Source organism: Stenella coeruleoalba, assembly GCF_951394435.1.
Source record: "Stenella coeruleoalba genome assembly, contig: scaffold_168, whole genome shotgun sequence".
In the NCBI taxonomy this organism is placed as follows: domain Eukaryota; kingdom Metazoa; phylum Chordata; class Mammalia; order Artiodactyla; family Delphinidae; genus Stenella; species Stenella coeruleoalba.
Genome location: NW_027646385.1, coordinates 293,346 through 437,524, shown reverse-complemented (window position 1 = coordinate 437,524; position 144,179 = coordinate 293,346).

The following is a 144,179-nucleotide window of genomic DNA, read 5'->3' as shown; positions in this document are numbered from 1 at the left end:
AAACAAAGCAACAGAGCCTAGGGCACTGCCACTTATGGTCCTATAGCTTAGGGAAATTAAAATCAAAAAGACACAGCCACCCCAAAGTTTGGGACGCCTCTGTTTACAAGAACCTCGTTTACAGTACAAGTTCAACATCGCAGAAAGTGAAAAATGGATAAAGAAGTTGTGGTATTTACTTACAAAGCAATATCACTCAGCAATGAAATCTGTGTCATCAGGCCCTTAGCAGCACAATGAGTGGATTCAGGTATGATGATTCTAACTGAAGTAAGTCACACAGAAAAAGAAACATCATAAGATATCAGTAATACACGGAATGTAAACTTGGCTACACAGGAACTGAATTACAGAACAGAACACGGTCTCAAATTTAGAAAACCAACTTATGCTTGCTTAAGGGTAAAGGTGAGTTGGGGTGCTGCATAAAACCAGAGATTGAAATGAGCACAGATAAAGTTCCTTAAGTCAAATATGGAATAGACAAGAGCTACTCCTTGCTCAACGAAATGGACTCAACACCGCATATTAAACACCTAAGAATGTACCTGACTAGTAAGTATCTTAAAACCTATGGATTGCTATGTCTCCGAAAGAGAATCAAGCATGTGTACAGGGGCATAAACGCAGCAGTGATAGGATTGGAGAGGTTCGGTGAGCAAATGAAGACCCTTTGAAGTCATATTGCATGGTACCCATTCCACGGGTTTCAACTACCCAGGTTTAAGGTATTCTTCCTTCAGCTAAAACATGCATGTGGAACCCAAGTATGATCAACCATGTGAACGGGAGACGTGTTCAAATATGTCTCAGTTTTCCTCCCCTGGTACTCGGGTGCAACATTCCAGACGCTTTACTAACACTCTCCCCACTTGGAGAGTCAGCGCCTTTAACCTCCTGTTTGGCCCAGTTTGCAATTTCTGCGGAAGATGAACAGGAATAGCGAGAACCAATGAGAGACTAGCTGGAGGTGTCTGGACGGGCAAATTTAACTCTCATTTCCCACCAGGAAGAGGAAATAACCAAAGGCTCAGCGTGCCGTGCCGGAACCAGATTAGGGCCTGAAGCCATCCTGCGGTGTTGCGGTCAGGTCACAAGAAAGCAAGTTGAAGAAAGGAGCTCAGGGGCACTGTAATTCACAAACCTGCAGAGTTATAAATGACAGCTATCGTCCAAAAATAGACTGAAGTAAGGCTGCCAAGAGGACTTGAAAGCGGGGCAGAATTGCAGGAAACCGATTTCAGGAGGTAGACTGGAATTGCATTGAAAGCATAGGAAAAGAGGCAGAACGTCCACAATGATGCACTTGGCCAAAAAGGGCGTATGCGTTTTTTCCTGAATATATTCAGGAAAAAACGCATACGCCCTTTTTGGCCAACCAAGCAAGCTTGCAAAGGAAATCTGCACTACAATGAAGTCTCACTTCCCCCCGGTCAAAAGGGCCATCTGAAAAAAGTGTAAAATCCAGAAAGGCAGGACAGGCCATGGAGAACTGGGAGCCTTGTTATGCTGATGGGCGGGATGTAAATTGCCAACAGACACTCGGGAGAAGTGTATGGTGTTTCCTGAAACATCTAAAAAACAAAGCAACAGAGCCTAGGGCACTGCCACTTATGGTCCTATAGCTTAGGGAAATTAAAATCAAAAAGACACAGCCACCCCAAAGTTTGGGTCGGCTCTGTTTACAAGAACCTCGTTTACAGTACAAGTTCAACATCGCAGAAAGTGAAAAATGGATAAAGAAGTTGTGGTATTTACTTACAAAGCAATATCACTCAGCAATGAAATCTGTGTCATCAGGCCCTTAGCAGCACAATGAGTGGATTCAGGTATGATGATTCTAACTGAAGTAAGTCACACAGAAAAAGAAACATCATAAGATATCAGTAATACACGGAATGTAAACTTGGTTACACAGGAACTGAATTACAGAACAGAACAGGGTCTCAAATTTAGAAAACCAACTTATGCTTGCTTAAGGGTAAAGGTGAGTTGGGGTGCTGCATAAAACCAGAGATTGAAATGAGCACAGATAAAGTTTCTTAAGTCAAATATGGAATAGACAAGAGCTACTCCTTGCTCAACGAAATGGACTCAACACCGCATATTAAACGCCTAAGAATGTACCTGACTAGTAAGTATCTTAAAACCTATGGATTGCTATGTCTCCGAAAGAGAATCAAGCATGTGTACAGGGGCATAAACGCAGCAGTGATAGGATTGGAGAGGTTTGGTGAGCAAATGAAGACCCTTTGAAGTCATATTGCATGGTACCCATTATACGGGTTTCAACTACCCAGGTTTAAGGTATTCTTCCTTCAGCTAAAACATGCATGTGGAACCCAAGTATGATCAACCATGTGAACGGGAGACGTGTTCAAATATGTCTCAGTTTTCCTCCCCTGGTACTCGGGTGCAACATTCCAGACGCTTTACTAACACTCTCCCCACTTGGAGAGTCAGCGCCTTTAAGCTCCTGTTTGGCCCAGTTTGCAATTTCGGCAGAAGATGAACAGGAATAGCGAGAACCAATGAGAGACTAGCTGGAGGTGTCTGGACGGGCAAATTTAACTCTCATTTCCCACCAGGAAGAGGAAATAACCAAAGGCTCAGCGTGCCGTGCCGGAACCAGATTAGGGCCTGAAGCCATCCTGCGGTGTTGCGGCCAGGTCACAAGAAAGCAAGTTGAAGAAAGGAGCTCAGTGGCACTGTAATTCACAAACCTGCAGAGTTATAAATGACAGCTATCGTCCAAAAATAGACTGAAGTAAGGCTGCCAAGAGGACTTGAAAGCGGGGCAGAATTGCAGGAAACCGATTTCAGGAGGTAGACTGGAATTGCATTGAAAGCATAGGAAAAGAGGCAGAACGTCCACAATGATGCACTTGGCCAAAAAGGGCGTATGCGTTTTTTCCTGAATATATTCAGGAGAAAACGCATACGCCCTTTTTGGCCAACCAAGCAAGCTTGCAAAGGAAATCTGCACTACAATGAAGTCTCACTTCCCCCCGGTCAAAAGGGCCATCTGAAAAAAGTTTAAAATCCAGAAAGGCAGGACAGGCCATGGAGAACTTGGAGCCTTGTTATGCTGATGGGTGGGATGTAAATTGCCAACAACCACTCGGGAGAAGTGTATGGTGTTTCCTGAAACATCTAAAAAACAAAGCAACAGAGTCTAGGGCACTGCCACTTATGGTCCTATAGCTGAGGAAAATTAAAATCAAAAACACACAGCCACCCCAAAGTTTGGGACGCCTCCGTTTACAAGATCCTCGTTTACCATACAAGTTCAATATCACAGAAAGTGAAAAATGGATAAAGAACTTGTGGTACTTACGTACAATGCAGTATCACTCAGCAATGAAATCTATGTCATCAGGCCCGTAGCAGCATAATGAGTGGATTCAGGTACGATGATTCTAACTGAAATAAGTCACACAGAAAAAGAAATATCATAAGGTATCACTAATACACGGAATGTAAACTTGGCTACACAGGAACTGCATTCCAAAACAGAACAGGGTCTGAAATTTAGAAAACCAACTTATGCTTGCTTAAGGGGAAAGGTGAGTTGGGGTGCTGCATAAAACCAGAGATTGAAATGAGCACAGATAAAGTTCCTTAAGCCAAATATGGAATAGACAAGAGCTACTCCTTGCTCAACGAAATGGACTCAACACCCCATATTAAACGCCTAAGAATGTACCTGACTAGTAAGTATCTTAAAACCTATGGATTGCTATGTCTCCAAAAGAGAATCAAGCGTGTGTACAGGGGCATAAACGCAGCAGTGATAGGATTGGAGAGGTTCGGTGAGCAAATGAAGACCCTTTGAAGTCATATTGCATGGTACCCATTCCACGGGTCTGAACTCTCCAGGTTTAAGGTATTCTTCCTTCAGCTAAAACATGCATGTGGAACCCAAGTATGATAAACCATGTGAACGGGAGACGTGTTCAAATATGTCTCAGTTTTCCTACCCTGGTGCTCGGGTGCAACATTCCAGATGCTTTACTAACACTCTCCCCACTTGGAGAGTCAGCGCCTTTAACCTCCTGTTTGGCCCAGTTTGCAATTTCTGCGGAAGATGAACAGGAATACCGAGAACCAATGAGAGACTAGCTGGAGGTGTCTGGACGGGCAAATTTAACTCTCATTTCCCACCAGGAAGAGGAAATAGCCAAAGGCTCAGCGTGCCGTGCCGGAACCAGATTAGGGCCTGAAGCCATCCTGCGGTGTTGCGGCCAGGTCACAAGAAAGCGAGTTGAAGAAAGGAGCTCAGTGGCACTGTAATTCACAAACCTGCAGAGTTATAAATGACAGCTATCGTCCAAAAATAGACTGAAGTAAGGCTGCCAAGAGGACTTGAAAGCGGGGCAGAATTGCAGGAAACCGATTTCAGGAGGTAGACTGGAATTGCATTGAAAGCATAGGAAAAGAGGCAGAACGTCCACAATGATGCACTTGGCCAAAAAGGGCGTATGCGTTTTTTCCTGAATATATTCAGGAAAAAACGCATACGCCCTTTTTGGCCAACCAAGCAAGCTTGCAAAGGAAATGTGCACTACAATGAAGTCTCACTTCCCCCCGGTCAAAAGGGCCATCTGAAAAAAGTGTAAAATCCAGAAAGACAAGACAGGCCATGGAGAACTGGGAGCCTTGTTATGCTGATGGGCGGGATGTAAATTGCCAACAACCACTCGGGAGAAGTGTATGGTGTTTCCTGAAAGATGTAAAAAACAAAGCAACAGAACCTAGGGCACTTCCACTTATGGTCCTATAGCTTAGGGAAATTAAAATCAAAAAGACACAGCCACCCCAAAGTTTGGGACGCCTCTGTTTACAAGAACCTCGTTTACAGTACAAGTTCAACATCGCAGAAAGAGAAAAATGGATAAAGAAGTTGTGGTATTTACTTACAAAGCAATATCACTCAGCAATGAAATCTGTGTCATCAGGCCCTTAGCAGCACAATGAGTGGATTCAGGTACGATGATTCTAACTGAAATAAGTCACACAGAAAAAGAAACATCATAATATATCACTAATACACGGAATGTAAACTTGGCTACACAGGAACTGAATTCCAAAACAGAACAGTGTCTCAAATTTAGAAAACCAACTTATGCTTGCTTAAGGGGAAAGGTGAGTTGGGGTGCTGCATAAAACCAGAGATTGAAATGAGCAGAGATAAAGTTCCTTAAGTCAAATATAGAATAGACAAGAGCTACTCGTTGCTCAACGAAATGGACTCAACACCGCATATTAAACGCCTAAGAATGTACCTGACTAGTAAGTATCGTAAAATCTATGGATTGCTATGTCTCCAAAAGAGAATCAAGCATGTGTACAGGGGCATAATCGCAGCAGTGATAGGATTGGAGAGGTTCGGTGAGCAAATGAAGACCCTTTGAAGTCATATTGCATGGTACCCATTACACGGGTCTTAACTCTCCAGGTTTAAGGTATTCTTCCTTCAGCTAAAACATGCATGTGGAACCCAAGTATGATCAACCATGTGAACAGGAGACGTGTTCAAATATGTCTCAGTTTTCCTCCCCTGGTACTCGGGTGCAACATTCCAGACGCTTTACTAACACTCTCCCCACTTGGAGAGTCAGCGCCTTTAACCTCCTGTTTGGCCCAGTTTGCAATTTCTGCGGAAGATGAACAGGAATAGCAAGAACCAATGAGAGACTAGCTGGAGGTGTCTGGACGGGCAAATTTAACTCTCATTTCCGACCAGGAAGAGGAAATAACCAAAGGCTCAGCGTGCCGTGCCGGAACCAGATTAGGGCCTGAAGCCATCCTGCGGTGTTGCGGCCAGGTCACAAGAAAGCGAGTTGAAGAAAGGAGCTCAGGGGCACTGTAATTCACAAACCTGCAGAGTTATAAATGACAGCTATCGTCCAAAAATAGACTGAAGTAAGGCTGCCAAGAGGACTTGAAAGCGGGGCAGAATTGCAGGAAACCGATTTCAGGAGGTAGACTGGAATTGCATTGAAAGCATAGGAAAAGAGGCAGAACGTCCACAATGATGCACTTGGCCAAAAAGGGCGTATGCGTTTTTTCCTGAATATATTCAGGAAAAAACGCATACGCCCTTTTTGGCCAACCAAGCAAGCTTGCAAAGGAAATCTGCACTACAATGAAGTCTCACTTCCCCCCGGTCAAAAGGGCCATTTGAAAAAAGTGTAAAATCCAGAAAGGCAGGACAGGCCATGGAGAACTGGGAGCCTTGTTATGCTGATGGGCGGGATGTAAATTGCCAACAGACACTCGGGAGAAGTGTATGGTGTTTCCTGAAACATCTAAAAAACAAAGCAACAGAGCCTAGGGCACTTCCACTTATGGTCCTATAGCTTAGGGAAATTAAAATCAAAAAGACACAGCCACCCCAAAGTTTGGAACGGCTCTGTTTACAAGAACCTCGTTTACAGTACAAGTTCAACATCGCAGAAAGTGAAAAATGGATAAAGAAGTTGTGGTATTTACTTACAAAGCAATATCACTCAGCAATGAAATCTATGTCATCAGGCCCTTAGCATCACAATGAGTGGATTCAGGTATGATGATTCTAACTGAAATAAGTCACACAGAAAAGAAACATCATAAGATATCAGTAATACACGGAATGTAAACTTGGCTACACAGGAACTGAATTACAGAACAGAACAGGGTCTCAAATTTAGAAAACCAACTTATGCTTGCTTAAGGGTAAAGGTGAGTTGGGGTGCTGCATAAAACCAGAGATTGAAATGAGCACAGATAAAGTTCCTTAAGTCAAATATGGAATAGACAAGAGCTACTCCTTGCTCAACGAAATGGACTCAACACCGCATATTAAACGCCTAAGAATGTACCTGACTAGTAAGTATCTTAAAACCTATGGATTGCTATGTCTCCGAAAGAGAATCAAGCATGTGTACAGGGGCATAAACGCAGCAGTGATAGGATTGGAGAGGTTCGGTGAGCAAATGAAGACCCTTTGAAGTCATATTGCATGGTACCCATTCCACGGGTTTCAACTACCCAGGTTTTAGGTATTCTTCCTTCAGCTAAAACATGCATGTGGAACCCAGAGTATGATCAACCATGTGATCGGGAGACGTGTTCAAATATGTCTCAGTTTTCCTCCCCTGGTACTCGGGTGCAACATTCCAGACGCTTTACTAACACTCTCCCCACTTGGAGAGTCAGCGCCTTTAACCTCCTGTTTGGCCCAGTTTGCAATTTCTGCGGAAGATGAACAGGAATAGCGAGAACCAATGAGAGACTAGCTGGAGGTGTCTGGACGGGCAAATTTAACTCTCATTTCCCACCAGGAAGAGGAAATAACCAAAGGCTCAGCGTGCCGTGCCGGAACCAGATTAGGGCCTGAAGCCATCCTGCGGTGTTGCGGTCAGGTCACAAGAAAGCAAGTTGAAGAAAGGAGCTCAGGGGCACTGTAATTCACAAACCTGCAGACTTATAAATGACAGCTATCGTCCAAAAATAGACTGACGTAAGGCTGCCAAGAGGACTTGAAAGCGGGGCAGAATTGCAGGAAACCGATTTCAGGAGGTAGACTGGAATTGCATTGAAAGCATAGGAAAAGAGGCAGAACGTCCACAATGATGCACTTGGCCAAAAAGGGCGTATGCGTTTTTTCCTGAATATATTCAGGAAAAAACGCATACGCCCTTTTTGGCCAACCAAGCAAGCTTGCAAAGGAAATCTGCACTACAATGAAGTCTCACTTCCCCCCGGTCAAAAGGGCCATCTGAAAAAAGTGTAAAATTCAGAAAGACAAGACAGGCCATGGAGAACTGGGAGCCTTGTCATGCTGATGGGCGGGATGTAAATTGCCAACAACCACTCGGGAGAAGTGTATGGTGTTTCCTGAAACATGTAAAAAACAAAGCAACAGAACCTAGGGCACTTCCACTTATGGTCCTATAGCTTAGGGAAATTAAAATCAAAAAGACACCGCCACCCCAAAGTTTGGAACGGCTCTGTTTACAAGAACCTCGGTTACACTACAAGTTCAACATTGCAGAAAGAGAAAAATGGATAAAGAAGTTGTGGTATTTACTTACAAAGCAATATCACTCAGCAATGAAATCTGTGTCATGAGGCCCTTAGCAGCACAATGAGTGGATTCAGGTACGATGATTCTAACTGAAATAAGTCACACAGAAAAAGAAACATCATAATATATCACTAATACACGGAATGTAAACTTGGCTACACAGGAACTGAATTCCAAAACAGAACAGGGTCTCAAATTTAGAAAACCAACTTATGCTTGCTTAAGGGTAAAGGTGAGTTGGGGTGCTGCATAAAACCAGAGATTGAAATGAGCACAGATAAAGTTCCTTAAGTCAAATATGGAATAGACAAGAGCTACTCCTTGCTCAACGAAATGGACTCAACACCGCATATTAAACGCCTAAAAATGTACCTGACTAGTAAGTATCGTAAAACCTATGGATTGCTATGTCTCCAAAAGAGAATCAAGCATGTGTACAGGGGCATAAACGCAGCAGTGATAGGATTGGAGAGGTTCGGTGAGCAAATGAAGACCCTTTGAAGTCATATTGCATGGTACCCATTCCACGGGGCTCAACTCTCCAGGTTTAAGGTATTCTTCCTTCAGCTAAAACATGCATGTGGAACCCAAGTATGATCAACCATGTGAACGGGAGACGTGTTCAAATATGTCTCAGTTTTCCTCCCCTGGTACTCGGGTGCAACATTCCAGACGCTTTACTAACACTCTCCCCACTTGGAGAGTCAGCGCCTTTAACCTCCTGTTTGGCCCAGTTTGCAATTTCTGCGGAAGATGAACAGGAATAGCGAGAACCAATGAGAGACTAGCTGGAGGTGTCTGGACGGGCAAATTTAACTCTCATTTCCCACCAGGAAGAGGAAATAACCAAAGATTCAGCGTGCCGTACCGGAACCAGATTAGGGCCTGAAGCCATCCTGTGGTGTTGCGGCCAGCTCAAAAGAAAGCGAGTTGAAGAAAGGAGCTCAGGGGCACTGTAATTCACAAACCTGCAGAGTTATAAATGACAGCTATCGTCCAAAAATAGACTGAAGTAAGGCTGCCAAGAGGACTTGAAAGCGGGGCAGAATTGCAGGAAACCGATTTCAGGAGGTAGACTGGAATTGCATTGAAAGCATAGGAAAAGAGGCAGAACGTCCACAATGATGCACTTGGCCAAAAAGGGCGTATGCGTTTTTTCCTGAATATATTCAGGAAAAAACGCATACGCCCTTTTTGGCCAACCAAGCAAGCTTGCAAAGGAAATCTGCACTACAATGAAGTCTCACTTCCCCCCGGTCAAAAGGGCCATCTGAAAAAAGTGTAAAATCCAGAAAGGCAGGACAGGCCATGGAGAACTGGGAGCCTTGTTATGCTGATGGGCGGGTTGTAAATTGCCAACAGACACTCGGGAGAAGTGTATGGTGTTTCCTGAAACATCTAAAAAACAAAGCAACAGAGCCTAGGGCACTGCCACTTATGGTCCTATTGCTTAGGGAAAATAAATCAAAAAGACACAGCCACCCCAAAGTTTGGGAAGGCTCTGTTTACAAGAACCTCGTTTACAGTACAAGTTCAACATCACAGAAAGTGAAAAATGGATAAAGAAGTTGTGGTATTTACTTACAAAGCAATATCACTCAGCAATGAAATCTATGTCATCAGGCCCTTAGCATCACAATGAGTGGATTCAGGTATGATGATTCTAACTGAAATAAGTCACACAGAAAAAGAAACATCATAAGATATCAGTAATATACGGAATGTAAACTTGGCTACACAGGAACTGAATTACAGAACAGAACAGGGTCTCAAATTTAGAAAACCAACTTATGCTTGCTTAAGGGTAAAGGTGAGTTGGGGTGCTGCATAAAACCAGAGATTGAAATGAGCACAGATAAAGTTCCTTAAGTCAAATATGGAATAGACAAGAGCTACTCCTTGCTCAAAGAAATGGACTCAACACCGCATATTAAACGCCTAAGAATGTACCTGACTAGTAAGTATCTTAAAACCTATGGATTGCTATGTCTCCAAAAGAGAATCAAGCATGTGTACAGGGGCATAAACGCAGCAGTGATAGGATTGGAGAGGTTCGGTGAGCAAATGAAGACCCTTTGAAGTCATATTGCATGGTACCCATTCCACGGGTTTCAACTACCCAGGTTTAAGTTATTCTTCCTTCAGGTAAAACATGCATGTGGAACCCAAGTATGATCAACCATGTGAACGGGAGAAGTGTTCAAATATGTCTCAGTTTTCCTCCCCTGGTACTCGGGTGCAACATTCCAGACGCTTTACTAACACTCTCCCCACTTGGAGAGTCAGCGCCTTTAACCTCCTGTTTGGCCCAGTTTGCAATTTCTGCGGAAGATGAACAGGAATACCGAGAACCAATGAGAGGCTAGCTGGAGGTGTCTGGACGGGCAAATTTAACTCTCATTTCCCACCAGGAAGAGGAAATAACCAAAGGCTCAGCGTGCCGTACCGGAAGCAGATTAGGGCCTGAAGCCATCTGTGGTGTAGCGGCCAGCTCAAAAGAAAGCGAGTTGAAGAAAGGAGCTCAGGGGCTCTGTAATTCACAAACCTGCAGAGTTATAAATGACAGCTATCGTCCAAAAATAGACTGAAGTAAGGCTGCCAAGAGGACTTGAAAGCGGGGCAGAATTGCAGGAAACCGATTTCAGGAGGTAGACTGGAATTGCACTGAAAGCATAGGAAAAGAGGCAGAACGTCCACAATGATGCACTTGGCCAAAAAGGGCGTATGCGTTTTTTCCTGAATATATTCAGGAAAAAACGCATACGCCCTTTTTGGCCAACCAAGCAAGCTTGCAAAGGAAATCTGCACTACAATGAAGTCTCACTTCCCCCCGGTCAAAAGGGCCATCTGAAAAAAGTGTAAAATCCAGAAAGGCAGGACAGGCCATGGAGAACTGGGAGCCTTGTTATGCTGATGGGCGGGTTGTAAATTGCCAACAGACACTCGGGAGAAGTGTATGGTGTTTCCTGAAACATCTAAAAAACAAAGCAACAGAGCCTAGGGCACTGCCACTTATGGTCCTATTGCTTAGGGAAATTAAAATCAAAAAGACACAGCCACCCCAAAGTTTGGGACGGCTCTGTTTACAAGAACCTCGTTTACAGTACAAGTTCAACATCGCAGAAAGTGAAAAATGGATAAAGAAGTTGTGGTATTTACTTACAAAGCAATATCACTCAGCAATGAAATCTATGTCATCAGGCCCTTAGCATCACAATGAGTGGATTCATGTATGATGATTCTAACTGAAATAAGTCACACAGAAAAAGAAACATCATAAGATATCAGTAATACACGGAATGTAAACTTGGCTACACAGGAACTGAATTACAGAACAGAACAGGGTCTCAAATTTAGAAAACCAACTTATGCTTGCTTAAGGGTAAAGGTGAGTTGGGGTGCTGCATAAAACCAGAGATTGAAATGAGCACAGATAAAGTTCCTTAAGTCAAATATGGAATAGACAAGAGCTACTCCTTGCTCAACGAAATGGACTCAACACCGCATATTAAACGCCTAAGAATGTACCTGACTAGTAAGTATCGTAAAACCTATGGATTGCTATGTCTCCGAAAGAGAATCAAGCATGTGTACAGGGGCATAAACGCAGCAGTGATAGGATTGGAGAGGTTCGGTGAGCAAATGAAGACCCTTTGAAGTCATATTGCATGGTACCCATTCCACGGGTTTCAACTACCCAGGTTTAAGGTATTCTTCCTTCAGCTAAAACATGCATGTGGAACCCAAGTATGATCAACCATGTGAACGGGAGACGTGTTCAAATATGTCTCAGTTTTCCTCCCCTGGTACTCGGGTGCAACATTCCAGACGCTTTACTAACACTCTCCCCACTTGGAGAGTCAGCGCCTTTAAACTCCTGTTTGGCCCAGTTTGCAATTTCTGCGGAAGATGAACAGGAATAGCGAGAACCAATGAGAGGCTAGCTGGAGGTGTCTGGACGGGCAAATTTAACTCTCATTTCCCACCAGGAAGAGGAAATAACGAAAGGCTCAGCGTGCCGTACCGGAACCAGATTAGGGCCTGAAGCCATCCTGTGGTGTTGCGGCCAGCTCAAAAGAAAGCGAGTTGAAGAAAGGAGCTCAGGGGCTCTGTAATTCACAAACCTGCAGAGTTATAAATGACAGCTATCGTCCAAAAATAGACTGAAGTAAGGCTGCCAAGAGGACTTGAAAGCGGGGCAGAATTGCAGGAAACCGATTTCAGGAGTTGACTGGAATTGCATTGAAAGCATAGGAAAAGAGGCAGAACGTCCACAATGATGCACTTGGCCAAAAAGGGCGTATGCGTTTTTTCCTGAATATATTCAGGAAAAAACGCATACGCCCTTTTTGGCCAACCAAGCAAGCTTGCAAAGGAAATCTGCACTACAATGAAGTCTCACTTCCTCCCGGTCAAAAGGGCCATCTGAAAAAAGTGTAAAATCCAGAAAGGCAGGACAGGCCATGGAGAACTGGGAGCCTTGTTATGCTGATGGGCGGGATGTAAATTGCCAACAACCACTCGGGAGAAGTGTATGGTGTTTCCTGAAACATCTAAAAAACAAAGCAACAGAGCCTAAGGCACTGCCACTTATGGTCGTATAGCTTAGGGAAATTAAAATCAAAAAGACACAGCCACCCCAAAATTTGGGACGCCTCTGTTTACAAGAACCTCGTTTACAGTACAAGTTCAACATCGCAGAAAGTGAAAAATGGATAAAGAAGTTGTGGTATTCACTTACAAAGCAATATCACTCAGCAATGAAATCTATGTCATCAGGCCCTTAGCATCACAATGAGTGGATTCAGGTATGATGATTCTAACTGAAATAAGTCACACAGAAAAAGAAACATCATAAGATATCAGTAATACACGGAATGTAAACTTGGCTACACAGGAACTGAATTACAGAACAGAACAGGGTCTCAAATTTAGAAAACCAACTTATGCTTGCTTAAGGGTAAAGGTGAGTTGGGGTGCTGCATAAAACCAGAGATTGAAATGAGCACAGATAAAGTTCCTTAAGTCAAATATGGAATAGACAAGAGCTACTCCTTGCTCAACGAAATGGACTCAACACCGCATATTAAACGCCTAAAAATGTACCTGACTAGTAAGTATCGTAAAACCTATGGATTGCTATGTCTCCAAAAGAGAATCAAGCATGTGTACAGGGGCATAAACGCAGCAGTGATAGGATTGGAGAGGTTCGGTGAGCAAATGAAAACCCCTTGAAGTCATATTGCATGGTACCCATTCCACGGGTCTCAACTCTCCAGGTTTAAGGTATTCTTCCTTCAGCTAAAACATGCATGTGGAACCCAAGTATGATCAACCATGTGAACGGGAGACGTGTTCAAATATGTCTCAGTTTTCCTCCCCTGGTACTCGGGTGCAACATTCCAGACGCTTTACTAACACTCTCCCCACTTGGAGAGTCAGCGCCTTTAACCTCCTGTTTGGCCCAGTTTGCAATTTCTGCGGAAGATGAACAGGAATAGCGAGAACCAATGAGAGACTAGCTGGAGGTGTCTGGACGGGCAAATTTAACTCTCATTTCCCACCAGGAAGAGGAAATAACCAAAGGCTCAGCGTGCCGTACCGGAACCAGATTAGGGCCTGAAGCCATCCTGTGGTGTTGCGGCCAGCTCAAAAGAAAGCGAGTTGAAGAAAGGAGCTCAGGGGCACTGTAATTCACAAACCTGCAGAGTTATAAATGACAGCTATCGTCCAAAAATAGACTGAAGTAAGGCTGCCAAGAGGACTTGAAAGCGGGGCAGAATTGCAGGAAACCGATTTCAGGAGGTAGACTGGAATTGCATTGAAAGCATAGGAAAAGAGGCAGAACGTCCACAATGATGCACTTGGCCAAAAAGGGCGTATGCGTTTTTTCCTGAATATATTCAGGAAAAAACGCATACGCCCTTTTTGGCCAACCAAGCAAGCTTGCAAAGGAAATCTGCACTACAATGAAATCTCACTTCCCCCCGGTCAAAAGGGCCATCTGAAAAAAGTGTAAAATCCAGAAAGGCAGGACAGGCCATGGAGAACTGGGAGCCTTGTTATGCTGATGGGCGGGTTGTAAATTGCCAACAGACACTCGGGAGAAGTGTATGGTGTTTCCTGAAACATCTAAAAAACAAAGCAACAGAGCCTAGGGCACTGCCACTTATGGTCCTATTGCTTAGGGAAATTAAAATCAAAAAGACACAGCCACCCCAAAGTTTGGGAAGGCTCTGTTTACAAGAACCTCGTTTACAGTACAAGTTCAACATCGCAGAAAGTGAAAAATGGATAAAGAAGTTGTGGTATTTACTTACAAAGCAATATCACTCAGCAATGAAATCTATGTCATCAGGCCCTTAGCATCACAATGAGTGGATTCAGGTATGATGATTCTAACTGAAATAAGTCACACAGAAAAAGAAACATCATAAGATATCAGTAATACATGGAATGTAAACTTGGCTACACAGGAACTGAATTACAGAACAGAACAGGGTCTCAAATTTAGAAAACCAACTTATGCTTGCTTAAGGGTAAAGGTGAGTTGGGGTGCTGCATAAAACCAGAGATTGAAATGAGCACAGATAAAGTTCCTTAAGTCAAATATGGAATAGACAAGAGCTACTCCTTGCTCAAAGAAATGGACTCAACACCGCATATTAAACGCCTAAGAATGTACCTGACTAGTAAGTATCGTAAAACCTATGGATTGCTATGTCTCCAAAAGAGAATCAAGCATGTGTACAGGGGCATAAACGCAGCAGTGATAGGATTGGAGAGGTTCGGTGAGCAAATGAAGACCCTTTGAAGTCATATTGCATGGTGCCCATTCCACGGGTTTCAACTACCCAGGTTTAAGGTATTCTTCCTTCAGCTAAAACATGCATGTGGAACCCAAGTATGATCAACCATGTGAACGGGAGACGTGTTCAAATATGTCTCAGTTTTCCTCCCCTGGTACTCGGGTGCAACATTCCAGACGCTTTACTAACACTCTCCCCACTTGGAGAGTCAGCGCCTTTAACCTCCTGTTTGGCCCAGTTTGCAATTTCTGCGGAAGATGAACAGGAATAGCGAGAACCAATGAGAGGCTAGCTGGAGGTGTCTGGACGGGCAAATTTAACTCTCATTTCCCGCCAGGAAGAGGAAATAACCAAAGGCTCAGCGTGCCGTACCGGAACCAGATTAGGGCCTGAAGCCATCTGTGGTGTTGCGGCCAGCTCAAAAGAAAGCGAGTTGAAGAAAGGAGCTCAGGGGCACTGTAATTCACAAACCTGCAGAGTTATAAATGACAGCTATCGTCCAAAAATAGACTGAAGTAAGGCTGCCAAGAGGACTTGAAAGCGGGGCAGAATTGCAGGAAACCGATTTCAGGAGGTAGACTGGAATTGCATTGAAAGCATAGGAAAAGAGGCAGAACGTCCACAATGATGCACTTGGCCAAAAAGGGCGTATGAGTTTTTTCCTGAATATATTCAGGAAAAAACGCATACGCCCTTTTTGGCCAACCAAGCAAGCTTGCAAAGGAAATCTGCACTACAATGAAGTCTCACTTCCCCCCGGTCAAAAGGGCCATCTGAAAAAAGTGTAAAATCCAGAAAGGCAGGACAGGCCATGGAGAACTGGGAGCCTTGTTATGCTGATGGGCGGGATGTAAATTGCCAACAACCACTCAGGAGAAGTGTATGGTGTTTCCTGAAACATCTAAAAAACAAAGCAACAGAGCCTAGGGCACTGCCACTTATGGTCGTATAGCTTAGGGAAATTAAAATCAAAAAGACACAGCCACCCCAAAATTTGGGACGCCTCTGTTTACAAGAACCTCGTTTACAGTACAAGTTCAACATCGCAGAAAGTGAAAAATGGATAAAGAAGTTGTGGTATTCACTTACAAAGCAATATCACTCAGCAATGAAATCTATGTCATCAGGCCCTTAGCATCACAATGAATGGATTCAGGTATGATGATTCTAACTGAAATAAGTCACACAGAAAAAGAAACATCATAAGATATCAGTAATACACGGAATGTAAACTTGGCTACACAGGAACTGAATTACAGAACAGAACAGGGTCTCAAATTTAGAAAACCAACTTATGCTTGCTTAAGGGTAAAGGTGAGTTGGGGTGCTGCATAAAACCAGAGATTGAAATGAGCACAGATAAAGTTCCTTAAGTCAAATATGGAATAGACAAGAGCTACTCCTTGCTCAACGAAATGGACTCAACACCGCATATTAAACGCCTAAAAATGTACCTGACTAGTAAGTATCGTAAAACCTATGGATTGCTATGTCTCCAAAAGAGAATCAAGCATGTGTACAGGGGCATAAACGCAGCAGTGATAGGATTGGAGAGGTTCGGTGAGCAAATGAAAACCCCTTGAAGTCATATTGCATGGTACCCATTCCACGGGTCTCAACTCTCCAGGTTTAAGGTATTCTTCCTTCAGCTAAAACATGCATGTGGAACCCAAGTATGATCAACCATGTGAACGGGAGACGTGTTCAAATATGTCTCAGTTTTCGTACCCTGGTACTCGGGTGCAACATTCCAGACGCTTTACTAACACTCTCCCCACTTGGAGAGTCAGCGCCTTTAACCTCCTGTTTGGCCCAGTTTGCAATTTCTGCGGAAGATGAACAGGAATAGCGAGAACCAATGAGAGACTAGCTGGAGGTGTCTGGACGGGCAAATTTAACTCTCATTTCCCACCAGGAAGAGGAAATAACCAAAGGCTCAGCGTGCCGTACCGGAACCAGATTAGGGCCTGAAGCCATCCTGTGGTGTTGCGGCCAGCTCAAAAGAAAGCGAGTTGAAGAAAGGAGCTCAGGGGCACTGTAATTCACAAACCTGCAGAGTTATAAATGACAGCTATCGTCCAAAAATAGACTGAAGTAAGGCTGCCAAGAGGACTTGAAAGCGGGGCAGAATTGCAGGAAACCGATTTCAGGAGGTAGACTGGAATTGCATTGAAAGCATAGGAAAAGAGGCAGAACGTCCACAATGATGCACTTGGCCAAAAAGGGCGTATGCGTTTTTTCCTGAATATATTCAGGAAAAAACGCATACGCCCTTTTTGGCCAACCAAGCAAGCTTGCAAAGGAAATCTGCACTACAATGAAATCTCACTTCCCCCCGGTCAAAAGGGCCATCTGAAAAAAGTGTAAAATCCAGAAAGGCAGGACAGGCCATGGAGAACTGGGAGCCTTGTTATGCTGATGGGCGGGTTGTAAATTGCCAACAGACACTCGGGAGAAGTGTATGGTGTTTCCTGAAACATCTAAAAAACAAAGCAACAGAGCCTAGGGCACTGCCACTTATGGTCCTATTGCTTAGGGAAATTAAAATCAAAAAGACACAGCCACCCCAAAGTTTGGGAAGGCTCTGTTTACAAGAACCTCGTTTACAGTACAAGTTCAACATCGCAGAAAGTGAAAAATGGATAAAGAAGTTGTGGTATTTACTTACAAAGCAATATCACTCAGCAATGAAATCTATGTCATCAGGCCCTTAGCATCACAATGAGTGGATTCAGGTATGATGATTCTAACTGAAATAAGTCACACAGAAAAAGAAACATCATAAGATATCAGTAATACACGGAATGTAAACTTGGCTACACAGGAACTGAATTACAGAACAGAACAGGGTCTCAAATTTAGAAAACCAACTTATGCTTGCTTAAGGGTAAAGGTGAGTTGGGGTGCTGCATAAAACCAGAGATTGAAATGAGCACAGATAAAGTTCCTTAAGTCAAATATGGAATAGACAAGAGCTACTCCTTGCTCAAAGAAATGGACTCAACACCGCATATTAAACGCCTAAGAATGTACCTGACTAGTAAGTATCGTAAAACCTATGGATTGCTATGTCTCCAAAAGAGAATCAAGCATGTGTACAGGGGCATAAACGCAGCAGTGATAGGATTCGAGAGGTTCGGTGAGCAAATGAAGACCCTTTGAAGTCATATTGCATGGTACCCATTCCACGGGTTTCAACTACCCAGGTTTAAGGTATTCTTCCTTCAGCTAAAACATGCATGTGGAACCCAAGTATGATCAACCATGTGAACGGGAGACGTGTTCAAATATGTCTCAGTTTTCCTCCCCTGGTACTCGGGTGCAACATTCCAGACGCTTTACTAACACTCTCCCCACTTGGAGAGTCAGCGCCTTTAACCTCCTGTTTGGCCCAGTTTGCAATTTCTGCGGAAGATGAACAGGAATAGCGAGAACCAATGAGAGGCTAGCTGGAGGTGTCTGGACGGGCAAATTTAACTCTCATTTCCCGCCAGGAAGAGGAAATAACCAAAGGCTCAGCGTGCCGTACCGGAACCAGATTAGGGCCTGAAGCCATCTGTGGTGTTGCGGCCAGCTCAAAAGAAAGCGAGTTGAAGAAAGGAGCTCAGGGGCACTGTAATTCACAAACCTGCAGAGTTATAAATGACAGCTATCGTCCAAAAATAGACTGAAGTAAGGCTGCCAAGAGGACTTGAAAGCGGGGCAGAATTGCAGGAAACCGATTTCAGGAGGTAGACTGGAATTGCATTGAAAGCATAGGAAAAGAGGCAGAACGTCCACAATGATGCACTTGGCCAAAAAGGGCGTATGCGTTTTTTCCTGAATATATTCAGGAAAAAACGCATACGCCCTTTTTGGCCAACCAAGCAAGCTTGCAAAGGAAATCTGCACTACAATGAAGTCTCACTTTCCCCCGGTCAAAAGGGCCATCTGAAAAAAGTGTAAAATCCAGAAAGGCAGGACAGGCCATGGAGAACTGGGAGCCTTGTTATGCTGATGGGCGGGTTGTAAATTGCCAACAGACACTCGGGAGAAGTGTATGGTGTTTCCTGAAACATCTAAAAAACAAAGCAACAGAGCCTAGGGCACTGCCACTTATGGTCCTATTGCTTAGGGAAATTAAAATCAAAAAGACACAGCCACCCCAAAGTTTGGGACGGCTCTGTTTACAAGAACCTCGTTTACAGTACAAGTTCAACATCGCAGAAAGTGAAAAATGGATAAAGAATTTGTCGTACTTACTTACAAAGCAATATCACTCAGCAATGAAATCTATGTCATCAGGCCCTTAGCATCACAATGAGTGGATTCATGTATGATGATTCTAACTGAAATAAGTCACACAGAAAAAGAAACATCATAAGATATCAGTAATACACGGAATGTAAACTTGGCTACACAGGAACTGAATTACAGAACAGAACAGGGTCTCAAATTTAGAAAACCAACTTATGCTTGCTTAAGGGTAAAGGTGAGTTGGGGTGCTGCATAAAACCAGAGATTGAAATGAGCACAGATAAAGTTCCTTAAGTCAAATATGGAATAGACAAGAGCTACTCCTTGCTCAACGAAATGGACTCAACACCGCATATTAAACGCCTAAGAATGTACCTGACTAGTAAGTATCGGAAAACCTATGGATTGCTATGTCTCCGAAAGAGAATCAAGCATGTGTACAGGGGCATAAACGCAGCAGTGATAGGATTGGAGAGGTTCGGTGAGCAAATGAAGACCCTTTGAATTCATATTGCATGGTACCCATTACACGGGTCTTAACTCTCCAGGTTTAAGGTATTCTTCCTTCAGCTAAAACATGCATGTGGAACCCAAGTATGATCAACCATGTGAACGGGAGACGTGTTCAAATATGTCTCAGTTTTCCTCCCCTGGTACTCGGGTGCAACATTCCAGACGCTTTACTAACACTCTCCCCACTTGGAGAGTCAGCGCCTTTAACCTCCTGTTTGGCCCAGTTTGCAATTTCTGCGGAAGATGAACAGGAATACCGAGAACCAATGAGAGGCTAGCCGGAGGTGTCTGGACGGGCAAATTTAACTCTCATTTCCCACCAGGAAGAGGAAATAACCAAAGGCTCAGCGTGCCGTACCGGAACCAGATTAGGGCCTGAAGCCATCCTGTGGTGTTGCGGCCAGCTCAAAAGAAAGCGAGTTGAAGAAAGGAGCTCAGGGGCACTGTAATTCACAAACCTGCAGAGTTATAAATGACAGCTATCGTCCAAAAATAGACTGAAGTAAGGCTGCCAAGAGGACTTGAAAGCCGGGCAGAATTGCAGGAAACCGATTTCAGGAGGTAGACTGGAATTGCATTGAAAGCATAGGAAAAGAGGCAGAACGTCCACAATGATGCACTTGGCCAAAAAGGGTGTATGCGTTTTTTCATGAATATATTCAGGAAAAAACGCATACGCCCTTTTTGGCCAACCAAGCAAGCTTGCAAAGGAAATCTGCACTACAATGAAGTCTCACTTCCCCCCGGACAAAAGGGCCATCTGAAAAAAGTGTAAAATCCAGAAAGGCAGGACAGGCCATGGAGAACTGGGAGCCTTGTTATGCTGATGGGCGGGATGTAAATTGCCAACAACCACTCGGGAGAAGTGTATGGTGTTTCCTGAAACATCTAAAAAAGAAAGCAACAGAACCTAGGGCACTTCCACTTATGGTCCTATAGCTTAGGGAAATTAAAATCAAAAAGACACAGCCACCCCAAAGTTTGGAACGGCTCTGTTTACAAGAACCTCGTTTACAGTACAAGTTCAACATCGCAGAAAGTGAAAAATGGATAAAGAAGTTGTGGTATTTACTTACAAAGCAATATCACTCAGCAATGAAATCTGTGTCATCAGGCCCTTAGCAGCACAATGAGTGGATTCAGGTATGATGATTCTAACTGAAGTAAGTCACACAGAAGAAGAAACATCATAAGATATCAGTAATACACGGAATGTAAACTTGGCTACACAGGAACTGAATTACAGAACAGAACAGGGTCTCAAATTTAGAAAACCAACTTATGCTTGCTTAAGGGAAAAGGTGAGTTGGGGTGCTGCATAAAACCAGAGATTGAAATGAGCACAGATAAAGTTCCTTAAGCCAAATATGGAATAGACAAGAGCTACTCCTTGCTCAACGAAATGGACTCAACACCGCATATTAAACGCCTAAGAATGCACCTGACTAGTAAATATCTTAAAACCTATGGATTGCTATGTCTCCGAAAGAGAATCAAGCATGTGTACAGGGGCATAAACGCAGCAGTGATAGGATTCGAGAGGTTCGGTGAGCAAATGAAGACCCTTTGAAGTCATATTGCATGGTACCCATTCCACGGGTCTTAACTCTCCAGGTCTAAGGTATTCTTCCTTCAGCTAAAACATGCATGTGGAACCCAAGTATGATCAACCATGTGAACGGGAGACGTGTTCAAATATGTCTCAGTTTTCCTCCCCTGGTACTCGGGTGCAACATTCCAGACGCTTTACTAACACTCTCCCCACTTGGAGAGTCAGCGCCTTTAACCTCCTGTTTGGCCCAGTTTGCAATTTCTGCGGAAGATGAACAGGAATAGCGAGAACCAATGAGAGACTAGCTGGAGGTGTCTGGACGGGCAAATTTAACTCTCATTTCCCACCAGGAAGAGGAAATAACGAAAGGCTCAGCGTGCCGTGCCGGAACTAGATTAAGGCCTGAAGCCATCCTGCGGTGTTGCGGCCAGGTCACAAGAAAGCGAGTTGAAGAAAGGAGCTCAGGGGCACTGTAATTCACAAACCTGCAGAGTTATAAATGACAGCTATCGTCCAAAAATAGACTGAAGTAAGGCTGCCAAGAGGACTTGAAAGCGGGGCAGAATTGCAGGAAACCGATTTCAGGAGGTAGACTGGAATTGCATTGAAAGCATAGGAAAAGAGGCAGAACGTCCACAATGATGCACTTGGCCAAAAAGGGCGTATGCGTTTTTTCCTGAATATATTCAGGAAAAAACGCATACGCCCTTTTTGGCCAACCAAGCAAGCTTGCAAAGGAAATCTGCACTACAATGAAGTCTCACTTCCCCCCGGTCAAAAGGGCCATCTGAAAAAAGTGTAAAATCCAGAAAGGCAGGACAGGCCATGGAGAACTGGGAGCCTTGTTATGCTGATGGGCGGGATGTAAATTGCCAACAGACACTCGGGAGAAGTGTATGGTGTTTCCTGAAACATCTAAAAAACAAAGCAACAGAGCCTAGGGCACTGCCACTTATGGTCCTATAGCTTAGGGAAATTAAAATCAAAAAGACACAGCCACCCCAAAGTTTGGGACGCCTCTGTTTACAAGAACCTCGTTTACAGTACAAGTTCAACATCGCAGAAAGTGAAAAATGGATAAAGAAGTTGTGGTATTTACTTACAAAGCAATATCACTCAGCAATGAAATCTGTGTCATCAGGCCCTTAGCAGCACAATGAGTGGATTCAGGTATGATGATTCTAACTGAAGTAAGTCACACAGAAAAAGAAACATCATAAGATATCAGTAATACACGGAATGTAAACTTGGTTACACAGGAACTGAATTACAGAACAGAACAGGGTCTCAAATTTAGAAAACCAACTTATGCTTGCTTAAGGGTAAAGGTGAGTTGGGGTGCTGCATAAAACCAGAGATTGAAATGAGCACAGATAAAGTTTCTTAAGTCAAATATGGAATAGACAAGAGCTACTCCTTGCTCAACGAAATGGACTCAACACCGCATATTAAACGCCTAAGAATGTACCTGACTAGTAAGTATCTTAAAACCTATGGATTGCTATGTCTCCGAAAGAGAATCAAGCATGTGTACAGGGGCATAAACGCAGCAGTGATAGGATTGGAGAGGTTTGGTGAGCAAATGAAGACCCTTTGAAGTCATATTGCATGGTACCCATTATACGGGTTTCAAATACCCAGGTTTAAGGTATTCTTCCTTCAGCTAAAACATGCATGTGGAACCCAAGTATGATCAACCATGTGAACGGGAGACGTGTTCAAATATGTCTCAGTTTTCCTCCCCTGGTACTCGGGTGCAACATTCCAGACGCTTTACTAACACTCTCCCCACTTGGAGAGTCAGCGCCTTTAACCTCCTGTTTGGCCCAGTTTGTAATTTCTGCGGAAGATGAACAGGAATAGCGAGAACCAATGAGAGACTAGCTGGAGGTGTCTGGACGGGCAAATTTAACTCTCATTTCCCACCAGGAAGAGGAATTAACCAAAGGCTCAGCATGCCGGGCCGGAACCAGATTAGGGCCTGAAGCCATCCTACGGTGTTGCGGCCAGGTCACAAGAAAGCGAGTTGAAGAAAGGAGCTCAGGGGCACTGTAATTCACAAACCTGCAGACTTATAAATGACAGCTATCGTCCAAAAATAGACTGAAGTAAGGCTGCCAAGAGGACTTGAAAGCGGGGCAGAATTGCAGGAAACCGATTTCAGGCAGTAGACTGGAATTGCATTGAAAGCATAGGAAAAGAGGCAGAACGTCCACAATGATGCACTTGGCCAAAAAGGGCGTATGCGTTTTTTCCTGAATATATTCAGGAAAAAACGCATACGCCCTTTTTGGCCAACCAAGCAAGCTTGCAAAGGAAATCTGCACTACAATGAAGTCTCACTTCCCCCCGGTCAAAAGGGCCATCTGAAAAAAGTGTAAAATCCAGAAAGGCAGGACAGGCCATGGAGAACTGGGAGCCTTGTTATGCTGATGGGCGGGATGTAAATTGCCAACAACCACTCGGGAGAAGTGTATGGTGTTTCCTGAAACATCTAAAAAACAAAGCAACAGAGCATAGGGCACTGCCACTTATGGTCCTATAGCTTAGGGAAATTAAAATCAAAAAGACACAGCCACCCCAAAGTTTGGGACGCCTCCGTTTAAAAGAACCTCATTTACCATACAAGTTTCAATATCACAGAAAGTGAAAAATGGATAAAGAACTTGTGGTACTTACGTACAATGCAGTATCACTCAGCAATGAAATCTATGTCATCAGGCCCGTAGCAGCATAATGAGTGGATTCAGGTACGATGATTCTAAGTGAAATAAGTCACACAGAAAAAGAAACATCATAAGATATCACTAATACACGGAATGTAAACTTGGCTACACAGGAACTGAATTACAGAACAGAACAGGGACTCAAATTTAGAAAACCAACTTATGCTTGCTTAAGGGGAAAGGTGAGTTGGGGTGCTGCATAAAACCAGAGATTGAAATGAGCACAGATAAAGTTCCTTAAGCCAAATATGGAATAGACAAGAGCTACTCCTTGCTCAACGAAATGGACTCAACACCCCTTATTAAACGCCTAAGAATGTACCTGACTAGTAAGTATCTTAAAACCTATGGATTGCTATGTCTCCAAAAGAGTATCAAGCGTGTGTACAGGGGCATAAACGCAGCAGTGATAGGATTGGAGAGGTTCGGTGAGCAAATGAAGACCCTTTGAAGTCATATTGCATGGTACCCATTCCACGGGTCTCAACTCTCCAGGTTTAAGGTATTCTTCCTTCAGCTAAAACATGCATGTGGAACCCAGAGTATGATCAACCATGTGAACGGGAGACGTGTTCAAATATGTCTCAGTTTTCCTCCCCTGGTACTCGGGTGCAACATTCCAGACGCTTTACTAACACTCTCCCGACTTGGAGAGTCAGTCCCTTTAACCTCCTGTTTGGCCCAGTTTGCAATTTCTGCGGAAGATGAACAGGAATAGCGAGAACCAATGAGAGACTAGCTGGAGGTGTCTGGACGGGCAAATTTAACTCTCATTTCCCACCAGGAAGAGGAATTAACCAAAGGCTCAGCGTGCCGTGCCGGAACCAGATTAGGGCCTGAAGCCATCCTGCGGTGTTGCGGCCAGGTCACAAGAAAGCGAGTTGAAGAAAGGAGCTCAGGGGCACTGTAATTCACAAACCTGCAGAGTTATAAATGACAGCTATCGTCCAAAAATAGACTGAAGTAAGGCTGCCAAGAGGACTTGAAAGCGGGGCAGAATTGCAGGAAACCGATTTCAGGAGGTAGACTGGAATTGCATTGAAAGCATAGGAAAAGAGGCAGAACGTCCACAATGATGCACTTGGCCAAAAAGGGCGTATGCGTTTTTTCCTGAATATATTCAGGAAAAAACGCATACGCCCTTTTTGGCCAACCAAGCAAGCTTGCAAAGGAAATCTGCACTACAATGAAGTCTCACTTCCCCCCGGTCAAAAGGGCCATCTGAAAAAAGTGTAAAATCCAGAAAGGCAGGACAGGCCATGGAGAACTGGGAGCCTTGTTATGCTGATGGGCGGGATGTAAATTGCCAACAGACACTCGGGAGAAGTGTATGGTGTTTCCTGAAACATCTAAAAAACAAAGCAACAGAGCCTAGGGCAGTGCCACTTATGGTCCTATAGTTTAGGGAAATTAAATTCAAAAAGACACAGCCACCCCAAAGTTTGGGACGCCTCTGTTTACAAGAACCTCGTTTACAGTACAAGTTCAACATCGCAGAAAGTGAAAAATGGATAAAGAAGTTGTGGTATTTACTTACAAAGCAATATCACTCAGCAATGAAATCTGTGTCATCAGGCCCTTAGCAGCACAATGAGTGGATTCAGGTATGATGATTCTAACTGAAGTAAGTCACACAGAAAAAGAAACATCATAAGATATCAGTAATACATGGAATGTAAACTTGGCTACACAGGAACTGAATTACAGAACAGAACAGGGTCTCAAATTTAGAAAACCAACTTATGCTTGCTTAAGGGGAAAGGTGAGTTGGGGTGCTGCATAAAACCAGAGATTGAAATGAGCACAGATAAAGTTCCTTAAGTCAAATATGGAATAGACAAGAGCTACTCCTTGCTCATCGAAATGGACTCAACACCGCATATTAAACGCCTAAGAATGTACCTGACTAGTAAGTATCTTAAAACCTATGGATTGCTATGTCTCCGAAAGAGAATCAAGCATGTGTACAGGGGCATAAACGCAGCAGTGATAGGATTGGAGAGGTTTGGTGAGCAAATGAAGACCCTTTGAAGTCATATTGCATGGTACCCATTACACGGGTCTTAACTCTCCAGGTTTAAGGTATTCTTCCTTCAGCTAAAACATGCATGTGGAACCCAAGTATGATCAACCATGTGAACGGGAGACGTGTTCAAATATGTCTCAGTTTTCCTCCCCTGGTACTCGGGTGCAACATTCCAGACGCTTTACTAACACTCTCCCCACTTGGAGAGTCAGCGCCTTTAAGCTCCTGTTTGGCCCATTTTGCAATTTCGGCAGAAGATGAACAGGAATAGCGAGAACCAATGAGAGACTACCTGGAGGTGTCTGGACGGGCAAATTTAACTCTCATTTCCCACCAGGAAGAGGAAATAACCAAAGGCTCAGCGTGCCGTGCCGGAACCAGATTAGGGCCTGAAGCCATCCTGCGGTGTTGCGGCCAGGTCACAAGAAAGCAAGTTGAAGAAAGGAGCTCAGGGGCACTGTAATTCACAAACCTGCAGAGTTATAAATGACAGCTATCGTCCAAAAATAGACTGAAGTAAGGCTGCCAAGAGGACTTGAAAGCGGGGCAGAATTGCAGGAAACTGATTTCAGGAGGTAGACTGGAATTGCATTGAAAGCATAGGAAAAGAGGCAGAACGTCCACAATGATGCACTTGGCCAAAAAGGGCGTATGCGTTTTTTCCTGAATATATTCAGGAGAAAACGCATACGCCCTTTTTGGCCAACCAAGCAAGCTTGCAAAGGAAATCTGCACTACAATGAAGTCTCACTTCCCCCCGGTCAAAAGGGCCATCTGAAAAAAGTGTAAAATCCAGAAAGGCAGGACAGGCCATGGAGAACTGGGAGCCTTGTTATGCTGATGGGTGGGATGTAAATTGCCAACAACCACTCGGGAGAAGTGTATGGTGTTTCCTGAAACATCTAAAAAACAAAGCAACAGAGTCTAGGGCACTGCTACTTATGGTCCTATAGCTGAGGGAAATTAAAATCAAAAACACACAGCCACCCCAAAGTTTGGGACGCCTCCGTTTACAAGATCCTCGTTTACCATACAAGTTCAATATCACAGAAAGTGAAAAATGGATAAAGAACTTGTGGTACTTACGTACAATGCAGTATCACTCAGCAATGAAATCTATGTCATCAGGCCCGTAGCAGCATAATGAGTGGATTCAGGTACGATGATTCTAACTGAAATAAGTCACACAGAAAAAGAAACATCATAAGATATCAGTAATACACGGAATGTAAACTTGGCTACACAGGAACTGAATTACAGAACAGAACAGGGTCTCAAATTTAGAAAACCAACTTATGCTTGCTTAAGGGAAAAGGTGAGTTGGGGTGCTGCATAAAACCAGAGATTGAAATGAGCACAGATAAAGTTCCTTAAGCCAAATATGGAATAGACAAGAGCTACTCCTTGCTCAACGAAATGGACTCAACACCGCATATTAAACGCCTAAGAATGCACCTGACTAGTAAATATCTTAAAACCTATGGATTGCTATGTCTCCGAAAGAGAATCAAGCATGTGTACAGGGGCATAAACGCAGCAGTGATAGGATTCGAGAGGTTCGGTGAGCAAATGAAGACCCTTTGAAGTCATATTGCATGGTACCCATTCCACGGGTCTTAACTCTCCAGGTCTAAGGTATTCTTCCTTCAGCTAAAACATGCATGTGGAACCCAAGTATGATCAACCATGTGAACGGGAGACGTGTTCAAATATGTCTCAGTTTTCCTCCCCTGGTACTCGGGTGCAACATTCCAGACGCTTTACTAACACTCTCCCCACTTGGAGAGTCAGCGCCTTTAACCTCCTGTTTGGCCCAGTTTGCAATTTCTGCGGAAGATGAACAGGAATAGCGAGAACCAATGAGAGACTAGCTGGAGGTGTCTGGACGGGCAAATTTAACTCTCATTTCCCACCAGGAAGAGGAAATAACGAAAGGCTCAGCGTGCCGTGCCGGAACTAGATTAAGGCCTGAAGCCATCCTGCGGTGTTGCGGCCAGGTCACAAGAAAGCGAGTTGAAGAAAGGAGCTCAGGGGCACTGTAATTCACAAACCTGCAGAGTTATAAATGACAGCTATCGTCCAAAAATAGACTGAAGTAAGGCTGCCAAGAGGACTTGAAAGCGGGGCAGAATTGCAGGAAACCGATTTCAGGAGGTAGACTGGAATTGCATTGAAAGCATAGGAAAAGAGGCAGAACGTCCACAATGATGCACTTGGCCAAAAAGGGCGTATGCGTTTTTTCCTGAATATATTCAGGAAAAAACGCATACGCCCTTTTTGGCCAACCAAGCAAGCTTGCAAAGGAAATCTGCACTACAATGAAGTCTCACTTCCCCCCGGTCAAAAGGGCCATCTGAAAAAAGTGTAAAATCCAGAAAGGCAGGACAGGCCATGGAGAACTGGGAGCCTTGTTATGCTGATGGGCGGGATGTAAATTGCCAACAGACACTCGGGAGAAGTGTATGGTGTTTCCTGAAACATCTAAAAAACAAAGCAACAGAGCCTAGGGCACTGCCACTTATGGTCCTATAGCTTAGGGAAATTAAAATCAAAAAGACACAGCCACCCCAAAGTTTGGGACGCCTCTGTTTACAAGAACCTCGTTTACAGTACAAGTTCAACATCGCAGAAAGTGAAAAATGGATAAAGAAGTTGTGGTATTTACTTACAAAGCAATATCACTCAGCAATGAAATCTGTGTCATCAGGCCCTTAGCAGCACAATGAGTGGATTCAGGTATGATGATTCTAACTGAAGTAAGTCACACAGAAAAAGAAACATCATAAGATATCAGTAATACACGGAATGTAAACTTGGTTACACAGGAACTGAATTACAGAACAGAACAGGGTCTCAAATTTAGAAAACCAACTTATGCTTGCTTAAGGGTAAAGGTGAGTTGGGGTGCTGCATAAAACCAGAGATTGAAATGAGCACAGATAAAGTTTCTTAAGTCAAATATGGAATAGACAAGAGCTACTCCTTGCTCAACGAAATGGACTCAACACCGCATATTAAACGCCTAAGAATGTACCTGACTAGTAAGTATCTTAAAACCTATGGATTGCTATGTCTCCGAAAGAGAATCAAGCATGTGTACAGGGGCATAAACGCAGCAGTGATAGGACTGGAGAGGTTTGGTGAGCAAATGAAGACCCTTTGAAGTCATATTGCATGGTACCCATTATATGGGTTTCAAATACCCAGGTTTAAGGTATTCTTCCTTCAGCTAAAACATGCATGTGGAACCCAAGTATGATCAACCATGTGAACGGGAGACGTGTTCAAATATGTCTCAGTTTTCCTCCCCTGGTACTCGGGTGCAACATTCCAGACGCTTTACTAACACTCTCCCCACTTGGAGAGTCAGCGCCTTTAACCTCCTGTTTGGCCCAGTTTGTAATTTCTGCGGAAGATGAACAGGAATAGCGAGAACCAATGAGAGACTAGCTGGAGGTGTCTGGACGGGCAAATTTAACTCTCATTTCCCACCAGGAAGAGGAATTAACCAAAGGCTCAGCATGCCGGGCCGGAACCAGATTAGGGCCTGAAGCCATCCTGCGGTGTTGCGGCCAGGTCACAAGAAAGCGAGTTGAAGAAAGGAGCTCAGGGGCACTGTAATTCACAAACCTGCAGACTTATAAATGACAGCTATCGTCCAAAAATAGACTGAAGTAAGGCTGCCAAGAGGACTTGAAAGCGGGGCAGAATTGCAGGAAACCGATTTCAGGCAGTAGACTGGAATTGCATTGAAAGCATAGGAAAAGAGGCAGAACGTCCACAATGATGCACTTGGCCAAAAAGGGCGTATGCGTTTTTTCCTGAATATATTCAGGAAAAAACGCATACGCCCTTTTTGGCCAACCAAGCAAGCTTGCAAAGGAAATCTGCACTACAATGAAGTCTCACTTCCCCCCGGTCAAAAGGGCCATCTGAAAAAAGTGTAAAATCCAGAAAGGCAGGACAGGCCATGGAGAACTGGGAGCCTTGTTATGCTGATGGGCGGGATGTAAATTGCCAACAACCACTCGGGAGAAGTGTATGGTGTTTCCTGAAACATCTAAAAAACAAAGCAACAGAGCATAGGGCACTGCCACTTATGGTCCTATAGCTTAGGGAAATTAAAATCAAAAAGACACAGCCACCCCAAAGTTTGGGACGCCTCCGTTTAAAAGAACCTCATTTACCATACAAGTTCAATATCACAGAAAGTGAAAAATGGATAAAGAACTTGTGGTACTTACGTACAATGCAGTATCACTCAGCAATGAAATCTATGTCATCAGGCCCGTAGCAGCATAATGAGTGGATTCAGGTACGATGATTCTAAGTGAAATAAGTCACACAGAAAAAGAAACATCATAAGATATCACTAATACACGGAATGTAAACTTGGCTACACAGGAACTGAATTACAGAACAGAACAGGGACTCAAATTTAGAAAACCAACTTATGCTTGCTTAAGGGGAAAGGTGAGTTGGGGTGCTGCATAAAACCAGAGATTGAAATGAGCACAGATAAAGTTCCTTAAGCCAAATATGGAATAGACAAGAGCTACTCCTTGCTCAACGAAATGGACTCAACACCCCTTATTAAACGCCTAAGAATGTACCTGACTAGTAAGTATCTTAAAACCTATGGATTGCTATGTCTCCAAAAGAGTATCAAGCGTGTGTACAGGGGCATAAACGCAGCAGTGATAGGATTGGAGAGGTTCGGTGAGCAAATGAAGACCCTTTGAAGTCATATTGCATGGTACCCATTCCACGGGTCTCAACTCTCCAGGTTTAAGGTATTCTTCCTTCAGCTAAAACATGCATGTGGAACCCAGAGTATGATCAACCATGTGAACGGGAGACGTGTTCAAATATGTCTCAGTTTTCCTCCCCTGGTACTCGGGTGCAACATTCCAGACGCTTTACTAACACTCTCCCGACTTGGAGAGTCAGTCCCTTTAACCTCCTGTTTGGCCCAGTTTGCAATTTCTGCGGAAGATGAACAGGAATAGCGAGAACCAATGAGAGACTAGCTGGAGGTGTCTGGACGGGCAAATTTAACTCTCATTTCCCACCAGGAAGAGGAATTAACCAAAGGCTCAGCGTGCCGTGCCGGAACCAGATTAGGGCCTGAAGCCATCCTGCGGTGTTGCGGCCAGGTCACAAGAAAGCGAGTTGAAGAAAGGAGCTCAGGGGCACTGTAATTCACAAACCTGCAGAGTTATAAATGACAGCTATCGTCCAAAAATAGACTGAAGTAAGGCTGCCAAGAGGACTTGAAAGCGGGGCAGAATTGCAGGAAACCGATTTCAGGAGGTAGACTGGAATTGCATTGAAAGCATAGGAAAAGAGGCAGAACGTCCACAATGATGCACTTGGCCAAAAAGGGCGTATGCGTTTTTTCCTGAATATATTCAGGAAAAAACGCATACGCCCTTTTTGGCCAACCAAGCAAGCTTGCAAAGGAAATCTGCACTACAATGAAGTCTCACTTCCCCCCGGTCAAAAGGGCCATCTGAAAAAAGTGTAAAATCCAGAAAGGCAGGACAGGCCATGGAGAACTGGGAGCCTTGTTATGCTGATGGGCGGGATGTAAATTGCCAACAGACACTCGGGAGAAGTGTATGGTGTTTCCTGAAACATCTAAAAAACAAAGCAACAGAGCCTAGGGCACTGCCACTTAAGGTCCTATAGCTTAGGGAAATTAAAATCAAAAAGACACAGCCACCCCAAAGTTTGGAACGGCTCTGTTTACAAGAACCTCGTTTACAGTACAAGTTCAACATCGCAGAAAGTGAAAAATGGATAAAGAAGTTGTGGTATTTACTTACAAACAATATCACTCAGCAATGAAATCTGTGTCATCAGGCCCGTAGCAGCACAATGAGTGGATTCAGGTATGATGATTCTAACTGAAATAAGTCACACAGAAAAGAAACATCATAAGATATCAGTAATACACGGAATGTAAACTTGGCTACACAGGAACTGAATTACAGAACAGAACAGGGTCTCAAATTTAGAAAACCAACTTATGCTTGCTTAAAGGTAAAGGTGAGTTGGTGTGCTGCATAAAACCAGAGATTGAAATGAGCACAGATAAAGTTCCTTAAGTCAAATATGGAATAGACAAGAGCTACTCCTTGCTCAACGAAATGGACTCAACACCGCATATTAAACGCCTAAGAATGTACCTGACTAGTAAGTATCGGAAAACCTATGGATTGCTATGTCTCCAAAAGAGAATCAAGCATGTGTACAGGGGCATAAACGCAGCAGTGATAGCATTGGAGAGGTTCGGTGAGCAAATGAAGACCCTTTGAAGTCATATTGCATGGTACGCATTACACGGGTCTCAACTCTCCAGGTTTAAGGTATTCTTCCTTCAGCTAAAACATGCATGTGGAACCTAGAGTATGATCAACCATGTGATCGGGAGACGTGTTCAAATATGTCTCAGTTTTCCTCCCCTGGTACTCGGATGCAACATTCCAGACGCTTTACTAACACTCTCCCGACTTGGAGAGTCAGTCCCTTTAACCTCCTGTTTGGCCCAGTTTGCAATTTCTGCGGAAGATGAACCGGAATAGCGAGAACCAATGAGAGACTAGCTGGAGGTGTCTGGACGGGCAAATTTAACTCTCATTTCCCACCAGGAAGAGGAATTAACCAAAGGCTCAGCGTGCCGTGCCGGAACCAGATTAGGGCCTGAAGCCATCCTGCGGTGTTGCGGCCAGGTCACAAGAAAGCGAGTTGAAGAAAGGAGCTCAGGGGCACTGTAATTCACAAACCTGCAGACTTATAAATGACAGCTATCGTCCAAAAATAGACTGAAGTAAGGCTGCCAAGAGGACTTGAAAGCGGGGCAGAATTGCAGGAAACCGATTTCAGGAGGTAGACTGGAATTGCATTGAAAGCATAGGAAAAGAGGCAGAACGTCCACAATGATGCACTTGGCCAAAAAGGGCGTATGCGTTTTTTCCTGAATATATTCAGGAAAAAACGCATACGCCCTTTTTGGCCAACCAAGCAAGCTTGCAAAGGAAATCTGCACTACAATGAAGTCTCACTTCCCCCCGGTCAAAAGGGCCATCTGAAAAAAGTGTAAAATCCAGAAAGACAAGACAGGCCATGGAGAACTGGGAGCCTTGTTATGCTGATGGGCGGGATGTAAATTGCCAACAACCACTCGGGAGAAGTGTATGGTGTTTCCTGAAACATGTAAAAAACAAAGCAACAGAACCTAGGGCACTTCCACTTATGGTCCTATAGCTTAGGGAAATTAAAATCAAAAAGACACAGCCACCCCAAAGTTTGGGACGCCTCTGTTTACAAGAACCTCGTTTACAGTACAAGTTCAACATCGTAGAAAGAGAAAAATGGATAAAGAAGTTGTGGTATTTACTTACAAAGCAATATCACTCAGCAATGAAATCTGTGTCATCAGGCCCTTAGCAGCACAATGAGTGGATTCAGGTACGATGATTCTAACTGAAATAAGTCACACAGAAAAAGAAACATCATAATATATCACTAATACACGGAATGTAAACTTGGCTACACAGGAACTGAATTCCAAAACAGAACAGTGTCTCAAATTTAGAAAACCAACTTATGCTTGCTTAAGGGGAAAGGTGAGTTGGGGTGCTGCATAAAACCAGAGATTGAAATGAGCAGAGATAAAGTTCCTTAAGTCAAATATAGAATAGACAAGAGCTACTCGTTGCTCAACGAAATGGACTCAACACCGCATATTAAATGCCTAAGAATGTACCTGACTAGTAAGTATCGTAAAATCTATGGATTGCTATGTCTCCAAAAGAGAATCAAGCATGTGTACAGGGGCATAATCGCAGCAGTGATAGGATTGGAGAGGTTCGGTGAGCAAATGAAGACCCTTTGAAGTCATATTGCATGGTACCCATTACACGGGTCTTAACTCTCCAGGTTTAAGGTATTCTTCCTTCAGCTAAAACATGCATGTGGAACCCAAGTATGATCAACCATGTGAACGGGAGACGTGTTCAAATATGTCTCAGTTTTCCTCCCCTGGTACTCGGGTGCAACATTCCAGACGCTTTACTAACACTCTCCCCACTTGGAGAGTCAGCGCCTTTAACCTCCTGTTTGGCCCAGTTTGCAATTTCTGCGGAAGATGAACAGGAATAGCGAGAACCAATGAGAGACTAGCTGGAGGTGTCTGGACGGGCAAATTTAACTCTCATTTCCGACCAGGAAGAGGAAATAACCAAAGGCTCAGCGTGCCGTGCCGGAACCAGATTAGGGCCTGAAGCCATCCTGCGGTGTTGCGGCCAGGTCACAAGAAAGCGAGTTGAAGAAAGGAGCTCAGGGGCACTGTAATTCACAAACCTGCAGACTTATAAATGACAGCTATCGTCCAAAAATAGACTGAAGTAAGGCTGCCAAGAGGACTTGAAAGCGGGGCAGAATTGCAGGAAACCGATTTCAGGAGGTAGACTGGAATTGCATTGAAAGCATAGGAAAAGAGGCAGAACGTCCACAATGATGCACTTGGCCAAAAAGGGCGTATGCGTTTTTTCCTGAATATATTCAGGAAAAAACGCATATGCCCTTTTTGGCCAACCAAGCAAGCTTGCAAAGGAAATCTGCACTACAATGAAGTCTCACTTCCCCCCGGTCAAAAGGGCCATCTGAAAAAAGTGTAAAATCCAGAAAGGCAGGACAGGCCATGGAGAACTGGGAGCCTTGTTATGCTGATGGGCGGGTTGTAAATTGCCAACAGACACTCGGGAGAAGTGTATGGTGTTTCCTGAAACATCTAAAAAACAAAGCAACAGAGCCTAGGGCACTGCTACTTATGGTCCTATTGCTTAGGGAAATTAAAATCAAAAAGACACAGCCACCCCAAAGTTTGGGAAGGCTCTGTTTACAAGAACCTCGTTTACAGTACAAGTTCAACATCGCAGAAAGTGAAAAATGGATAAAGAAGTTGTGGTATTTACTTACAAAGCAATATCACTCAGCAATGAAATCTATGTCATCAGGCCCTTAGCATCACAATGAGTGGATTCATGTATGATGATTCTAACTGAAATAAGTCACACAGAAAAAGAAACATCATAAGATATCAGTAATACACGGAATGTAAACTTGGCTACACAGGAACTGAATTACAGAACAGAACAGGGTCTCAAATTTAGAAAACCAACTTATGCTTGCTTAAGGGTAAAGGTGAGTTGGGGTGCTGCATAAAACCAGAGATTGAAATGAGCACAGATAAAGTTCCTTAAGTCAAATATGGAATAGACAAGAGCTACTCCTTGCTCAAAGAAATGGACTCAACACCGCATATTAAACGCCTAAGAATGTACCTGACTAGTAAGTATCGTAAAACCTATGGATTGCTATGTCTCCAAAAGAGAATCAAGCATGTGTACAGGGGCATAAACGCAGCAGTGATAGGATTGGAGAGGTTCGGTGAGCAAATGAAGACCCTTTGAAGTCATATTGCATGGTACCCATTCCACGGGTTTCAACTACCCAGGTTTAAGGTATTCTTCCTTCAGCTAAAACATGCATGTGGAACCCAAGTATGATCAACCATGTGAACGGGAGACGTGTTCAAATATGTCTCAGTTTTCCTCCCCTGGTACTCGGGTGCAACATTCCAGACGCTTTACTAACACTCTCCCCACTTGGAGAGTCAGCGCCTTTAACCTCCTGTTTGGCCCAGTTTGCAATTTCTGCGGAAGATGAACAGGAATAGCGAGAACCAATGAGAGGCTAGCTGGAGGTGTCTGGACGGGCAAATTTAACTCTCATTTCCCGCCAGGAAGAGGAAATAACCAAAGGCTCAGCGTGCCGTACCGGAACCAGATTAGGGCCTGAAGCCATCTGTGGTGTTGCGGCCAGCTCAAAAGAAAGCAAGTTGAAGAAAGGAGCTCAGGGGCACTGTAATTCACAAACCTGCAGAGTTATAAATGACAGCTATCGTCCAAAAATAGACTGAAGTAAGGCTGCCAAGAGGACTTGAAAGCGGGGCAGAATTGCAGGAAACCGATTTCAGGAGGTAGACTGGAATTGCATTGAAAGCATAGGAAAAGAGGCAGAACGTCCACAATGATGCACTTGGCCAAAAAGGGCGTATGCGTTTTTTCCTGAATATATTCAGGAAAAAACGCATACGCCCTTTTTGGCCAACCAAGCAAGCTTGCAAAGGAAATCTGCACTACAATGAAGTCTCACTTCCCCCCGGTCAAAAGGGCCATCTGAAAAAAGTGTAAAATCCAGAAAGGCAGGACAGGCCATGGAGAACTGGGAGCCTTGTTATGCTGATGGGCGGGTTGTAAATTGCCAACAGACACTCGGGAGAAGTGTATGGTGTTTCCTGAAACATCTAAAAAACAAAGCAACAGAGCCTAGGGCACTGCCACTTATGGTCCTATTGCTTAGGGAAATTAAAATCAAAAAGACACAGCCACCCCAAAGTTTGGGACGGCTCTGTTTACAAGAACCTCGTTTACAGTACAAGTTCAACATCGCAGAAAGTGAAAAATGGATAAAGAAGTTGTGGTACTTACTTACAAAGCAATATCACTCAGCAATGAAATCTATGTCATCAGGCCCTTAGCATCACAATGAGTGGATTCATGTATGATGATTCTAACTGAAATAAGTCACACAGAAAAAGAAACATCATAAGATATCAGTAATACACGGAATGTAAACTTGGCTACACAGGAACTGAATTACAGAACAGAACAGGGTCTCAAATTTAGAAAACCAACTTATGCTTGCTTAAGGGTAAAGGTGAGTTGGGGTGCTGCATAAAACCAGAGATTGAAATGAGCACAGATAAAGTTCCTTAAGTCAAATATGGAATAGACAAGAGCTACTCCTTGCTCAACGAAATGGACTCAACACCGCATATTAAACGCCTAAGAATGTACCTGACTAGTAAGTATCGTAAAACCTATGGATTGCTATGTCTCCGAAAGAGAATCAAGCATGTGTACAGGGGCATAAACGCAGCAGTGATAGGATTGGAGAGGTTCGGTGAGCAAATGAAGACCCTTTGAATTCATATTGCATGGTACCCATTACACGGGTCTTAACTCTCCAGGTTTAAGGTATTCTTCCTTCAGCTAAAACATGCATGTGGAACCCAAGTATGATCAACCATGTGAACGGGAGACGTGTTCAAATATGTCTCAGTTTTCCTCCCCTGGTACTCGGGTGCAACATTCCAGACGCTTTACTAACACTCTCCCCACTTGGAGAGTCAGCGCCTTTAACCTCCTGTTTGGCCCAGTTTGCAATTTCTGCGGAAGATGAACAGGAATACCGAGAACCAATGAGAGGCTAGCTGGAGGTGTCTGGACAGGCAAATTTAACTCTCATTTCCCACCAGGAAGAGGAAATAACCAAAGGCTCAGCGTGCCGTACCGGAACCAGATTAGGGCCTGAAGCCATCCTGTGGTGTTGCGGCCAGCTCAAAAGAAAGCGAGTTGAAGAAAGGAGCTCAGGGGCACTGTAATTCACAAACCTGCAGAGTTATAAATGACAGCTATCGTCCAAAAATAGACTGAAGTAAGGCTGCCAAGAGGACTTGAAAGCCGGGCAGAATTGCAGGAAACCGATTTCAGGAGTTGACTGGAATTGCATTGAAAGCATAGGAAAAGAGGCAGAACGTCCACAATGATGCACTTGGCCAAAAAGGGCGTATGCGTTTTTTCATGAATATATTCAGGAAAAAACGCATACGCCCTTTTTGGCCAACCAAGCAAGCTTGCAAAGGAAATCTGCACTACAATGAAGTCTCACTTCCCCCCGGTCAAAAGGGCCATCTGAAAAAAGTGTAAAATCCAGAAAGGCAGGACAGGCCATGGAGAACTGGGAGCCTTGTTATGCTGATGGGCGGGATGTAAATTGCCAACAACCACTCGGGAGAAGTGTATGGTGTTTCCTGAAACATCTAAAAAACAAAGCAACAGAACCTAGGGCACTTCCACTTATGGTCCTATACCTTTGGGAAATTAAAATCAAAAAGACACAGCCACCCCAAAGTTTGGAACGGCTCTGTTTACAAGAACCTCGTTTACAGTACAAGTTCAACATCGCAGAAAGTGAAAAATGGATAAAGAAGTTGTGGTATTTACTTACAAAGCAATATCACTCAGCAATGAAATCTGTGTCATCAGGCCCTTAGCAGCACAATGAGTGGATTCAGGTATGATGATTCTAACTGAAGTAAGTCACACAGAAAAAGAAACATCATAAGATATCAGTAATACACGGAATGTAAACTTGGCTACACAGGAACTGAATTACAGAACAGAACAGGGTCTCAAATTTAGAAAACCAACTTATGCTTGCTTAAGGGGAAAGGTGAGTTGGGGTGCTGCATAAAACCAGAGATTGAAATGAGCACAGATAAAGTTCCTTAAGTCAAATATGGAATAGACAAGAGCTACTCCTTGCTCAACGAAATGGACTCAACACCGCATATTAAACGCCTAAGAATGTACCTGACTAGTAAGTATCGTAAAACCTATGGATTGCTATGTCTCCAAAAGAGAATCAAGCATATGTACAGGGGCATAAACGCAGCAGTGATAGGATTGGAGAGGTTCGGTGAGCAAATGAAGACCCTTTGAAGTCATATTGCATGGTACCCATTCCACGGGTCTCAACTCTCCAGGTTTAAGGTATTCTTCCTTCAGCTAAAACATGCATGTGGAACCCAAGTATGATCAACCATGTGAACGGGAGACGTGTTCAAATATGTCTCAGTTTTCCTCCCCTGGTACTCGGGTGCAACATTCCAGACGCTTTACTAACACTCTCCCCACTTGGAGAGTCAGCGCCTTTAACCTCCTGTTTGGCCCAGTTTGCAATTTCTGCGGAAGATGAACAGGAATAGCGAGAACCAATGAGAGACGAGCTGGAGGTGTCTGGACAGGCAAATTTAACTCTCATTTCCCACCAGGAAGAGGAAATAACCAAAGGCTCAGCGTGCCGTGCCGGAACCTGATTAGGGCCTGAAGCCATCCTGCGGTGTTGCGGTCAGGTCACAAGAAAGCAAGTTGAAGAAAGGAGCTCAGGGGCACTGTAATTCACAAACCTGCAGAGTTATAAATGACAGCTATCGTCCAAAAATAGACTGAAGTAAGGCTGCCAAGAGGACTTGAAAGCGGGGCAGAATTGCAGGAAACCGATTTCAGGAGGTAGACTGGAATTGCATTGAAAGCATAGGAAAAGAGGCAGAACGTCCACAATGATGCACTTGGCCAAAAAGGGCGTATGCGTTTTTTCCTGAATATATTCAGGAAAAAACGCATACGCCCTTTTTGGCCAACCAAGCAAGCTTGCAAAGGAAATCTGCACTACAATGAAGTCTCACTTCCCCCCGGTCAAAAGGGCCATCTGAAAAAATTGTAAAATCCAGAAAGGCAGGACAGGCCATGGAGAACTGGGAGCCTTGTTATGTTGATGGGCGGGATGTAAATTGCCAACAGACACTCGGGAGAAGTATATGGTGTTTCCTGAAACATCTAAAAAACAAAGCAACAGAGCCTAGGGCACTGCCACTTATGGTCCTATAGCTTAGGGAAATTAAAATCAAAAAGACACAGCCACCCCAAAGTTTGGAACGGCTCTGTTTACAAGAACCTCGTTTACAGTACAAGTTCAACATCGCAGAAAGTGAAAAATGGATAAAGAAGTTGTGGTATTTACTTACAAAGCAATATCACTCAGCAATGAAATCTGTGTCATCAGGCCCTTAGCAGCACAATGAGTGGATTCAGGTATGATGATTCTAACTGAAGTAAGTCACACAGAAAAAGAAACATCATAAGATATCAGTAATACACGGAATGTAAACTTGGCTACACAGGAACTGAATTACAGAACAGAACAGGGTCTCAAATTTAGAAAACCTACTTATGCTTGCTTAAGGGTAAAGGTGAGTTGGGGTGCTGCATAAAACCAGAGATTGAAATGAGCACAGATAAAGTTCCTTAAGCCAAATATGGAATAGACAAGAGCTACTCCTTGCTCAACGAAGTGGACTCAACACCGCATATTAAACGCCTAAGAATGTACCTGACTAGTAAGTATCTTAAAACCTATGGATTGCTATGTCTCCGAAAGAGAATCAAGCATGTGTACAGGGGCATAAACGCAGCAGTGATAGGATTGGAGAGGTTCGGTGAGCAAATGAAGACCCTTTGAAGTCATATTGCATGGTACCCATTACACGGGTCTTAACTCTCCAGGTTTAAGGTATTCTTCCTTCAGCTAAAACATGCATGTGGAACCTAGAGTATGATCAACCATGTGATCGGGAGACGTGTTCAAATATGTCTCAGTTTTCCTCCCCTGGTACTCGGGTGCAACATTCCAGACGCTTTATTAACACTCTCCCCACTTGGAGAGTCAGTCCCTTTAACCTCCTGTTTGGCCCAGTTTGCAATTTCTGCGGAAGATGAACAGGAATAGCGAGAACCAATGAGAGGCTAGCTGGAGGTGTCTGGACGGGCAAATTTAACTCTCATTTCCCACCAGGAAGAGGAAATAACCAAAGGCTCAGCATGCCGGGCCGGAACCAGATTAGGGCCTGAAGCCATCCTGCGGTGTTGCGGCCAGGTCACAAGAAAGCGAGTTGAAGAAAGGAGCTCAGGGGCACTGTAATTCACAAACCTGCAGAGTTATAAATGACAGCTATCGTCCAAAAATAGACTGAAGTAAGGCTGCCAAGAGGACTTGAAAGAGGGGCAGAATTGCAGGAAACCGATTTCAGGAGGTAGACTGGAATTGCACTGAAAGCATAGGAAAAGAGGCAGAACGTCCACAATGATGCACTTGGCCAAAAAGGGCGTATGCGTTTTTTCCTGAATATATTCAGGAAAAAACGCATACGCCCTTTTTGGCCAACCAAGCAAGCTTGCAAAGGAAATCTGCACTACAATGAAGTCTCACTTCCCCCTGGTCAAAAGGGCCATCTGAAAAAAGTGTAAAATCCAGAAAGGCAGGACAGGCCATGGAGAACTGGGAGCCTTGTTATGCTGATGGGCGGGATGTAAATTGCCAACAACCACTCGGGAGAAGTGTATGGTGTTTCCTGAAACATCGAAAAAACAAAGCAACAGAGCCTAGGGCACTGCCACTTATGGTCCTATAGATTAGGGAAATTAAAATCAAAAAGACACAGCCACCCCAAAGTTTGGAACGGCTCTGTTTACAAGAACCTCGTTTACAGTACAAGTTCAACATCGCAGAAAGTGAAAAATGGATAAAGAAGTTGTGGTATTTACTTACAAAGCAATATCACTCAGCAATGAAATCTGTGTCATCAGGCCCTTAGCAGCACAGTGAGAGGATTCAGGTATGATGATTCTAACTGAAATAAGTCACACAGAAAAAGAAACATCATAAGATATCAGTAATACACGGAATGGAAACTTGGCTACACAGGAACTGAATTCCGAAACAGAACAGGATCTCAAATTTAGAAAACCAACTTATGCTTGCTTAAGGGTAAAGGTGAGTTGGGGTGCTGCATAAAACCAGAGATTGAAATGAGCACAGATAAAGTTCCTTAAGCCAAATATGGAATAGACAAGAGCTACTCCTTGCTCAACGAAATGGACTCAACACCGCATATTAAATGCCTAAGAATGTACCTGACTAGTAAGTATCTTAAAACCTATGGATTGCTATGTCTCCGAAAGAGAATCAAGCATGTGTACAGGTGCATAAACGCAGCAGTGATAGGATTGGAGAGGTTCGGTGAGCAAATGAAGACCCTTTGAAGTCATATTGCATGGTACCCATTCCACGGGTTTCAACTACCCAGGTTTAAGGTATTCTTCCTTCAGCTAAAACATGCATGTGGAACCTAGAGTATGATCAACCATGTGATCGGGAGATGTGTTCAAATATGTCTCAGTTTTCCTCCCCTGGTACTCGGGTGCAACATTCCAGACGCTTTACTAACACTCTCCCCACTTGGAGAGTCAGTCCCTTTAACCTCCTGTTTGGCCCAGTTTGCAATTTCTGCGGAAGATGAACAGGAATAGCGAGAACCAATGAGAGACTAGCTGGAGGTGTCTGGACGGGCAAATTTAACTCTCATTTCCCACCAGGAAGAGGAATTAACCAAAGGCTCAGCGTGCCGTGCCGGAACCAGATTAGGGCCTGAAGCCATCCTGCGGTGTTGCGGCCAGGTCACAAGAAAGCGAGTTGAAGAAAGGAGCTCAGGGGCACTGTAATTCACAAACCTGCAGAGTTATAAATGACAGCTATCGTCCAAAAATAGACTGAATTAAGGCTGCCAAGAGGACTTGAAAGCAGGGCAGAATTGCAGGAAACCGAATTCAGGAGGTAGACTGGAATTGCATTGAAAGCATAGGAAAAGAGGCAGAACGTCCACAATGATGCACTTGGCCAAAAAGGGCGTATGCGTTTTTTCCTGAATATATTCAGGAAAAAACGCATACGCCCTTTTTGGCCAACCAAGCAAGCTTGCAAAGGAAATCTGCACTACAATGAAGTCTCACTTCCCCCAGGTCAAAAGGGCCATCTGAAAAAAGTGTAAAATCCAGAAAGGCAGGACAGGCCATGGAGAACTGGGAGCCTTGTTATGCTGATGGGCGGGATGTAAATTGCCAACAGACACTCGGGAGAAGTGTATAGTGTTTCCTGAAACATCTAAAAAACAAAGCAACAGAGCCTAGGGCACTGCCACTTATGGTCCTATAGCTTAGGGAAATTAAAATCAAAAAGACACAGCCACCCCAAAGTTTGTGACGCCTCTGTTTACAAGAACCTCGTTTACAGTACAAGTTCAACATCGCAGAAAGTGAAAAATGGATAAAGAAGTTGTGGTATTTACTTACAAAGCAATATCACTCAGCAATGAAATCTGTGTCATCAGGCCCTTAGCAGCACAATGAGTGGATTCAGGTATGATGATTCTAACTGAAATAAGTCACACAGAAAAAGAAACATCATAAGATATCAGTAATACACGGAATGTAAACTTGGCTACACAGGAACTGAATTACAGAACAGAACAGGGTCTCAAATTTAGAAAACCAACTTATGCTTGCTTAAGGGTAAAGGTGAGTTGGGGTGCTGCATAAAACCAGAGATTGAAATGAGCACAGATAAAGTTCCTTAAGCCAAATATGGAATAGACAAGAGCTACTCCTTGCTCAACGAAATGGACTCAACACCGCATATTAAATGCCTAAGAATGTACCTGACTAGTAAGTATCTTAAAACCTATGGATTGCTATGTCTCCGAAAGAGAATCAAGCATGTGTACAGGGGCATAAACGCAGCAGTGATAGGATTGGAGAGGTTCGGTGAGCAAATGAAGACCCTTTGAAGTCATATTGCATGGTACCCATTCCACGGGTTTCAACTACCCAGGTTTTAGGTATTCTTCCTTCAGCTAAAACATGCATGTGGAACCCAGAGTATGATCAACCATGTGATCGGGAGACGTGTTCAAATATGTCTCAGTTTTCCTCCCCTGGTACTCGGGTGCAACATTCCAGACGCTTTACTAACACTCTCCCCACTTGGAGAGTCAGTCCCTTTAACCTCCTGTTTGGCCCAGTTTGCAATTTCTGCGGAAGATGAACAGGAATAGCGAGAACCAATGAGAGACTAGCTGGAGGTGTCTGGACGGGCAAATTTAACTCTCATTTCCCACCAGGAAGAGGAATTAACCAAAGGCTCAGCGTGCCGTGCCGGAACCAGATTAGGGCCTGAAGCCATCCTGCGGTGTTGCGGCCAGGTCACAAGAAAGCGAGTTGAAGAAAGGAGCTCAGGGGCACTGTAATTCACAAACCTGCAGAGTTATAAATGACAGCTATCGTCCAAAAATAGACTGAATTAAGGCTGCCAAGAGGACTTGAAAGCAGGGCAGAATTGCAGGAAACCGAATTCAGGAGGTAGACTGGAATTGCATTGAAAGCATAGGAAAAGAGGCAGAACGTCCACAATGATGCACTTGGCCAAAAAGGGCGTATGCGTTTTTTCCTGAATATATTCAGGAAAAAACGCATACACCCTTTTTGGCCAACCAAGCAAGCTTGCAAAGGAAATCTGCACTACAATGAAGTCTTATTTCCCCCCGGTCAAAAGGGCCATCTGAAAAAAGTGTAAAATCCAGAAAGGCAGGACAGGCCATGGAGAACTGGGAGCCTTGTTATGCTGATGGGCGGGATGTAAATTGCCAACAACCACTCCGGAGAAGTGTATAGTTTTTCCTGAAACATCTAAAAAACAAAGCAACAGAGCCTAGGGCACTGCCACTTATGGTCCTATAGCTTAGGGAAATTAAAATCAAAAAGACACAGCCACCCCAAAGTTTGTGACGCCTCTGTTTACAAGAACCTCGTTTACAGTACAAGTTCAACATCGCAGAAAGTGAAAAATGGATAAAGAAGTTGTGGTATTTACTTACAAAGCAATATCACTCAGCAATGAAATCTGTGTCATCAGGCCCTTAGCAGCACAATGAGTGGATTCAGGTATGATGATTCTAACTGAAGTAAGTCACACAGAAAAAGAAACATCATAAGATATCAGTAATACACGGAATGTAAACTTGGCTACACAGGAACTGAATTACAGAACAGAACAGGGTCTCAAATTTAGAAAACCAACTTATGCTTGCTTAAGGGTAAAGGTGAGTTGGGGTGCTGCATAAAACCAGAGATTGAAATGAGCACAGATAAAGTTCCTTAAGTCAAATATGGAATAGACAAGAGCTACTCCTTGCTCAACGAAATGGACTCAACACCGCATATTAAACGCCTAAGAATGTACCTGACTAGTAAGTATCTTAAAACCTATGGATTGCTATGTCTCCAAAAGAGAATCAAGCATGTGTACAGGGGCATAAACGCAGCAGTGATAGGATTGGAGAGGTTCGGTGAGCAAATGAAGACCCTTTGAAGTCATATTGCATGGTACCCATTCCACGGGTTTCAACTACCCAGGTTTAAGGTATTCTTCCTTCAGCTAAAACATGCATGTGGAACCCAAGTATGATCAACCATGTGAACGGGAGACGTGTTCAAATATGTCTCAGTTTTCCTACCCTGGTACTCGGGTGCAACATTCCAGACGCTTTACTAACACTCTCCCCACTTGGAGAGTCAGCGCCTTTAACCTCCTGTTTGGCCCAGTTTGCAATTTCTGCGGAAGATGAACAGGAATAGCGAGAACCAATGGAGACTAGCTGGAGGTGTCTGGACGGGCAAATTTAACTCTCATTTCCTACCAGGAAGAGGAATTAACCAAAGGCTCAGCGTGCCATGCCAGAACCAGATTAGGGCCTGAAGCCATCCTGTGGTGTTGCGGCCAGCTCAAAAGAAAGCGAGTTGAAGAAAGGAGCTCAGGGGCACTGTAATTCACAAACCTGCAGAGTTATAAATGACAGCTATCATCCAAAAATAGACTGAAGTAAGGCTGCCAAGAGGACTTGAAAGCGGGGCAGAATTGCAGGAAACCGATTTCAGGAGGTAGACTGGAATTGCATTGAAAGCATAGGAAAAGAGGCAGAACGTCCACAATGATGCACTTGGCCAAAAAGGGCGTATGCGTTTTTTCCTGAATATATTCAGGAAAAAACGCATACGCCCTTTTTGGCCAACCAAGCAAGCTTGCAAAGGAAATCTGCACTACAATGAAGTCTCACTTCCCCCCGGTCAAAAGGGCCATCTGAAAAAAGTGTAAAATCCAGAAAGGCAGGACAGGCCATGGAGAACTGAGAGCCTTGTTATGCTGATGGGCGGGATGTAAATTGCCAACAGACACTCCAGAGAAGTGTATGGTGTTTCCTGAAACATCTACAAAACAAAGCAACAGAGCCTAGGGCACTGCCACTTATGGTCATATAGCTTAGGGAAATTAAAATCAAAAAGACACAGCCACCCCAAAGTTTGGGACGCCTCTGTTTACAAGAACCTCGTTTACAGTACAAGTTCAAAATCGCAGAAAGTGAAAAATGGATAAAGAAGTTGTGGTATTTACTTACAAAGCAATATCACTCAGCAATGAAATCTGTGTCATCAGGCCCTTAGCAGCACAATGAGTGGATTCAGGTATGATGATTCTAACTGAAGTAAGTCACACAGAAAAAGAAACATCATAAGATATCCGTAATACACGGAATGTAAACTTGGCTACAAAGGAACTGAATTACAGAACAGAACAGGGTCTCAAATTTAGAAAACCAACTTATGCTTGCTTAAGGGTAAAGGTGAGTTGGGGTGCTGCATAAAACCAGAGATTGAAATGAGCACAGATAAAGTTCCTTAAGTCAAATATGGAATAGACAAGAGCTACTCCTTGCTCAACGAATTGGACTCAACACCGCATATTAAACGCCTAAGAATGTACCTGACTAGTAAGTATCTTAAAACCTATGGATTGCTATGTCTCCGAAAGAGAATCAAGCATGTGTACAGGGGCATAAACGCAGCAGTGATAGGATTGGAGAGGTTCGGTGAGCAAATGAAGACCCTTTGAAGTCATATTGCATGGTACCCATTCCACGGGTTTCAACTACCCAGGTTTTAGGTATTCTTCCTTCACCTAAAATATGCATGTGGAACCCAGAGTATGATCAACAATGTGATCGGGAGACGTGTTCAAATATGTCTCAGTTTTCCTCCCCTGGTACTCGGGTGCAACATTCCAGACGCTTTACTAACACTCTCCCCACTTGGAGAGTCAGTCCCTTTAACTTCCTGTTTGGCCCAGTTTGCAATTTCTGCGGAAGATGAACAGGAATAGCGAGAACCAATGAGAGGCTAGCTGGAGGTGTCTGGACGGGCAAATTTAACTCTCATTTCCCACCAGGAAGAGGAATTAACCAAAGGCTCAGCATGCCGGGCCGGAACCAGATTAGGGCCTGAAGCCATCCTGCGGTGTTGCGGCCAGCTCAAAAGAAAGCGAGTTGAAGAAAGGAGCTCAGGGGCACTGTAATTCACAAACCTGCAGAGTTATAAATGACAGCTATCGTCCAAAAATAGACTGAAGTAAGGCTGCCAAGAGGACTTGAAAGCGGGGCAGAATTGCAGGAAACCGATTTCAGGAGGTAGACTGGAATTGCATTGAAAGCATAGGAAAAGAGGCAGAACGTCCACAATGATGCACTTGGCCAAAAAGGGCGTATGCGTTTTTTCCTGAATATATTCAGGAAAAAACGCATACGCCCTTTTTGGCCAACCAAGCAAGCTTGCAAAGGAAATGTGCACTACAATGAAGTCTCACTTCCCCCCGGTCAAAAGGGCCATCTGAAAAAAGTGTAAAATCCAGAAAGGCAGGACAGGCCATGGAGAACTGGGAGCCTTGTTATGCTGATGGGCGGGATGTAAATTGCCAACAACCACTCGGGAGAAGTGTATGGTGTTTCCTGAAACATGTAAAAAACAAAGCAACAGAACCTAGGGCACTTCCACTTATGGTCCTATAGCTTAGGGAAATTAAAATCAAAAAGACATAGCCACCCCAAACTTTGGAACGGCTCTGTTTACAAGAACCTCGTTTACAGTACAAGTTCAACATCGCAGAAAGTGAAAAATGGATAAAGAAGTTGTGGTATTTACTTACAAAGCAATATCACTCAGCAATGAAATCTGTGTCATCAGGCCCTTAGCAGCACAATGAGTGGATTCAGGTATGATGATTCTAACTGAAGTAAGTCACACAGAAAAAGAAACATCATAAGATATCAGTAATACACGGAATGTAAACTTGGCTACACAGGAACTGAATTACAGAACAGAACAGGGTCTCAAATTTAGAAAACCAACTTATGCTTGCTTAAGGGGAAAGGTGAGTTGGGGTGCTGCATAAAACCAGAGATTGAAATGAGCACAGATAAAGTTCCTTAAGTCAAATATGGAATAGACAAGAGCTACTCCTTGCTCAACGAATTGGACTCAACACCGCATATTAAACGCCTAAGAATGTACCTGACTAGTAAGTATCTTAAAACCTATGGATTGCTATGTCTCCGAAAGAGAATCAAGCATGTGTACAGGGGCATAAACGCAGCAGTGATAGGATTGGAGAGGTTCGGTGAGCAAATGAAGACCCTTTGAAGTCATATTGCATCGTACCCATTACACGGGTCTTACCTCTCCAGGTTTAAGGTATTCTTCCTTCAGCTAAAACATGCATGTGGAACCCAAGTATGATCAACCATGTGAACGGGAGACGTGTTCAAATATGTCTCAGTTTTCCTCCCCTGGTACTCGGGTGCAACATTCCAGACGCTTTACTAACACTCTCCCCACTTGGAGAGTCAGCGCCTTTAACCTCCTGTTTGGCCCAGTTTGCAATTTCTGCGGAAGATGAACAGGAATAGCGAGAACCAATGAGAGACTAGCTGGAGGTGTCTGGACGGGCAAATTTAACTCTCATTTCCCACCAGGAAGAGGAAATAACCAAAGGCTCAGCGAGCCGTGCCGGAACCAGATTAGGGCCTGAAGCCATCCTGCGCTGTTGCGGCCAGGTCACAAGAAAGCAAGTTGAAGAAAGGAGCTCAGGGGCACTGTAATTCACAAACCTGCAGAGTTATAAATGACAGCTATCGTCCAAAAATAGACTGAAGTAAGGCTGCCAAGAGGACTTGAAAGCGGGGCAGAATTGCAGGAAACCGATTTCAGGAGGTAGACTGGAATTGCATTGAAAGCATAGGAAAAGAGGCAGAACGTCCACAATGATGCACTTGGCCAAAAAGGGCGTATGCGTTTTTTCCTGAATATATTCAGGAAAAAACGCATACGCCCTTTTTGGCCAACCAAGCAAGCTTGCAAAGGAAATCTGCACTACAATGAAGTCTCACTTCCCCCCGGTCAAAAGGGCCATCTGAAAAAAGTGTAAAATCCAGAAAGGCAGGACAGGCCATGGAGAACTGGGAGCCTTGTTATGCTGATGGGCGGGATGTAAATTGCCAACAGACACTCGGGAGAAGTGTATGGTGTTTCCTGAAACATCTAAAAAACAAAGCAACAGAGCCTAGAGCACTGCCACTTATGGTCCTATAGCTTAGGGAAATTAAAATCAAAAAGACACAGCCACCCCAAAGTTTGGGACGCCTCTGTTTACAAGAACCTCGTTTACAGTACAAGTTCAACATCGCAGAAAGTGAAAAATGGATAAAGAAGTTGTGGTATTTACTTACAAAGCAATATCACTCAGCAATGAAATCTGTGTCATCAGGCCCTTAGCAGCACAATGAGTGGATTCAGGTATGATGATTCTAACTGAAGTAAGTCACACAGAAAAAGAAACATCATAAGATATCCGTAATACACGGAATGTAAACTTGGCTACACAGGAACTGAATTACATAACAGAACAGGGTCTCAAATTTAGAAAACCAACTTATGCTTGCTTAAGGGTAAAGGTGAGTTGGGGTGCTGCATAAAACCAGAGATTGAAATGAGCACAGATAAAGTTCCTTAAGTCAAATATGGAATAGACAAGAGCTACTCCTTGCTCAACGAAATGGACTCAACATCGCATATTAAACACCTAAGAATGTACCTGACTAGTAAGTATCTTAAAACCTATAGATTGCTATGTCTCCAAAAGAGAATCAAGCATGTGTACAGGGGCATAAACGCAGCAGTGATAGGATTGGAGAGGTTCGGTGAGCAAATGAAGACCCTTTGAAGTCATATTGCATGGTACCCATTACACGGGTCTCAACTCTCCAGGTTTAAGGTATTCTTCCTTCAGCTAAAACATGCATGTGGAACCTAGAGTATGATCAACCATGTGATCGGGAGATGTGTTCAAATATGTCTCAGTTTTCCTCCCCTGGTACTCGGGTGCAACATTCCAGACGCTTTACTAACACTCTCCCCACTTGGAGAGTCAGTCCCTTTAACCTCCTGTTTGGCCCAGTTTGCAATTTCTGCGGAAGATGAACAGGAATAGCGAGAACCAATGAGAGGCTAGCTGGAGGTGTCTGGACGGGCAAATTTAACTCTCATTTCCCGCCAGGAAGAGGAATTAACCAAAGGCTCAGTGTGCCGGGCCGGAACCAGATTAGGGCCTGAAGCCATCCTGCGGTGTTGCGGCCAGGTCACAAGAAAGCGAGTTGAAGAAAGGAGCTCAGGGGCACTGTAATTCACAAACCTGCAGAGTTATAAATGACAGCTATCGTCCAAAAATAGACTGAAGTAAGGCTGCCAAGAGGACTTGAAAGCGGGGCAGAATTGCAGGAAACCGATTTCAGGAGGTAGACTGGAATTGCATTGAAAGCATAGGAAAAGAGGCAGAACGTCCACAATGATGCACTTGGCCAAAAAGGGCGTATGCGTTTTTTCCTGAATATATTCAGGAAAAAACGCATACGCCCTTTTTGGCCAACCAAGCAAGCTTGCAAAGGAAATCTGCACTACAATGAAGTCTCACTTCCCCCCAGTCAAAAGGGCCATCTGAAAAAAGTGTAAAATCCAGAAAGGCAGGACAGGCCATGGAGAACTGGGAGCCTTGTTATGCTGATTGGCGGGTTGTAAATTGCCAACAGACACTCGGGAGAAGTGTATGGTGTTTCCTGAAACATCTAAAAAACAAAGCAACAGAGCCTAGGGCACTGCCACTTATGGTCCTATAGCTTAGGGAAATTAAAATCAAAAAGACACAGCCACCCCAAAGTTTGGGACGCCTCTGTTTACAAGAACCTCGTTTACAGTACAAGTTCAACATCGCAAAAAGTGAAAAATGGATAAAGAAGTTGTGGTATTTACTTACAAAGCAATATCACTCAGCAATGAAATCTGTGTCATCAGGCCCTTAGCAGCACAATGAGTGGATTCAGGTATGATGATTCTAACTGAAGTAAGTCACACAGAAAAAGAAACATCATAAGATATCAGTAATACATGGAATGTAAACTTGGCTACACAGGAACTGAATTACAGAACAGAACAGGGTCTCAAATTTAGAAAACCAACTTATGCTTGCTTAAGGGTAAAGGTGAGTTGGGGTGCTGCATAAAACCAGAGATTGAAATGAGCACAGATAAAGTTCCTTAAGTCAAATATGGAATAGACAAGAGCTACTCCTTGCTCAACGAAATGGACTCAACATCGCATATTAAACGCCTAAGAATGTACCTGACTAGTAAGTATCTTAAAACCTATGGATTGCTATGTCTCCGAAAGAGAATCAAGCATGTGTACAGGGGCATAAACGCAGCAGTGATAGGATTGGAGAGGTTCGGTGAGCAAATGAAGACCCTTTGAAGTCATATTGCATGGTACCCATTACACGGGTCTCAACTCTCCAGGTTTAAGGTATTCTTCCTTCAGCTAAAACATGCATGTGGAACCCAAGTATGATCAACCATGTGAACGGGAGACGTGTTCAAATATGTCTCAGTTTTCCTACCCTGGTACTCGGGTGCAACATTCCAGACGCTTTACTAACACTCTCCCCACTTGGAGAGTCAGCGCCTTTAACCTCCTGTTTGGCCCAGTTTGCAATTTCTGCGGAAGATGAACAGGAATAGCGAGAACCAATGGAGACTAGCTGGAGGTGTCTGGACGGGCAAATTTAACTCTCATTTCCTACCAGGAAGAGGAATTAACCAAAGGCTCAGCGTGCCATGCCAGAACCAGATTAGGGCCTGAAGCCATCCTGCGGTGTTGCGGCCAGCTCAAAAGAAAGCGAGTTGAAGAAAGGAGCTCAGGGGCACTGTAATTCACAAACCTGCAGAGTTATAAATGACAGCTATCGTCCAAAAATAGACTGAAGTAAGGCTGCCAAGAGGACTTGAAAGCGGGGCAGAATTGCAGGAAACCGATTTCAGGAGGTAGACTGGAATTGCATTGAAAGCATAGGAAAAGAGGCAGAACGTCCACAATGATGCACTTGGCCAAAAAGGGCGTATGCGTTTTTTCCTGAATATATTCAGGAAAAAACGCATACGCCCTTTTTGGCCAACCAAGCAAGCTTGCAAAGGAAATCTGCACTACAATGAAGTCTCACTTCCCCCCGGTCAAAAGGGCCATCTGAAAAAAGTGTAAAATCCAGAAAGGCAGGACAGGCCATGGAGAACTGAGAGCCTTGTTATGCTGATGGGCGGGATGTAAATTGCCAACAGACACTCGGGAGAAGTGTATGGTGTTTCCTGAAACATCTAAAAAACAAAGCAACAGAGCCTAGGGCACTGCCACTTATGGTCCTATAGCTTAGGGAAATTAAAATCAAAAAGACACAGCCACCCCAAAGTTTGGGACGCCTCTGTTTACAAGAACCTCGTTTACAGTACAAGTTCAACATCGCAAAAAGTGAAAAATGGATAAAGAAGTTGTGGTATTTACTTACAAAGCAATATCACTCAGCAATGAAATCTGTGTCATCAGGCCCTTAGCAGCACAATGAGTGGATTCAGGTATGATGATTCTAACTGAAGTAAGTCACACAGAAAAAGAAACATCATAAGATATCAGTAATACACGGAATGTAAACTTGGCTACAAAGGAACTGAATTACAGAACAGAACAGGGTCTCAAATTTAGAAAACCAACGTATGCTTGCTTAAGGGGAAAGGTGAGTTGGGGTGCTGCATAAAACCAGAGATTGAAATGAGCACAGATAAAGTTCCTTAAGTCAAATATGGAATAGACAAGAGCTACTCCTTGCTCAACGAATTGGACTCAACACCGCATATTAAACGCCTAAGAATGTACCTGACTAGTAAGTATCTTAAAACCTATGGATTGCTATGTCTCCGAAAGAGAATCAAGCATGTGTACAGGGGCATAAACGCAGCAGTGATAGGATTGGAGAGGTTCGGTGAGCAAATGAAGACCCTTTGAAGTCATATTGCATGGTACCCATTCCACGGGTTTCAACTACCCAGGTTTTAGGTATTCTTCCTTCAGCTAAAATATGCATGTGGAACCCAGAGTATGATCAACCATGTGATCGGGAGACGTGTTCAAATATGTCTCAGTTTTCCTCCCCTGGTACTCGGGTGCAACATTCCAGACGCTTTACTAACACTCTCCCCACTTGGAGAGTCAGTCCCTTTAACTTCCTGTTTGGCCCAGTTTGCAATTTCTGCGGAAGATGAACAGGAATAGCGAGAACCAATGAGAGGCTAGCTGGAGGTGTCTGGACGGGCAAATTTAACTCTCATTTCCCACCAGGAAGAGGAATTAACCAAAGGCTCAGCATGCCGGGCCGGAACCAGATTAGGGCCTGAAGCCATCCTGCGGTGTTGCGGCCAGCTCAAAAGAAAGCGAGTTGAAGATAGGAGCTCAGGGGCACTGTAATTCACAAACCTGCAGAGTTATAAATGACAGCTATCGTCCAAAAATAGACTGAAGTAAGGCTGCCAAGAGGACTTGAAAGCGGGGCAGAATTGCAGGAAACCGATTTCAGGAGGTAGACTGGAATTGCATTGAAAGCATAGGAAAAGAGGCAGAACGTCCACAATGATGCACTTGGCCAAAAAGGGCGTATGCGTTTTTTCCTGAATATATTCAGGAAAAAACGCATACGCCCTTTTTGGCCAACCAAGCAAGCTTGCAAAGGAAATGTGCACTACAATGAAGTCTCACTTCCCCCCGGTCAAAAGGGCCATCTGAAAAAAGTGTAAAATCCAGAAAGGCAGGACAGGCCATGGAGAACTGGGAGCCTTGTTATGCTGATGGGCGGGATGTAAATTGCCAACAACCACTCGGGAGAAGTGTATGGTGTTTCCTGAAACATCTAAAAAACAAAGCAACAGAACCTAGGGCACTTCCACTTATGGTCCTATAGCTTAGGGAAATTAAAATCAAAAAGACACAGCCACCCCAAAGTTTGGAACGGCTCTGTTTACAAGAACCTCGTTTACAGTACAAGTTCAACATCGCAGAAAGTGAAAAATGGATAAAGAAGTTGTGGTATTTACTTACAAAGCAATATCACTCAGCAATGAAATCTGTGTCATCAGGCCCTTAGCAGCACAATGAGTGGATTCAGGTATGATGATTCTAACTGAAGTAAGTCACACAGAAAAAGAAACATCATAAGATATCAGTAATACACGGAATGTAAACTTGGCTACACAGGAACTGAATTACAGAACAGAACAGGGTCTCAAATTTAGAAAACCAACTTATGCTTGCTTAAGGGGAAAGGTGAGTTGGGGTGCTGCATAAAACCAGAGATTGAAATGAGCACAGATAAAGTTCCTTAAGTCAAATATGGAATAGACAAGAGCTACTCCTTGCTCAACGAATTGGACTCAACACCGCATATTAAACGCCTAAGAATGTACCTGACTAGTAAGTATCTTAAAACCTATGGATTGCTATGTCTCCGAAAGAGAATCAAGCATGTGTACAGGGGCATAAACGCAGCAGTGATAGGATTGGAGAGGTTCGGTGAGCAAATGAAGACCCTTTGAAGTCATATTGCATCGTACCCATTACACGGGTCTTACCTCTCCAGGTTTAAGGTATTCTTCCTTCAGCTAAAACATGCATGTGGAACCCAGAGTATGATCAACCATGTGATCGGGAGACGTGTTCAAATATGTCTCAGTTTTCCTCCCCTGGTACTCGGGTGCAACATTCCAGACGCTTTACTAACACTCTCCCCACTTGGAGAGTCAGTCCCTTTAACTTCCTGTTTGGCCCAGTTTGCAATTTCTGCAGAAGATGAACAGGAATAGCGAGAACCAATGAGAGGCTAGCTGGAGGTGTCTGGACGGGCAAATTTAACTCTCATTTCCCACCAGGAAGAGGAAATAACCAAAGGCTCAGCGTGCCGTACCGGAACCAGATTAGGGCCTGAAGCCATCCTGCGGTGTTGCGGCCAGCTCAAAAGAAAGCGAGTTGAAGAAAGGAGCTCAGGGGCACTGTAATTCACAAACCTGCAGACTTATAAATGACAGCTATCGTCCAAAAATAGACTGAAGTAAGGCTGCCAAGAGGACTTGAAAGCGGGGCAGAATTGCAGGAAACCGATTTCAGGAGGTAGACTGGAATTGCATTGAAAGCATAGGAAAAGAGGCAGAACGTCCACAATGATGCACTTGGCCAAAAAGGGCGTATGCGTTTTTTCCTGAATATATTCAGGAAAAAACGCATACGCCCTTTTTGGCCAACCAAGCAAGCTTGCAAAGGAAATCTGCACTACAATGAAGTCTCACTTCCCCCCGGTCAAAAGGGCCATCTGAAAAAAGTGTAAAATCCAGAAAGGCAGGACAGGCCATGGAGAACTGGGAGCCTTGTTATGCTGATGGGCGGGATGTAAATTGCCAACAACCACTCGGGAGAAGTGTATGGTGTTTCCTGAAACATCTAAAAAACAAAGCAACAGAGCCTAGGGCACTTCCACTTATGGTCCTATAGCTTAGGGAAATTAAAATCAAAAAGACACAGCCACCCCAAAGTTTGGGACGCCTCCGTTTACAAGAACCTCGTTTACCGTACAAGTTCAATATCACAGAAAGTGAAAAATGGATAAAGAACTTGTGGTACTTACGTACAATGCAGTATCACTCAGCAATGAAATCTATGTCATCAGGCCCGTATCAGCATAATGAGTGGATTCAGGTACGATGATTCTAACTGAAATAAGTCACACAGAAAAAGAAACATCATAAGATATCACTAATACACGGAATGTAAACTTGGCTACACAGGAACTGCATTCCAAAACAGAACAGGGTCTCAAATTTAGAAAACCAACTTATGCTTGCTTAAGGGGAAAGGTGAGTTGGGGTGCTGCATAAAACCAGAGATTGAAATGAGCACAGATAAAGTTCCTTAAGCCAAATATGGAATAGACAAGAGCTACTCCTTGCTCAACGAAATGGACTCAACACCACATATTAAACGCCTAAGAATGTACCTGACTAGTAAGTATCTTAAAACCTATGGATTGCTATGTCTCCGAAAGAGAATCAAGCATGTGTACAGGGGCATAAACGCAGCAGTGATAGGATTGGAGAGGTTCGGTGAGCAAATGAAGACCCTTTGAAGTCATATTGCATGGTACCCATTCCACGGGTTTCAACTACCCAGGTTTAAGGTATTCTTCCTTCAGCTAAAACATGCATGTGGAACCCAAGTATGATCAACCATGTGAATGGGAGACGTGTTCAAATATGTCTCAGTTTTCCTCCCCTGGTACTCAGGTGCAACATTCCAGACACTTTACTAACACTCTCCCCACTTGGAGAGTCAGCGCCTTTAACCTCCTGTTTGGCCCAGTTTGCAATTTCTGCGGAAGATGAACAGGAATAGCGAGAACCAATGAGAGGCTAGCTGGAGGTGTCTGGACGGGCAAATTTAACTCTCATTTCCCACCAGGAAGAGGAAATAACCAAAGGCTCAGCGTGCCGTACCGGAGCCAGATTAGGGCCTGAAGCCATCCTGCGGTGTTGCGGCCAGCTCAAAAGAAAGCGAGTTGAAGAAAGGAGCTCAGGGGCACTGTAATTCACAAACCTGCAGAGTTATAAATGACAGCTATCGTCCAAAAATAGACTGAAGTAAGGCTGCCAAGAGGACTTGAAAGCGGGGCAGAATTGCAGGAAACCGATTTCAGGAGGTAGACTGGAATTGCATTGAAAGCATAGGAAAAGAGGCAGAACGTCCACAATGATGCACTTGGCCAAAAAGGGCGTATGCGTTTTTTCCTGAATATATTCAGGAAAAAACGCATACGCCCTTTTTGGCCAACCAAGCAAGCTTGCAAAGGAAATCTGCACTACAATGAAGTCTCACTTCCCCCCGGTCAAAAGGGCCATCTGAAAAAAGTGTAAAATCCAGAAAGGCAGGACAGGCCATGGAGAACTGGGAGCCTTGTTATGCTGATGGGCGGGATGTAAATTGCCAACAGACACTCGGGAGAAGTGTATGGTGTTTCCTGAAACATCTAAAAAACAAAGCAACAGAGCCTAGGGCACTGCCACTTATGGTCCTATAGCTTAGGGAAATTAAAATCAAAAAGACACAGCCACCCCAAAGTTTGGGACACCTCTGTTTACAAGAACCTCGTTTACAGTACAAGTTCAACATCGCAAAAAGTGAAAAATGGATAAAGAAGTTGTGGTATTTACTTACAAAGCAATATCACTCAGCAATGAAATCTGTGTCATCAGGCCCTTAGCAGCACAATGAGTGGATTCAGGTATGATGATTCTAACTGAAGTAAGTCACACAGAAAAAGAAACATCATAAGATATCAGTAATACATGGAATGTAAACTTGGCTACACAGGAACTGAATTACAGAACAGAACAGGGTCTCAAATTTAGAAAACCAACTTATGCTTGCTTAAGGGTAAAGGTGAGTTGGGGTGCTGCATAAAACCAGAGATTGAAATGAGCACAGATAAAGTTCCTTAAGTCAAATATGGAATAGACAAGAGCTACTCCTTGCTCAACGAAATGGACTCAACATCGCATATTAAACGCCTAAGAATGTACCTGACTAGTAAGTATCTTAAAACCTATGGATTGCTATGTCTCCGAAAGAGAATCAAGCATGTGTACAGGGGCATAAACGCAGCAGTGATAGGATTGGAGAGGTTCGGTGAGCAAATGAAGACCCTTTGAAGTCATATTGCATGGTACCCATTACACGGGTCTCAACTCTCCAGGTTTAAGGTATTCTTCCTTCAGCTAAAACATGCATGTGGAACCTAGAGTATGATCAACCATGTGATCGGGAGATGTGTTCAAATATGTCTCAGTTTTCCTCCCCTGGTACTCGGGTGCAACATTCCAGACGCTTTACTAACACTCTCCCCACTTGGAGAGTCAGTCCCTTTAACCTCCTGTTTGGCCCAGTTTGCAATTTCTGCGGAAGATGAACAGGAATAGCGAGAACCAATGAGAGGCTAGCTGGAGGTGTCTGGACGGGCAAATTTAACTCTCATTTCCCGCCAGGAAGAGGAATTAACCAAAGGCTCAGTGTGCCGGGCCGGAACCAGATTAGGGCCTGAAGCCATCCTGCGGTGTTGCGGCCAGGTCACAAGAAAGCGAGTTGAAGAAAGGAGCTCAGGGGCACTGTAATTCACAAACCTGCAGAGTTATAAATGACAGCTATCGTCCAAAAATAGACTGAAGTAAGGCTGCCAAGAGGACTTGAAAGCGGGGCAGAATTGCAGGAAACCGATTTCAGGAGGTAGACTGGAATTGCATTGAAAGCATAGGAAAAGAGGCAGAACGTCCACAATGATGCACTTGGCCAAAAAGGGCATATGCGTTTTTTCCTGAATATATTCAGGAAAAAACGCATACGCCCTTTTTGGCCAACCAAGCAAGCTTGCAAAGGAAATCTGCACTACAATGAAGTCTCACTTCCCCCCGGTCAAAAGGGCCATCTGAAAAAAGTGTAAAATCCAGAAAGGCAGGACAGGCCATGGAGAACTGGGAGCCTTGTTATGCTGATGGGCGGGATGTAAATTGCCAACAGACACTGGGGAGAAGTGTATGGTGTTTCCTGAAACATCTAAAAAACAAAGCAACAGAGCCTAGGGCACTGCCACTTATGGTCCTATAGCTTAGGGAAATTAAAATCAAAAAGACACAGCCACCCCAAAGTTTGGGACGCCTCTGTTTACAAGAACCTCATTTACAGTACAAGTTCAACATCGCAGAAAGTGAAAAATGGATAAAGAAGTTGTGGTATTTACTTACAAAGCAATATCACTCAGCAATGAAATCTGTGTCATCAGGCCCTTAGCCGCACAATGAGTGGATTCAGGTATGATGATTCTAACTGAAATAAGTCACACAGAAAAAGAAACATCATAAGATATCAGTAATACACGGAATGTAAACTTGGCTACACAGGAACTGAATTACAGAACAGAACAGGGTCTCAAATTTAGAAAACCAACTTATGCTTGCTTAAGGGTAAAGGTGAGTTGGGGTGCTGCATAAAACCAGAGATTGAAATGAGCACAGATAAAGTTCCTTAAGTCAAATATGGAATAGACAAGAGCTACTCCTTGCTCAACGAAATGGACTCAACATCGCATATTAAACACCTAAGAATGTACCTGACTAGTAAGTGTCTTAAAACCTATAGATTGCTATGTCTCCGAAAGAGAATCAAGCATGTGTACAGGGGCATAAACGCAGCAGTGATAGGATTGGAGAGGTTCGGTGAGCAAATGAAGACCCTTTGAAGTCATATTGCATGGTACCCATTACACGGGTCTCAACTCTCCAGGTTTAAGGTATTCTTCCTTCAGCTAAAACATGCATGTGGAACCCAAGTATGATCAACCATGTGATCGGGAGACGTGTTCAAATATGTCTCAGTTTTCCTACCCTGGTACTCGGGTGCAACATTCCAGACGCTTTACTAACACTCTCCCCACTTGGAGAGTCAGCGCCTTTAACCTCCTGTTTGGCCCAGTTTGCAATTTCTGCGGAAGATGAACAGGAATAGCGAGAACCAATGGAGACTAGCTGGAGGTGTCTGGACGGGCAAATTAAACTCTCATTTCCTACCAGGAAGAGGAATTAACCAAAGGCTCAGCGTGCCATGCCAGAACCAGATTAGGGCCTGAAGCCATCCTGCGGTGTTGCGGCCAGGTCACAAGAAAGCAAGTTGAAGAAAGGAGCTCAGGGGCACTGTAATTCACAAACCTGCAGAGTTATAAATGACAGCTATCATCCAAAAATAGACTGAAGTAAGGCTGCCAAGAGGACTTGAAAGCGGGGCAGAATTGCAGGAAACCGATTTCAGGAGGTAGACTGGAATTGCATTGAAAGCATAGGAAAAGAGGCAGAACGTCCACAATGATGCACTTGGCCAAAAAGGGCGTATGCGTTTTTTCCTGAATATATTTAGGAAAAAACGCATACGCCCTTTTTGGCCAACCAAGCAAGCTTGCAAAGGAAATCTGCAATACAATGAAGTCTCACTTCCCCCCGGTCAAAAGGGCTATCTGAAAAAAGTGTAAAATCCAGAAAGGCAGGACAAGCCATGGAGAACTGAGAGCCTTGTTATGCTGATGGGCGGGATGTAAATTGCCAACAGACACTCGGGAGAAGTGTATGGTGTTTCCTGAAACATCTAAAAAACAAAGCAACAGAGCCTAGGGCACTGCCACTTATGGTCATATAGCTTAGGGAAATTAAAATCAAAAAGACACAGCCACCCCAAAGTTTGGGACGCCTCTGTTTACAAGAACCTCGTTTACAGTACAAGTTCAACATCGCAGAAAGTGAAAAATGGATAAAGAAGTTGTGGTATTTACTTACAAAGCAATATCACTCAGCAATGAAATCTGTGTCATCAGGCCCTTAGGAGCACAATGAGTGGATTCAGGTATGATGATTCTAACTGAAGTAAGTCACACAGAAAAAGAAACATCATAAGATATCAGTAATACACGGAATGTAAACTTGGCTACAAAGGAACTGAATTACAGAACAGAACAGGGTCTCAAATTTAGAAAACCAACTTATGCTTGCTTAAGGGGAAAGGTGAGTTGGGGTGCTGCATAAAACCAGAGATTGAAATGAGCACAGATAAAGTTCCTTAAGTCAAATATGGAATAGACAAGAGCTACTCCTTGCTCAACGAATTGGACTCAACACCGCATATTAAACGCCTAAGAATGTACCTGACTAGTAAGTATCTTAAAACCTATGGATTGCTATGTCTCCGAAAGAGAATCAAGCATGTGTACAGGGGCATAAACGCAGCAGTGATAGGATTGGAGAGGTTCGGTGAGCAAATGAAGACCCTTTGAAGTCATATTGCATGGTACCCATTCCACGGGTTTCAACTACCCAGGTTTTAGGTATTCTTCCTTCAGCTAAAATATGCATGTGGAACCCAGAGTATGATCAACCATGTGATCGGGAGACGTGTTCAAATATGTCTCAGTTTTCCTCCCCTGGTACTCGGGTGCAACATTCCAGACGCTTTACTAACACTCTCCCCACTTGGAGAGTCAGTCCCTTTAACTTCCTGTTTGGCCCAGTTTGCAATTTCTGCAGAAGATGAACAGGAATAGCGAGAACCAATGAGAGGCTAGCTGGAGGTGTCTGGACGGGCAAATTTAACTCTCATTTCCCACCAGGAAGAGGAAATAACCAAAGGCTCAGCGTGCCGTACCGGAACCAGATTAGGGCCTGAAGCCATCCTGCGGTGTTGCGGCCAGCTCAAAAGAAAGCGAGTTGAAGAAAGGAGCTCAGGGGCACTGTAATTCACAAACCTGCAGACTTATAAATGACAGCTATCGTCCAAAAATATACTGAAGTAAGGCTGCCAAGAGGACTTGAAAGCGGGGCAGAATTGCAGGAAACCGATTTCAGGAGGTAGACTGGAATTGCATTGAAAGCATAGGAAAAGAGGCAGAACGTCCACAATGATGCACTTGGCCAAAAAGGGCGTATGCGTTTTTTCCTGAATATATTCAGGAAAAAACGCATACGCCCTTTTTGGCCAACCAAGCAAGCTTGCAAAGGAAATCTGCACTACAATGAAGTCTCACTTCCCCCCGGTCAAAAGGGCCATCTGAAAAAAGTGTAAAATCCAGAAAGGCAGGACAGGCCATGGAGAACTGGGAGCCTTGTTATGCTGATGGGCGGGATGTAAATTGCCAACAACCACTCGGGAGAAGTGTATGGTGTTTCCTGAAACATCTAAAAAACAAAGCAACAGAGCCTAGGGCACTTCCACTTATGGTCCTATAGCTTAGGGAAATTAAAATCAAAAAGACACAGCCACCCCAAAGTTTGGGACGCCTCCGTTTACAAGAACCTCGTTTATCGTACAAGTTCAATATCTCAGAAAGTGAAAAATGGATAAAGAACTTGTGGTACTTACGTACAATGCAGTATCACTCAGCAATGAAATCTATGTCATCAGGCCCGTATCAGCATAATGAGTGGATTCAGGTACGATGATTCTAACTGAAATAAGTCACACAGAAAAAGAAACATCATAAGATATCACTAATACACGGAATGTAAACTTGGCTACACAGGAACTGCATTCCAAAACAGAACAGGGTCTCAAATTTAGAAAACCAACTTATGCTTGCTTAAGGGGAAAGGTGAGTTGGGGTGCTGCATAAAACCAGAGATTGAAATGAGCACAGATAAAGTTCCTTAAGCCAAATATGGAATAGACAAGAGCTACTCCTTGCTCAACGAAATGGACTCAACACCACATATTAAACGCCTAAGAATGTACCTGACTAGTAAGTATCTTAAAACCTATGGATTGCTATGTCTCCGAAAGAGAATCAAGCATGTGTACAGGGGCATAAACGCAGCAGTGATAGGATTGGAGAGGTTCGGTGAGCAAATGAAGACCCTTTGAAGTCATATTGCATGGTACCCATTCCACGGGTTTCAACTACCCAGGTTTAAGGTATTCTTCCTTCAGCTAAAACATGCATGTGGAACCCAAGTATGATCAACCATGTGAACGGGAGACGTGTTCAAATATGTCTCAGTTTTCCTCCCCTGGTACTCAGGTGCAACATTCCAGACACTTTACTAACACTCTCCCCACTTGGAGAGTCAGCGCCTTTAACCTCCTGTTTGGCCCAGTTTGCAATTTCTGCGGAAGATGAACAGGAATAGCGAGAACCAATGAGAGGCTAGCTGGAGGTGTCTGGACGGGCAAATTTAACTCTCATTTCCCACCAGGAAGAGGAAATAACCAAAGGCTCAGCGTGCCGTACCGGAGCCAGATTAGGGCCTGAAGCCATCCTGCGGTGTTGCGGCCAGCTCAAAAGAAAGCGAGTTGAAGAAAGGAGCTCAGGGGCACTGTAATTCACAAACCTGCAGAGTTTTAAATGACAGCTATCGTCCAAAAATAGACTGAAGTAAGGCTGCCAAGAGGACTTGAAAGCGGGGCAGAATTGCAGGAAACCGATTTCAGGAGGTAGACTGGAATTGCATTGAAAGCATAGGAAAAGAGGCAGAACGTCCACAATGATGCACTTGGCCAAAAAGGGCGTATGCGTTTTTTCCTGAATATATTCAGGAAAAAACGCATACGCCCTTTTTGGCCAACCAAGCAGGCTTGCAAAGGAAATCTGCACTACAATGAAGTCTCACTTCCCCCCGGTCAAAAGGGCCATCTGAAAAAAGTGTAAAATCCAGAAAGGCAGGACAGGCCATGGAGAACTGGGAGCCTTGTTATGCTGATGGGCGGGATGTAAATTGCCAACAACCACTCGGGAGAAGTGTATGGTGTTTCCTGAAACATCTAAAAAACAAAGCAACAGAACCTAGGGCAATTCCACTTATGGTCCTATAGCTTAGGGAAATTAAAATCAAAAAGACACAGCCACCCCAAAGTTTGGAACAGCTCTGTTTACAAGAACCTCGTTTACAGTACAAGTTCAACATCGCAGAAAGTGAAAAATGGATAAAGAAGTTGTGGTATTTACTTACAAAGCAATATCACTCAGCAATGAAATCTGTGTCATCAGGCCCTTAGCAGCACAATGAGTGGATTCAGGTATGATGATTCTAATTGAAGTAAGTCACACAGAAAAAGAAACATCATAAGATATCAGTAATACACGGAATGTAAACTTGGCTACACAGGAACTGAATTACAGAACAGAACAGGGTCTCAAATTTAGAAAACAAACTTATGCTTGCTTAAGGGTAAAGGTGAGTTGGGGTGCTGCATAAAACCAGAGATTGAAATGAGCACAGATAAAGTTCCTTAAGTCAAATATGGAATAGACAAGAGCTACTCCTTGCTCAACGAAATGGACTCAACACCGCATATTAAACGCCTAAGAATGTACCTGACTAGTAAGTATCTTAAAACCTATGGATTGCTATGTCTCCGAAAGAGAATCAAGCATGTGTACAGGGGCATAAACGCAGCAGTGATAGGATTGGAGAGGTTCGGTGAGCAAATGAAGACCCTTTGAAGTCATATTGCATGGTACCCATTACACGGGTCTTAACTCTCCAGTTTTAAGGTATTCTTCCTTCAGCTAAAACATGCATGTGGAACCCAGAGTATGATCAAATATGTGATCGGGAGACGTGTTCAAATATGTCTCAGTTTTCCTCCCCTGGTACTCGGGTGCAACATTCCAGACGCTTTACTAACACTCTCCCCACTTGGAGAGTCAGCGCCTTTAACCTCCTGTTTGGCACAGTTTGCAATTTCTGCGGAAGATGAACAGGAATAGCGAGAACCAATGAGAGGCTAGCTGGAGGTGTCTGGACGGGCAAATTTAACTCTCATTTCCCAACAGGAAGAGGAAATAACCAAAGGCTCAGCGTCCCGTACCGGAACCAGATTAGGGCCTGAAGCCATCCTGCGTTGTTGCGGCCAGCTCAAAAGAAACCGAGGTGAAGAAAGGAGCTCAGGGGCACTGTAATTCACAAACCTGCAGAGTTATAAATGACAGCTATCGTCCAAAAATATACTGAAGTAAGGCTGCCAAGAGGACTTGAAAGCGGGGCAGAATTGCAGGAAATCGATTTCAGGAGGTAGACTGGAATTGCATTGAAAGCATAGGAAAAGAGGCAGAACGTCCACAATGATGCACTTGGCCAAAAAGTGTGTATGCGTTTTTTCCTGAATATATTCAGGAAAAAACGCATACGCCCTTTTTGGCCAACCAAGCAAGCTTGCAAAGGAAATCTGCACTACAATGAAGTCTCACTTCCTCCCGGTCAAAAGGGCCATCTGAAAAAAGTTTAAAATCCAGAAAGGCAGGACAGGCCATGGAGAACTGGGAGCCTTGTTATGCTGATGGGCGGGATGTAAATTGCCAACAACCACTCAGGAGAAGTGTATGGTGTTTCCTGAAACATCTAAAAAACAAAGCAACAGAACCTAGGGCACTTCCACTTATGGTCCTATAGCTTAGGGAAATTAAAATCAAAAAGACACAGCCACCCCAAAGTTTGGAACGGCTCTGTTTACAAGAACCTCGTTTACAGTACAAGTTCAACATCGCAGAAAGTGAAAAATGGATAAAGAAGTTGTGGTATTTACTTACAAAGCAATATCACTCAGCAATGAAATCTATGTCATCAGGCCCTTAGCAGCACAATGAGTGGATTCAGGTATGATGATTCTAACTGAAATAAGTCACACAGAAAAAGAAACATCATAAGATATCAGTAATACACGGAATGTAAACTTGGCTACACAGGAACTGAATTACAGAACAGAACAGGGTCTCAAATTTAGAAAACCAACTTATGCTTGCTTAAGGGTAAAGGTGAGTTGTGGTGCTGCATAAAACCAGAGATTGAAATGAGCACAGATAAAGTTCCTTAAGTCAAATATGGAATAGACAAGAGCTACTCCTTGCTCAACGAAATGGACTCAACACCGCATATTAAACGCCTAAGAATGTACCTGACTAGTAAGTATTTTAAAACCTATGGATTGCTATGTCTCCGAAGAGAATCAAGCATGTGTACAGGGGCATAAACGCAGCAGTGATAGGATTGGAGAGGTTCGGTGAGCAAATGAAGACCCTTTGAAGTCATATTGCATGGTACCCATTCCACGGGTTTCAACTACCCAGGTTTAAGGTATTCTTCCTTCAGCTAAAACATGCATGTGGAACCTAGAGTATGATCAACCATGTGATCGGGAGACGTGTTCAAATATGTCTCAGTTTTCCTCCCCTGGTACTCGGGTGCAACATTCCAGATGCTTTACTAACACTCTCCCCACTTGGAGAGTCAGTCCCTTTAACATCCTGTTTGGCCCAGTTTGCAATTTCTGCGGAAGATGAACAGGAATAGCGAGAATCAATGAGAGGCTAGCTGGAGGTGTCTGGACGGGCAAATTTAACTCTCATTTCCCACCAGGAAGAGGAATTACCCAAAGGCTCAGCATGCCGGGCCGGAACCAGATTAGGGCCTGAAGCCATCCTGCGGTGTTGCGGCCAGGTCACAAGAAAGCGAGTTGAAGAAAGGAGCTCAGGGGCACTGTAATTCACAAACCTGCAGAGTTATAAATGACAGCTATCATCCAAAAATAGACTGAAGTAAGGCTGCCAAGAGGACTTGAAAGCGGGGCAGAATTGCAGGAAACCGATTTCAGGAGGTAGACTGGAATTGCATTGAAAGCATAGGAAAAGAGGCAGAACGTCCACAATGATGCACTTGGCCAAAAAGGGCGTATGGGTTTTTCCTGAATATATTCAGGAAAAAACGCATACGCACTTTTTGGCCAACCAAGCAAGCTTGCAAAGGAAATCTGCACTACAATGAAGTCTCACTTCCCCCCGGTCAAAAGGGCCATCTGAAAAAAGTGTAAAATCCAGAAAGGCAACAGGCCATTGAGAACTGGGAGCCTTGTTATGCTGATGGGTGGGATGTAAATTGCCAACAGACACTTGGGAGAAGTGTATGGTGTTTCCTGAAACATCTAAAAAACAAAGCAACAGAGCCTAGGGCACTTCCACTTATGGTCCTATAGCTTAGGGAAATTAGAATCAAAAAGGCACAGCCACCCCAAAGTTTGGAACGGCTCTGTTTACAAGAACCTCGTTTACAGTACAAGTTCAACATCGCAGAAAGTGAAAAATGGATAAAGAAGTTATGGTATTCACTTACAAAGCAATATCACTCAGCAATGAAATCTATGTCATCAGGCCCTTAGCAGCACAATGAGTGGATTCAGGTATGATGATTCTAACTGAAGTAAGTCACACAGAAAAAGAAACATCATAAGATATCTGTAATACACGGAATGTAAACTTGGCTACACAGGAACTGAATTACAGAACAGAACAGTGTCTCAAATTTAGAAAAACAACTTATGCTTGCTTAAGGGTAAAGGTGAGTTGGGGTGCTGCATAAAACCAGAGATTGAAATGAGCACAGATAAAGTTCCTTAAGCCAAATATGGAATAGACAAGAGCTACTCCTTGCTCAACGAAATGGACTCAACACCGCATATTAAACGCCTAAGAATGTACCTGACTTGTAAGTATCTTAAAACCTATGGATTGCTATGTCTCCGAAAGAGAATCAAGCATGTGTACAGGGGCATAAACGCAGCAGTGATAGGATTGGAGAGGTTCGGTGAGCAAATGAAGACCCTTTGAAGTCATATTGCATGGTACCCATTCCACGGGTTTCAACTACCCAGGTTTAAGGTATTCTTCCTTCAGCTAAAACATGCATGTGGAACCTAGAGTATGATCAACCATGTGATCGGGAGACGTGTTCAAATATGTCTCAGTTTTCCTCCCCTTGTACTCGGGTGCAACATTCCAGACGCTTTACTAACACTCTCCCCACTTGGAGAGTCAGTCCCTTTAACCTCCTGTTTGGCCCAGTTTGCAATTTCTGCGGAAGATGAACAGGAATAGCGAGAACCAATGAGAGACTAGCTGGAGGTGTCTGGACGGGCAAATTTAACTCTCATTTCCCACCAGGAAGAGGAATTAACCAAAGGCTCAGCGTGCCGTGCCGGAACCAGATTAGGGCCTGAAGCCATCCTGCGGTGTTGCGGCCAGCTCACAAGAAAGCGAGTTGAAGAAAGGAGCTCAGGGGCACTGTAATTCACAAACCTGCAGAGTTATAAATGACAGCTATCGTCCAAAAATAGACTGAAGTAAGGCTGCCAAGAGGACTTGAAAGCGGGGCAGAATTGCAGGAAACCGATTTCAGGAGGTAGACTGGAATTGCATTGAAAGCATAGGAAAAGAGGCAGAACGTCCACAATGATGCACTTGGCCAAAAAGGGCGTATGCGTTTTTTCCTGAATATATTCAGGAAAAAACGCATACGCCCTTTTTGGCCAACCAAGCAAGCTTGCAAAGGAAATCTGCACTACAATGAAGTCTCACTTCCCCCCGGTCAAAAGGGCCATCTGAAAAAAGTGTAAAATCCAGAAAGGCAACAGGCCATGGAGAACTGGGAGCCTTGTTATGCTGATGGGCGGGATGTAAATTGCCAACAGACACTCGGGAGAAGTGTATGGTGTTTCCTGAAACATCTAAAAAACAAAGCAACAGAGCCTAGGGCACTTCCACTTATGGTCCTATAGCTTAGGGAAATTAAAATCAAAAAGACACAGCCACCCCAAAGTTTGGGACGCCTCTGTTTACAAGAACCTCGTTTACAGTACAAGTTCAACATCGCAGAAAGTGAAAAATGGATAAAGAACTTGTGGTACTTACGTACAATGCAGTATCACTCAGCAATGAAATCTATGTCATCAGGCCCGTAGCAGCATAATGAGTAGATTCAGGTACGATGATTCTAACTGAAATAAGTCACACAGAAAAAGAAACATCATAAGATATCACTAATACACGGAATGTAAACGTGGCTACACAGGAACTGAATTCCAAAACAGAACAGGTTCTCAAATTTAGAAAACCAACTTATGCTTGCTTAAGGGGAAAGGTGAGTTGGGGTGCTGCATAAAACCAGAGATTGAAATGAGCACAGATAAAGTTCCTTAAGCCAAATATGGAATAGACAAGAGCTACTCCTTGCTCAACGAAATGGACTCAACACCGCATATTAAACGCCTAAGAATGTACCTGACTAGTAAGTATCTTAAAACCTATGGATTGCTATGTCTCCGAAAGAGAATCAAGCATGTGTACAGGGGCATAAACGCAGCAGTGATAGGATTGGAGAGGGTCGGTGAGCAAATGAAGATCCTTTGAAGTCATATTGCATGGTACCCATTACACGGGTCTCAACTCTCCAGGTTTAAGGTATTCTTCCTTCAGCTAAAACATGCATGTGGAACCCAAGTATGATCAACCATGTGAACGGGAGACGTGTTCAAATATGTCTCAGTTTTCCTCCCCTGGTACTCGGGTGCAACATTCCAGACGCTTTACTAACACTCTCCCCACTTGGAGAGTCAGTCCCTTTAACCTCCTGTTTGGCCCAGTTTGCAATTTCTGCGGAAGATGAACAGGAATAGCGAGAATCAATGAGAGGCTAGCTGGAGGTGTCTGGACGGGCAAATTTAACTCTCATTTCCCACCAGGAAGAGGAATTAACCAAAGGCTCAGCATGCCGGGCCGGAACCAGATTAGGGCCTGAAGCCATCCTGCGGTGTTGCGGCCAGGTCACAAGAAAGCGAGTTGAAGAAAGGAGCTCAGGGGCACTGTAATTCACAAACCTGCAGAGTTATAAATGACAGCTATCGTCCAAAAATAGACTGAAGTAAGGCTGCCAAGAGGACTTGAAAGCGGGGCAGAATTGCAGGAAACCGATTTCAGGAGGTAGACTGGAATTGCATTGAAAGCATAGGAAAAGAGGCAGAATGTCCACAATGATGCACTTGGCCAAAAAGGGCGTATGCGTTTTTTCCTGAATATATTCAGGAAAAAACGCATACGCCCTTTTTGGCCAACCAAGCAAGCTTGCAAAGGAAATCTGCACTACAATGAAGTCTCACTTCCCCCTGGTCAAAAGAGCCATCTGAAAAAAGTGTAAAATCCAGAAAGGCAGGACAGGCCATGGAGAACTGGGAGCCTTGTTATGCTGATGGGCGGGATGTAAATTGCCAACAACCACTTGGGAGAAGTGTTATGGTGTTTCCTGAAATATCTAAAAAACAAAGCAACAGAGCCTAGGGCACTTCCACTTATGGTCCTATAGCTTAGGGAAATTAAAATCAAAAAGACACAGCCACCCCAAAATTTGGGACGCCTCTGTTTACAAGAACCTCGTTTACAGTACAAGTTCAACATCACAGAAAGTGAAAAATGGATAAAGAAGTTGTGGTATTTACTTACAAAGCAATATCACTCAGCAATGAAATCTGTGTCATCAGGCCCTTAGCAGCACAATGAGTGGATTCAGGTATGATGATTCTAACTGAAGTAAGTCACAAAGAAAAAGAAACATCATAAGATATCAGTAATACACGGAATGTAAACTTGGCTACACAGGAACTGAATTACAGAACAGAACAGGGTCTCAAATTTAGAAAACCAACTTATGCTTGCTTAAGGGTAAAGGTGAGTTGGGGTGCTGCATAAAACCAGAGATTGAAATGAGCACAGATAAAGTTCCTTAAGTCAAATATGGAATAGACAAGAGCTACACCTTGCTCAACGAAATGGACTCAACACCGCATATTAAACGCCTAAGAATGTACCTGACTAGTAAGTATCTTAAAACCTATGGATTGCTATGTCTCTGAAAGAGAATCAAGCATGTGTACAGGGGCATAAACGCAGCAGTGATAGGATTGGAGAGGTTCGGTGAGCAAATGAAGACCATTTGAAATCATATTGCATGGTACCCATTCCACGGGTTTCAAATACCCAGGTTTTAGGTATTCTTCCTTCAGCTAAAACATGCATGTGGAACCTAGAGTATGATCAACCATGTGATCGGGAGACGTGTTCAAATATGTCTCAGTTTTCCTCCCCTTGTACTCGGGTGCAACATTCCAGACGCTTTACTAACACTCTCCCCACTTGGAGAGTCAGTCCCTTTAACCTCCTGTTTGGCCCAGTTTGCAATTTCTGCGGAAGATGAACAGGAATAGCGAGAACCAATGAGAGGCTAGCTGGAGGTGTCTGGACGGGCAAATTTAACTCTCATTTCCCACCAGGAAGAGGAATTAACCAAAGGATCAGCATGCCGGGCCGGAACCAGATTAGGGCCTGAAGCCATCCTGCGGTGTTGCGGCCAGGTCACAAGAAAGCGAGTTGAAGAAAGGAGCTCAGGGGCACTGTAATTCACAAACCTGCAGAGTTATAAATGACAGCTATCGTCCAAAAATAGACTGAAGTAAGGCTGCCAAGAGGACTTGAAAGCGGGGCAGAATTGCAGGAAACCGATTTCAGGAGGTAGACTGGAATTGCATTGAAAGCATAGGAAAAGAGGCAGAACGTCCACAATGATGCACTTGGCCAAAAAGGGCGTATGCGTTTTTTCCTGAATATATTCAGGAAAAAACGCATACGCCCTTTTTGGCCAACCAAGCAAGCTTGCAAAGGAAATCTGCACTACAATGAAGTCTCACTTCCCCCCGGTCAAAAGAGCCATCTGAAAAAAGTGTAAAATCCAGAAAGGCAGGACAGGCCATGGAGAACTGGGAGCCTTGTTATGCTGATGGGCGGGATGTAAATTGCCAACAGACACTCGGGAGAAGTGTTATGGTGTTTCCTGAAATATCTAAAAAACAAAGCAACAGAGCCTAGGGCACTGCCACTTATGGTCCTATAGCTTAGGGAAATTAAAATCAAAAAGACACAGCCACCCCAAAGTTGGGACGCCTCTGTTTACAAGAACCTCGTTTACAGTACAAGTTCAACATCGCAGAAAGTGAAAAATGGATAAAGAAGTTGTGGTATTTACTTACAAAGCAATATCACTCAGCAATGAAATCTGTGTCTTCAGGCCCTTAGCAGCACAATGAGTGGATTCAGGTATAATGATTCTAACTGAAATAAGTCATACAGAAAAAGAAACATCATAAGATATCAGTAATACACGGAATGTAAACTTGGCTACACAGGAACTGAATTACAGAACAGGACAGGGTCTCAAATTTAGAAAAACAACTTATGCTTGCTTAAGGGGAAAGGTGAGTTGGGGTGCTGCATAAAACAAGAGATTGAAATGAGCACAGATAAAGTTCCTTAAGCCAAATATGGAATAGACAAGAGCTACTCCTTGCTCAACGAAATGGACTCAACACCGCATATTAAACGCCTAAGAATGTACCTGACTAGTAAGTATCTTAAAACCTATGGATTGCTATGTCTCTGAAAGAGAATCAAGCATGTGTACAGGGGCATAAACGCAGCAGTGATAGGATTGGAGAGGTTCGGTGAGCAAATGAAGACCCTTTGAAGTCATATTGCATGGTACCCATTCCACGGGTTTCAAATACCCAGGTTTTAGGTATTCTTCCTTCAGCTAAAACATGCATGTGGAACCCAGAGTATGATCAACCATGTGATCGGGAGACGTGTTCAAATATGTCTCAGTTTTCGTACCCTGGTACTCGGGTGCAACATTCCAGACGCTTTACTAACACTCTCCCCACTTGGAGAGTCAGTCCCTTTAACCTCCTGTTTGGCCCAGTTTGCAATTTCTGCGGAAGATGAACAGGAATAGCGAGAACCAATGAGAGGCTAGCTGGAGGTGTCTGGACGGGCAAATTTAACTCTCATTTCCCACCAGGAAGAGGAATTAACCAAAGGCTCAGCGTGCCGGGCCGGAACCAGATTAGGGCCTGAAGCCATCCTGCGGTGTTGTGGCCAGGTCACAAGAAAGCGAGTTGAAGAAAGGAGCTCAGGGGCACTGTAATTCACAAACCTGCAGAGTTATAAATGACAGCTATCGTCCAAAAATAGACTGAAGTAAGGCTGCCAAGAGGACTTGAAAGCGGGGCAGAATTGCAGGAAACCGATTTCAGGAGGTAGACTGGAATTGCATTGAAAGCATAGGAAAAGAGGCAGAACGTCCACAATGATGCACTTGGCCAAAAAGGGCGTATGCGTTTTTTCCTGAATATATTCAGGAAAAAACGCATACGCCCTTTTTGGCCAACCAAGCAAGCTGGCAAAGGAAATCTGCACTACAATGAAGTCTCACTTCCCCCCGGTCAAAAGAGCCATCTGAAAAAAGTGTAAAATCCAGAAAGGCAGGACAGGCCATGGAGAACTGGGAGCCTTGTTTTGCTGATGGGCGGGATGTAAATTGCCAACAGACACTCGGGAGAAGTGTTATGGTGTTTCCTGAAATATCTAAAAAACAAAGCAACAGAGCCTAGGGCACTGCCACTTATGGTCCTATAGCTTAGGGAAATTAAAATCAAAAAGACACAGCCACCCCAAAGTTTGGGACGCCTCTGTTTACAAGAACCTCGTTTACAGTACAAGTTCAACATCGCAGAAAGTGAAAAATGGATAAAGAAGTTGTGGTATTTACTTACAAAGCAATATCACTCAGCAATGAAATCTGTGTCATCAGGCCCTTAGCAGCACAATGAGTGGATTCAGGTATGATGATTCTAACTGAAATAAGTCACACAGAAAAAGAAACATCATAAGATATCAGTAATACACGGAATGTAAACTTGGCTACACAGGAACTGAATTACAGAACAGGACAGGGTCTCAAATTTAGAAAAACAACTTATGCTTGCTTAAGGGGAAAGGTGAGTTGGGGTGCTGCATAAAACCAGAGATTGAAATGAGCACAGATAAAGTTCCTTAAGCCAAATATGGAATAGACAAGAGCTACTCCTTGCTCAACGAAATGGACTCAACACCGCATATTAAACGCCTAAGAATGTACCTGACTAGTAAGTATCTTAAAACCTATGGATTGCTATGTCTCTGAAAGAGAATCAAGCATGTGTACAGGGGCATAAACGCAGCAGTGATAGGATTGGAGAGGTTCGGTGAGCAAATGAAGACCCTTTGAAGTCATATTGCATGGTACCCATTCCACGGGTTTCAAATACCCAGGTTTTAGGTATTCTTCCTTCAGCTAAAACATGCATGTGGAACCCAGAGTATGATCAACCATGTGATCGGGAGACGTGTTCAAATATGTCTCAGTTTTCGTACCCTGGTACTCGGGTGCAACATTCCAGACGCTTTACTAACACTCTCCCCACTTGGAGAGTCAGTCCCTTTAACCTCCTGTTTGGCCCAGTTTGCAATTTCTGCGGAAGATGAACAGGAATAGCGAGAACCAATGAGAGGCTAGCTGGAGGTGTCTGGACGGGCAAATTTAACTCTCATTTCCCACCAGGAAGAGGAATTAACCAAAAGCTCAGCGTGCCGTGCCGGAACCAGATTAGGGCCTGAAGCCATCCTGCGGTGTTGCGGCCAGGTCACAAGAAAGCGAGTTGAAGAAAGGAGCTCAGGGGCACTGTAATTCACAAACCTGCAGAGTTATAAATGACAGCTATCGTCCAAAAATAGACTGAAGTAAGGCTGCCAAGAGGACTTGAAAGCGGGGCAGAATTGCAGGAAACCGATTTCAGGAGGTAGACTGGAATTGCATTGAAAGCATAGGAAAAGAGGCAGAACGTCCACAATGATGCACTTGGCCAAAAAGGGCGTATGCGTTTTTTCCTGAATATATTCAGGAAAAAACGCATACGCCCTTTTTGGCCAACCAAGCAAGCTTGCAAAGGAAATCTGCACTACAATGAAGTCTCACTTCCCCCCGGTCAAAAGGGCCATCTGAAATAAGTGTAAAATCCAGAAAGGCAACAGGCCATTGAGAACTGGGAGCCTTGTTATGCTGATGGGCGGGATGTAAATTGCCAACAGACACTTGGGAGAAGTGTATGGTGTTTCCTGAAACATCTAAAAAACAAAGCAACAGAGCCTAGGGCACTTCCACTTATGGTCCTATAGCTTAGGGAAATTAAAATCAAAAAGACACAGCCACCCCAAAGTTTGGAACGGCTCTGTTTACAAGAACCTCGTTTACAGTACAAGTTCAACATCGCAGAAAGTGAAAAATGGATAAAGAAGTTGTGGTATTCACTTACAAAGCAATATCACTCAGCAATGAAATCTATGTCATCAGGCCCTTAGCAGCACAATGAGTGGATTCAGGTATGATGATTCTAACTGAAATAAGTCACACAGAAAAAGAAACATCATAAGATATCAGTAATACACGGAATGGAAACTTGGCTACACAGGAACTGAATTACAGAACAGAACAGGGTCTCAAATTTAGAAAAACAACTTATGCTTGCTTAAGGGGAAAGGTGAGTTGGGGTGCTGCATAAAACAAGAGATTGAAATGAGCACAGATAAAGTTCCTTAAGCCAAATATGGAATAGACAAGAGCTACTCCTTGCTCAACGAAATGGACTCAACACCGCATAATAAACGCCTAAGAATGTACCTGACTTGTAAGTATCTTAAAACCTATGGATTGCTATGTCTCCGAAAGAGAATCAAGCATGTGTACAGGGGCATAAATGCAGCAGTGATAGGATTGGAGAGGTTCGGTGAGCAAATGAAGACCCTTTGAAGTCATATTGCATGGTACCCATTCCAAGGGTTTCAACTACCCAGGTTTCAGGTATTCTTCCTTCAGCTAAAACATGCATGTGGAACCTAGAGTATGATCAACCATGTGATCGGGAGACGTGTTCAAATATGTCTCAGTTTTCCTCCCCTGGTACTCGGGTGCAACATTCCAGACGCTTTACTAACACTCTCCCCACTTGGAGAGTCAGTCCCTTTAACCTCCTGTTTGGCCCAGTTTGCAATTTCTGCGGAAGATGAACAGGAATAGCGAGAACCAATGAGAGGCTAGCTGGAGGTGTCTGGACGGGCAAATTTAACTCTCATTTCCCACCAGGAAGAGGAATTAACCAAAGGCTCAGCATGCCGGGCCGGAACCAGATTAGGGCCTGAAGCCATCCTGCGGTGTTGCGGCCAGGTCACAAGAAAGCAAGTTGAAGAAAGGAGCTCAGGGGCACTGTAATTCACAAACCTGCAGAGTTATAAATGACAGCTATCGTCCAAAAATAGACTGAAGTAAGGCTGCCAAGAGGACTTGAAAGCGGGGCAGAATTGCAGGAAACCGATTTCAGGAGGTAGACTGGAATTGCATTGAAAGCATAGGAAAAGAGGCAGAACGTCCACAATGATGCACTTGGCCAAAAAGGGCGTATGCGTTTTTTCCTGAATATATTCAGGAAAAAACGCATACGCCCTTTTTGGCCAACCAAGCAAGCTTGCAAAGGAAATCTGCACTACAATGAAGTCTCACTTCCCCCCGGTCAAAAGGGCCATCTGAAAAAAGTGTAAAATCCAGAAAGGCAACAGGCCATTGAGAACTGGGAGCCTTGTTATGCTGATGGGCGGGATGTAAATTGCCAACAGACACTTGGGAGAAGTGTATGGTGTTTCCTGAAACATCTAAAAAACAAAGCAACAGAGCCTAGGGCACTTCCACTTATGGTCCTATAGCTTAGGGAAATTAAAATCAAAAAGACACAGCCCCCCCAAAGTTTGGAACGGCTCTGTTTACAAGAACCTCGTTTACAGTACAAGTTCAACATCGCAGAAAGTGAAAAATGGATAAAGAAGTTGTGGTATTCACTTACAAAGCAATATCACTCAGCAATGAAATCTATGTCATCAGGCCCTTAGCAGCACAATGAGTGGATTCAGGTATGATGATTCTAACTGAAATAAGTCACACAGAAAAAGAAACATCATAAGATATCAGTAATACACGGAATGGAAACTTGGCTACACAGGAACTGAATTACAGAACAGAACAGGGTCTCAAATTTAGAAAAACAACTTATGCTTGCTTAAGGGGAAAGGTGAGTTGGGGTGCTGCATAAAACAAGAGATTGAAATGAGCACAGATAAAGTTCCTTAAGCCAAATATGGAATAGACAAGAGCTACTCCTTGCTCAACGAAATGGACTCAACACCGCATAATAAACGCCTAAGAATGTACCTGACTTGTAAGTATCTTAAAACCTATGGATTGCTATGTCTCCGAAAGAGAATCAAGCATGTGTACAGGGGCATAAACGCAGCAGTGATAGGATTGGAGAGGTTCGGTGAGCAAATGAAGACCCTTTGAAGTCATATTGCATGGTACCCATTCCAAGGGTTTCAACTACCCAGGTTTCAGGTATTCTTCCTTCAGCTAAAACATGCATGTGGAACCTAGAGTATGATCAGCCATGTGATCGGGAGACGTGTTCAAATATGTCTCAGTTTTCCTCCCCTGGTACTCGGGTGCAACATTCCAGACGCTTTACTAACACTCTCCCCACTTGGAGAGTCAGTCCCTTTAACCTCCTGTTTGGCCCAGTTTGCAATTTCTGCGGAAGATGAACAGGAATAGCGAGAACCAATGAGAGGCTAGCTGGAGGTGTCTGGACGGGCAAATTTAACTCTCATTTCCCACCAGGAAGAGGAATTAACCAAAGGCTCAGCATGCCGGGCCGGAACCAGATTAGGGCCTGAAGCCATCCTGCGGTGTTGCGGCCAGGTCACAAGAAAGCAAGTTGAAGAAAGGAGCTCAGGGGCACTGTAATTCACAAACCTGCAGAGTTATAAATGACAGCTATCGTCCAAAAATAGACTGAAGTAAGGCTGCCAAGAGGACTTGAAAGCGGGGCAGAATTGCAGGAAACCGATTTCAGGAGGTAGACTGGAATTGCATTGAAAGCATAGGAAAAGAGGCAGAACGTCCACAATGATGCACTTGGCCAAAAAGGGCGTATGCGTTTTTTCCTGAATATATTCAGGAAAAAACGCATACGCCCTTTTTGGCCAATCATGCAAGCTTGCAAAGGAAATCTGCACTACAATGAAGTCTCACTTCCCCCCGGTCAAAAGGGCCATCTGAAAAAAGTGTAAAATCCAGAAAGGCAGGACAGGCCATGGAGAACTGGGAGCCTTGTTATGCTGATGGGCGGGATGTAAATTGCCAACAGACACTTGGGAGAAGTGTATGGTGTTTCCTGAAATATCTAAAAAACAAAGCAGCAGAGCCTAGGGCACTGCCACTTATGGTCCTATAGCTTAGGGAAATTAAAATCAAAAAGACACAGCCACCCCAAAGTTTGGGACGACTCTGTTTTCAAGAACCTCGTTTACAGTACTAGTTCAACATCGCAGAAAGTGAAAAATGGATAAAGAAGTTGTGGTATTTACTTACAAAGCAATATCATTCAGCAATGAAATCTATGTCATCAGGCCCTTAGCATCACAATGAGTGGATTCAGGTATGATGATTCTAACTGAAATAAGTCACACAGAAAAAGAAACATCATAAGATATCAGTAATACACGGAATGTAAACTTGGCTACACAGGAACTGAATTACAGAACAGAACAGGGTCTCAAATTTAGAAAACCAACTTATGCTTGCTTAAGGGGAAAGGTGAGTTGGGGTGCTGCATAAAACCAGAGATTGAAATGAGCACAGATAAAGTTCCTTAAGTCAAATATGGAATAGACAAGAGCTACTCCTTGCTCAACGAAATGGACTCAACACCGCATATTAAACGCCTAAGAATGTACCTGACTAGTAAGTATCTTAAAACCTATGGATTGCTATGTCTCCGAAAGAGAATCAAGCATGTGTACAGGGGCATAAACGCAGCAGTGATAGGATTGGAGAGGTTCGGTGAGCAAATGAAGACCCTTTGAAGTCATATTGCATGGTACCCATTCCACGGGTCTCAACTCTCCAGGTTTAAGGTATTCTTCCTTCAGCTAAAACATGCATGTGGAACCCAAGTATGATCAACCATGTGAACGGGAGACGTGTTCAAATATGTCTCAGTTTTCCTCCCCTGGTACTCGGGTGCAACATTCCAGACGCTTTAATAACACTCTCCCCACTTGGAGAGTCAGCGCCTTTAACCTCCTGTTTGGCCCAGTTTGCAATTTCTGCGGAAGATGAACAGGAATAGCGAGAACCAATGAGAGGCTAGCTGGAGGTGTCTGGACGGGCAAATTTAACTCTCATTTCCCACCAGGAAGAGGAAATAACCAAAGGCTCAGCGTGCCGTACCGGAACCAGATTAGGGCCTGAAGCCATCCTGCGGTGTTGCGGCCAGCTCAAAAGAAAGCGAGTTGAAGAAAGGAGCTCAGGGGCACTGTAATTCACAAACCTGCAGAGTTATAAATGACAGCTATCGTCCAAAAATAGACTGAAGTAAGGCTGCCAAGAGGACTTGAAAGCGGGGCAGAATTGCAGGAAACCGATTTCAGGAGGTAGACTGGAATTGCATTGAAAGCATAGGAAAAGAGGCAGAACGTCCACAATGATGCACTTGGCCAAAAAGGGCGTATGCGTTTTTTCCTGAATATATTCAGGAAAAAACGCATACGCCCTTTTTGGCCAACCAAGCAAGCTTGCAAAGGAAATCTGCACTACAATGAAGTCTCACTTCCCCCCGGTCAAAAGGGCCATCTGAAAAAAGTGTAAAATCCAGAAAGGCAGGACAGGCCATGGAGAACTGGGAGCCTTGTTATGCTGATGGGCGGGATGTAAATTGCCAACAACCACTCGGGAGAAGTGTATGGTGTTTCCTGAAACATCTAAAAAACAAAGCAACAGAACCTAGGGCACTGCCACTTACGGTCCTATAGTTTAGGGAAATTAAAATCAAAAAGACACAGCCACCCCAAAGTTTGGAACGGCTCTGTTTACAAGAACCTCGTTTACAGTACAAGTTCAACATCGCAGAAAGTGAAAAATGGATAAAGAAGTTGTGGTATTTACTTACAAAGCAATATCACTCAGCAATGAAATCTGTGTCATCAGGCCCTTAGCAGCACAATGAGTGGATTCAGGTATGATGATTCTAACTGAAGTAAGTCACACAGAAAAAGAAACATCATAAGATATCAGTAATACACGGAATGTAAACTTGGCTACACAGGAACTGAATTACAGAACAGAACAGGGTCTCAAATTTAGAAAACCAACTTATGCTTGCTTAAGGGGAAAGGTGAGTTGGGGTGCTGCATAAAACCAGAGATTGAAATGAGCACAGATAAAGTTCCTTAAGCCAAATATGGAATAGACAAGAGCTACTCCTTGCTCAACGAAATGGACTCAACACCGCATATTAAACGCCTAAGAATGTACCTGACTAGTAAGTATCTTAAAACCTATGGATTGCTATGTCTCCGAAAGAGAATCAAGCATGTGTACAGGGGCATAAACGCAGCAGTGATAGGATTGGAGAGGTTCGGTGAGCAAATGAAGACCCTTTGAAGTCATATTGCATGGTACCCATTCCACGGGTTTCAACTACCCAGGTTTTAGGTATTCTTCCTTCAGCTAAAACATGCATGTGGAACCCAGAGTATGATCAACCATGTGATCGGGAGACGTGTTCAAATATGTCTCAGTTTTCGTACCCTGGTACTCGGGTGCAACATTCCAGACGCTTTACTAACACTCTCCCGACTTGGAGAGTCAGTGTCTTTAACCTCCTGTTTGGCACAGTTTGCAATTTCTGCGGAAGATGAACAGGAATAGCGAGAACCAATGAGAGACTAGCTGGAGGTGTCTGGACGGGCAAATTTAACTCTCATTTCCCACCAGGAAGAGGAAATAACCAAAGGCTCAGCATGCCGTGCCGGAACCAGATTAGGGCCTGAAGCCATCCTGCGGTGTTGCGGCCAGCTCACAAGAAAGCGAGTTGAAGAAAGGAGCTCAGGGGCACTGTAATTCACAAACCTGCAGAGTTATAAATGACAGCTATCGTCCAAAAATAGACTGAAGTAAGGCTGCCAAGAGGACTTGAAAGCGGGGCAGAATTGCAGGAAACCGATTTCAGGAGGTAGACTGGAATTGCATTGAAAGCATAGGAAAAGAGGCAGAACGTCCACAATGATGCACTTGGCCAAAAAGGGCGTATGCGTTTTTTCCTGAATATATTCAGGAAAAAACGCATACGCCCTTTTTGGCCAACCAAGCAAGCTTGCAAAGGAAATCTGCACTACAATGAAGTCTCACTTCCCCCCGGTCAAAAGGGCCATCTGAAAAAAGTGTAAAATCCAGAAAGGCAACAGGCCATGGAGAACTGGGAGCATTGTTATGCTGATGGGCGGGATGTAAATTGCCAACAGACACTCGGGAGAAGTGTATGGTGTTTCCTGAAACATCTAAAAAACAAAGCAACAGAGCCTAGGGCACTTCCACTTATGGTCCTATAGCTTAGGGAAATTAAAATCAAAAAGACACAGCCCCCCCAAAGTTTGGAACGGCTCTGTTTACAAGAACCTCGTTTAGAGTACAAGTTCAACATCGCAGAAAGTGAAAAATGGATAAACAACTTGTGGTACTTACGTACAATGCAGTATCACTCAGCAATGAAATCTATGTCATCAGGGCCGTAGCAGCATAATGAGTAGATTCAGGTACGATGATTCTAACTGAAATAAGTCACACAGAAAAAGAAACATCATAAGTTATCACTAATACACGGAATGTAAACTTGGCTACACAGGAACTGAATTCCAAAACAGAACAGGTTCTCAAATTTAGAAAACCAACTTATGCTTGCTTAAGGGGAAAGGTGAGTTGGGGTGCTGCATAAAACCAGAGATTGAAATGAGCACAGATAAAGTTCCTTAAGCCAAATATGGACTAGACAAGAGCTACTCCTTGCTCAACGAAATGGACTCAACACCGCATATTAAACGCCTAAGAATGTACCTGACTAGTAAGTATCTTAAAACCTATGGATTGCTATGTCTCCGAAAGAGAATCAAGCATGTGTACAGGGGCATAAACGCAGCAGTGAAAGGATTGGAGAGGTTCGGTGAGCAAATGAAGACCCTTTGAAGTCATATTGCATAGTACCCATCCCACGGGTTTCAACTACCCAGGTTTTAGGTATTCTTCCTTCAGCTAAAACATGCATGTGGAACCCAGAGTATGATCAACCATGTGATCGGGAGACGTGTTCAAATATGTCTCAGTTTTCGTACCCTGGTACTCGGGTGCAACATTCCAGACGCTTTACTAACACTCTCCCGACTTGGAGGGTCAGTGTCTTTAACCTCCTGATTGGCCCAGTTTGCAATTTCTGCGGAAGATGAACAGGAATAGCGAGAACCAATGAGAGACTAGCTGGAGGTGTCTGGACGGGCAAATTTAACTCTCATTTCCCACCAGGAAGAGGAATTAACCAAAGGCTCAGCGTGCCGTGCCGGAACCAGATTAGGGCCTGAAGCCATCCTGCGGTGTTGCGGCCAGCTCACAAGAAAGCGAGTTGAAGAAAGGAGCTCAGGGGCACTGTAATTCACAAACCTGCAGAGTTATAAATGACAGCTATTGTCCAAAAATAGACTGAAGTAAGGCTGCCAAGAGGACTTGAAAGCGGGGCAGAATTGCAGGAAACTGATTTCAGGAGGTAGACTGGAATTGCATTGAAAGCATAGGAAAAGAGGCAGAACGTCCACAATGATGCACTTGGCCAAAAAGGGCGTATGCGTTTTTTCCTGAATATATTCAGGAAAAAACGCATACGCCCTTTTTGGCCAACCAAGCAAGCTTGCAAAGGAAATCTGCACTACAATGAAGTCTCACTTCCCCCCGGTCAAAAGGGCCATCTGAAAAAAGTGTAAAATCCAGAAAGGCAACAGGCCATGGAGAACTGGGAGCATTGTTATGCTGATGGCGGGATGTAAATTGCCAACAGACACTCGGGAGAAGTGTATGGTGTTTCCTGAAACATCTAAAAAACAAAGCAACAGAGACTAGGGCACTTCCACTTATGGTCCTATAGCTTAGGGAAATTAAAATCAAAAAGACACAGCCACCCCAAAGTTTGGAACGGCTCTGTTTACAAGAACCTCGTTTACAGTACAAGTTCAATATCACAGAAAGTGAAAAATGGATAAAGAACTTGTGGTACTTACGTACAATGCAGTATCACTCAGCAATGAAATCTATGTCATCAGGCCCGTAGCAGCATAATGAGTGGATTCAGGTACGATGATTCTAACTGAAATAAGTCACACAGAAAAAGAAACCTCATAAGATATCACTAATACACAGAATGTATACTTGGCTACACAGGAACTGAATTCCAAAACAGAACAGGGTCTCAAATTTAGAATAGCAACTTATGCTTGCTTAAGGGGAAAGGTGAGTTGGGGTGCTGCATAAAACCAGAGATTGAAATGAGCACAGATAAAGTTCCTTAAGCCAAATATGGAATAGACAAGAGCTACTGCTTGCTCAACGAAATGGACTCAACACCCCATATTAAACGCCTAAGAATGTACCTGACTAGTAAGTATCTTAAAACCTATGGATTGCTATGTCTCCAAAAGAGAATCAAGCGTGTGTACAGGGGCATAAACGCAGCAGTGATAGGATTGGAGAGGTTCGGTGAGCAAATGAAGACCCTTTGAAGTCATATTGCATGGGACCCATTCCACGGGTCTCAACTCTCCAGGTTTAAGGTATTCTTCCTTCAGCTAAAACATGTATGTGGAACCCAAGTATGATCAACCATGTGAACGGGAGACGTTTTCAAATATGTCTCAGTTTTCCTCCCCTGGTACTCGGGTGCAACATTCCAGACGCTTTATTAACACTCTCCCCACTTGGAGAGTCAGCGCCTTTAACCTCCTGTTTGGCTCAGTTTGCAATTTCTGCGGAAGATGAACAGGAATAGCGAGAACCAATGAGAGGCTAGCTGGAGGTGTCTGGACGGGCAAATTTAACTCTCATTTCCCACCAGGAAGAGGAAATAACCAAAGGCTCAGTGTGCCGTGCCGGAACCAGATTAGGGCCTGAAGCCATCCTGCGGTGTTGCGGCCAGCTCAAAAGAAACCGAGTTGAAGAAAGGAGCTCAGGGGCACTGTAATTCACAAACCTGCAGAGTCATAAATGACAGCTATCGTCCAAAAATAGACTGAAGTAAGGCTGCCAAGAGGACTTGAAAGCGGGGCAGAATTGCAGGAAACCGATTTCAGGAGGTAGACTGGAATTGCATTGAAAGCATAGGAAAAGAGGCAGAACGTCCACAATGATGCACTTGGCCAAAAAGGGCGTATGCGTTTTTTCCTGAATATATTCAGGAAAAAACGCATACGCCCTTTTTGGCCAACCAAGCAAGCTTGCAAAGGAAATCTGCACTACAATGAAGTCTCACTTCCCCCCGGTCAAAAGGGCCATCTGAAAAAAGTGTAAAATCCAGAAAGGCAGGACAGGCCATGGAGAACTGGGAGCCTTGTTATGCTGATGGGCGGGATGTAAATTGCCAACAACCACTCGGGAGAAGTGTATGGTGTTTCCTGAAACATCTAAAAAACAAAGCAACAGAGCCTAGGGCACTTCCACTTATGGTCCTATAGATTAGGGAATTTAAAATCAAAAAGACACAGCCACCCCAAATTTTCGAACGGCTCTGTTTAAAAGAACCTCGTTTACAGTACAAGTTCAACATCGCAGAAAGTGAAAAATGGATAAAGAAGTTGTGGTATTTACTTACAAAGCAATATCACTCAGCAATGAAATCTGTGTCATCAGGCCCTTAGCAGCACAATGAGTGGATTCAGGTATGATGATTCTAACTGAAGTAAGTCACACAGAAAAAGAAACATCATAAGATATCAGTAATACACGGAATGCAAACTTGGCTACACAGGAACTGAATTACAGAACAGAACAGGGTCTCAAATTTAGAAAAACAACTTATGCTTGCTTAAGGGTAAAGGTGAGTTGGGGTGCTGCATAAAACCAGAGATTGAAATGAGCACAGATAAAGTTCCTTAAGCCAAATATGGAATAGACAAGAGCTACTCCTTGCTCAACGAAATGGACTCAACACCGCATATTAAACGCCTAATAATGTACCTGACTTGTAAGTATCTTAAAACCTATGGATTGCTATGTCTCCAAAAGAGAATCAAGCATGTGTACAGCGGCATAAACGCAGCAGTGATAGGATTGGAGAGGTTCGGTGAGCAAATGAAGACCCTTTGAAGTCATATTGCATGGTACCCATTCCACGGGTTTCAACTACCCAGGTTTAAGGTATTCTTCCTTCAGCTAAAACATGCATGTGGAACCTAGAGTATGATCAACCATGTGATCGGGAGACGTGTTCAAATATGTCTCAGTTTTCCTCCCCTGGTACTCGGGTGCAACATTCCAGACGCTTTACTAACACTCTCCCGACTTGGAGAGTCAGTCCCTTTAACCTCCTGTTTGGCCCAGTTTGCAATTTCTGCGGAAGATGAACAGGAATAGCGAGAACCAATGGAGACTAGCTGGAGGTGTCTGGACGGGCAAATTTAACTCTCATTTCCTACCAGGAAGAGGAATTAACCAAAGGCTCAGCGTGCCATGCCAGAACCAGATTAGGGCCTGAAGCCATCCTGCGGTGTTGCGGCCAGCTCAAAAGAAGGCGAGTTGAAGAAAGGAGCTCAGGGGCACTGTAATTCACAAACCTGCAGAGTTATAAATGACAGCTATCGTCCAAAAATAGACTGAAGTAAGGCTGCCAAGAGGACTTGAAAGCGGGGCAGAATTGCAGGAAACCGATTTCAGGAGGTAGACTGGAATTGCATTGAAAGCATAGGAAAAGAGGCAGAACGTCCACAATGATGCACTTGGCCAAAAAGGGCGTATGCGTTTTTTCCTGAATATATTCAGGAAAAAACGCATACGCCCTTTTTGGCCAACCAAGCAAGCTTGCAAAGGAAATCTGCACTACAATGAAGTCTCACTTCCCCCTGGTCAAAAGGGCCATCTGAAAAAAGTGTAAAATCCAGAAAGGCAGGACAGGCCATGGAGAACTGGGAGCCTTGTTATGCTGATGGGCGGGATGTAAATTGCCAACAACCACTCGGGAGAAGTGTATGGTGTTTCCTGAAACATCTAAAAAACAAAGCATCAGAACCTAGGGCACTTCCACTTATGGTCCTATAGCTTAGGGAAATTAAAATCAAAAAGACACAGCCACCCCAAATTTTGGGACGCCTCTGTTTACAAGAACCTCGTTTACAGTACAAGTTCAACATCGCAGAAAGTGAAAAATGGATAAAGAAGTTGTGGTATTTACTTACAATGCAGTATCACTCAGCAATGAAATCTGTGTCATCAGGCCCTTAGCAGCACAATGAGTGGATTCAGGTATGATGATTCTAACTAAAATAAGTCACACAGAAAAATAAACATCATAAGATATCAGTAATACACGGAATGTAAACTTGGCTACACAGGAACTGAATTACAGAACAGAACAGGGTCTCAAATTTAGAAAACCAACTTATGCTTGCTTAAGGGTAAAGGTGAGTTGGGGTGCTGCATAAAACCAGAGATTGAAATGAGCACAGATAAAGTTCCTTAAGTCAAATATGGAATAGACAAGAGCTACTCCTTGCTCAACGAAATGGACTCAACACCGCATATTAAACGCCTAAGAATGTACCTGACTTGTAAGTATCTTAAAACCTATGGATTGCTATGTCTCCGAAAGAGAATCAAGCATGTGTACAGGGGCATAAACGCAGCAGTGATAGGATTGGAGAGGTTCAGTGAGCAAATGAAGACCCTTTGAAGTCATATTGCATGGTACCCATTCCACGGGTTTCAACTACCCAGGTTTAAGGTATTCTTCCTTCAGCTAAAACATGCATGTGGAACCTAGAGTATGATCAACCATGTGATCGGGAGACGTGTTCAAATATGTCTCAGTTTTCGTACCCTGGTACTCGGGTGCAACATTCCAGACGCTTTACTAACACTCTCCCGACTTGGAAAGTCAGTCCCTTTAACCTCTTGTTTGGCCCAGTTTGCAATTTCTGCGGAAGATGAACAGGAATAGCGAGAACCAATGGAGACTAGCTGGAGGTGTCTGGACGGGCAAATTTAACTCTCATTTCCTACCAGGAAGAGGAATTAACCAAAGGCTCAGCGTGCCATGCCAGAACCAGATTAGGGCCTGAAGCCATCCTGCGGTGTTGCGGCCAGCTCAAAAGAAGGCGAGTTGAAGAAAGGAGCTCAGGGGCACTGTAATTCACAAACCTGCAGAGTTATAAATGACAGCTATCGTCCAAAAATAGACTGAAGTAAGGCTGCCAAGAGGACTTGAAAGCGGGGCAGAATTGCAGGAAACCGATTTCAGGAGGTAGACTGGAATTGCATTGAAAGCATAGGAAAAGAGGCAGAACGTCCACAATGATGCACTTGGCCAAAAAGGGCGTATGCGTTTTTTCCTGAATATATTCAGGAAAAAACGCATATGCCCTTTTTGGCCAACCAAGCAAGCTTGCAAAGGAAATGTGCACTACAATGAAGTCTCACTTCCCCCCGGTCAAAAGGGCCATCTGAAAAAAGTGTAAAATCCAGAAAGGCAGGACAGGCCATGGAGAACTGGGAGCCTTGTTATGCTGATGGGCGGGATGTAAATTGCCAACAACCACTCGGGAGAAGTGTATGGTGTTTCCTGAAACATCTAAAAAACAAAGCAACAGAACCTAGGGCACTTCCACTTATGGTCCTATAGCTTAGGGAAATTAAAATCAAAAAGACACAGCCACCCCAAAGTTTGGGACGCCTCTGTTTACAAGAACCTCGTTTACAGTACAAGTTCAACATCGCACAAAGTGAAAAATGGATAAAGAACTTGTGGTATTTACTTACAATGCAGTATCACTCAGCAATGAAATCTGTGTCATCAGGCCCTTAGCAGCACAATGAGTGGATTCAGGTATGATGATTCTAACTGAAATAAGTCACACAGAAAAAGAAACATCATAAGATATCAGTAATACACGGAATGTAAACTTGGCTACACAGGAACTGAATTACAGAACAGAACAGGGTCTCAAATTTAGAAAACCAACTTATGCTTGCTTAAGGGTAAAGGTGAGTTGGGGTGCTGCATAAAACCAGAGATTGAAATGAGCACAGATAAAGTTCCTTAAGCCAAATATGGAATAGACAAGAGCTACTCCTTGCTCAACGAAATGGACTCAACACCGCATATTAAACGCCTAAGAATGTACCTGACTTGTAAGTATCTTAAAACCTATGGATTGCTATGTCTCCGAAAGAGAATCAAGCATGTGTACAGGGGCATAAACGCAGCAGTGATAGGATTGGAGAGGTTCAGTGAGCAAATGAAGACCCTTTGAAGTCATATTGCATGGTACCCATTCCACGGGTTTCAACTACCCAGGTTTAAGGTATTCTTCCTTCAGCTAAAACATGCATGTGGAACCTAGAGTATGATCAACCATGTGATCGGGAGACGTGTTCAAATATGTCTCAGTTTTCGTACCCTGGTACTCGGGTGCAACATTCCAGACGCTTTACTAACACTCTCCCGACTTGGAAAGTCAGTCCCTTTAACCTCTTGTTTGGCCCAGTTTGCAATTTCTGCGGAAGATGAACAGGAATAGCGAGAACCAATGGAGACTAGCTGGAGGTGTCTGGACGGGCAAATTTAACTCTCATTTCCTACCAGGAAGAGGAATTAACCAAAGGCTCAGCGTGCCATGCCAGAACCAGATTAGGGCCTGAAGCCATCCTGCGGTGTTGCGGCCAGCTCAAAAGAAGGCGAGTTGAAGAAAGGAGCTCAGGGGCACTGTAATTCACAAACCTGCAGAGTTATAAATGACAGCTATCGTCCAAAAATAGACTGAAGTAAGGCTGCCAAGAGGACTTGAAAGCGGGGCAGAATTGCAGGAAACCGATTTCAGGAGGTAGACTGGAATTGCATTGAAAGCATAGGAAAAGAGGCAGAACGTCCACAATGATGCACTTGGCCAAAAAGGGCGTATGCGTTTTTTCCTGAATATATTCAGGAAAAAACGCATATGCCCTTTTTGGCCAACCAAGCAAGCTTGCAAAGGAAATGTGCACTACAATGAAGTCTCACTTCCCCCCGGTCAAAAGGGCCATCTGAAAAAAGTGTAAAATCCAGAAAGGCAGGACAGGCCATGGAGAACTGGGAGCCTTGTTATGCTGATGGGCGGGATGTAAATTGCCAACAACCACTCGGGAGAAGTGTATGGTGTTTCCTGAAACATCTAAAAAACAAAGCAACAGAACCTAGGGCACTTCCACTTATGGTCCTATAGCTTAGGGAAATTAAAATCAAAAAGACACAGCCACCCCAAAGTTTGGGACGCCTCTGTTTACAAGAACCTCGTTTACAGTACAAGTTCAACATCGCACAAAGTGAAAAATGGATAAAGAACTTGTGGTATTTACTTACAATGCAGTATCACTCAGCAATGAAATCTGTGTCATCAGGCCCTTAGCAGCACAATGAGTGGATTCAGGTATGATGATTCTAACTGAAATAAGTCACACAGAAAAAGAAACATCATAAGATATCAGTAATACACGGAATGTAAACTTGGCTACACAGGAACTGAATTACAGAACAGAACAGGGTCTCAAATTTAGAAAACCAACTTATGCTTGCTTAAGGGTAAAGGTGAGTTGGGGTGCTGCATAAAACCAGAGATTGAAATGAGCACAGATAAAGTTCCTTAAGCCAAATATGGAATAGACAAGAGCTACTCCTTGCTCAACGAAATGGACTCAACACCGCATATTAAACGCCTAAGAATGTACCTGACTTGTAAGTATCTTAAAACCTATGGATTGCTATGTCTCCGAAAGAGAATCAAGCATGTGTACAGGGGCATAAACGCAGCAGTGATAGGATTGGAGAGGTTCGGTGAGCAAATGAAGACCCTTTGAAGTCATATTGCATGGTACCCATTCCACGGGTTTCAACTACCCAGGTTTAAGGTATTCTTCCTTCAGCTAAAACATGCATGTGGAACCTAGAGTATGATCAACCATGTGATCGGGAGACGTGTTCAAATATGTCTCAGTTTTCCTCCCCTGGTACTCGGGTGCAACATTCCAGACGCTTTACTAGCACTCTCCCGACTTGGAGAGTCAGTCCCTTTAACCTCCTGTTTGGCCCAGTTTGCAATTTCTGCGGAAGATGAACAGGAATAGCGAGAACCAATGGAGACTAGCTGGAGGTGTCTGGACGGGCAAATTTAACTCTCATTTCCTACCAGGAAGAGGAATTTACCAAAGGCTCAGCGTGCCATGCCAGAACCAGATTAGGGCCTGAAGCCATCCTGCGGTGTTGCGGCCAGCTCAAAAGAAGGCGAGTTGAAGAAAGGAGCTCAGGGGCACTGTAATTCACAAACCTGCAGAGTTATAAATGACAGCTATCGTCCAAAAATAGACTGAAGTAAGGCTGCCAAGAGGACTTGAAAGCGGGGCAGAATTGCAGGAAACCGATTTCAGGAGGTAGACTGGAATTGCATTGAAAGCATAGGAAAAGAGGCAGAACCTCCACAATGATGCACTTGGCCAAAAAGGGCGTATGCGTTTTTTCCTGAATATATTCAGGAAAAAACGCATACGCCCTTTTTGGCCAACCAAGCAAGCTTGCAAAGGAAATGTGCACTACAATGAAGTCTCACTTCCCCCCGGTCAAAAGGGCCATCTGAAAAAAGTGTAAAATCCAGAAAGGCAGGACAGGCCATGGAGAACTGGGAGCCTTGTTATGCTGATGGGCGGGATGTAAATTGCCAACAACCACTCGGGAGAAGTGTATGGTGTTTCCTGAAACATCTAAAAAACAAAGCAACAGAACCTAGGGCACTTCCACTTATGGTCCTATAGCTTAGGGAAATTAAAATCAAAAAGACACAGCCACCCCAAAGTTTGGGACGCCTCTGTTTACAAGAACCTCGTTTACAGTACAAGTTCAACATCGCACAAAGTGAAAAATGGATAAAGAACTTGTGGTATTTACTTACAATGCAGTATCACTCAGCAATGAAATCTGTGTCATCAGGCCCTTAGCAGCACAATGAGTGGATTCAGGTTTGATGATTCTAACTGAAATAAGTCACACAGAAAAAGAAACATCATAAGATATCAGTAATACACGGAATGTAAACTTGGCTACACAGGAACTGAATTACAGAACAGAACAGGGTCTCAAATTTAGAAAACCAACTTATGCTTGCTTAAGGGTAAAGGTGAGTTGGGGTGCTGCATAAAACCAGAGATTGAAATGAGCACAGATAAAGTTCCTTAAGCCAAATATGGAATAGACAAGAGCTACTCCTTGCTCAACGAAATGGACTCAACACCGCATATTAAACGCCTAAGAATGTACCTGACTTGTAAGTATCTTAAAACCTATGGATTGCTATGTCTCCGAAAGAGAATCAAGCATGTGTACAGGGGCATAAACGCAGCAGTGATAGGATTGGAGAGGTTCGGTGAGCAAATGAAGACCCTTTGAAGTCATATTGCATGGTAGCCATTCCACGGGTTTCAACTACCCAGGTTTAAGGTATTCTTCCTTCAGCTAAAACATGCATGTGGAACCTAGAGTATGATCAACCATGTGATCGGGAGACGTGTTCAAATATGTCTCAGTTTTCGTACCCTGGTACTCGGGTGCAACATTCCAGACGCTTTACTAGCACTCTCCCGACTTGGAGAGTCAGTCCCTTTAACCTCCTGTTTGGCCCAGTTTGCAATTTCTGCGGAAGATGAACAGGAATAGCGAGAACCAATGGAGACTAGCTGGAGGTGTCTGGACGGGCAAATTTAACTCTCATTTCCTACCAGGAAGAGGAATTAACCAAAGGCTCAGCGTGCCATGCCAGAACCAGATTAGGGCCTGAAGCCATCCTGCGGTGTTGCGGCCAGCTCAAAAGAAGGCGAGTTGAAGAAAGGAGCTCAGGGGCACTGTAATTCACAAACCTGCAGAGTTATAACTGACAGCTATCGTCCAAAAATAGACTGAAGTAAGGCTGCCAAGAGGACTTGAAAGCGGGGCAGAATTGCAGGAAACCGATTTCAGGAGGTAGACTGGAATTGCATTGAAAGCATAGGAAAAGAGGCAGAACGTCCACAATGATGCACTTGGCCAAAAAGGGCGTATGCGTTTTTTCCTGAATATATTCAGGAAAAAACGCATACGCCCTTTTTGGCCAACCAAGCAAGCTTGCAAAGGAAATCTGCACTACAATTAAGTCTCACTTCCCCCCGGTCAAAAGGGCCATCTGAAAAAAGTGTAAAATCCAGAAAGGCAGGACAGGCCATGGAGAACTGGGAGCCTTGTTATGCTGATGGGCGGGATGTAAATTGCCAACAACCACTCGGGAGAAGTGTATGGTGTTTCCTGAAACATCTAAAAAACAAAGCAACAGAACCTAGGGCACTTCCACTTATGGTCCTATAGCTTAGGGAAATTAAAATGAAACAGACACAGCCACCCCAAAGTTTGGGACGCTTCTGTTTACAAGAACCTCGTTTACAGTACAAGTTCAACATCGCACAAAGTGAAAAATGGATAAAGAAGTTGTGGTATTTACTTACAATGCAGTATCACTCAGCAATGAAATCTGTGTCATCAGGCCCTTAGCAGCACAATGAGTGGATTCAGGTATGATGATTCTAACTGAAATAAGTCACACAGAAAAAGAAACATCATAAGATATCAGTAATACATGGAATGTAAACTTGGCTACACAGAAACTGAATTACAGAACAGAACAGGGTCTCAAATTTAGAAAACAAACTTATGCTTGCTTAAGGGGAAAGGTGAGTTGGGGTGCTGCATAAAACCAGAGATTGAAATGAGCACAGATAATGTTCCTTAAGCCAAATATGGAATAGACAAGAGCTACTCCTTGCTCAACGAAATGGACTCAACACCGCATATTAAACGCCTAAGAATGTACCTGACTTTTAAGTATCTTAAAACCTATGGATTGCCATGTCTCCGAAAGAGAATCAAGCATTTGTACAGGGGCATAAACGCAGCAGTGATAGGATTGGAGAGGTTCAGTGAGCAAATGAAGACCCTTTGAAGTCATATTGCATGGTACCCATTCCACGGGTTTCAACTACCCAGGTTTAAGGTATTCTTCCTTCAGCTAAAACATGCATGTGGAACCTAGAGTATGATCAACCATGTGATCGGGAGACGTGTTCAAATATGTCTCTGTTTTCGTACCCTGGTACTCGGGTGCAACATTCCAGACGCTTTACTAACACTCTCCCTACTTGGAGAGTCAGTGCCTTTAACCTCCTGTTTGCCCCAGTTTGTAATTTCTGCGGAAGATGAACAGGAATAGCAAGAACCAATGAGAGACTAGCTGGAGGTGTCTGGACGGGCAAATTTAACTCTCATTTCCCACCAGGAAGAGGAATTAACCAAAGGCTCAGCGTGCCGTGCCAGAACCAGATTAGGGCCTGAAGCCATCCTGCAGTGTTGCGGCCAGCTCACAAGAAAGCGAGTTGAAGAAAGGAGCTCAGGGGCACTGTAATTCACAAACCTGCAGAGTTATAAATGACAGCTATCGTCCAAAAATAGACTGAAGTAAGGCTGCCAAGAGGACTTGAAAGCGGGGCAGAATTGCAGGAAACCGATTTCAGGAGGTAGACTGGAATTGCATTGAAAGCATAGGAAAAGAGGCAGAACGTCCACAATGATGCACTTGGCCAAAAAGGGCGTATGCGTTTTTTCCTGAATATATTCAGGAAAAAACGCATACGCCCTTTTTGGCCAACCAAGCAAGCTTGCAAAGGAAATCTGCACTACAATGAAGTCTCACTTCCCCCTGGTCAAAAGGGCCATCTGAAAAAAGTGTAAAATCCAGAAAGGCAGGACAGGCCATGGAGAACTGGGAGCCTTGTTATGCTGATGGGCGGGATGTAAATTGCCAACAACCACTGGGGAGAAGTGTATGGTGTTTCCTGAAACATCTAAAAAACAAAGCAACAGAGCCTAGGGCACTTCCACTTATGGTCCTATAGCTTAGGGAAATTAAAATCAAAAAGACACAGCCACCCCAAAGTTTGGGACGCCTCTGTTTACAAGAACCTCGTTTACAGTACAAGTTCAACATCGCAGAAAGTGAAAAATGGATAAAGAAGTTGTGGTATTTACTTACAAAGCAATATCACTCAGCAATGAAATCTGTGTCATCAGGCCCTTAGCAGCACAATGAGTGGATTCAGGTATGATGATTCTAACTGAAATAAGTCACACAGAAAAAGAAACATCATAAGATATCAGTAATACACGGAATGTAAACTTGGTTACACAGGAACTGAATTACAGAACAGGACATGGTCTCAAATTTAGAAAACCAACTTATGCTTGCTTAAGGGTAAAGGTGAGTTGGGGTGCTGCATAAAACCAGAGATTGAAATGAGCACAGATAAAGTTCCTTAAGCCAAATATGGAATAGACAAGAGCTACTCCTTGCTCAATGAAATGGACTCAACACCGCATATAAAACGCCTAAGAATGTACCTGACTAGTAAGTATCTTAAAACCTAGGGATTGCTATGTCTCCGAAAGAGAATCAAGCATGTGTACAGGGGCATAAACGCAGCAGTGATAGGATTGGAGAGGTTCGGTGAGCAAATGAAGACCCTTTGAAGTCATATTGCATGGTACCCATTCCACGGGTTTCAACTACCCAGGTTTTAGGTATTCTTCCTTCAGCTAAAACATGCATGTGGAACCCAGAGTATGATCAACCATGTGATCGGGAGACGTGTTCAAATATGTCTCAGTTTTCGTACCCTGGTACTCGGGTGCAACATTCCAGACGCTTTACTAGCACTCTCCCGACTTGGAGAGTCAGTCCCTTTAACCTCCTGTTTGGCCCAGTTTGCAATTTCTGCGGAAGATGAACAGGAATAGCGAGAACCAATGGAGACTAGCTGGAGGTGTCTGGACGGGCAAATTTAACTCTCATTTCCTACCAGGAAGAGGAATTTACCAAAGGCTCAGCGTGCCATGCCAGAACCAGATTAGGGCCTGAAGCCATCCTGCGGTGTTGCGGCCAGCTCAAAAGAAGGCGAGTTGAAGAAAGGAGCTCAGGGGCACTGTAATTCACAAACCTGCAGAGTTATAAATGACAGCTATCGTCCAAAAATAGACTGAAGTAAGGCTGCCAAGAGGACTTGAAAGCGGGGCAGAATTGCAGGAAACCGATTTCAGGAGGTAGACTGGAATTGCATTGAAAGCATAGGAAAAGAGGCAGAACCTCCACAATGATGCACTTGGCCAAAAAGGGCGTATGCGTTTTTTCCTGAATATATTCAGGAAAAAACGCATACGCCCTTTTTGGCCAACCAAGCAAGCTTGCAAAGGAAATGTGCACTACAATGAAGTCTCACTTCCCCCCGGTCAAAAGGGCCATCTGAAAAAAGTGTAAAATCCAGAAAGGCAGGACAGGCCATGGAGAACTGGGAGCCTTGTTATGCTGATGGGCGGGATGTAAATTGCCAACAACCACTCGGGAGAAGTGTATGGTGTTTCCTGAAACATCTAAAAAACAAAGCAACAGAACCTAGGGCACTTCCACTTATGGTCCTATAGCTTAGGGAAATTAAAATCAAAAAGACACAGCCACCCCAAAGTTTGGGACGCCTCTGTTTACAAGAACCTCGTTTACAGTACAAGTTCAACATCGCACAAAGTGAAAAATGGATAAAGAACTTGTGGTATTTACTTACAATGCAGTATCACTCAGCAATGAAATCTGTGTCATCAGGCCCTTAGCAGCACAATGAGTGGATTCAGGTTTGATGATTCTAACTGAAATAAGTCACACAGAAAAAGAAACATCATAAGATATCAGTAATACACGGAATGTAAACTTGGCTACACAGGAACTGAATTACAGAACAGAACAGGGTCTCAAATTTAGAAAACCAACTTATGCTTGCTTAAGGGTAAAGGTGAGTTGGGGTGCTGCATAAAACCAGAGATTGAAATGAGCACAGATAAAGTTCCTTAAGCCAAATATGGAATAGACAAGAGCTACTCCTTGCTCAACGAAATGGACTCAACACCGCATATTAAACGCCTAAGAATGTACCTGACTTGTAAGTATCTTAAAACCTATGGATTGCTATGTCTCCGAAAGAGAATCAAGCATGTGTACAGGGGCATAAACGCAGCAGTGATAGGATTGGAGAGGTTCGGTGAGCAAATGAAGACCCTTTGAAGTCATATTGCATGGTAGCCATTCCACGGGTTTCAACTACCCAGGTTTAAGGTATTCTTCCTTCAGCTAAAACATGCATGTGGAACCTAGAGTATGATCAACCATGTGATCGGGAGACGTGTTCAAATATGTCTCAGTTTTCGTACCCTGGTACTCGGGTGCAACATTCCAGACGCTTTACTAGCACTCTCCCGACTTGGAGAGTCAGTCCCTTTAACCTCCTGTTTGGCCCAGTTTGCAATTTCTGCGGAAGATGAACAGGAATAGCGAGAACCAATGGAGACTAGCTGGAGGTGTCTGGACGGGCAAATTTAACTCTCATTTCCTACCAGGAAGAGGAATTAACCAAAGGCTCAGCGTGCCATGCCAGAACCAGATTAGGGCCTGAAGCCATCCTGCGGTGTTGCGGCCAGCTCAAAAGAAGGCGAGTTGAAGAAAGGAGCTCAGGGGCACTGTAATTCACAAACCTGCAGAGTTATAAATGACAGCTATCGTCCAAAAATAGACTGAAGTAAGGCTGCCAAGAGGACTTGAAAGCGGGGCAGAATTGCAGGAAACCAATTTCAGGAGGTAGACTGGAATTGCATTGAAAGCATAGGAAAAGAGGCAGAACGTCCACAATGATGCACTTGGCCAAAAAGTGCGTATGCGTTTTTTCCTGAATATATTCAGGAAAAAACGCATACGCCCTTTTTGGCCAACCAAGCAAGCTTGCAAAGGAAATCTGCACTACAATGAAGTCTCACTTCCCCCCGGTCAAAAGGGCCATCTGAAAAAAGTGTAAAATCCAGAAAGGCAGGACAGGCCATGGAGAACTGGGAGCCTTGTTATGCTGATGGGCGGGATGTAAATTGCCAACAACCACTCGGGAGAAGTGTATGGTGTTTCCTGAAACATGTAAAAAACAAAGCAACAGAACCTAGGGCACTTCCACTTATGGTCCTATAGCTTAGGGAAATTAAAATGAAACAGACACAGCCACCCCAAAGTTTGGGACGCCTCTGTTTACAAGAACCTCGTTTACAGTACAAGTTCAACATCGCACAAAGTGAAAAATGGATAAAGAAGTTGTGGTATTTACTTACAATGCAGTATCACTCAGCAATGATATCTGTGTCATCAGGCCCTTAGCAGCACAATGAGTGGATTCAGGTATGATGATTCTAACTGAAATAAGTCACACAGAAAAAGAAACATCATAAGATATCAGTAATACATGGAATGTAAACTTGGCTACACAGGAACTGAATTACAGAACAGAACAGGGTCTCAAATTTAGAAAACCAACTTATGCTTGCTTAAGGGGAAAGGTGAGTTGGGGTGCTGCATAAAACCAGAGATTGAAATGAGCACAGATAATGTTCCTTAAGCCAAATATGGAATAGACAAGAGCTACACCTTGCTCAACGAAATGGACTCAACACCGCATATTAAACGCCTAAGAATGTACCTGACTTTTAAGTATCTTAAAACCTATGGATTGCCATGTCTCCGAAAGAGAATCAAGCATTTGTACAGGGGCATAAACGCAGCAGTGATAGGATTGGAGAGGTTCAGTGAGCAAATGAAGACCCTTTGAAGTCATATTGCATGGTACCCATTCCACGGGTTTCAACTACCCAGGTTTAAGGTATTCTTCCTTCAGCTAAAACATGCATGTGGAACCTAGAGTATGATCAACCATGTGATCGGGAGACGTGTTCAAATATGTCTCTGTTTTCGTACCCTGGTACTCGGGTGCAACATTCCAGACGCTTTACTAACACTCTCCCTACTTGGAGAGTCAGTGCCTTTAACCTCCTGTTTGCCCCAGTTTGTAATTTCTGCGGAAGATGAACAGGAATAGCAAGAACCAATGAGAGACTAGCTGGAGGTGTCTGGACGGGCAAATTTAACTCTCATTTCCCACCAGGAAGAGGAATTAACCAAAGGCTCAGCGTGCCGTGCCAGAACCAGATTAGGGCCTGAAGCCATCCTGCAGTGTTGCGGCCAGCTCACAAGAAAGCGAGTTGAAGAAAGGAGCTCAGGGGCACTGTAATTCACAAACCTGCAGAGTTATAAATGACAGCTATCGTCCAAAAATAGACTGAAGTAAGGCTGCCAAGAGGACTTGAAAGCGGGGCAGAATTGCAGGAAACCGATTTCAGGAGGTAGACTGGAATTGCATTGAAAGCATAGGAAAAGAGGCAGAACGTCCACAATGATGCACTTGGCCAAAAAGGGCGTATGCGTTTTTTCCTGAATATATTCAGGAAAAAACGCATACGCCCTTTTTGGCCAACCAAGCAAGCTTGCAAAGGAAATCTGCACTACAATGAAGTCTCACTTCCCCCTGGTCAAAAGGGCCATCTGAAAAAAGTGTAAAATCCAGAAAGGCAGGACAGGCCATGGAGAACTGGGAGCCTTGTTATGCTGATGGGCGGGATGTAAATTGCCAACAACCACTGGGGAGAAGTGTATGGTGTTTCCTGAAACATCTAAAAAACAAAGCAACAGAGCCTAGGGCACTTCCACTTATGGTCCTATAGCTTAGGGAAATTAAAATCAAAAAGACACAGCCACCCCAAAGTTTGGGACGCCTCTGTTTACAAGAACCTCGTTTACAGTACAAGTTCAACATCGCAGAAAGTGAAAAATGGATAAAGAAGTTGTGGTATTTACTTACAAAGCAATATCACTCAGCAATGAAATCTGTGTCATCAGGCCCTTAGCAGCACAATGAGTGGATTCAGGTATGATGATTCTAACTGAAATAAGTCACACAGAAAAAGAAACATCATAAGATATCAGTAATACACGGAATGTAAACTTGGTTACACAGGAACTGAATTACAGAACAGGACATGGTCTCAAATTTAGAAAACCAACTTATGCTTGCTTAAGGGTAAAGGTGAGTTGGGGTGCTGCATAAAACCAGAGATTGAAATGAGCACAGATAAAGTTCCTTAAGCCAAATATGGAATAGACAAGAGCTACTCCTTGCTCAATGAAATGGACTCAACACCGCATATAAAACGCCTAAGAATGTACCTGACTAGTAAGTATCTTAAAACCTAGGGATTGCTATGTCTCCGAAAGAGAATCAAGCATGTGTACAGGGGCATAAACGCAGCAGTGATAGGATTGGAGAGGTTCGGTGAGCAAATGAAGACCCTTTGAAGTCATATTGCATGGTACCCATTCCACGGGTTTCAACTACCCAGGTTTTAGGTATTCTTCCTTCAGCTAAAACATGCATGTGGAACCCAGAGTATGATCAACCATGTGATCGGGAGACGTGTTCAAATATGTCTCAGTTTTCGTACCCTGGTACTCGGGTGCAACATTCCAGACGCTTTACTAACACTCTCCCGACTTGGAGAGTCAGTGTCTTTAACCTCCTGTTTGGCCCAGTTTGCAATTTCTGCGGAAGATGAACAGGAATAGCGAGAACCAATGAGAGACTAGCTGGAGGTGTCTGGACGGGCAAATTTAACTCTCATTTCCTACCAGGAAGAGGAATTAACCAAAGGCTCAGCGTGCCGTGCCAGAACCAGATTAGGGCCTGAAGCCATCCTGCGGTGTTGCGGCCAGCTCACAAGAAAGCGAGTTGAAGAAAGGAGCTCAGGGGCACTGTAATTCACAAACCTGCAGACTTATAAATGACAGCTATCGTCCAAAAATATACTGAAGTAAGGCTGCCAAGAGGACTTGAAAGCGGGGCAGAATTGCAGGAAACCGATTTCAGGAGGTAGACTGGAATTGCATTGAAAGCATAGGAAAAGAGGCAGAACGTCCACAATGATGCACTTGGCCAAAAAGGGCGTATGCGTTTTTTCCTGAATATATTCAGGAAAAAACGCATACGCCCTTTTTGGCCAACCAAGCAAGCTTGCAAAGGAAATCTGCACTACAATGAAGTCTCACTTCCCCCCCCCCCCCCCCCGGTCAAAAGGGCCATCTGAAAAAAGTGTAAAATCCAGAAAGGCAGGACAGGCCATGGAGAACTGGGAGCCTTGTTATGCTGATGGGCGGGATGTAAATTGCCAACAACCACTGGGGAGAAGTGTATGGTGTTTCCTGAAACATCTAAAAAACAAAGCAACAGAGCCTAGGGCACTTCCACTTATGGTCCTATAGCTTAGGGAAATTAATATCAAAAAGACACAGCAACCCCAAAATTTGGGATGGCTCTTTTTACAGAAATCTCTTCTACGGCACAAGTTAAATATCCCAGAGAGCAAATAATGGATAAAGAATTTGCGGTACTTATGTACAACAGAATACCACTCAGCAATGAAATCTATGTCACCAGGCCCGTACCAGCATAATGAGTGGATTGAGGCACGATGATTCTAAGTGAAATAAGTCACACAGAAAAAGAAACATCATAAGTTATCACTAATACACGGAATGTGAACTTGGCTACACATGAACTGAATTACAAAACAGAACAGGGTCTCAAGTTTAGAAAACCAACTTATGCCTGCTTAAGGGGGAAGGTGAGTTGGGGTGCTGCATAAAAGCAGAGTTTGAAATTAGCACAGATACCATTCCATAAGCCAAATATGTAATAGACAAGAGCTACCCCTTGCTCAACGAAATGGATTCAACAATGAGGTATCACCTCACACCTGGTAGAATAGGTATCATTGAAAATCTACAAACAAAAAATGCTGGAAAGGGTGTGGAGAAAAGGAACCCTCTTCCACTATTGTTGGGAATATAAATTGATACAGTCATTATGGAGAACAATATGGAATTTCTTAAGAAACTAACAATAGAATTACCATATGATACAGCAATCCCAGTACTGGACATATACCCAGACAAAACCATAAATCAAAAAGAGTCATTCACCGCAATGTTCATTGCATCACTATTTACAATATCGAGGTAATGGAAGCAACCTAAATGCCCACAGACAGACGAATGCATAAAGCTGTGGTACATATATAAAATGGAATATTACTAAGCCATGAAAAGGAATGAAATTGGGTCATTTGTAGAGACGTCGATGGATCTAGAGACTGTCATACAGAGTGAAGTAAGTCAGAAAGAGAAAAACAAATCTTGTATATTCATGCATATATGTGGAACCTAGAAAAACTGTACAGATTAACCATTTTGCAAGGCATAAATAGAGCAACAGATGTAGACAACAAACGTATGGACAACAAGGGGGGAAAGCTGTTGGGGGGGTGGTGGTGGGAGGAGTTGAGAGACTGGGATTGGCATGTATACATTTATATGTATAAAATAGATAACCAATAAGAACCTGCTGTATAAAAATATAAAATAAAATTCAAAATTAAAAAGAAGTAAAATTTAAAAAATAAAACAGAAAAAACAATTATTCCCTGCACATACATGTATTTATATGAATAAATTATTTCCATGCTTATATCTGTAAATACAAAAAAGAGGAATAAAATCTACCTTGAACCAAAAACGAAAAAGAGAAAAAAAACACAGAACCCACCAGTTACACAGAGGAAAACCGTATCAGGGCACTTGCTCCAGTTGTAAACAATTCTGAAGTTGGTCAGTGGTGGGGAATCGTCTCCCATTCAGCCAGCAGCCCCCACGCAACAAGCGTCCTCATTGCAAAGCTGGGGCACCGTGCCGAGGCATCTGTGAGTAAACGTGAGCTGAGCCCCAGGCCAGTTGCTGCTGAACTATTCCCACCCGTCCCAGGTAAAACACCTGAATATATACAAGGACTTGAAAGCCTAGAGGAAGGGCCATAGAGCCACACGAGTGACAGCATGCCGGCCGACTTGGTGCCTGCAGGCCAGCCAGGATGGTCCTGGCCCTGGGTGCTCTTCTGGAAGATTTCCATTTCCCTGCCTGAGATACCCGTCCTGTCCCTGCCCCCACTGCTTTTTTCCTTCCTCACCTCTGCCCAGGGAGAAATTCCAGCAGCAGGTATGGGTGACACATCCTCTTCTTTAGCAGGTGGCAGCCTGGCAACTGCTGCAGAAAGTCCAGCAGAGCCCCACTCACACTGGGCCACCCACAAAGCCGTGGCCTCTCACTCCCTCCCACCAGCCCAGCCCCGAGACTGCTGACAGGGCAGAGAAAATGGCGTCAGGCACGGCTGCAGGGGCTCTTGCTGCCTGGAGTGGTATTTATATTGATCTCAACCCAGGCACACCTGGGGAGGGCTGGCCGGCACGGTAAGGCTGCCCAGGTCAGCCAATCATCACCCCTCAGGGGCTCACAGTTGCAGAAAATGGAACTTGCTGAACCGGCCAGGTCCAAGGAACAGGTGTGGGCTCCTGAGAGTCAGGCTAGACAAGGGGCTGCAGCTTTGGCTTGTTTTCTAATCATTTTATCTGGCCCATGAGTGGGAGACAACTTCAAGAAAACCCTCTCCTAATGAGAGGAACCCAGGAGTCAGGCAGAGGAGGGGTGGGTGGTGGTTGGAGACAGAGGCCTGGTGCCCCGGGTGCAGTGGAAGTCTCTGGAAGACCAGGTGGAGGGAGGCCTCACGGAGTGATGCCCAGGGTCACAGACCTGTCGCAGCTGCTGTTTGTTAGTTCAAGTCCTGCTCTGAGGTGCTCTGTGTCAGCTCTGAGCGACAGGTGAGCTGGGGGTGCTCTGCAATGAGGGCTATGTGCACGGTTCCTGTGTGCCCAGCCCTGCCACGGTACCTGCAAGGGTAGCTCTGTATCCTGGGAGGGGCCTGACCACGAGAGCCCCGTGGGCTGGGGTGGGGGTGGGGTACCTGCCCAGGTGAGCTCCATATTCTGGGATTGGTCTGACCACGAGAGCCCCATGGGCTGCTGGGGACCTGGTAAAGGATGTCAGGACAGTCAGTGAAGCCACCGAGGATATACCTCCAGTTGCTCCTAATTCCTACACCCTGCTGGTCATTCTACCAACCACCAGGACATGGTATTCTGTATTAGTCTTCAATGATGCCTTCTTTTGTATTCCATTAGTCCCAGAGTCACAAGAAATTTTGGCTTGTGAGTGGCAGGACTCCACATACAACTAAAACAATACTTCCGGGCCGTCTGGCCCCAAGGGTGCAAAAATTCCCACACCATCTTTGGGGAAAGCTTAGCTAAAGACCTAAAAGTTCTACCTCTGGAAAAGGAAACCCTCCTTCAATATGCAGACGACATTCTGATCACCAGCCCTACTAAGGAGGCCTCTGAACTACCAAGCCAATAAAGGATAGAAGTTGTCCAAGAAAAAGCTCAAATATCACAGACTGCGGTGACCTGCCTGGGCTTCATTCTCACAGAAGGTCAGAGAAGCCCATCCCAGGAAAGGGAAGAAGCCATTTTCAGCCTTACCCCTTTCTAAAACTAGAAGACAGCTTAGGGGTTCCTGGGGAGGCCAGGGTTTGCTGCTTCTGGATCCCTAACTACAGTCTACTAGCTGGGCCTCTATATGAAACACTGAAAGGAAAAGATGATGATCCTTTTGAATAGAATCCAGAAGTGGCCTTTCAAGAATGGAAAGAGCAGTCAATTCAGACCCTTGCCCTGGAACTCCCTAATTTAGCTAAACCCTTTGACCTTTACATTCCCGGTGAAAGGTGAATCGCCATTGGAGAATTAGTGCAAAAACTGGGACCGCTTGAAATGGAACAATGCAAGAATGCCATCCAGGTAGGATAAACTACGGTCACTAAGGGGCTTGGCCCACTGCCACATCTGGCCAAGATACTGGCGGTATCTAAAAACCTGGAAATCAGCAGCCCAAAAGGCCACCTCCTTCCTAAGGGAAAAGGACCCCACGTGGTGATCCTAACCACCAACCATGCCCTGAAGTTGCAGGGTTCGCTCCGTGGGCACACCGACCTCGAGTGAGGAGGCCCTCCAACTCCAACATCCAGAGAGATAACCGGGGGCAACAGGGCACCATGACGACTCGTGTGAACATCACTTGACCTGGAGTTTCTCTCATAAAACAACAAGAGTGTGTCCCAAAAGAGTAGACTACTGCTTGCAGGACTTACTGCACCCAGAGGGGAGCTAATAATCTTGGCGGGGGAACAGTATACCACACTGTCACCATAGAAAAGCCTACAGACACCGTGATGATGGTGGCCAATAAGACCGGCTGGACTCCTGTTTACTTCAAAAGGCTGTTGACTCAGTAGCCATCATGGTCCTTGGTCACCACTGACCCTGGACTGTCTGGGAGTTGAGCGGGCAGGGCTCTGACACCTGGTGCTGTTTGTACGTTAATTCAGGGGCCTAACTGAAGAAAGCGCAGACTACTGGTCAGAGCATCTAGGCTGGCAGAGACGGTCAGCCTAAGGTGGCCGAACAAATGTGGGGCGGGGTGAAACCGGCCCCCACAGCGTCTCTGCACATCTCTTTCCTGGACCCTTAAAGGTCATTAGAATCTATAACACTTCCAATGCTGGTGCTCAGGTGGACGAGCAGGGAGGCAGGGGTCCTGGGGACAATCAACGTCACCGGGAGGCTGCTGGGGAGAAGCTCTGACCCTCGCCCCAGGGTATGAGGGCTCCCAACTCAGCACTCAGCAGTTACAGAAGAAGGGTCTGCACCCTCAGCACTCCAAGAATGAGGAACGGGACAAAAGGCAGAGGAGGGGTTTGTCCCCAGCAAAGCCCATTAAAAATCCCTGGGAGATAAAAATAGAATCTGGGCAATAAAGTCAAGTCTAACCTTTTTTATCCTTTGTGCTTTGTCTAATTTCACGTGCTCCTAGGGTCCCGCATGCAGAGGTTCCACACCCGGCACTTCAGACCAGATTTCCTAGTGCACAATGGCTGGGTCGACACCTCAGCTCCTGGGGCCAAGTGCAGACTCCACGATATAGAGCCTGAGCTACAGCCAACCCGGCCCTCGAGAGCTCCGCCGCCTCCCTCCCTCCCACTGACTCTGACAGGATCTCTACACAGCAGCCCAGCCCACAGCCCACGGGGTAGTGCATGCTCTCACCTCTCCATTCTCTGATCAAAATATAAAGTTTCCTTTGCTTGTGAACCAAACTCAGTCTCGATCTGTTGGCCCCAATGACACTGGGCAGGGGGACACTTGTTGGGGTCCACTCTGGAGGATCAGTAACAGAAATTGAGACTATTGTAACCTCAATGAACAGATGTGTGAGCCAAACTGTAGTTAACATAGAACAGTGTATAAGGCTCGGGTAAAATAAGATGTTTTTAACACTTCCATTTGATATTTCCATCACTTTTTATAAGCAAGTTCAGTGAAAAGGTTTGTCTTATTTGTCAGGTCAATATTAGAGAAACGAAGTGATTTCTTTCCAAGGATGTACAGCTAATAATCTTGGTTAAACCTTCAATCTTGTTTTAAATGCTTTTCCATTGAAAATGATACCTCTCTTTCAGCTCCCCCATTTCTGAGAAGTATAAAATCTTATAATTTATTATTACCAAAGGGGAAAGGTGGGAGGAGGGATAAATTAACAGTTTGGAATGAACACATACACACTGCTATGTATAAAATAGATCATCAACAAGGAACTACTGTATAGCACAGGGAACTACACTCAACATTTTGCAATAACCTATAAGGGGAAATAATCTGAAAAAGAATAGATATTTTTATTGACATCATCTATCAATGACAGTTAAAGTGTAGCCTAAGGGAAGCTGGTGGTGAGTGCTTCTGACCCTGAAGACTTCAATCATCTAAAGTTTGGACTCTGCCTACTTCCCAAGGCCCTTAATGAACATATGTGTAGCCGTAGCTTAAAAACTTCCCCAGTTTGGGTTTCGGGGAGACACTGATTTTGAAAAAGCCCTGGTGTTCTCCTTACATGAATGGGACTCTTCCTACTGCTAAAACATGTCTGTCACACCCAGAGGATGGTATACCGTCTGATCGGGAAGAGTTTGGAAAAGGCATCTCATCTCCTCATCTCCTGGTGCTCGGGTTCACCCCTCCAGCGTCTTTACTAACAGTCTCCCCACTTGGAGATGTCAGCACTGTCAACATCCTGTTGCGTACAGTTTGGAATTTGTCCAGAGGATGAAGCGGAAGGATGAGGAACAATGAGAGACAAGTCCTAGGTGTTCAGACAGGCACATGTCACTCTAATTTCCAATCAGGAAGACGAATTGACCAAAGGCTAGGGTTGCCCATGGAAACAGTATAGGGCTTGAGGAAATCCCGCTGCTTTGTGGCCAGTTCCCATAAACACGAGTTGAACAATGGAACTCAGGGGCAGTAAAATTCACAAAACTGCAGAGTTGAAAATATCCATCACTGAAAAATGTCTTGAGGAAAGTCAGAGAAAAGGACTTGTAAGCAAGGGAGAATGGCAGGAAAGGGATTTGAGGAGGTAGAAAGGACTCGCCATTAAGCACAAGAAAAGGAGCTGAACATTGCCAACATTGCCAACATTGCAGTTGGCCAAAAAGGGTGTATGCGTTCTTTTCTGTATATATTCAAGAAAAGGGCATACACTTTTTTAGCCAACCAAACAGGTGGGCACTGGAAGTCAATACTACAAAAGATATCACTTCGCATCAGTCAGAAGAGCCATCCTCATAAAGCGTAAACAACAGAAATGCAGGACAGGGCAACGAGAAGAGGGAGCCCTGTGAGACTTATAGTGGAAATGTATATTGCCAACGGCCATTCTGGAGAAGTGTATTGTGTTTACTAAAGCATCTAAAAAATGAGCTACAGAGCATAGGGCACTTGCACTCATGGGCGTATATCTTGGGAAAAACAAAAATCGAGAGGACACAGGCACCCCAATGTTTACCCCCTCTCTGTTTAAAAGATCCTCGACTAGGATATAACTTAAATGTCTCTGGAGGGAAAAAATGGATAGAGATGTGGTACTTAGGTAGAGTGGAATATTATTCAGCCTGGAAATCAATGAAATATGGCCAGTTGTAACAACTCCGGAGGAGTTACGTATGATCATTCTAAGTGGCAGAATTCAAAAAGAAAAAGACACATATCATAAGATATCACTTAAAGGTGGAATCCAAAATGGCTACACATGAAATAAATTACAAAACAAAAACATAGTCAAATATGTAGAAAACACGCATAAGGCTGCTAAACGGGAAAGGTGGGGAGGGGTGAGGCATCATCCAGGAGGTTGAAATTAGCAAAGATACCATTCCAAATACCAAACTGATAATCAACAAGGCCTACACGGTAGCTAAAAGAACTGCACTCAGCACACTCAAGTCACCGGAAAAGAATATATACGACTGGTAAGAATCTGAAAAAGAATTTATTGATGTCTCTCTGTACGCGAATCAAGTGGATGTACAGCAGCAAGAAACAGAGCTTTGAAAATCAGCTGTAACCAATATAGTAATAAATTGAAGAAAATAAACGACAGAGAGACAGAGAAAACCTCTTACAACTTTTCCTCAGGGACGGTGATGCAACATGGATTGAACACATCTAGACCCACAGCAGGATGAGACATAAGGCTGGAAACTGTTTGCGCTAAGAGAAATGTGAGGTTGGGTGAGGAAATGCACACCCTTTAAAGTAATACTACCTGGTACCCATTCAATGGGTCCCAAATCTGCAGGTTCAAGGGATCTTCCTACAGCTAAAACATGCATGGAAAACCCAGAGGACTGTACACCATGTGATCGGGAGATGTGTCTAAAATGCACCTCATTTATCCTCTCCTGGTGCTCCTGTTCACCATTCCAGCCACGCTACTTAGAATCTCCCCACTTGGAGAATCAGCACATTTAAACTTCTGTTTCACACATTTTTCAAATTGTGAGGAGGATGAACGGGAAGAGGGGGAACCAATGAGAGAAGAGTTGTAGGGGTTTGGACGGGCACATATCACTCTAATTTCCCATTAAGAGTAAGAATTAAAGAAAGGCTCAGCCTGCCTCGCCGGAGCCAAAATAGGGCCTGAAGCAATCCTGCGGGTTTGAGGCCAGCTCACAAAAGAGCAACTTAAAAAATGGAGCTCAGGGTCACTGCAATTCACAAACCTGCAGAGTTATAAATGAAAACTAACGTCCAAAAATATGTTGAGGTAAGGCAAAGAAGAGGATCTGAATGCAAGACAGAATTGCAAGAAACAGATTTCAAGAGATAGATTGGACTCGTCTTTAACGCACATGAAAAGCGGCAGAATTTCGACAATGATGCAGTTGGCCCAAAAGGGCGTATGCGTTTTTTCCTGATTATATCCAGGAAAAAACGCATACGCACTTTATGGGCAACGAAGCAAGCAAGCAATGCAAATGTGCACAACAAAGAAGTCTCACTTCCCACCGGTCAAAAGGGCCATCCTAAAAAATTGTAAAAACCAGAAATGCAGGACAGGCCATGGAGAACAGGGAGCCTTTATACGCTGATGGGCAGTGTGTGAACTGCCGAGAGCCACTCTGGAGAAGTGTATGGTGGTTCCTAAATCATCTAAAAAACAGAGCTACAGAGCATAGGACACTTCCAATCATGGGAGTATATCTAGGGAAGTCTAAAAATCAACAAGACACAAGCACACCACAGTTTAGGGCTACTCTGTTTACAAGAACCTCAACTTCAGTACACCTTAAATATCCCAGGAAAGAGAACAATGGATAAAGAAGATGTGGTACTTATGTACAATGGAATATCTCTTCACCATGAAATCAATGTAATAAGGCTAGTAGAAGGATAAAGAGTGGATTTAGGTCCGATAATACTACTTGAAATAAGTCAAACAGAAAAAGAAACATATCATAAGATATCACTTATAGAGGGAGGGTAAATATGGCTGCACAAGAAATGAATTACAGAACAGAACAGTGTCTCACATTTAGAAAACACACTTATGTCAGCTTAAGGGGAAAGGAGAGGTGGGGTGATGCATAAAACCAGAGTTTGAAATTAGCACAGATACCGTTCAATAAACCAAATAGGTATTAGACAAGATCTACACCTTGCTCAATGAACAGGCCTCAACACACCCTATACACCGCAGAGAAATATATCTGAGGAATAAGAATCTTAAAACCCATGTATTGATATATCTCCATAAGGGAATCAAGTGTGTGCAGAGCGGCACAAACACAGCAGTGAAAAGGAGCTAAACCCCATTATAGAAATAAATTTTAAAAACAAAACGCTGAAACAATGAAAGAGAGAAAAATTCTTACAAAATTCGCTCAGGGGCTGTGATGCAACCTGGATTGACCACATATAAACCCACAGCTGGATAAGACATAAGGCTGGACACTTGGGGCTGACAGGATTGGTGAGCTTTGGTGAGCAACTGCCGAAAGTTTAATGCAATACTTCATGCTACTCAGTCCAAGGGTCCCAACACTCCAGGTTGAAGGGAATCTTCCTACAGCTAAACCATGCTTGGGAAACCCAGCGACTGGTATACCATATGATCGGGAAAGGTTTCTAAAACGCACCTCATTTTTCCTCTCCTGGGGCTCCGGATCGACATTCCAGCCGCTTTACTAACAACATCCCCACACGGAGTCAATGCCTTTAAGTTCTGGTATCGCACAGTCTGCAGTTAGTGCAGAGGATGAATGGGAATAGGGGGAACCAGTGAGAAACTAGCTGTAGCGGTTTCAATGGGCACATGTCACTCTAATATCACATCAGTAAGAAGAATTAACCAAAGGCACAGCAGGTGCCCCAGAAGAAAAATAGGGCATCAAGGAATCCTGTGGTTATGGGTCAATACCACAAAAATAAGAGCTAAAAAATGGAGCTAAGGGCCACTGCAATTCAAAAACCTGCAGAGTTATAAAGGCCAACTATTTTTAAAAAATATATTGAGGTAAGGCTATGAAGAGGCATTGAAAGCAAGGCAGAATTGCAGGAAACCGATTTCAGGAGGTAGACTGGAATTGCATTGAAAGCATATGAAGAGAGTCAGAAACTCGACAATGATGCACTTGGCCAAAAAGGGCGTATGCGTTTTTTCCTGAATATATTCAGGAAAAAACGCATACGCCCTTTTTGGCCAACCAAGCAAGCTTGCAAAGGAAATCTGCACTACAATGAAGTCTCACTTCCCCCCGGTCAAAAGGGCCATCTGAAAAAAGTGTAAAATCCAGAAAGGCAGGACAGGCCATGGAGAACTGGGAGCCTTGTTATGCTGATGGGCGGGATGTAAATTGCCAACAACAACTCGGGAGAAGTGTATGGTGTTTCCTGAAACATCTAAAAAACAAAGCAACAGAGCCTAGGGCACTTCCACTTATGGTCCTATAGCTTAGGGAAATTAAAATCAAAAAGACACAGCCACCCCAAAGTTTGGGATGCCTCTGTTTACAAGAACCTCGTTTACGGTACAAGTTCAATATCGCAGAAAGTGAAAAATGGATAAAGAACTTGTGGTACTTACGTACAATGCAATATCACTCAGCAATGAAATCTATGTCATCAGGCCCGTAGCAGCATAATGAGTGGATTCAGGTATGATGATTCGAACTGAAATAAGTCACACAGAAAAGAAACATCATAAGGTATCACTAATACACAGAATGTGAACTTGGCTACACATGAACTGAATTACAAAACAGAACAGTGTCTCAAGTTTAGAAAACCCACTTACGCTTGCTTAAGGGGGAAGGTGAGTTGGGGTGCTGCATAAAACCAGAGATTGAAATGAGCACAGATAAAGTTCCTTAAGCCAAATATGGAATAGACAAGAGCTACTCCTTGCTCAACGAAATGGACTCAACACCCCATATTAAACGCCTAAGAATGTACCTGACTAGTAAGTATCTTAAAACCTATGGATTGCTATGTCTCCGAAAGAGAATCAAGCGTGTGTACAGGGGCATAAACGCAGCAGTGATAGGATTGGAGAGGTTCGGTGAGCAAATGAAGACCCTTAGAAGTCATATTGCATGGTACCCATTCCACGGGTTTCAACTACCCAGGTTTAAGGTATTCTTCCTTCAGCTAAAACATGCATGTGGAACCCCGAGTATGATCATCCGTGTGAACGGGAGACGTGTTCAAATATGTCTCAGTTTTCCTCCCCTGGTACTCGGGTGCAACATTCCAGACCCTTTACTAACACTCTCCCCACTTGGAGAGTCAGCGCCTTTAACCTCCTGTTTGGCCCAGTTTGCAATTTCTGCGGAAGATGAACAGGAATAGGGAGAACCAATGAGAGACTAGCTGGAGGTGTCTGGACGGGCAAATTTAACTCTCATTTCCCACCAGGAAGAGGAAATAACCAAAGGCTCAGCGTGCCGTGCCGGAACCAGATTAGGGCCTGAAGCCATCCTGCGGTGTTGCGGCCAGCTCAAAAGAAAGCGAGTTGAAGAAAGGAGCTCAGGGTCTCTGTAATTCACAAACCTGCAGAGTTATAAATGACAGCTATCGTCCAAAAATATACTGAAGTAAGGCTTCCAAGAGGACTTGAAAGCGGGGCAGAATTGCAGGATACCGATTTCAGGAGGTAGACTGGAATTGCATTGAAAGCGTAGGAAAAGAGGCAGAACGTCCACAATGATGCACTTTGCCAAAAGGGCATATGCGTTTTTTCCTGAATATATTCAGGAAAAAACGCATACGCCCTTTTTGGCCAACCAAGCAAGCTTGCAAAGGAAATCTGCACTACAATGAAGTCTCACTTCCCCCCGGTCAAAAGGGCCATCAGAATAAAGTGTAAAATCCAGAAAGGCAGGACAGGCCATGGAGAACTGGGAGCCTTGTTATGCTGATGGGCGGGATGTAAATTGCCAACAGACACTCGGGAGAAGTGTATGGTGTTTCCTGAAACATCTAAAAAACAAAGCAACAGAGCCTAGGGCACTTCCACTTATGGTCCTATAGCTTAGGGAAATTAAGATCAAAAAGACACAGCAACCCCAAAATTTGGGACGGCTCTTTTTACAGGAATCTCTTCTACGGCACAAGTTAAATATCCCAGAGAGCAAATAATGGATAACGAAGTTGCGGTACTTCTGTACAACAGAATACCACTCAGCAATGAAATCTATGTCACAAGGCCCGTACCAGCATAATGAGTGCATTGAGGCACGATGATTCTAAGTGAAATAAGTCACACAGAAAAAGAAACATCATAAGGTATCACTAATACACGGAATGTGAACTTGGCTACACATGAACTGAATTACAAAACAGAACAGGGTCTCAAGTTTAGAAAACCAACTTATGCCTGCTTAAGGGGAAGGTGAGTTGGGGTGCTGCATAAAAGCAGAGTTTGAAATTAGCACAGATACCGTTCCATAAGCCAAATATGTAATAGACAAGAGCTACCCCTTGCTCAACGAAATGGATTCAACAATGAGGTATCACCTCACACCTGGTAGAATAGGCATCATTGAAAATCTACAAACAAATAATGCTGGAAAGGGTGTGGAGAAAAGGAACCCTCTTCCACTATTGTTGGGAATATAAATTGATACAGTCATTATGGAGAACAATATGGAATTTCTTAAGAAACTAACAATAGAATTACCATATGATACAGCAATCCCAGTACTGGACATATACCCAGACAAAACCATAAATCAAAAAGAGTCATTCACCGCAATGTTCATTGCATCACTATTTACAATATCGAGGTAATGGAAGCAACCTAAATGCCCACAGACAGACGAATGCATAAAGCTGTGGTACATATATAAAATGGAATATTACTAAGCCATGAAAAGGAATGAAATTGGGTCATTTGTAGAGACGTCGATGGATCTAGAGACTGTCATACAGAGTGAAGTAAGTCAGAAAGAGAAAAACAAATCTTGTATATTCATGCATATATGTGGAACCTAGAAAAACTGTACAGATTAACCATTTTGCAAGGCATAAATAGAGCAACAGATGTAGACAACAAACGTATGGACAACAAGGGGGGAAAGCTGTTGGGGGGGTGGTGGTGGGAGGGGTTGAGAGACTGGGATTGGCATGTATACATTTATATGTATAAAATAGATAACCAATAAGAACCTGCTGTATAAAAATATAAAATAAAATTCAAAATTAAAAAGAAGTAAAATTTAAAAAATAAAACAGAAAAAACAATTATTCCCTGCACATACATGTATTTATATGAATAAATTATTTCCATGCTTATATCTGTAAATACAAAAAAGAGGAATAAAATCTACCTTGAAGCAAAAACGAAAAAGAGAAAAAAAACACAGAACCCACCAGTTACACAGAGGAAAACCGTATCAGGGCACTTGCTCCAGTTGTAAACAATTCTGAAGTTGGTCAGTGGTGGGGAATCGTCTCCCATTCAGCCAGCAGCCCCCACGCAACAAGTGTCCTCATTGCAAAGCTGGGGCACCGTGCCGAGGCATCTGTGAGTAAACGTGAGCTGAGCCCCAGGCCAGTTGCTGCTGAACTATTCCCACCCGTCCCAGGTAAAACACCTGAATATATACAAGGACTTGAAAGCCTAGAGGAAGGGCCATAGAGCCACACGAGTGACAGCATGCCGGCCGACTTGGTGCCTGCAGGCCAGCCAGGATGGTCCTGGCCCTGGGTGCTCTTCTGGAAGATTTCCATTTCCCTGCCTGAGATACCCGTCCTGTCCCTGCCCCCACTGCTTTTTTCCTTCCTCACCTCTGCCCAGGGAGAAATTCCAGCAGCAGGTATGGGTGACACATCCTCTTCTTTAGCAGGTGGCAGCCTGGCAACTGCTGCAGAAAGTCCAGCAGAGCCCCACTCACACTGGGCCACCCACAAAGCCGTGGCCTCTCACTCCCTCCCACCAGCCCAGCCCCGAGACTGCTGACAGGGCAGAGAAAATGGCGTCAGGCACGGCTGCAGGGGCTCTTGCTGCCTGGAGTGGTATTTATATTGATCTCAACCCAGGCACACCTGGGGAGGGCTGGCCGGCACGGTAAGGCTGCCCAGGTCAGCCAATCATCACCCCTCAGGGGCTCACAGTTGCAGAAAATGGAACTTGCTGAACCGGCCAGGTCCAAGGAACAGGTGTGGGCTCCTGAGAGTCAGGCTAGACAAGGGGCTGCAGCTTTGGCTTGTTTTCTAATCATTTTATCTGGCCCATGAGTGGGAGACAACTTCAAGAAAACCCTCTCCTAATGAGAGGAACCCAGGAGTCAGGCAGAGGAGGGGTGGGTGGTGGTTGGAGACAGAGGCCTGGTGCCCCGGGTGCAGTGGAAGTCTCTGGAAGACCAGGTGGAGGGAGGCCTCACGGAGTGATGCCCAGGGTCACAGACCTGTCGCAGCTGCTGTTTGTTAGTTCAAGTCCTGCTCTGAGGTGCTCTGTGTCAGCTCTGAGCGACAGGTGAGCTGGGGGTGCTCTGCAATGAGGGCTATGTGCACGGTTCCTGTGTGCCCAGCCCTGCCACGGTACCTGCAAGGGTAGCTCTGTATCCTGGGAGGGGCCTGACCACGAGAGCCCCGTGGGCTGGGGTGGGGGTGGGGTACCTGCCCAGGTGAGCTCCATATTCTGGGATTGGTCTGACCACGAGAGCCCCATGGGCTGCTGGGGACCTGGTAAAGGATGTCAGGACAGTCAGTGAAGCCACCGAGGATATACCTCCAGTTGCTCCTAATTCCTACACCCTGCTGGTCATTCTACCAACCACCAGGACATGGTATTCTGTATTAGTCTTCAATGATGCCTTCTTTTGTATTCCATTAGTCCCAGAGTCACAAGAAATTTTGGCTTGTGAGTGGCAGGACTCCACATACAACTAAAACAATACTTCCGGGCCGTCTGGCCCCAAGGGTGCAAAAATTCCCACACCATCTTTGGGGAAAGCTTAGCTAAAGACCTAAAAGTTCTACCTCTGGAAAAGGAAACCCTCCTTCAATATGCAGACGACATTCTGATCACCAGCCCTACTAAGGAGGCCTCTGAACTACCAAGCCAATAAAGGATAGAAGTTGTCCAAGAAAAAGCTCAAATATCACAGACTGCGGTGACCTGCCTGGGCTTCATTCTCACAGAAGGTCAGAGAAGCCCATCCCAGGAAAGGGAAGAAGCCATTTTCAGCCTTACCCCTTTCTAAAACTAGAAGACAGCTTAGGGGTTCCTGGGGAGGCCAGGGTTTGCTGCTTCTGGATCCCTAACTACAGTCTACTAGCTGGGCCTCTATATGAAACACTGAAAGGAAAAGATGATGATCCTTTTGAATAGAATCCAGAAGTGGCCTTTCAAGAATGGAAAGAGCAGTCAATTCAGACCCTTGCCCTGGAACTCCCTAATTTAGCTAAACCCTTTGACCTTTACATTCCCGGTGAAAGGTGAATCGCCATTGGAGAATTAGTGCAAAAACTGGGACCGCTTGAAATGGAACAATGCAAGAATGCCATCCAGGTAGGATAAACTACGGTCACTAAGGGGCTTGGCCCACTGCCACATCTGGCCAAGATACTGGCGGTATCTAAAAACCTGGAAATCAGCAGCCCAAAAGGCCACCTCCCTCCTAAGGGAAAAGGACCCCACGTGGTGATCCTAACCACCAACCATGCCCTGAAGTTGCAGGGTTCGCTCCGTGGGCACACCGACCTCGAGTGAGGAGGCCCTCCAACTCCAACATCCAGAGAGATAACCGGGGGCAACAGGGCACCATGACGACTCGTGTGAACATCACTTGACCTGGAGTTTCTCTCATAAAACAACAAGAGTGTGTCCCAAAAGAGTAGACTACTGCTTGCAGGACTTACTGCACCCAGAGGGGAGCTAATAATCTTGGCGGGGGAACAGTATACCACACTGTCACCATAGAAAAGCCTACAGACACCGTGATGATGGTGGCCAATAAGACCGGCTGGACTCCTGTTTACTTCAAAAGGCTGTTGACTCAGTAGCCATCATGGTCCTTGGTCACCACTGACCCTGGACTGTCTGGGAGTTGAGCGGGCAGGGCTCTGACACCTGGTGCTGTTTGTACGTTAATTCAGGGGCCTAATTGAAGAAAGCGCAGACTACTGGTCAGAGCATCTAGGCTGGCAGAGACGGTCAGCCTAAGGTGGCCGAACAAATGTGGGGCGGGGTGAAACCGGCCCCCACAGCGTCTCTGCACATCTCTTTCCTGGACCCTTAAAGGTCATTAGAATCTATAACACTTCCAATGCTGGTGCTCAGGTGGACGAGCAGGGAGGCAGGGGTCCTGCGGACAATCAACGTCACCGGGAGGCTGCTGGGGAGAAGCTCTGACCCTCGCCCCAGGGTATGAGGGCTCCCAACTCAGCACTCAGCAGTTACAGAAGAAGGGTCTGCACCCTCAGCACTCCAAGAATGAGGAACGGGACAAAAGGCAGAGGAGGGGTTTGTCCCCAGCAAAGCCCATTAAAAATCCCTGGGAGATAAAAATAGAATCTGGGCAATAAAGTCAAGTCTAACCTTTTTTATCCTTTGTGCTTTGTCTAATTTCACGTGCTCCTAGGGTCCCGCATGCAGAGGTTCCACACCCGGCACTTCAGACCAGATTTCCTAGTGCAGAATGGCTGGGTCGACACCTCAGCTCCTGGGGCCCAGTGCAGACTCCACGATATAGAGCCTGAGCTACAGCCAACCCGGCCCTCGAGAGCTCTGCCGCCTCCCTCCCTCCCACTGACTCTGACAGGATCTCTACACAGCAGCCCAGCCCACAGCCCACGGGGTAGTGCATGCTCTCACCTCTCCATTCTCTGATCAAAATATAAAGTTTCCTTTGCTTGTGAACCAAACTCAGTCTCGATCTGTTGGCCCCAATGACACTGGGCAGGGGGACACTTGTTGGGGTCCACTCTGGAGGATCAGTAACAGAAATTGAGACTATTGTAACCTCAATGAACAGATGTGTGAGCCAAACTGTAGTTAACATAGAACAGTGTATAAGGCTCGGGTAAAATAAGATGTTTTTAACACTTCCATTTGATATTTCCATCACTTTTTATAAGCAAGTTCAGTGAAAAGGTTTGTCTTATTTGTCAGGTCAATATTAGAGAAACGAAGTGATTTCTTTCCAAGGATGTACAGCTAATAATCTTGGTTAAACCTTCAATCTTGTTTTAAATGCTTTTCCATTGAAAATGATACCTCTCTTTCAGCTCCCCCATTTCTGAGAAGTATAAAATCTTATAATTTATTATTACCAAAGGGGAAAGGTGGGAGGAGGGATAAATTAACAGTTTGGAATGAACACATACACACTGCTATGTATAAAATAGATCATCAACAAGGAACTACTGTATAGCACAGGGAACTACACTCAACATTTTGCAATAACCTATAAGGGGAAATAATCTGAAAAAGAATAGATATTTTTATTGACATCATCTATCAATGACAGTTAAAGTGTAGCCTAAGGGAAGCTGGTGGTGAGTGCTTCTGACCCTGAAGACTTCAATCATCTAAAGTTTGGACTCTGCCTACTTCCCAAGGCCCTTAATGAACATATGTGTAGCCGTAGCTTAAAAACTTCCCCAGTTTGGGTTTCGGGGAGACACTGATTTTGAAAAAGCCCTGGTGTTCTCCTTACATGAATGGGACTCTTCCTACTGCTAAAACATGTCTGTCACACCCAGAGGATGGTATACCGTCTGATCGGGAAGAGTTTGGAAAAGGCATCTCATCTCCTCATCTCCTGGTGCTCGGGTTCACCCCTCCAGCGTCTTTACTAACAGTCTCCCCACTTGGAGATGTCAGCACTGTCAACATCCTGTTGCGTACAGTTTGGAATTTGTCCAGAGGATGAAGCGGAAGGATGAGGAACAATGAGAGACAAGTCCTAGGTGTTCAGACAGGCACATGTCACTCTAATTTCCAATCAGGAAGACGAATTGACCAAAGGCTAGGGTTGCCCATGGAAACAGTATAGGGCTTGAGGAAATCCCGCTGCTTTGTGGCCAGTTCCCATAAACACGAGTTGAACAATGGAACTCAGGGGCAGTAAAATTCACAAAACTGCAGAGTTGAAAATATCCATCACTGAAAAATGTCTTGAGGAAAGTCAGAGAAAAGGACTTGTAAGCAAGGGAGAATGGCAGGAAAGGGATTTGAGGAGGTAGAAAGGACTCGCCATTAAGCACAAGAAAAGGAGCTGAACATTGCCAACATTGCCAACATTGCAGTTGGCCAAAAAGGGTGTATGCGTTCTTTTCTGTATATATTCAAGAAAAGGGCATACACTTTTTTAGCCAACCAAACAGGTGGGCACTGGAAGTCAATACTACAAAAGATATCACTTCGCATCAGTCAGAAGAGCCATCCTCATAAAGCGTAAACAACAGAAATGCAGGACAGGGCAACGAGAAGAGGGAGCCCTGTGAGACTTATAGTGGAAATGTATATTGCCAACGGCCATTCTGGAGAAGTGTATTGTGTTTACTAAAGCATCTAAAAAATGAGCTACAGAGCATAGGGCACTTGCACTCATGGGCGTATATCTTGGGAAAAACAAAAATCGAGAGGACACAGGCACCCCAATGTTTACCCCCTCTCTGTTTAAAAGATCCTCGACTAGGATATAACTTAAATGTCTCTGGAGGGAAAAAATGGATAGAGATGTGGTACTTAGGTAGAGTGGAATATTATTCAGCCTGGAAATCAATGAAATATGGCCAGTTGTAACAACTCCGGAGGAGTTACGTATGATCATTCTAAGTGACAGAATTCAAAAAGAAAAAGACACATATCATAAGATATCACTTAAAGGTGGAATCCAAAATGGCTACACATGAAATAAATTACAAAACAAAAACATAGTCAAATATGTAGAAAACACGCATAAGGCTGCTAAACGGGAAAGGTGGGGAGGGGTGAGGCATCATCCAGGAGGTTGAAATTAGCAAAGATACCATTCCAAATACCAAACTGATAATCAACAAGGCCTACACGGTAGCTAAAAGAACTGCACTCAGCACACTCAAGTCACCGGAAAAGAATATATACGACTGGTAAGAATCTGAAAAAGAATTTATTGATGTCTCTCTGTACGCGAATCAAGTGGATGTACAGCAGCAAGAAACAGAGCTTTGAAAATCAGCTGTAACCAATATAGTAATAAATTGAAAAAAATAAACGACAGAGAGACAGAGAAAACCTCTTACAACTTTTCCTCAGGGACGGTGATGCAACATGGATTGAACACATCTAGACCCACAGCAGGATGAGACATAAGGCTGGAAACTGTTTGCGCTAAGAGAAATGTGAGGTTGGGTGAGGAAATGCACACCCTTTAAAGTAATACTACCTGGTACCCATTCAATGGGTCCCAAATCTGCAGGTTCAAGGGATCTTCCTACAGCTAAAACATGCATGGAAAACCCAGAGGACTGTACACCATGTGATCGGGAGATGTGTCTAAAATGCACCTCATTTATCCTCTCCTGGTGCTCCTGTTCACCATTCCAGCCACGCTACTTAGAATCTCCCCACTTGGAGAATCAGCACATTTAAACTTCTGTTTCACACATTTTGCAAATTGTGAGGAGGATGAACGGGAAGAGGGGGAACCAATGAGAGAAGAGTTGTAGGGGTTTGGACGGGCACATATCACTCTAATTTCCCATTAAGAATAAGAATTAAAGAAAGGCTCAGCCTGCCTCGCCGGAGCCAAAATAGGGCCTGAAGCAATCCTGCGGGTTTGAGGTCAGCTCACAAAAGAGCAACTTAAAAAATGGAGCTCAGGGTCACTGCAATTCACAAACCTGCAGAGTTATAAATGAAAACTAACGTCCAAAAATATGTTGAGGTAAGGCAAAGAAGAGGATCTGAATGCAAGACAGAATTGCAAGAAACAGATTTCAAGAGATAGATTGGACTCGTCTTTAACGCACATGAAAAGCGGCAGAATTTCGACAATGATGCAGTTGGCCCAAAAGGGCGTATGCGTTTTTTCCTGATTATATCCAGGAAAAAACGCATACGCACTTTATGGGCAACGAAGCAAGCAAGCAATGCAAATGTGCACAACAAAGAAGTCTCACTTCCCACCGGTCAAAAGGGCCATCCTAAAAAATTGTAAAAACCAGAAATGCAGGACAGGCCATGGAGAACAGGGAGCCTTTATACGCTGATGGGCAGTGTGTGAACTGCCGAGAGCCACTCTGGAGAAGTGTATGGTGGTTCCTAAATCATCTAAAAAACAGAGCTACAGAGCATAGGACACTTCCGATCATGGGAGTATATCTAGGGAAGTCTAAAAATCAACAAGACACAAGCACACCACAGTTTAGGGCTACTCTGTTTACAAGAACCTCAACTTCAGTACACCTTAAATATCCCAGGAAAGAGAACAATGGATAAAGAAGATGTGGTACTTATGTACAATGGAATATCTCTTCACCATGAAATCAATGTAATAAGGCTAGTAGAAGGATAAAGAGTGGATTTAGGTCCGATAATACTACTTGAAATAAGTCAAACAGAAAAAGAAACATATCATAAGATATCACTTATAGAGGGAGGGTAAATATGGCTGCACAAGAAATGAATTACAGAACAGAACAGTGTCTCACATTTAGAAAACACACTTATGTCAGCTTAAGGGGAAAGGAGAGGTGGGGTGATGCATAAAACCAGAGTTTGAAATTAGCACAGATACCGTTCAATAAACCAAATAGGTATTAGACAAGATCTACACCTTGCTCAATGAACAGGCCTCAACACACCCTATACACCGCAGAGAAATATATCTGAGGAATAAGAATCTTAAAACCCATGTATTGATATATCTCCATAAGGGAATCAAGTGTGTGCAGAGCGGCACAAACACAGCAGTGAAAAGGAGCTAAACCCCATTATAGAAATAAATTTTAAAAACAAAACGCTGAAACAATGAAAGAGAGAAAAATTCTTACAAAATTCGCTCAGGGGCTGTGATGCAACCTGGATTGACCACATATAAACCCACAGCTGGATAAGACATAAGGCTGGACACTTGGGGCTGACAGGATTGGTGAGCTTTGGTGAGCAACTGCCGAAAGTTTAATGCAATACTTCATGCTACTCAGTCCAAGGGTCCCAACACTCCAGGTTGAAGGGAATCTTCCTACAGCTAAACCATGCTTGGGAAACCCAGCGACTGGTATACCATATGATCGGGAAAGGTTTCTAAAACGCACCTCATTTTTCCTCTCCTGGGGCTCCGGATCGACATTCCAGCCGCTTTACTAACAACATCCCCACATGGAGTCAATGCCTTTAAGTTCTGGTATCGCACAGTCTGCAGTTAGTGCAGAGGATGAATGGGAATAGGGGGAACCAGTGAGAAACTAGCTGTAGCGGTTTCAATGGGCACATGTCACTCTAATATCACATCAGTAAGAAGAATTAACCAAAGGCACAGCAAGGTGCCCCAGAAGAAAAATAGGGCTTCAAGGAATCCTGTGGTTATGGGGCAAGACCACAAAAATAAGAGCTAAAAAATGGAGCTAAGGGACACTGCAATTCAAAAACCTGCAGAGTTATAAAGGCCAACTATTTTTAAAAAATATATTGAGGTAAGGCTATGAAGAGGCATTGAAAGCAAGGCAGAATTGCAGGAAACCGATTTCAGGAGGTAGACTGGAATTGCATTGAAAGCATATGAAGAGAGTCAGAAACTCGACAATGATGCACTTGGCCAAAAAGGGCGTATGCGTTTTTTCCTGAATATATTCAGGAAAAAACGCATACGCCCTTTTTGGCCAACCAAGCAAGCTTGCAAAGGAAATCTGCACTACAATGAAGTCTCACTTCCCCCCGGTCAAAAGGGCCATCTGAAAAAAGTGTAAAATCCAGAAAGGCACGACAGGCCATGGAGAACAGGGAGCCTTGTTATGCTGATGGGCGGGATGTAAATTGCCAACAACCACTGGGGAGAAGAGTATGGTGTTTCCTGAAACATCTAAAAAACAAAGCAACAGAGCTTAGGGCTCTTCCACTTATGGTCCTATAGCTTAGGGAAATTAAAATAAAAAAGACACAGCCACCCCAAAGTTTGGGATGCCTCTGTTTACAAGAACCTCGTTTACAGTACAAGTTCAACATCACAGAAAATGAAAAATGGATAAAGAAGCTGTGGTATTTACTTACAAAGCAATAACACTCAGCAATGAAATCTATGTCATCAGGCCCTTAGCAGCACAATGAGTGGATTCAGGTATGATGGTTCTAACTGAAATAAGTCACACAGAAAAAGAAACATCATAAGATATCACTAATACACGGAATGTAAACTTGGCTACACAGGAACTGAATTACAGAACAGAACAGGGTCTCAAATTTAGAAAACCAACTTATGCTTGCTTAAGGGGAAAGGTGAGTTGGGGTGCTGCATAAAACCAGAGATTGAAATGAGCACAGATAAAGTTCCTTAAGCCAAATATGGAATAGACAAGAGCTACTCCTTGCTCAACGAAATGGACTCAACACCGCATATTAAACGCCTAAGAATGTACCTGACTAGTAAGTATCTTAAAACCTATGGATTGCTATGTCTCCGAAAGAGAATCAAGCATGTGTACAGGGGCATAAACGCAGCAGTGATAGGACTGGAGAGGTTCGTGAGCAAATGAAGACCCTTTGAAGTCATATTGCATGGTACCCATTCCACGGGTTTCAACTACCCAGGTTTAAGGTATTCTTCCTTCAGCTAAAACATGCATGTGGAACCTAGAGTATGATCAACCATGTGATCGGGAGACGTGTTCAAATATGTCTCAGTTTTCGTACCCTGGTACTCGGGAGCAACATTCCAGACGCTTACTAACACTCTCCCCACTTGGAGAGTCAGTCCCTTTAACCTCCTGTTTGGCCCAGTTTGCAACTTCTGCGGAAGATGAACAGGAATAGCGAGAATCAATGAGAGACTAGCTGGAGGTGTCTGGATGGGCAAATTTAACTCTCATTTCCCACGAGGAAGAGGAATTAACCAAAGGCTCAGAATGCCGTGCCAGAACCAGATTAGGGCCTGAAGACATCCTGCGGTGTTGCGGCCAGGTCACAAGAAAGCGAGTTGAAGAAAGGAGCTCAGGGGCACTGTAATTCACAAACCTGCAGACTTATAAATGACAGCTATCGTCCAAAAATATACTGAAGTAAGGCTGCCAAGAGGACTTGAAAGCGGGGCAGAATTGCAGGAAACCGATTTCAGGAGGTAGACTGGAATTGCATTGAAAGCATAGGAAAAGAGACAGAACGTCCACAATGATGCACTTGGCTAAAAAGGGCGTATGCGTTTTTTCCTGAATATATTCAGGAAAAAACGCATACGCCCTTTTTGGCGAACCAAGCAAACTTGCAAAGGAAATCTGCACTACAATGAAGTCTCACTTCTCCCCGGTTAAAAGGGCCATCTGAAAAAAGTGTAAAATCCAGAAAGGCAGGACAGGCCATGGAGAACTGGGAGCCTTGTTATGCTGATGGGCGGGATGTAAATTGCCAACAACCACTCGGGAGAAGTGTATGGTGTTTCCTGAAACATCTAAAAAACAAAGCAACAGAGCCTAGGGCACTGCCACTTATGGTCCTATAGCTTAGGGAAATTAAAATCAAAAAGACACAGCCACCCCAAAGTTTGGGACGCCTCTGTTTACAAGAACCTCGTTTACAGTACAAGTTCAACATCGCAGAAAGTGAAAAATGGATAAAGAAGTTGTGGTATTTACTTACAAAGCAATATCACTCAGCAATGAAATCTATGTCATCAGGCCCTTAGCATCACAATGAGTGGATTCAGGTATGATGATTCTAACTGAAATAAGTCACACAGAAAAAGAAACATCATAAGATATCAGTAATACACGGAATGTAAACTTGGCTACACAGGAACTGAATTACAGAACAGAACAGGGTCTCAAATTTAGAAAACCAACTTATGCTTGCTTAAGGGGAAAGGTGAGTTGGGGTGCTGCATAAAACCAGAGATTGAAATGAGCACAGATAAAGTTCCTTAAGTCAAATATGGAATAGACAAGAGCTACTCCTTGCTCAACGAAATGGACTCAACACCGCATATTAAACGCCTAAAAATGTACCTGACTAGTAAGTATCATAAAACCTATGGATTGCTATGTCTCCAAAAGAGAATCAAGCATGTGTACAGGGGCATAAACGCAGAAGTCATAGGATTGGAGAGGTTCGGTGAGCAAATGAAGACCCTTTGAAGTCATATTGCATGGTACCCATTACACGGGTCTTAACTCTCCAGGTTTAAGGTATTCTTCCTTCAGCTAAAACATGCATGTGGAACCCAAGTATGATCAACCATGTGAACGGGAGACGTGTTCAAATATGTCTCAGTTTTCCTCCCCTGGTACTCGGGTGCAACATTCCAGACGCTTTACTAACACTCTCCCCACTTGGAGAGTCAGCGCCTTTAACCTCCTGTTTGGCCCAGTTTGCAATTTCTGCGGAAGATGAACAGGAATAGCGAGAACCAATGAGAGACTAGCTGGAGGTGTCTGGACGGGCAAATTTAACTCTCATTTCCCACCAGGAAGAGGAAATAACCAAAGGCTCAGCGTGCCGTGCCGGAACCAGATTAGGGCCTGAAGCCATTCTGCGGTGTTGCGGCCAGGTCACAAGAAAGCGAGTTGAAGAAAGGAGCTCAGGGGCACTGTAATTCACAAACCTGCAGACTTATAAATGACAGCTATCGTCCAAAAATAGACTGAAGTAAGGCTGCCAAGAGGACTTGAAAGCGGGGCAGAATTGCAGGAAACCGATTTCAGGAGGTAGACTGGAATTGCATTGAAAGCATAGGAAAAGAGGCAGAACGTCCACAATGATGCACTTGGCCAAAAAGGGCGTATGCGTTTTTTCCTGAATATATTCAGGAAAAAACGCATACGCCCTTTTTGGCCAACCAAGCAAGCTTGCAAAGGAAATCTGCACTACAATGAAGTCTCACTTCCCCCCGGTCAAAAGGGCCATCTGAAAAAAGTGTAAAATCCAGAAAGGCAGGACAGGCCATGGAGAACTGGGAGCCTTGTTATGCTGATGGGCGGGATGTAAATTGCCAACAACCACTCGGGAGAAGTGTATGGTGTTTCCTGAAACATCTAAAAAACAAAGCAACAGAGCCTAGGGCTCTTCCACTTATGGTCCTATAGCTTAGGGAAATTAAAATCAAAAAGACACAGCCACCCCAAAGTTTGGGACGCCTCTGTTTACAAGAACCTCGTTTACAGTACAAGTTCAACATCGCAGAAAATGAAAAATGGATAAAGAAGCTGTGGTATTTACTTACAAAGCAATAACACTCAGCAATGAAATCTATGTCATCAGGCCCTTAGCAGCACAATGAGTGGATTCAGGTATGATGGTTCTAACTGAAATAAGTCACACAGAAAAAGAAACATCATAAGATATCACTAATACACGGAATGTAAACTTGGCTACACAGGAACTGAATTACAGAACAGAACAGGGTCTCAAATTTAGAAAACCAACTTATGCTTGCTTAAGGGGAAAGGTGAGTTGGGGTGCTGCATAAAACCAGAGATTGAAATGAGCACAGATAAAGTTCCTTAAGCCAAATATGGAATAGACAAGAGCTACTCCTTGCTCAACGAAATGGACTCAACACCGCATATTAAACGCCTAAGAATGTACCTGACTAGTAAGTATCTTAAAACCTATGGATTGCTATGTCTCCGAAAGAGAATCAAGCATGTGTACAGGGGCATAAACGCAGCAGTGATAGGACTGGAGAGGTTCGTGAGCAAATGAAGACCCTTTGAAGTCATATTGCATGGTACCCATTCCACGGGTTTCAACTACCCAGGTTTAAGGTATTCTTCCTTCAGCTAAAACATGCATGTGGAACCTAGAGTATGATCAACCATGTGATCGGGAGACGTGTTCAAATATGTCTCAGTTTTCCTCCCCTGGTACTCGGGTGCAATATTCCAGACGCTTTACTAACACTCTCCCCACTTGGACAGTCAGCGCCTTTAACCTCCTGTTTGGCCCAGTTTGCAATTTCTGCGGAAGATGAACAGGAATAGCGAGAACCAATGAGAGACTAGCTGGAGGTGTCTGGATGGGCAAATTTAACTCTCATTTCCCACCAGGAAGAGGAAATAACCAAAGGCTCAGCGTGCCGTGCCGGAACCAGATTAGGGCCTGAATCCGTCCTGCGGTGTTGCGGCCAGGTCACAAGAAAGCGAGTTGAAGAAAGGAGCTCAGGGGCACTGTAATTCACAAACCTGCAGAGTTATAAATGACAGCTATCGTCCAAAAATAGACTGAAGTAAGGCTGCCAAGAGGACTTGAAAGCGGGGCAGAATTGCAGGAAACCGATTTCAGGAGGTAGACTGGAATTGCATTGAAAGCATAGGAAAAGAGGCAGAACGTCCACAATGATGCACTTGGCCAAAAAGGGCGTATGCGTTTTTACCTGAATATATTCAGGAAAAAACGCATACGCCCTTTTTGGCCAACCAAGCAAGCTTGCAAAGGAAATCTGCACTACAATGAAGTCTCACTTCCCCCCGGTCAAAAGGGCCATCTGAAAAAAGTGTAAAATCCAGAAAGGCAGGACAGTCCATGGAGAACTGGGAGCCTTGTTATGCTGATGGGCGGGATGTAAATTGCCAATAGACACTTGGGAGAAGTGTATGGTGTTTCCTGAAACATCTAAAAAACAAAGCAACAGAGCCTAGGGTACTGCCACTTATGGTCCTATAGCTTAGGGAAATTAAAATCAAAAAGACACAGCCACCCCAAAGTTTGGGACGCCTCTGTTTACAAGAACCTCGTTTACAGTACAAGTTCAACATCGCAGAAAGTGAAAAATGGATAAAGAAGTTGTGGTATTTACTTACAAAGCAATATCACTCAGCAATGAAATCTATGTCATCAGGCCCTTAGCAGCACAATGAGTGGATTCAGGTATGATGATTCTAACTGAAGTAAGTCACACAGAAAATGAAACATCATAAGATATCAGTAATACACGGAATGTAAACTTGGCTACACAGGAACTGAATTACAGAACAGAACATTGTCTCAAATTTAGAAAACCAACTTATGCTTGCTTAAGGGTAAAGGTGAGTTGGGGTGCTGCATAAAACCAGAGATTGAAATGAGCACAGATAAAGTTCCTTAAGTCAAATATGGAATAGACAAGAGCTACTCCTTGCTCAATGAAATGGACTCAACACCGCATATTAAACGCCTAAGAATGTACCTGACTAGTAAGTATTTAAAACCTATGGATTGCTATGTCTCCGAAAGAGAATCAAGCATGTGTACAGGGGCATAAACGCAGCAGTGATAGGATTGGAGAGGTTTGGTGAGCAAATGAAGACCCTTTGAAGTCATATTGCATGGTACCCATTACACGGGTCTTAACTCTCCAGGTTTAAGGTATTCTTCCTTCAGCTAAAACATGCATGTGGAACCCAAGTATGATCAACCATGTGAACGGGAGACGTGTTCAAATATGTCTCAGTTTTCCTCCCCTGGTACTCGGGTGCAATATTCAAGACGCTTTACTAACACTCTCCCCACTTGCAGAGTCAGCGCCTTTAACCTCCTGTTTGGCCCAGTTTGCAATTTCTGCGGAAGATGAACAGGAATAGCGAGAACCAATGAGAGACTAGTTGGAGGTGTCTGGACGGGCAAATTTAACTCTCATTTCCCACCAGGAAGAGGAAATAACCAAAGGCTCAGCGTGCCGTGCCGGAACCAGATTAGGGCCTGAAGCCATCCTGCGGTGTTGCGGCCAGGTCACAAGAAAGCGAGTTGAAGAAAGGAGCTCAGGGGCACTGTAATTCACAAACCTGCAGAGTTATAAATGACAGCTATCGTCCAAAAATAGACTGAAGTAAGGCTGCCAAGAGGACTTGAAAGCGGGGCAGAATTGCAGGAAACCGATTTCAGGAGGTAGACTGGAATTGCATTGAAAGCATAGGAAAAGAGGCAGAACGTCCACAATGATGCACTTGGCCAGAAAGGGCGTATGCGTTTTTTCCTGAATATATTCAGGAAAAAACGCATACGCCCTTTTTGGCCAACCAAGCAAGCTTGCAAAGGAAATCTGCACTACAATGAAGTCTCACTTCCCCCCGGTCAAAAGGGCCATCTGAAAAAAGTGTAAAATCCAGAAAGGCAGGACAGGCCATGGAGAACTGGGAGCCTTGTTATGCTGATGGGCGGGATGTAAATTGCCAACAACCACTGGGGAGAAGTGTATGGTGTTTCCTGAAACATCTAAAAAACAAAGCAACAGAGCCTAGGGCTCTTCTACTTATGGTCCTATAGCTTAGGGAAATTAAAATAAAAAAGACACAGCCACCCCAAAGTTTGGGACGCCTCTGTTTACAAGAACCTCGTTTACAGTACAAGTTCAACATCGCAGAAAATGAAAAATGGATAAAGAAGCTGTGGTATTTACTTACAAAGCAATAACACTCAGCAATGAAATCTATGTCATCAGGCCCTTAGCAGCACAATGAGTGGATTCAGGTATGATGGTTCTAACTGAAATAAGTCACACAGAAAAAGAAACATCATAAGATATCACTAATACACGGAATGTAAACTTGGCTACACAGGAACTGAATTACAGAACAGAACAGGGTCTCAAATTTAGAAAACCAACTTATGCTTGCTTAAGGGGAAAGGTGAGTTGGGGTGCTGCATAAAACCAGAGATTGAAATGAGCACAGATAAAGTTCCTTAAGCCAAATATGGAATAGACAAGAGCTACTCCTTGCTCAACGAAATGGACTCAACACCGCATATTAAACGCCTAAGAATGTACCTGACTAGTAAGTATCTTAAAACCTATGGATTGCTATGTCTCCGAAAGAGAATCAAGCATGTGTACAGGGGCATAAACGCAGCAGTGATAGGATTGGAGAGGTTCGTGAGCAAATGAAGACCCTTTGAAGTCATATTGCATGGTACCCATTCCACGGGTTTCAACTACCCAGGTTTAAGGTATTCTTCCTTCAGCTAAAACATGCATGTGGAACCTAGAGTATGATCAACCATGTGATCGGGAGACGTGTTCAAATATGTCTCAGTTTTCCTCCCCTGGTACTCGGGTGCAATATTCCAGACGCTTTACTAACACTCTCCCCACTTGGACAGTCAGCGCCTTTAACCTCCTGTTTGGCCCAGTTTGCAATTTCTGCGGAAGATGAACAGGAATAGCGAGAACCAATGAGAGACTAGCTGGAGGTGTCTGGATGGGCAAATTTAACTCTCATTTCCCACCAGGAAGAGGAAATAACCAAAGGCTCAGCGTGCCGTGCCGGAACCAGATTAGGGCCTGAATCCGTCCTGCGGTGTTGCGGCCAGGTTACAAGAAAGCGAGTTGAAGAAAGGAGCTCAGGGGCACTGTAATTCACAAACCTGCAGAGTTATAAATGACAGCTATCGTCCAAAAATAGACTGAAGTAAGGCTGCCAAGAGGACTTGAAAGCGGGGCAGAATTGCAGGAAACCGATTTCAGGAGGTAGACTGGAATTGCATTGAAAGCATAGGAAAAGAGGCAGAACGTCCACAATGATGCACTTGGCCAAAAAGGGCGTATGCGTTTTTACCTGAATATATTCAGGAAAAAACGCATACGCCCTTTTTGGCCAACCAAGCAAGCTTGCAAAGGAAATCTGCACTACAATGAAGTCTCACTTCCCCCCGGTCAAAAGGGCCATCTGAAAAAAGTGTAAAATCCAGAAAGGCAGGACAGTCCATGGAGAACTGGGAGCCTTGTTATGCTGATGGGCGGGATGTAAATTGCCAATAGACACTTGGGAGAAGTGTATGGTGTTTCCTGAAACATCTAAAAAACAAAGCAACAGAGCCTAGGGTACTGCCACTTATGGTCCTATAGCTTAGGGAAATTAAAATCAAAAAGACACAGCCACCCCAAAGTTTGGGACGCCTCTGTTTACAAGAACCTCGTTTACAGTACAAGTTCAACATCGCAGAAAGTGAAAAATGGATAAAGAAGTTGTGGTATTTACTTACAAAGCAATATCACTCAGCAATGAAATCTATGTCATCAGGCCCTTAGCCGCACAATGAGTGGATTCAGGTATGATGATTCTAACTGAAGTAAGTCACACAGAAAATGAAACATCATAAGATATCAGTAATACACGGAATGTAAACTTGGCTACACAGGAACTGAATTACAGAACAGAACAGGGTCTCAAATTTAGAAAACCAACTTATGCTTGCTTAAGGGTAAAGGTGAGTTGGGGTGCTGCATAAAACCAGAGATTGAAATGAGCACAGATAAAGTTCCTTAAGTCAAATATGGAATAGACAAGAGCTACTCCTTGCTCAATGAAATGGACTCAACACCGCATATTAAACGCCTAAGAATGTACCTGACTAGTAAGTATTTAAAACCTATGGATTGCTATGTCTCCGAAAGAGAATCAAGCATGTGTACAGGGGCATAAACGCAGCAGTGATAGGATTGGAGAGGTTTGGTGAGCAAATGAAGACCCTTTGAAGTCATATTGCATGGTACCCATTACACGGGTCTTAACTCTCCAGGTTTAAGGTATTCTTCCTTCAGCTAAAACATGCATGTGGAACCCAAGTATGATCAACCATGTGAACGGGAGACGTGTTCAAATATGTCTCAGTTTTCCTCCCCTGGTACTCGGGTGCAATATTCAAGACGCTTTACTAACACTCTCCCCACTTGCAGAGTCAGCGCCTTTAACCTCCTGTTTGGCCCAGTTTGCAATTTCTGCGGAAGATGAACAGGAATAGCGAGAACCAATGAGAGACTAGTTGGAGGTGTCTGGACGGGCAAATTTAACTCTCATTTCCCACCAGGAAGAGGAAATAACCAAAGGCTCAGCGTGCCGTGCCGGAACCAGATTAGGGCCTGAAGCCATCCTGCGGTGTTGCGGCCAGGTCACAAGAAAGCGAGTTGAAGAAAGGAGCTCAGGGGCACTGTAATTCACAAACCTGCAGAGTTATAAATGACAGCTATCGTCCAAAAATAGACTGAAGTAAGGCTGCCAAGAGGACTTGAAAGCGGGGCAGAATTGCAGGAAACCGATTTCAGGAGGTAGACTGGAATTGCATTGAAAGCATAGGAAAAGAGGCAGAACGTCCACAATGATGCACTTGGCCAGAAAGGGCGTATGCGTTTTTTCCTGAATATATTCAGGAAAAAACGCATACGCCCTTTTTGGCCAACCAAGCAAGCTTGCAAAGGAAATCTGCACTACAATGAAGTCTCACTTCCCCCCGGTCAAAAGGGCCATCTGAAAAAAGTGTAAAATCCAGAAAGGCAGGACAGGCCATGGAGAACTGGGAGCCTTGTTATGCTGATGGGCGGGATGTAAATTGCCAACAACCACTGGGGAGAAGTGTATGGTGTTTCCTGAAACATCTAAAAAACAAAGCAACAGAGCCTAGGGCTCTTCTACTTATGGTCCTATAGCTTAGGGAAATTAAAATAAAAAAGACACAGCCACCCCAAAGTTTGGGACGCCTCTGTTTACAAGAACCTCGTTTACAGTACAAGTTCAACATCGCAGAAAATGAAAAATGGATAAAGAAGCTGTGGTATTTACTTACAAAGCAATAACACTCAGCAATGAAATCTATGTCATCAGGCCCTTAGCAGCACAATGAGTGGATTCAGGTATGATGGTTCTAACTGAAATAAGTCACACAGAAAAAGAAACATCATAAGATATCACTAATACACGGAATGTAAACTTGGCTACACAGGAACTGAATTACAGAACAGAACAGGGTCTCAAATTTAGAAAACCAACTTATGCTTGCTTAAGGGGAAAGGTGAGTTGGGGTGCTGCATAAAACCAGAGATTGAAATGAGCACAGATAAAGTTCCTTAAGCCAAATATGGAATAGACAAGAGCTACTCCTTGCTCAACGAAATGGACTCAACACCGCATATTAAACGCCTAAGAATGTACCTGACTAGTAAGTATCTTAAAACCTATGGATTGCTATGTCTCCGAAAGAGAATCAAGCATGTGTACAGGGGCATAAACGCAGCAGTGATAGGACTGGAGAGGTTCGTGAGCAAATGAAGACCCTTTGAAGTCATATTGCATGGTACCCATTCCACGGGTTTCAACTACCCAGGTTTAAGGTATTCTTCCTTCAGGTAAAACATGCATGTGGAACCTAGAGTATGATCAACCATGTGATCGGGAGACGTGTTCAAATATGTCTCAGTTTTCGTACCCTGGTACTCGGGTGCAACATTCCAGACGCTTACTAACACTCTCCCCACTTGGAGAGTCAGCGCCTTTAACCTCCTGTTTGGCACAGTTTGCAATTTCTGCGGAAGATGAACAGGAATAGCGAGAACCAATGAGAGACTAGTTGGAGGTGTCTGGATGGGCAAATTTAACTCTCATTTCCCACCAGGAAGAGGAATTAACCAAAGGCTCAGAATGCCGTGCCAGAACCAGATTAGGGCCTGAAGCCATCCTGCGGTGTTGCGGCCAGGTCACAAGAAAGCAAGTTGAAGAAAGGAGCTCAGTGGCACTGTAATTCACAAACCTGCAGAGTTATAAATGACAGCTATCGTCCAAAAATATACTGAAGTAAGGCTGCCAAGAGGACTTGAAAGCGGGGCAGAATTGCAGGAAACCGATTTCAGGAGGTAGACTGGAATTGCATTGAAAGCATAGGAAAAGATGCAGAAGGTCCACAATGATGCACTTGGCCAGAAAGGGCGTATGCGTTTTTTCCTGAATATATTCAGGAAAAAACGCATACGCCCTTTTTGGCCAGCCAAGCAAGCTTGCAAAGGAAATCTGCACTACAATGAAGTCTCACTTCCCCCCGGTCAAAAGGGCCATCTGAAAAAAGTGTAAAATCCAGAAAGGCAACAGGCCATTGAGAACTGGGAGCCTTGTTATGCTGATGGGTGGGATGTAAATTGCCAACAGACACTTGGGAGAAGTGTATGGTGTTTCCTGAAACATCTAAAAAACAAAGCAACAGAGCCTAGGGCACTTCCACTTATGGTCCTATAGCTTAGGAAAATTAAAATCAAAAAGACACAGCCACCCCAAAGTTTGGAACGGCTCTGTTTACAAGAACCTCGTTTACAGTACAAGTTCAACATCGCAGAAATTGAAAAATGGATAAAGAAGTTGTGGTATTCACTTACAAAGCAATATCACTCAGCAATGAAATCTATGTCATCAGGCCCTTAGCAGCACAATGAGTGGATTCAGGTATGATGATTCTAACTGAAATAAGTCACACAGAAAAAGAAACATCATAAGATATCAGTAATACACGGAATGGAAACTTGGCTACACAGGAACTGAATTACAGAACAGAACAGCGTCTCAAATTTAGAAAACCAACTTATGCTTGCTTAAGGGTAAAGGTGAGTTGGGGTGCTGCATAAAACCAGAGATTGAAATGAGCACAGATAAAGTTCCTTAAGCCAAATATGGAATAGACAAGAGCTACTCCTTGCTCAACAAAATGGACTCAACACCGCATATTAAACGCCTAAGAATGTACCTGACTAGTAAGTATCTTAAAACCTATGGATTGCTATGTCTCCGAAAGAGAATCAAGCATGTGTACAGGGGCATAAACGCAGCAGTGATAGGATTGGAGAGGTTCGGTGAGCAAATGAAGACCCTTTGAAGTCATATTGCATGGTACCCATTCCACGGGTTTCAACTACCCAGGTTTTAGGTATTCTTCCTTCAGCTAAAACATGCATGTGGAACCCAGAGTATGATCAACCATGTGATCGGGAGACGTGTTCAAATATGTCTCAGTTTTCCTCCCCTGGTACTCGGGTGCAACATTCCAGACGCTTTACTAACACTCTCCCCACTTGGAGAGTCAGCGCCTTTAACCTCCTGTTTGGCACAGTTTGCAATTTCTGCGGAAGATGAACAGGAATAGCGAGAACCAATGAGAGGCTAGCTGGAGGTGTCTGGACGGGCAAATTTAACTCTCATTTCCCACCAGGAAGAGGAAATAACCAAAGGCTCAGCGTGCCGTACCGGAACCAGATTATGGCCTGAAGCCATCCTGCGGTGTTGCGGCCAGCTCAAAAAAAAGCGAGTTGAAGAAAGGAGCTCAGGGGCACTGTAATTCACAAACCTGCAGAGTTATAAATGACAGCTATCGTCCAAAAATAGACTGAAGTAAGGCTGCCAAGAGGACTTGAAAGCGGGGCAGAATTGCAGGAAACCGATTTCAGGAGGTAGACTGGAATTGCATTGAAAGCATAGGAAAAGAGGCAGAACGTCCACAATGATGCACTTGGCCAAAAAGGGCGTATGCGATTTTTCCTGAATATATTCAGGAAAAAACGCATACGCCCTTTTTGGCCAGCCAAGCAAGCTTGCAAAGGAAATCTGCACTACAATGAAGTCTCACTTCCCCCCGGTCAAAAGGGCCATCTGAAAAAAGTGTAAAATCCAGAAAGGCAACAGGCCATTGAGAACTGGGAGCCTTGTTATGCTGATGGGTGGGATGTAAATTGCCAACAGACACTTGGGAGAAGTGTATGGTGTTTCCTGAAACATCTAAAAAACAAAGCAACAGAGCCTAGGGCACTTCCACTTATGGTCCTATAGCTTAGGAAAATTAAAATCAAAAAGACACAGCCACCCCAAAGTTTGGAACGGCTCTGTTTACAAGAACCTCGTTTACAGTACAAGTTCAACATCGCAGAAAGTGAAAAATGGATAAAGAAGTTGTGGTATTCACTTACAAAGCAATATCACTCAGCAATGAAATCTATGTCATCAGGCCCTTAGCAGCACAATGAGTGGATTCAGGTATGATGATTCTAACTGAAATAAGTAACACAGAAAAAGAAACATCATAAGATATCAGTAATACACGGAATGGAAACTTGGCTACACAGGAACTGAATTACAGAACAGAACAGGGTCTCAAATTTAGAAAACCAACTTATGCTTGCTTAAGGGGAAAGGTGAGTTGGGGTGCTGCATAAAACCAGAGATTGAAATGAGCACAGATAAAGTTCCTTAAGTCAAATATGGAATAGACAAGAGCTACTCCTTGCTCAACGAATTGGACTCAACACCGCATATTAAACGCCTAAGAATGTACCTGACTAGTAAGTATCTTAAAACCTATGGATTGCTATGTCTCCGAAAGAGAATCAAGCATGTGTACAGGGGCATAAACGCAGCAGTGATAGGATTGGAGAGGTTCGGTGAGCAAATGAAGACCCTTTGAAGTCATATTGCATCGTACCCATTACACGGGTCTTACCTCTCCAGGTTTAAGGTATTCTTCCTTCAGCTAAAACATGCATGTGGAACCCAAGTATGATCAACCATGTGAACGGGAGACGTGTTCAAATATGTCTCAGTTTTCCTCCCCTGGTACTCGAGTGCAACATTCCAGACGCTTTACTAACACTCTCCCCACTTGGAGAGTCAGTCCCTTTAACCTGCTGTTTGGCCCAGTTTGCAATTTCTGTGGAAGATGAACAGGAATAGCGAGAACCAATGAGAGACTAGCTGGAGGTGTCTGGACGGGCAAATTTAACTCTCATTTCCCACCAGGAAGAGGAATTAACCAAAGGCTCAGCGTGCCGTGCCAGAACCAGATTAGGGCCTGAAGACATCCTGCGGTGTTGCGGCCAGGTCACAAGAAAGCGAGTCGAAGAAAGGAGCACAGGGGCACTGTAATTCACAAACCTGCAGAGTTATAAATGACAGCTATCGTCCAAAAATAGACTGAAGTAAGGCTGCCAAGAGGACTTGAAAGCGGGGCAGAATTGCAGGAAACCGATTTCAGGAGGTAGACTGGAATTTCATTGAAAGCATAGGAGAAGAGGCAGAACGTCCACCATGATGCACTTGGCCAAAAAGGACGTATGCGTTTTTTCCTGAATATATTCAGGAAAAAACGCATACGCCCTTTTTGGCCAACCAAGCAAGCTTGCAAAGGAAATCTGCACTACAATGAAGTCTCACTTCCCCCCGGTCAAAAGGGCCATCTGAAAAAAGTGTAAAATCCAGAAAGGCAGGACAGGCCATGGAGAATTGGGAGCCTTGTTATGCTGATGGGCGGGATGTAAATTGCCAACAACCACTCGGGAGAAGTGTATGGTGTTTCCTGAAACATCTAAAAAACAAAGCAACAGAACCTAGGGCACTGCCACTTATGGTCCTATAGCTTAGGGAAATTAAAATCAAAAAGACACAGCCACCCCAAAGTTTGGAACGGCTCTGTTTACAAGAACCTCGTTTACAGTACAAGTTCAACATCGCAGAAAGTGAAAAATGGATAAAGAAGTTGTGGTATTTACTTACAAAGCAATATCACTCAGCAATGAAATCTGTGTCATCAGGCCCTTAGCAGCACAATGAGTGGATTCAGGTATGATGATTCTAACTGAAGTAAGTCACACAGAAAAAGAAACATCATAAGATATCAGTAATACACGGAATGTAAACTTGGCTACACAGGAACTGAATTACAGAACAGAACAGGGTCTCAAATTTAGAAAACCAACTTATGCTTGCTTATGGGTAAAGGTGAGTTGGGGTGCTGCATAAAACCAGAGATTGAAATGAGCACAGATAAAGTTCCTTAAGTCAAATATGGAATAGACAAGAGCTACTCCTTGCTCAACGAAATGGACTCAACACCGCATATTAAACGCCTAAGAATGTACCTGACTAGTAAGTATCGTAAAACCTATGGATTGCTATGTCTCCGAAAGAGAATCAAGCATGTGTACAGGGGCATAAACGCAGCAGTGATAGGATTGGAGAGGTTCGGTGAGCAAATGAAGACCCTTTGAAGTCATATTGCATGGTACCCATTACACGGGTCTCAACTCTCCAGGTTTAAGGTATTCTTCCTTCAGCTAAAACATGCATGTGGAACCCAAGTATGATCAACCATGTGAACGGGAGACGTGTTCAAATATGTCTCAGTTTTCCTCCCCTGGTACTCGGGTGCAACATTCCAGACGCTTTACTAACACTCTCCCCACTTGGAGAGTCAGCGCCTTTAACCTCCTGTTTGGCCCAGTTTGCAATTTCTGCGGAAGATGAACAGGAATAGCGAGAACCAATGAGAGGCTAGCTGGAGGTGTCTGGACGGGCAAATTTAACTCTCATTTCCCACCAGGAAGAGGAAATAACCAAAGGCTCAGCGTGCCGTACCGGAACAAGATTAGGGCCTGAAGCCATCCTGCGGTGTTGCGGCCAGCTCAAAAGAAAGCGAGTTGAAGAAAGGAGCTCAGGGGCACTGTAATTCACAAACCTGCAGAGTTATAAATGACAGCTATCGTCCAAAAATAGACTGAAGTAAGGCTGCCAAGAGGACTTGAAAGCGGGGCAGAATTGCAGGAAACCGATTTCAGGAGGTAGACTGGAATTGCATTGAAAGCATAGGAAAAGAGGCAGAACGTCCACAATGATGCACTTGGCCAAAAAGGGCGTATGCATTTTTTCCTGAATATATTCAGGAAAAAACGCATACGCCCTTTTTGGCCAACCAAGCAAGCTTGCAAAGGAAATCTGCACTACAATGAAGTCTCACTTCCCCCCGGGCAAAAGGGCCATCTGAAAAAAGTGTAAAATCCAGAAAGGCAGGACAGGCCATGGAGAACTGGGAGCCTTGTTATGCTGATGGGCGGGATGTAAATTGCCAACAACCACTCGGGAGAAGTGTATGGTGTTTCCTGAAACATCTAAAAAACAAAGCAACAGAGCCTAGGGCACTTCCACTTATGGTCCTATAGCTTAGGGAAATTAAAATCAAAAAGACACAGCCACTCCAAAGTTTGGGACGCCTCCGTTTACAAGAACCTCGTTTACCATACAAGTTCAATATCACAGAAAGTGAAAAATGGATAAAGAACTTGTGGTACTTACGTACAATGCAGTATCACTCAACAATGAAATCTATGTCATCAGGCCCGTAGCAGCATAATGAGTGGATTCAGGTACGATGATTCTAACTGAAATAAGTCACACAGAAAAAGAAACATCATAAGATATCACTAATACACGGAATGTAAACTTGGCTACACAGGAACTGCATTCCAAAACAGAACAGGGTCTCAAATTTAGAAAACCAACTTATGCTTGCTTAAGGGGAAAGGTGAGTTGGGGTGCTGCATAAAACCAGAGATTGAAATGAGCACAGATAAAGTTCCTTAAGTCAAACATGGAATAGACAAGAGCTACTCCTTGCTCAATGAAATGGACTCAACACCCCATATTAAACGCCTAAGAATGTACCTGACTAGTAAGTATCTTAAAACCTATGGATTGCTATGTCTCCGAAAGAGAATCAAGCATGTGTACAGGGGCATAAACGCAGCAGTGATAGGATTGGAGAGGTTCGGTGAGCCAATGAAGACCCTTTGAAGTCATATTGCATGGTACCCATTACACGGGTCTTAACTCTCCAGGTTTAATGTATTCTTCCTTCAGCTAAAACATGCATGTGGAACCCAAGTATGATCAACCATGTGAACGGGAGACGTGTTCAAATATGTCTCAGTTTTCCTCACCTGGTACTCGGGTGCAACATTCCAGACGCTTTACTAACACTCTCCCCACTTGGAGAGTCAGTCCCTTTAACCTGCTGTTTGGCCCAGTTTGCAATTTCTGTGGAAGATGAACAGGAATAGCGAGAACCAATGAGAGACTAGCTGGAGGTGTCTGGATGGGCAAATTTAACTCTCATTTCCCAACAGGAAGAGGAATTAACCAAAGGCTCAGCATGCCGTGCCAGAACCAGATTAGGGCCTGAAGACATCCTGCGGTGTTGCGGCCAGGTCACAAGAAAGCGAGTCGAAGAAAGGAGCACAGGGGCACTGTAATTCACAAACCTGCAGAGTTATAAATGACAGCTATCGTCCAAAAATAGACTGAAGTAAGGCTGCCAAGAGGACTTGAAAGCGGGGCAGAATTGCAGGAAACCGATTTCAGGAGGTAGACTGGAATTTCATTGAAAGCATAGGAGAAGAGGCAGAACGTCCACAATGATGCACTTGGCCAAAAAGGACGTATGCGTTTTTTCCTGAATATATTCAGGAAAAAACGCATACGCCCTTTTTGGCCAACCAAGCAAGCTTGCAAAGGAAATCTGCACTACAATGAAGTCTCACTTCCCCCCGGTCAAAAGGGCCATCTGAAAAAAGTGTAAAATCCAGAAAGGCAGGACAGGCCATGGAGAATTGGGAGCCTTGTTATGCTGATGGGCGGGATGTAAATTGCCAACAACCACTCGGGAGAAGTGTATGGTGTTTCCTGAAACATCTAAAAAACAAAGCAACAGAACCTAGGGCACTTCCACTTATGGTCCTATAGCTTAGGGAAATTAAAATCAAAAAGACACAGCCACCCCAAAGTTTGGAACGGCTCTGTTTACAAGAACCTCGTTTACAGTACAAGTTCAACATCGCAGAAAGTGAAAAATGGATAAAGAAGTTGTGGTATTTACTTACAAAGCAATATCACTCAGCAATGAAATCTGTGTCATCAGGCCCTTGGCAGCACAATGAGTGGATTCAGGTATGATGATTCTAACTGAAGTAAGTCACACAGAAAAAGAAACATCATAAGATATCAGTAATACACGGAATGTAAACTTGGCTACACAGGAACTGAATTACAGAACAGAACAGGGTCTCAAATTTAGAAAACCAACTTATGCTTGCTTATGGGTAAAGGTGAGTTGGGGTGCTGCATAAAACCAGAGATTGAAATGAGCACAGATAAAGTTCCTTAAGTCAAATATGGAATAGACAAGAGCTACTCCTTGCTCAACGAAATGGACTCAACACCGCATATTAAATGCCTAAGAATGTACCTGACTAGTAAGTATCGGAAAACCTATGGATTGCTATGTCTCCGAAAGAGAATCAAGCATGTGTACAGGGGCATAAACGCAGCAGTGATAGGATTGGAGAGGTTCTGTGAGCAAATGAAGACCCTTTGAAGTCATATTGCATGGTACCCATTACACGGGTCTCAACTCTCCAGGTTTAAGGTATTCTTCCTTCAGCTAAAACATGCATGTGGAACCCAAGTATGATCAACCATGTGAACGGGAGACGTGTTCAAATATGTCTCAGTTTTCCTCCCCTGGTACTCGGGTGCAACATTCCAGACGCTTTACTAACACTCTTCCCACTTGGAGAGTCAGTGCCTTTAACCTCCTGTTTGGCCCAGTTTGCAATTTCTGCGGAAGATGAACAGGAATAGCGAGAACCAATGAGAGACTAGCTGGAGGTGTCTGGACGGGCAAATTTAACTCTCATTTCCCACCAGGAAGAGGAAATAACCAAAGGCTCAGCGTGCCGTGCCGGAAACAGATTAGAGCCTGAAGCCATCCTGCGGTGTTGCGACCAGCTCAAAAGAAAGCGAGTTGAAGAAAGGAGCTCAGGGGCACTGTAATTCACAAACCTGCAGACTTATAAATGACAGCTATCGTCCAAAAATAGACTGAAGTAAGGCTGCCAAGAGGACTTGAAAGCGGGGCAGAATTGCAGGAAACCGATTTCAGGAGGTAGACTGGAATTGCATTGAAAGCATAGGAAAAGAGGCAGAACGTCCACAATGATGCACTTGGCCAAAAAGGGCGTATGCGTTTTTTCCTGAATATATTCAGGAAAAAACGCATACGCCCTTTTTGGCCAACCAAGCAAGCTTGCAAAGGAAATCTGCACTACAATGAAGTCTCACTTCCACCCGGTCAAAAGGGCCATCTGAAAAAAGTGTAAAATCCAGAAAGGCAGGACAGGCCATGGAGAACTGGGAGCCTTGTTATGCTGATGGGCGGGATGTAAATTGCCAACAACCACTCGGGAGAAGTGTATGGTGTTTCCTGAAACATCTAAAAAACAAAGCAACAGAGCCTAGGGCACTTCCACTTATGGTCCTATAGCTTAGGGAAATTAAAATCAAAAAGACACAGCCACTCCAAAGTTTGGGACGCCTCCGTTTACAAGAACCTCGTTTACCATACAAGTTCAATATCACAGAAAGTGAAAAATGGATAAAGAACTTGTGGTACTTACGTACAATGCAGTATCACTCAGCAATGAAATCTATGTCATCAGGCCCGTAGCAGCATAATGAGTGGATTCAGGTACGATGATTCTAACTGAAATAAGTCACACAGAAAAAGAAACATCATAAGATATCACTAATACACGGAATGTAAACTTGGCTACACAGGAACTGCATTCCAAAACAGAACAGGGTCTCAAATTTAGAAAACCAACTTATGCTTGCTTAAGGGTAAAGGTGAGTTGGGGTGCTGCATAAAACCAGAGATTGAAATGAGCACAGATAAAGTTCCTTAAGTCAAATATGGAATAGACAAGAGCTACTCCTTGCTCAACGAAATGGACTCAACACCGCATATTAAAGGCCTAAGAATGTACCTGACTAGTAAGTATCGGAAAACCTATGGATTGCTATGTCTCCGAAAGAGAATCAAGCATGTGTACAGGGGCATAAACGCAGCAGTGATAGGATTGGAGAGGTTCGGTGAGCAAATGAAGACCCTTTGAAGTCATATTGCATGGTACCCATTACACGGGTCTTAACTCTCCAGGTTTAAGGTATTCTTCCTTCAGCTAAAACATGCATGTGGAACCCAAGTATGATCAACCATGTGAACGGGAGACGTGTTCAAATATGTCTCAGTTTTCCTCCCCTGGTACTCGGGTGCAACATTCCAGACGCTTTACTAACACTCTTCCCACTTGGAGAGTCAGTGCCTTTAACCTCCTGTTTGGCCCAGTTTGCAATTTCTGCGGAAGATGAACAGGAATAGCGAGAACCAATGAGAGACTAGCTGGAGGTGTCTGGACGGGCAAATTTAACTCTCATTTCCCACCAGGAAGAGGAAATAACCTAAGGCTCAGCGTGCCGTGCCGGAAACAGATTAGAGCCTGAAGCCATCCTGCGGTGTTGCGGCCAGCTCAAAAGAAAGCGAGTTGAAGAAAGGAGCTCAGGGGCACTGTAATTCACAAACCTGCAGAGTTATAAATGACAGCTATCGTCCAAAAATAGACTGAAGTAAGGCTGCCAAGAGGACTTGAAAGCGGGGCAGAATTGCAGGAAACCGATTTCAGGAGGTAGACTGGAATTGCATTGAAAGCATAGGAAAAGAGGCAGAACGTCCACAATGATGCACTTGGCCAAAAAGGGCGTATGCGTTTTTTCCTGAATATATTCAGGAAAAAACGCATACGCCCTTTTTGGCCAACCAAGCAAGCTTGCAAAGGAAATCTGCACTACAATGAAGTCTCACTTCCACCCGGTCAAAAGGGCCATCTGAAAAAAGTGTAAAATCCAGAAAGGCAGGACAGGCCATGGAGAACTGGGAGCCTTGTTATGCTGATGGGCGGGATGTAAATTGCCAACAACCACTCGGGAGAAGTGTATGGTGTTTCCTGAAACATCTAAAAAACAAAGCAACAGAGCCTAGGGCACTTCCACTTATGGTCCTATAGCTTAGGGAAATTAAAATCAAAAAGACACAGCCACTCCAAAGTTTGGGACGCCTCCGTTTACAAGAACCTCGTTTACCATACAAGTTCAATATCACAGAAAGTGAAAAATGGATAAAGAACTTGTGGTACTTACGTACAATGCAGTATCACTCAGCAATGAAATCTATGTCATCAGGCCCGTAGCAGCATAATGAGTGGATTCAGGTACGATGATTCTAACTGAAATAAGTCACACAGAAAAAGAAACATCATAAGATATCACTAATACACGGAATGTAAACTTGGCTACACAGGAACTGCATTCCAAAACAGAACAGGGTCTCAAATTTAGAAAACCAACTTATGCTTGCTTAAGGGTAAAGGTGAGTTGGGGTGCTGCATAAAACCAGAGATTGAAATGAGCACAGATAAAGTTCCTTAAGTCAAATATGGAATAGACAAGAGCTACTCCTTGCTCAACGAAATGGACTCAACACCGCATATTAAACGCCTAAGAATGTACCTGACTAGTAAGTATCGGAAAACCTATGGATTGCTATGTCTCCGAAAGAGAATCAAGCATGTGTACAGGGGCATAAACGCAGCAGTGATAGGATTGGGGAGGTTCGGTGAGCAAATGAAGACCCTTTGAAGTCATATTGCATGGTACCCATTACACGGGTCTTAACTCTCCAGGTTTAAGGTATTCTTCCTTCAGCTAAAACATGCATGTGGAACCCAAGTATGATCAACCATGTGAACGGGAGACGTGTTCAAATATGTCTCAGTTTTCCTCCCCTGGTACTCGGGTGCAACATTCCAGACGCTTTACTAACACTCTCCCCACTTGGAGAGTCAGCGCCTTTAACCTCCTGTTTGGCCCAGTTTGCAATTTCTGCGGAAGATGAACAGGAATAGCGAGAACCAATGAGAGGCTAGCTGGAGGTGTCTGGATGGGCAAATTTAACTCTCATTTCCCACCAGGAAGAGGAATTAACCAAAGGCTCAGCGTGCCGTGCCAGAACCAGATTAGGGCCTGAAGACATCCTGCGGTGTTGCGGCCAGGTCACAAGAAAGCGAGTCGAAGAAAGGAGCACAGGGGCACTGTAATTCACAAACCTGCAGAGTTATAAATGACAGCTATCGTCCAAAAATAGACTGAAGTAAGGCTGCCAAGAGGACTTGAAAGCGGGGCAGAATTGCAGGAAACCGATTTCAGGAGGTAGACTGGAATTTCATTGAAAGCATAGGAGAAGAGTCAGAACGTCCACAATGATGCACTTGGCCAAAAAGGACGTATGCGTTTTTTCCTGAATATATTCAGGAAAAAACGCATACGTCCTTTTTGGCCAACCAAGCAAGCTTGCAAAGGAAATCTGCACTACAATGAAGTCTCACTTCCCCCCGGTCAAAAGGGCCATCTGAAAAAAGTGTAAAATCCAGAAAGGCAGGACAGGCCATGGAGAATTGGGAGCCTTGTTATGCTGATGGGCGGGATGTAAATTGCCAACAACCACTCGGGAGAAGTGTATGGTGTTTCCTGAAACATCTAAAAAACAAAGCAACAGAACCTAGGGCACTTCCACTTATGGTCCTATAGCTTAGGGAAATTAAAATCAAAAAGACACAGCCACCCCAAAGTTTGGAACGGCTCTGTTTACAAGAACCTCGTTTACAGTACAAGTTCAACATCGCAGAAAGTGAAAAATGGATAAAGAAGTTGTGGTATTTACTTACAAAGCAATATCACTCAGCAATGAAATCTGTGTCATCAGGCCCTTAGCAGCACAATGAGTGGATTCAGGTATGATGATTCTAACTGAAGTAAGTCACACAGAAAAAGAAACATCATAAGATATCAGTAATACACGGAATGTAAACTTGGCTACACAGGAACTGAATTACAGAACAGAACAGGGTCTCAAATTTAGAAAACCAACTTATGCTTGCTTATGGGTAAAGGTGAGTTGGGGTGCTGCATAAAACCAGAGATTGAAATGAGCACAGATAAAGTTCCTTAAGTCAAATATGGAATAGACAAGAGCTACTCCTTGCTCAACGAAATGGACTCAACACCGCATATTAAACGCCTAAGAATGTACCTGACTAGTAAGTATCGTAAAACCTATGGATTGCTATGTCTCCGAAAGAGAATCAAGCATGTGTACAGGGGCATAAACGCAGCAGTGATAGGATTGGAGAGGTTCGGTGAGCAAATGAAGACCCTTTGAAGTCATATTGCATGGTACCCATTACACGGGTCTCAACTCTCCAGGTTTAAGGTATTCTTCCTTCAGCTAAAACATGCATGTGGAACCCAAGTATGATCAACCATGTGAACGGGAGACGTGTTCAAATATGTCTCAGTTTTCCTCCCCTGGTACTCGGGTGCAACATTCCAGACGCTTTACTAACACTCTCCCCACTTGGAGAGTCAACGCCTTTAACCTCCTGTTTGGCCCAGTTTGCAATTTCTGCGGAAGATGAACAGGAATAGCG